At 41.6% G+C, this 135456-nt stretch overlaps 1 protein-coding gene across 7 annotated transcripts; it reads left to right on the top strand.

Annotated features, from left to right (window-relative positions):
* The first annotated feature begins 17690 nt into the window (after window positions 1–17690).
* Window positions 17691–132389, top strand: LOC149448881 (elongin-A-like). 7 transcript variants are annotated; one of them, XM_089694149.1, is made up of 12 exons: window positions 17691–17780; window positions 51796–51852; window positions 53974–54086; window positions 54312–54338; window positions 64020–64719; window positions 78139–78241; window positions 80632–80799; window positions 84165–84262; window positions 86146–86326; window positions 90412–90535; window positions 104061–104167; window positions 132096–132389. In XM_089694149.1, the coding sequence occupies exons 1-12, from the start codon at window positions 17706–17708 to the stop codon at window positions 132188–132190; spliced, it is 1848 nt and encodes a 615-aa protein (XP_089550275.1). In that variant the 5' UTR covers window positions 17691–17705; the 3' UTR covers window positions 132191–132389. The 7 variants fall into 7 exon arrangements, with proteins under 7 accessions (XP_089550275.1, XP_089550278.1, XP_089550276.1 ...); XM_089694152.1 differs by lacking the exon at window positions 132096–132389 and adding an exon at window positions 117412–118007; XM_089694150.1 differs by lacking the exon at window positions 54312–54338.
* The last annotated feature ends 3067 nt before the right edge of the window (window positions 132390–135456 follow it).

Raw genomic sequence — 135456 nt, 5'->3', positions numbered from 1 at the left:
GGTATACAAAGTTGTTGCCCAGGTATCACAGCCCTGTCTTAATCACAGGCAGGATGATGCAGCTCTTACTTGGAAACACTGCACTCTAAAGCCTAGTACACACTATGAGAAAATTGCATGACCAATCATTCCATTTTCCACAAAAGTGCATATCATGATGTAGTTGGAATGGGAATGACTTGTAAGAATATTCTTGGCTGACAAAGGAAAACATACACTATATTGTAAAATAAATCATTAAATTCAGGTGTTCCAATCACCTCCATGGCCACAGGTGTATAAAAATCAAGCACCTAGGCATGCAGACTGCTTCTACAAACATTTGTGAAAGAATAGGTCACTCTCAGGAGGTCAGTGAATTCAAGCATGGTACCGTGTAAGGTTGCCACCTGTGCAATAAGTCCATCCATAAAATTTCCTTGCTACTAAATATTTCATGGTCAGCTGTTAGTGGTAATATAACAAAGTGAAAGCAACTGGGAACAATAGTAACTGAGCCATTAAAGTAGTAGGCCACATAAAATGACAGAGCAGGGTCAGCGCATGCTAAAGCGCATGGTGCGCAGAAGTCGGCAACTGTCTGCAGAGTCAATAGCTAAAGACCTCCAACCTTTGTGTGGCCTTCATATTAGCACAACAACAGTGCGTAGAGAGCTTCATGGAATGGGTTTCCATGGCCGAGCAGTTGCATCCAAGCCTCACTTCACCAAGTGCAAGGCAAAGCGTTGGATGCAGTGGTCTGGGTTTGGCGGTTGCCAGGAGAACGGTACTTGCCTTACTGCATTGTGCCAAGTGTAAAGTTTGAGGGAAGGGGGATTATGGTGTGGGGTTGTTTTTCATGTTTTGTGCTTGGCCCCTTAGTTCCAGTGAAGGGAACTCCTAAGGCATCAGCAACTTTGGGGGAACAGTTTGGGGATGGCCCCTTCCTGTTCCAACATGACTGCACACCAGTGCACAAAGCAAGGTCCATAAAGACATGGATGAGTGAGTTTGGGGTGGAGGAACTTGACTGGCCTGCTCATCTGACATCAGTGCCTGACCTCACAAATGCACATCTGGACGAATGGTCAAACATTCTTATAGACACACTCATAAACATTATGGACAGCCTTCCCAGAAGAGTTGAAGCTGTTATATCTGCAAAGGGTGGGCCAACTCAATATTTAACCCTACAGGCTAAGACTGGGATGCCATTAAAGTTCATGTGCATGTAAAGGCATCACAATACTTTTGGCAATATAGTGTATCTACATACTAGCGTAGTAGAAGAGGCAGTGTAGGGTTCTTTTATGCTTCTGATTATGCACATTTTTTTCTAATCAATTATTTCCATACCATTACTGTACACAATAAACAAAAATTGGGTGTTGTCTTCACATTTTTAGCTTGCACCCTTGGTTTTTTTCATCTGAAAAGTCAGAATCAGCTGTTGAAAGCACTATCCTAACGATCAGAAAATCAGCCTCGTATGGAAATTTTCGTACAAAGTTTCTTATGAAGTGTATGGGCCATAACACTGCACTGGGAGCTCTCAGCGTAGTGCAGCCCATAGACATTAGATAACAGTCACTTGAGCCACTGTTTTTGGCTAGATCAGACAATCACCCTTATGCCAGAGGAACACAGAGATAGGGGTAAGAACCTACTCAGCTGGTCCCTCTCACCAATCCATGGATATAAATCTGCCAAGAAGTCAGAGAAACCTTGCAAGTTCATGGAGCTCTATGCAGCACTCTGAAGCTGACTGTCCTTTTACAGCCTAACTTTTGAGATTGCCCTGCATAATGCTTGCAGCCAAATCAATGGTTGTGTACAGTGTTCTTTGGGCCAGTTCACACCCGATGCAGTTCAGTGCATTTTTTTTCTGCGTCAAAAACACATGGACAGTAGGTTATATGGGTTCCAATGGCACAGTGCACACCAGTGCGTTTCAGTGTGTTCCAATGCAGTCAAAAAATTAGAACATGCTGCATTTTTTCTGCACTGAACTGTTCTGAAATGTGGCAAAACGCAGCAAAAACACACTGAAATGCATGTAAACACAGTAAAAACACACTGAAAAACTAACAGAAAAACATTGAAAAAAAGAAACAAGAACGCATTGAAAACGCATCAAAAACGCACAGGAACACATAAAAAAAGCATCAAAAACATGCATGCAGAAACACATCTGGAACGCATCCAGACTGCATTTCTGTGGTGCGAACCAGTCCTAATGACATTTCTCTGACACTACTTAGTATCAGCAAGCTTGCTGCACCTGTTTTTATCTAGTCATTTACATCAGTTCTTTTCAGGTATACCCTAACTTGTCAGGATAGCAGTCGTGTTACTCCACTCATGTTTACTTGACAACTCCTTGTAGGCCATGGCACAGCGTTGTGACTTCCAGCAGCCCTGTCTCACTCAGACTCACCGCACTTCTCAGCAGTGCCAGAAAGTATACTACCATTTTTTTAGAGTTACCTGTGTAAGCCAGGTCACCAGAGGAGTGCCCATGAAAACCTTCTGGGCTGATAACTCCCTTAAGGTGAATGTCATCTCCACTAAACAGCTGCCTTTGAGGTAATGGACACTAACTCTACTCAGAGAGACAACACTTCAGTATCTATGGGTGACTTCCTAGCATCCTAGTTTCTCTGGTGCATCGGTTTAAAATTAATGTAATGGCAAAACTGTTTTGCATGTGGTTTGGAGGGGTTAGACCCTCTGTGGTACTTGTCTGTGTACCTGCTAGGCAGATTCACACTCTCTATTTGCCTAAATTACACAGTTGTCACCAGAACAGGAATAAAGGGAAACCTTCTAATGGGGGCACTTGTTCTGGTGACAACTGTCTCAGAGGGAATTTCTCTTTGCATTGGGGGATTTAATTTCACTTCCTGTTTTTTTTCACCAGGACAGAAGCAAAGGGAAGTCTCGCTGAAGAGATCCAGAAAGTGACATAAACAAACAAGCCAGGGATTTGACCGTTCCTTTATCTATTCAAAACATTTGACTTTACATAGATGTAGCCAGGTTCAGACTGGGTCATTCTGCAATCAGGGACATCTGCTGCACTTTCCTCCCCTCTAGTGTTCAGCACAGAATAAACACATTCCCTGCTGGGGAATTGAGTCTGAGACGTAGAGGATCTTGGGACCTGTAGTCCCATCGCCTAGAGACACTGTATTTTTCAGCATTGTCAGGACTACATTTACCAGAGGAGAGGAAAACTGGTGAGCAACCTGGGGAGGCAGATATATTCCCCTGCAGCAGCTGCATGGGCTCTCTTGGCACAGGGATTTGGAGGCTGTCAGAGGGAAGCATCTTTTTCCTTTTCAAAACCAGGTTGCGGCTCCACCTTCCAGCACAGCAAACCTGCTCAGCAATCCAGCATCATCCAGCACTACAGAGCGACTGTCAACGTACCAGGGACTGCAGTAATCTACAGGAATTTGGTAGGCCACTGCTGGGCACTTTGCAGGTGTTACTACCCATTGTCAGGAGGCAATCCGGAGCCACTCTACTCTGCCAGGAGTCTGACCCTCCACAGAGGAATTTGGTTGTACCATCTCCCGGGGGTCTGGTGAGCCCATTCTCCCTAACACAGTATAGATACTGCATGCAGACACCGTTATTCCCCCTCTTTACCTACTTCAAGGCTTCTGTTGGGGAATACCTTTTGCAATCCCATTCACTCTGCTAGGTGCCATTGCACAGTGATACCTTTGGGCCCCACCATAAGCTAGCTGAAGATCACGGATACATTTACCTCCATTATTTCTCCAGTCAAGGATTTAGTCTACAGAGTTTGTCTCTGACTGTTTTTTTTTTATTGTTGACATAGCACTTGTTTACTCTAAGGGGGAACTCCTACCCAGGTTTCATAAATTGTGCTTTATTGCTTTCTTTGCCCGTGGCATCAGGAAGTAGAGGGAGCTGACTGACTAAAGGTATTCTCTTCCCCCTCTTGCTCCTGGAATTGTAGGTTTATTTATAATTTGTTGCATTTAGGTCTATTGACACTGTAATTTCTATTGTGTCCCGGAATCTGGGCTGCGGATACAGTGACAGCCTGTCACTGGGCAAAATCTACAATCGAAATGACATCCCCCTCTACATTCCCTGCCTACAGTTTTCTGCACTCTTCCAGCGCTTTGCAGGGGTTAAGGAATAACCTCAGAGGCAGAATATCTTACTACTTCTGCTGCTTGTGTGGGCAGGATATGCACTGGTTTAGTCACATGGGATGAACAGGAGAGGAGGTTTGGCAAGATTGGTGCAGTTCACATATCACCCACAAAAGCAGTGGCAGTAGTATGATGCTCCACCTTAGGGGTTCTTCCTTAACCCCTGCAAAGAGCCGGGAGAGGGCTGGAAACTGCAGGGAAGAAGATAGAGGGGGAGAGATGTCATTCCGATTGTAGTGACAGCCTGCCAGAACAGGTAAGATCTGTGACAGCAGCTTGCCCTGCTTGCAGAGACCATATGTGTGTTATACATTACTGCACCCTATACTGTGCCTTCCTGCCCCCTTTACTGTATCCTCTTACATCTTCATACTGTACCCTCCTGACCCCTCCTTGTACTGTGCCCTCTTACCCCTCACCATACTGTGCCCTCCTGACTCCTGTACTGTGCCCTGCTACCCCCCTGTACTGTTCCTTCCTGACCCCAAAACTGTACTTTCCTGTTTCCCATACTGTGCCCTTCTGACCCCCCTCTACTGTTCCCTCCTGCCCTCTGTTGTACTGTGCTTTCCTGCTCCCTTTACTCACCCTGTACTGTTCCCTCTTGCTCTGCTTTACTGTGCCCTCCTGCCCCCTATACTGTGCCCTCCTGAACCCCCATACTGTATTCTCCTGACCCCTTCTCTACTCTGTCCTTCTGCCTCCCTTGTACTGTGCCCTCCTGATCCCCCTGTACTATGCTCTCCTGACCCCCTGTGCCCTCTTGCCCCCTGTACTGTGCCCTTCTGCTCTCCTGTACTGTGCCCTGCTGCCCCCCTCTATACTATGCTCTCCTGACTCCCCCACCCATACTATGCCTCCTGCCTCACCTGTACTGTGCTCTCCTGCCCACTTGTATTATGCCCGCCACCTGCCTTATTAGTTCCCAACTCACCCTCCATTAACTCTTACCATCAGCTCTTGCTTTTTCCCTATGAATTGACTAATTATAAAAGGCCCTGCTCTCCTCATTAGCTCCCCAAACCCCAATATTACCCCCCCCCTTCTGTCATCATCAACTCTTATTCCCTAAACCCCTCCACCATCAGCTTTTTCCTTTACCCTTTTCTTGATGTCTGTATCATAAACTTATGGTGAGTATTTGTCACAACAAGAACATGTATGATTTTAAGCTGCCAAAAGAGTTATCATGATAGAATAAGAAAGTAACCTGTACCCACTTACATTGTTCATAGTAGATACCTGTATAAAATAAGAAGGATTATGGATGGGACCCCCAACAGATAGAACAAAGTTAACCTGCCTCAGCCTATGACTGGACAGTAAAAAGAGAAGCAGCACAGTGATGAGCTCATCTCTCTGTCAATTTGCTTTCTCTTCCTAGCCATATGTTGCATGTCAGCACATGAACTGATTGGTTCCTTGTACTGTTTTTTTACTTTTACATTCCACTACAGAGAATTCAAGAGGATGATACCAGGTCAAATCTAGGCAACTATGCAGCTTCCTGTAATCCCCTGTGCTGTAGCACTCAGATTGTCAGAGGGAAGATCAGCACTCTGAGCCAATTAGGCTCAGCTGCATGCGCATATGTCAGCAAGAAAAATGGTGAAGAGAGCAGAAGGCTTTCACCATTGATCAATTTTCCAGTTACAAGCTGGGGACTGGGAGGTGACTAAGCTGCACTGCTTAACTGCATCAGAAAAAAGTGAAGTCATTACCATGGCTGTGCTGTCTGGTAGAGCTTTAAGTATTCATTTATCACTAGTAATGAGCTAGGGTGTGTGAGCCCACCAGGAAGCTTTTACCTGTACCGAACAATCATCTGTAGTCGGGGCATTCCTCATCCCGCAGTTGCACGTGGGCGGGGAATGTGTGTGTGTTGTGTTTCCTGGATTCTTCTGGACTACGCTAGGCACTGCGTGCAGAGCCATTTACTCTGCCATAGGGTACCTTTACCGTGTTGCACCCATCAATCCCTCAGGACAAGGCAGGAGCTGCTGTCAGGGGAATTCAACTTACAGTTGTGGCCAAAATTATTCAACCCCCACTGAAATTGAGTGTTTTGGCCAGTTTGACATTGCTTTTGATCATTCAGTCATCTTGCTTACATTTACATTAAAGAGGCACTTGTAGGTCAGACAAATATAACATAACAGTTATAATGAAATAACCACAAATGTCTTTTCTGTGCTCACAGCATTATCAGTTTTATTCAACCCCCAAGTGACATTCAATCTTAGTACTTAGTACAGCATCCTTTTACAGTTATAACAGCTTTTAAACGTGAAGCATAGCTTGACACAAGTGTCTTGCAGCGATCTACGGGTATCTTCGCCCATTCTTCATGGGCAAAGGCCTCCAGTTCAGTCACATTCTTAGGCTTGCGCACTGCAACTGCTTTCTTTAAGTCCCACCAGAGGTTCTCAATCGGATTTAAGTCTGGTGACTGCGATGGCCACTCCAAAATGTTCCAGCCTTTCCTCTGCAACCATGCTCTAGTGGACTTGGAGGTATGCTTGGGATCATTGTCCTGTTGAAAGGTCCAACGTCTCCCAAGCCTCAGGTGTGTGACGGACTGCATCACGTTTCCATCCAATATCTCCTGGTACTGAAGAGAATTCATGGTACCTTGCACACGCTGAAGCTTCCCTGTACCTGCAGAAGCAAAACAGCCCCAAAGCATGATTGACCCTCCACCATGCTTCACAGTAGGCAAGGTGTTCTTTTCATCATAGGCCTTGTTCTTCCTCCTCCAAACATAGCGTTGATCCATGGGCCCAAACAGTTCTAATTTTGTTTCATCAGTCCACAGAACACTATCCCACAACTTTTGTGGTTTGTCCACATGGCTTTTGGCATACTGCAGTCGACTCTTCTTATTCTTTGGAGACAGCAAGGGGGTACGCCTGGGAGTTCTGGCACGGAGGCCTTCATTACGCAGTGTGCGTCTTATTGTCTGGGCTGAAACTTCTGTACCCACATCTGACAAATCTTTTCTCAGTTCCTCAGCAGTCACACGGGGACTTCTCTCCACTCTACGCTTCAGGTAGCGCACAGCAGTCGAAGTCAGCATCTTCTTTCTGCCACGACCAGGTAGCGTTTCAACAGTGCCCTTTGCCTTGAATTTGCGAATGATGCTTCCTAAGGTGTCTCTTGGTATGTTTAACATCTTTGCAATCTTCTTATAGCCATTGCCCTTCCTGTGAAGAGAAATCACCTCTTCTCTTGTCTTCCTGGACCATTCTCTTGCCTTCACCATGTTTGTAACCACACCAGTAAATGTCTAGAAGGAGCTGAGTATCACAGTCATTTTAAAGCTGCCTAATTGGTGCTTATTATGCTTGATTGCTGCTCGGTGACATCCACAGGTGTTTTCAATACCTGATGGAAAGCACCTGTATGAACCTCTGTTCTTCAGAGTGGTAGTCTTTAAGGGGTTGAATAATTGTGGCAATGAAGAAACCACATAAGAACCATTTACTACTGTATTACATAAACAATTGATGTCATTTTAGTTGCATTTGGGTAGTTACAACGTCCTTGTAGGATTTGATTCTGAATACAATTCCAAATGTACACTATAGTCCCTAAACCCCTTTACAGCATTGGGGGTTGAATAATTTTGGCCACAACTGTAGGTGGTCCTCCAACCCAGAGATGGGCTATACATCATGTACATTGAGTGAATAAACGCTCAGGTCCCTTGTTAGTGCACACCTTGACTGTAAGTGTTTGCATTTAGGAGGGACACACTCCACCCATCCAGTATATCACTCCTCACTCCCAGTGACAGAATGGGGTTCTGTCACACACCCAACAGAGACCACACATGTGCATTTTGTCTTCTTACTCTCCTGTACCTAGCAGCCAGGTCGAGGCCCTTCATAATGCTGATCTGCTCCCGTTGGTATGAAAGATGGGCCGCTAGAGGAGGGAGCCCCAGAAGCAAACCCTGTTGGTACCGAAGTATGACTCTCCTAGCACAGGTACCATGATTCATGACAGGGTGCTTGCGCAGGTTCCAGACCTCCGTTACCCTTGGCAACTACTTGTTTTAACCTTGTACCATGTTATCTGTTACAGAGATGTGTTCAGACCCCAACATGCTTCACTGACCCAGCTGTAGCTGATGTGTATAGTGCTGATTACCTTCATAATAATTTCAGACCAGGCAAAACAACATTTCAAGGCTTTACTGCAAACTTGGCATGACAGCTGTAACAGACTAAAATGTCCTTTCTCTAACTAATCCTAACTGTGCCTGCTCCAGCATACATGCATAGGAAAAGTCAATGTGGGTGAAGTCCATATTTGGCAGATCCATAGTGGCAATGTCCATCTTTATGTGTCCTGGCAAATCGGTGTTCTTGCGGTGGACCACAGATCACTACAACTTTTTAAATAGTTCCCATTCTCCCCCAGGGTCCTAGACCCCTCCCCTTTTATATTCCATGGGAAAAAGATGCCAGACCCCAATAAGCCCGCGAACATTCCCAGAGAAGGTGGCAAAAACTTTAAACCCTTCTCTCTACTTGGGCAGCTGAGCTGCTTACTAGGTACAGTAGGCAACCTGCCTACTATACATGCACATATTCAAAGGGTATGTAGCTGCTGAGCAGGTAATACCCTGATTAAAGAGCATTGGCCCTTGCAGCGTTCCCTTTCTTAACGCATGTTGGTTTGGATCCTGGTTCTAACACACCCAAGCTCATCACTATATGACCCATGGATTATTGTTGAATGGAAAGGAATGCCTCTCTTAAGACAAAATAAATAGTCTTGGTTAGTACTGTGTGTTTGGTATTAAGAAGTCAGAGTAGAAAATTTTATGTATCCATCTGAATGCGGTGTGATTCCTTTGCGAATTACATGCAGTGTCCCGCACTGCATTAGTGTGACCCCGGTGTAAATGTCTCTGGATTTGCAGGTATGATAAGGAAGACAAAAGTTCCCTGGCTCTGATCATCACTCTCAATGCCATTAGCAACACCTCCTCACATCAGTTAGAGAGGGAGGTTGTGCATCTCAGTGTTATGTTACTAGAAGCTGCAGTCCTATACGGAAATATATTGCTGGCAAATGCAAAAAACACATGTCACATTGGTGACCGTATAGTTCACTTACCACAAATAATGTGTACAGCTCCTTTGCCCTGGCAAATAAATTAACTGTTTAGTTCATAACTGGGTTTTAATGAGTATTATCACCCCCAATAGAACAGTAGCATCAATTCATTAAATCTCCTTCATTGTGTAAATCCTTTTAAAACAGCAGCACAAAAGAGCTCAAACAACACCACCAGTTTCGTGTCTCTAAAGCATTGAAAGTTGTTGATTTAGCTGTACATAGTACTGTATAAAACCATTGCGAGTAGCCTGCCTAATATGACTGAGAAGAATTTCAGCTTGGGATCAGTACATTGGATACAATATTGCATATTTGGATAACATTGACAGTTTACTAAATAATTTTAAGGGACATTTATAAAGCTTTGTTTCAGTCCGTAAACATTAACTGGTGGTAATTTATTCATTGTATATCAAATCATATTTATCAGGAAGATTCACTTGCAGTGAATGTTTGATAAATGCCCCGTAGTGCTTCCTGGAATCAACCTTTTAAAAGATGTAGAATCCCTTAAAGTGCACCCTTTGCTGCTGCAACCTGCATGATCATAAAGTGACCATAAGCATCCTGGTTGTGTATGAGAAGTGCTGTATTCCACCAGCTGGACTCTAGATGACCCTCTATGTTGCCTCCTGGAATGGCCAAACTTAGAGAGGAGATTTCCAATTGTATTTTTAATTCTCCTCTAATTTCAAGGTTCAGGTGTGTATATAAAAAACAGATTTTTCAAGTTCTTCTGGTATGCTGGTATTCAGAAATACACCAAACATGCCTTGTTTTGTGGGTGGAGGGTCCAAAAGATTATACACATTTGATTTTAAAAAGCAAACAAATATATTTTAATCATTCACAATTAATCAGATTTCAGCTTTTGGCAGAAAAATACCAGCAAACTAGTTCTTTAAAAATAAAATCCAGTGGTTCATAGTTCCATTAAGACATGGCAGTCTTTATGAAGCCCTAACATGCTGTAGGTCTTCTATTACATTATGAATCTAACAAAATCTACTGCTCAAGCCCTGAAGAGGGCCTTTCCCTGAAGTGCATTGAGTTTGATGATCTTACAAATAAATGTTTCAAAAGACCTTTAGATTATATGTACTTTTGTACCAGGCACTCCTTAACACCTACCCTAGAATTTATCATTCAAAACTGCCAACCTAATAATTGTCATTCATACATTAATTGGCTGCTTTTTTAGGTACATCTGCTTGGTAAAGCGGTACTCACAATTAATACATTCCATCTTGCTAATATTCCCCCTCCCTATTATACATTTGAACCTTTTTAGCAGGTACTTGCTCCATTTTCATTGCCTTTCCTACAGATAGTTTCCTAGGATACACATCACACATCCCAGGAGGCATCAGGACAATCTCCCCTAGTCAGCAGATCTCACACTTGCGCAGCAGGGGGCCAGCTCTGAGTGATCAATAAGTGACAGCTGGCTCCCAAATCCAAGATGGTAGCATGGGAAAAAGAGCTGTGAATACTTCAGGTGCTAGGACCACAATGCTGAACTGAATGGGCTAGTAGATATATGTTTTTTAAAACTTAGTAGCTATAGTACTTGTAGCTGCTCCCTTTGTTTTTGCATAGCAGGTGAGGTTCCTCTTTAATACCAGTGACCAAAGAGTGCATCACATACAGCTCTACACAATCAGCATGCATACATTGCTAGGAACTTTACATCTGCTGTTTGGCAAAACATTAGAATGGGAAAGATATGGAATATGGAATTATTGTTTGTTCTAGATAGTAATGAGCTGAACATACTTGGGTTCAGTTCCAGGTAGGTTTGGTGAATATTACTAAGGTTTAGGTGCCAATTCCGAACCCTTATATATATATTAAAAAATAATCATGTACATTTTCTAGGCTAGTAGCTAAGGGATTGTCAAACAAATAGCATAGAAGACTGGGCACTGCTCTGGGGGACTATATGAAAGCAAGAAAAAAAAAAAAAATTCTGTTTGGCAGGGAACAACGATTTTAGCAATGCTTAAAGCCCAACTCTAGAACTCCAGAAAAAAAATATTCCTTGCTGTGGGGCTGTGCCACACAGCAGCCCAGGATTTCAAATATGTAATATATCTGCTATCACGCTATAAATTTATCAATTGGGGAAAAGCAAAAAAGGACGGGGGGAATTTTATTTTTACTTTTCTCATTTCATTCCTTCCAATATGCTTATAGAAATAACTATTGGTGCAATTAAAACCTTTTATATTCGGTTTGTGTAGGTTTAATTCTATTTATATATGTTTGTATTGGAATTTGGGAAGGTTCAACTTGGCACAAATACACCCAGGGGCAATTCAAAATATTTCTCTTGGAATTGGGGCCAGCAGCCATCTTGTGTTGGTCAGATAAATATCAACCAATAGGAAAGCAAGGCAGAGTATATAAAGACAATGTAAAAATGGCGGAGTGGAGCTTCCTGAGGACGCTTACAGGCAAAACATGTAGAGGCAGAGTGACACGTCTGCTATTTCCGGGTCTACAGATTTGACATCACTTCTAGTGATTGGAACGCGCGCCGGCTCTAGGGAACGGAACGGTGTTTGCAAAGCTTAGCTGTGTGTTATATTTGAGGTACTGGGCACTGGCAAATGTGAGTTCAACATTGTTTTTATACTGTCTAATTTTAATAAAAACGACTACACTATGAGATCAATCTCTCTTGGCTTTTGATGATCCGGTGTTGAGGAATAAGGATACATTGGATTGGACAATAGAGAAGGAACCCACAGAGATATAAAGCCCTGGTGAAACAAGCACATCTGACCTTCTTTTAATTAAGGGGTCATGGATGGTTGATGAGTGCAATTATTATTATTTTTATTATTATACAGTATTTATATAGCGCCAAAAGGTTTGCTCAGCGCTGTACATTATAGTGGGGGACAGTACATGAGACAATACCAGGGGTGGACTGACAACTCATGGGGCCCCCGGGTAATAGGGGATCATGGGGCCCCTGTGTCCTTGCCCAAACTCAAAAAAGCGTATGAAAAAGGTACTAGGGGCATCTCATGGGGCCCCCTACTGACCCCGGGCCCTCAGGCAGTGCCCAAGTTTACAAATGGTCAGTCCGCCCCTGGACAATACAGTAACAAAACAATAAACGAGGGGTTTGAGGGCCCTGCTCTTTCAATAATAGTGACACACGGTTGTAGAGCACTAAGTGGATTTGCATGAAGAAATGTATTAAGCACCAAAAGATTTTGTTTGCACACTATGTGGTGTGGGACTTTTTATGGCAATATTAATTATATTGATAGATTATTTTGATTAACGGTATATAACAATTTTTGATTAATGGTATATAACACGTTTTGTTTATATGAAGCGCTGGACCTTTTTTTTGTATGGTTTAAATTATGTGTGTTTGCACACTTTTAAAGGGGCAGCTAACATACATTGAATTGATTTCATTGGCAGTTTATGGATGTGTGATAGGAGCAGGCGCTCATTTTAATCTGTTGTCCAACTATTTCTAAAGCAAACCAATCAGGTTCTCTATATCTTGTAGTCATCTTTTTGATCCTACAAAAAATCAAATGCTTATGCGCTGCTATAAATAATCTTAAACCCTATTGTGCTATACACACAATAAATAAACCATAAAATATGTGATATAAAATGTGTTCCAAAATGATGTAAAATAGTGTCTAGCCACAGTGCACTCAGTGACCTCTGATAGTAGCCGTAAAGAACCTCAACATATCAAAAATAGTATTGCGCTAATCGCATCATAATAAATGTGATACTAAACCCCATAAAAATGTTCCACATAATATAACTACTATAATAATGCCATAATATACTCCTGTGTATATAAATCAATACATATACAGTCAGGTCCATAAATATTGAGACATCGACACAATTCTAACATTTTTGGCTCTATACACCACCACAATGGATTTGAAAAGAAATAATCAAGATGTGCTTTAACTGCAGACTGTCAGCTTTAATTTGAGGGTATTTACATCCAAATCAGGTGAACGGTGATGGAATTACAACAGTTTGCATATGTGCCTCCCACTTGTTAAGGGACCAAAAGTAATGGGACAGAATAATAATCATAAATCAAACTTTCACTTTTTAATACTTGGTTGCAAATCCTTTGCAGTCAATTACAGCCTGAAGTCTGGAACGCATAGACATCACCAGACGCTGGGTTTCATCCCTGGTGATGCTCTGCCAGGCCTCTACTGCAACTGTCTTCAGTTCCTGCATAGAGGTGGTAATTGAAGCCGTGGGAGTGAATAAGTTTGCCAAGGGAGGAGGTATAGATGGAGAAGAGGAGGGGTCCGAGGACAGAGCCTTGGGGGACCCTGACAGAGAGGGGGAGGGAGGGGGAGGTGGCAGTGTTGTAGTTGATGCTAAAGGAGCGTTGGGAAAGGTAGGAGGAGAACCAGGAGAGAGCAGCTTCCCTGATGCCAAGGGAGTGCAGTTTGGCAAGGAGGAGAGGGTGGTCAACACTGTCGAAGGCCGTGGAGAGGTCAAGGAGCAGGAGGATAGAATAGTGGCCATTGGCTTTGGCGGTTAGCAGGTCGTTGGTGATTTTATGTAGGGCGGTTTCGGTGGAGTGCAGGGGACGGAAGCCAGACTGTAGGGGGTCAAGGAGGTTGTTATCAGTGAGGTGGGCGCTTAGGCGATTGTAGGCCAGGCGCTCAAGGAGCTTGGAAGTGAAAGGCAGCTGGGAGATGGGTCTAAGGTTGTTACGGTTAGTGGGGTCAAGGGAGGGTTTTTTGAGTATGGGGGTGATATGTGCGTGCTTTAGGGGGGAGGGGAAGGTGCCGATGGAGAGGGAGAGATTGAAGATGTGGGTGAGGGAGCGAATGATGGAGGGGGGGGTGACTGGAGGAGCTGAGAGGGGATAGGGTCCAGGGGGCAGGTGGTGAGGCGGGCTGAAGGAGCGGAGTGTTGGGGAGGTAATGGTGTGCGGGGCATTAGGTATAGTGGGAGGTAGTGCGGCTATGAGGTCGGGGGAGGGGAGGGTTGAGGGGTTGAAGGAGAGCGGGAGGCTGGGTGGAGAGGTGGATTGTGAGTTGACAATGTCCTTACAGATTGCGTCAATCTTGTTTTGGAAGTGATTGGCAATCTCGTGGGCGGTGAGTGAGGTGCTGGGTGAAGGTGGGGGGGAGAGAGCAGGGATTTGAAAGTGGAGAAGAGCCGGCGAGGACAGGTGGAGAGGGTGTTGATAAGGGTTATGAAATAGGCTTGCTTGGCGGCGTAGAGGGAGGTGGTGTAGGTGAGGTAGGCGGCTATATAGAGGGAGAACACACAAGGGGATCTGGTTTTGCGCCATAAGCGCTCCAGCGCGCGACTGCGTCATTTGAGGCATTTCGTGTGGTCATCTTGCCAGGGTTGACATCATCCAAGCCCCGTCTGACGCGTTTCATCACAGGGCATGTGACTTCATCAAGGGCACTGGAATTTATGGTGAATATCGTTACACAGAGGTGAAGTCTTGTTCTGAAGCACGGCTGTTTTCCAGCTTACTATTGGAGGTTTTTTTGCGCATTGTTGTTTGAGATTGGGACATTCTTTTACTCGCATTATACATTTATGTATATGCATTGATTTATATGCACAGGAGTATATTATGGCATTAATATAGTAGTTATATTATGTGGAAAATTATTTATGGGGTTAAGTACCACACCTTTTTGATCCTTTTTACCTTACAAAGGGACAATCAGGTTTTACAGCTCCATTATTAGTGTGAGGTCATGTAGACCTAAATTGAATACACATGGTCACAAGCATGAATAGATTAGTATATTCTTTGGTTAGTGAGAACCATGTGTCCCAGCATCGGGACAAGGACTTCCCGTCCCACTCCATGTAAAATATCAAGTCAGGCTGAATGCTATTCAGTAATTCACAGGTAGGTTTGTATTTTATAAATAAATACAAAGTTTCTTCTGATTGGCTGAGAGGGAGAGGCGGGCAGATTGTGTATGTACTACTGCCGGAACACAGCACTGTATATTGTTTGTAGCTAAGGCTACCTACAGTTTATACAGCGCACACAACTGCTGCTTTGATTAGTGAAGTAAATAGTTTGTTTGGACCAGCTAAGTCCAAGTAAACTATTTAAACTTCACTAAAACATGGAGATCGGCTTTAAGGCTAGGTTCACACTGATCATCACACGACTGATTGCGGGTGCTGGAATCTCAGCTGTTCCCATACCTGCAGACAAAACGCGCTGCTCTGTAGAGATGCACAGGGCTGCCATTTATTCTTAATGGAACCCCCAGACATCTAAACCAAATCAGTCTGTTTGCGGGTGCAGGAACTGCAGGGAAATCACATGGTGCAAAAGCACCATGCGATTTCCCTGCAGCTGTGTTTTAAAATGCTGCAGGAAATGCAGGCACAGAAACCCATTCAAATGGATGGGATGCTGTTCCTGTGCAAATGTGGGCCACAAACCCACAACAGTGTGAACCTAGCCTAAGGGTTCAATTTATAATGCTGCTGTATGGCCTAATCACAACATTAACATCACTTTTTAAATTAAAACTGCTGTTGTATGTTTAAAGTGGAACTTCACTTGAAAAGGGATATTCGGCTTTCCCCTCCCCTTCACCTCCTTTACTGCTTTTGCATTTTTTTCTTCTGGGAGTGGGTACCTATTTCTGGCAGGAACCTGCTTCCACTTCCACCTGGCTTGCCTAGGTGGTCCAAGGAGAGGTTCGTGCTCCCCCTCCCTGCTTGCAACCTCCTGGGACACTTTACATATGTCAAAAAGCACAGTACCATACGCAATATTCCCAAAAGTGACTGTTCAGTATTGCTGGGTGCTGTAGTGACCACAGGTTGGGAACCAAGGATGATCAAAGCGAAAAAATATCAACAGCACACCGAGGATTCCTCAAACAGGTCCAAAGCTTTATTTTGTGGTCACATGGTAAACATTATGATGTGAGGGTGCGGAGTTTGGCCTCAGTTGCCTTCACTGATTGGTTGATTGTATGTTAAATACACGTTTACTGCACTTTGCACTGCGCTTTATCACTTGCCTGACGAAGGGACCTTGTGTGGCTCCAAAACATTGCCTTTGTGCTTACCATGTGACCACGAAATAAAGCTTTGGATCAATATTATAAATAAATTATTTATATAAAGCTTTGGATCAATTTGAGGAATACTTGGTGTGCCGGTGACATTTATTTGCTTAGAAAGCACAGTGCGACTCATGCATGCAGTCACAACTGGCTTCCCACATGCAAAATGGCATCGTGAGAAACCTGAAAACTGGCAAAGAACTAAGGCTGCCACCTCATCCCTTTAAAACTGAACACATATTCATTACACAGGTTCTGGGGCTGATTAAGGTGGTAATTAAGCTCACTTAGTGCCTTATCTGCATTAAATTAGCCTCAGAACCTCTGTAATGAATATGTGTTCGGTTTTAAAGGGGTGAGGTGGCAAACCTACAAAGAACCGGTCCAGATGATGACAGCACTGGATCCCACAGGTCTTCAGAGGCTCCACACTATGCACTTTATTATATATTGCCACTGCATTGTGGAGTTATTCCAGTGATGTCCCAGGGTTTTTTTTTATTTGTTTCTGAAGTATTATTTTGCTGATAGGTGTCTATAAGGCCACATGCACACTGGATGTTTTTTCAGCAATTCCTAGGGGCGTCTGGCGGTTTTTTTCCCTGCCTCTACATGCCCCTGCATGTTAGCCTATGTGTCTATGCACACTTTTAGAGGAGTTAGATGCAGGAAAGAAAACCCATTGCCAGTGCATCTAGAAGCAGCGGCGTTTTGGCAGAAAAATCTTGACGCTTAAATGCATCTAAACATGGGTTAATGCAAGGTGCGATTAGCTCTTGAATGTTAATTCATTTCAATGCCCAGAAAAAAATATTATTTTGGCCAATTAAATGAACGAACACCCAAATGCGCCTAAATGTGCGTCAAGAGTTTTTTTATGCCAAAATAATACTGTAAGGAGGAAAGACGTCTAGGAGAGATAGAGGAACCTCCTGCGTGCATGAGGCCCATGTAATACAAGTATCTTTTGATACAAAGTATAAATACCCTGTGTTCCTCTGTCTGTAATTGCGGATATAAAACTCTAGGTGGGCCAGGTACATATTGCTTGACTAATAAGGTGCTAATGTCATAAAGTAAACAATCTAACAGCTATAGACAACATCATTACTTTAGCACTGGCTTTCTTTACCTTTTTTATAAAAATCAGCCTAATGACTGGAAACCATGTGCATGATATCACATGACTTTCCATAGCACGTGATTTAGGTAGTCACATGGGGCAGTGAGGTCACTGGTGATGTCAGAACCCACTTAGCAGAATTGGAGGTTGGAAAAAACTGCTCTACTTGCAAAGAGCTTCTGGGCATGCATAATGGATGCTCGGAGTATGGTGCAGAGAGTGCAGAAGCTGCAAGCACGGCTGGGCCATACACAAGACACTCGAAAGGTATTGTTCAACAACCGTGAATGCTAAGATATAAATGTTTAAGCCTGGCAACAGGGTCTGATTGTTGGGTGTTCAGCTTTACCAAGAAGTTCAGGAGCCTACATGCTTGCTTATTAACGGAATTAATTGTTTTGGCAGCACTACATAAATGTTTGTAAATCTGCTGGAAATTGTTCAGGTTTAGCAATCGTGCATGTGTGTGTTTTTATATTCCAAACATTCACTTACCTGTATAAACACCCCATGGCATTCAGAAAAATGTTTATCTTTTTTTTAAATATTGCATATTGTCAGTGTAAGGGCTTTAAGAGTTCTGGCTGGTGGTTAAAACTGATTAACACATGTATTCAATATCGAATCACACTTTAGAGGAATTCATATAAAGCACAGCACAAAGTGTCTGCTGCAGTTAATTAGGAACGAATCTGAAGTTCACATGCACTGCCTATCAGTGAGGTATTCAGGAAGTGTGGAGCATTTCAGGCTAGCTATTCTGGTCAGGACACTATACTGGAACAGGTGTTGGGGGACTGCAAAACAGCCTTCATCTAAAAAGGGGACATTCTTGCCATAAAGTGCTCGCTGTGATGCGTTCGATGTTCCATAAACAATTATTAGTAATATAGATATTCTGGAAAATTTAGAAATGAAACCACAGATGCAGAATACTGGTTTTCCCTTTTACAAAGTTGTGTCATTAGTCACATTGCATATGTATTTCCATTGATCCTTTCCTCTGAGGCTTTGCACTGCTCAATGTAAAAGGGGAGATGTGCAGAGCCCACTGTATACGCAGATGAATGCTCAGCATGGAGCCCACAGATGATGGCACCAAAAATGTATTACTTAACAGTGTTTGAACAATTGTGCAGAAGATGCATAACTCATTCAGATGTGGCTCTGTAGTATTCCAACTTTAAGCTGATTTAAAAAAAAAAAATGCATTGCTTCGAACAAGTTTACTATGACACATAGTAAAGCCATGCCAGGACTTATGGAGGACTTGTGTGGTTGTGCACATATATCGCTGTTGAAAAAAAACTAATTCAAACATTGCTATGTGCTGTTCAATTAGTCCCTGAAATTTTTTTTTAAAGCAGAAAATGGCTTTTTAAGCTGACAATACATCTTTCCAGGTTTGATCTGTAAGACATTGGACCAATTGTCCCAAAACCTTTTATACAAAGGGCCAATTTACTCTTCATTAAACTCTGGTTAGTGGGAGTGGAAAATGCTCCCTGCTTGGTGGCCAGCAGGAGTGGAAAATGCTCCCTGCTTGGTGGCCAGCGGGAGTGGAAAATGCTCCCTGCTTGGTGGCCAGCGGGAGTGGAAAATGCTCCCTGCTTGGTGGCCAGCGGGAGTGGAAAATGCTCCCTGCTTGGTGGCCAGTGGGGGCAGTGTTGCCAACCTCCTTAAGTGACATTTACTGACAGGGAGCCAAAAACTTACTGACTGCACTAATTGTTTTTTTTTTTTTTTTTTTTTTTTTTTACTGTCAACTCATTAAATTTACTGACAGTCAAATGTTTTTACGGACACTTAAAGTACATAAAAAGACATTTTTCAGTGCATATATCAATATTTAAGATGCAAACATATAGCTAGTGCTATTAGCACTGTGTTTAAAGTATACCAAAAAACAATTTCTTCATTTACATGATGGTCAGGTTAATACAACCCAGCACAGAGTCCCCCCTTACATCAGAGTCTGCAGGGTTCCCATTTACAGTGCAAGAGAGAACTCTGTGGACCTGCAGCAAAGTAAAGCGATTTTTGGATCCGCACTTATAATATTATATAGTCACTTATCCAGGTGTATCTTACCAAGTCTCCACAACAGGCCCTTTTAGGAAAATTGGTGGAGGGAATACCTGGATATGTTAGACACCTGATTGCCTTCATATTTACTGCTGCCAGAATATCCATTGCAGATCCCCCATGGTTCTCTTTTGACCTCCTAAAGGCCAAGCTGAACTGGATAATGGTCAGTGAACGTCTGACCGCTATTCTCCAGGATAGGATGGCCTATTTTGAGAAAGTGTGGGACTCCTGGATGAAATATCTCTAAGCTCCTTCCTAGGCCAGACTGTGGGTAATGTGTGGAACCCATAGAGGGTTCAAATCCTACATCCCACGCTTACCTTTTCATCCTTCACTCCTATATTCCCCCCCCCCTTACTCTTTTTCTCCCTCTCCTACACTTTTTTTTTTTTCTTTCCCCCTTATCTATTTTTCTCTTTCCCTTTCTTTGGATATAGTTAGCTCAAGGCCACAAGGCCCCCCCCTCACTCATTGTCTGCAGTGAGTTGGAGGGAGCCCAATACACCACACAAGCTGCGGCTGTCTCGGACACTAGGTCTGACAAAAACTTCATCTTTCATTTTTTTTTTTTTTTCTTCTTTTGTTGTTGACCTCGCATTCTCAAGGCCCAATGGGACCCCGTTTTGTTATTAATAACTGATGATTGTCATAGCTTTTTGCTTATTGTACGTTATTTGTACCAGCCCAGATAGGCTACAGTTTGTTGAGAATCCGATTGGGCTGTTTTGTAGCACCTTTTTCTAAAAAAACAAACAAACAAATAAACACTATTAGAAAAGAGAGAGATTTATACTTACTTGCTTTTGTGCAATGCACAGAGCAGCCCCATACCTCCTCTTCTGGGATTCTCCATCAGCACTCTCTGGTCCCCCTCTTCTTCAAGTGCCCCCTCAGCAAGCCATGTGCTGAGAGGGCACTCGTGCATGTGTGCTCCCAAGCTTGACTGTGCATGTCTGTAGGCACACACTGTGCATCTCAGCCATGCCCCCTGCTACCTCCTAACAGGATTTGACTGATAGCAGCAGGAGCCAATGTCTCTTGCTGCTGCCTTTGTGGCCTCTGAGAAGAGGAAGAGAGGGCACTGCTGCTCCAGATGGGCACAATACTGGATTGCGAGAGGGTGCAGGTAAATGTTTATGGGGCAGTGGTGGTGGGGGGGTTCAAGTAGAAGGACATTTTTGGCCTTAAAGTGTAATTCCAGTAAAATTCTAACAAAGGCTATATCTACTCCCACCCCAAGACTATTCTATCTACCCTGTAAAGAAAAAGATGCCTATACTTACCTATTCTTAAGCCACTCCGGTCCAGTCACATTACTGGCTTCCAGTGCATCAGTGTAGGGACAACTGACAACTTCTGCCCTATAATAAGCCTATGGGTGATGTCCTATCCTAGGCTCTAAAGCCATTGTCGCTGCCTCTCCTCTACACTTAAGCTGGTGATGGGACCCAATCATATGACCAGAGCAGCTGCAGAATAGGTAGGTATAGACATCTTTCCTTTTACAGGGTAAATGAAATGGTGCTATACTGGGGGTGGAAGGAGATTTAACCTTAGTTAGATTTCGATTGCAATTCTACATTAAAGTGGTTCTAAAGTCAAAACCTTTTCATTCCTTGCAATAAAGGGGGGGGGGACAAACAAACCCTGCAAGGTAAAGGCATAATATTCTTGTATGCATTGAATTCTAGCACAATATGGAAGACTTGCCTGAGAACGAAGCCCTCCAACGGTGCACTGTCGCCGCTGCAGATTCTTCCTCCTTCACCCGGTCTTCTTTCTGGGTTCGCGGGCTTTGGCTGCTTGAATGGCCAAGCCGTGATGACGTCACTCATGGCTGCGGCATAGAACTCTAAAGGAACTGCACGAGTATGCCATTCCTTCAGAGTGCATGCACTGCTGACATCACCGGCTGCTGTTCCCTAGAATATCTTCTAAAAAGTGAATGTTTAGGAGATATTCATTTAACCTACAGGTGAACTTTATTATAAGCTTACCTGCAGGTTAACTAAAAATACAGCGTTTACTACCACTTTAAAGTATATCTATGGTCAAAAGTAAATCCATATCCTATATTAATTTCTACACTGTATTATTTACAGCCTACTCTTATTAAACTGAATGATCTTGAAGTTTGTAAATTTGCTTTTGTGAAGATCCCTACATATTTACTTCCTTGAATGCTGTTACACATATTCACTATGCCCCATGAGCACACATTTCACAGAGCCTGCCTTCTGAGCTACAGAGGTTCTGAGAGGAGGAGTTACAGGATGTGGAGTTGGTACAGGAATCATTGCTTGCAAGCAGCAAGGTACCATGAGATATGGGAAGAGATAGCCAGCAAACAGGGAGCAATCACAGCATGAAAGATTTTAAAATTAATCCTAAACTGGATTGTCAAAAATAACTTATTTGTTTTGTTATAATGTTGATATAAATAATGTTATAAAATGTAAGTGTATGCTGTGGCCATAAAATTTCTTTAATCATTAATGCATCTGTAGCGCTACCCTCCAGAAGCCACTGGATAGGATGGGTCCTCTATACTTTACCTTGCCCTACTGAAGAACCTCAGCCCCTTTGACACATCAGGTTAAATGTACCAGCATAAATTATCACAGGAAATGGCTGAAAGTCATACTTAGTACCCAATTGTAGAGCTATATCAAAGAACATAGGCACCAAGCTAGGTACCAATGGCAAACTTCATATATATTGTCACCCATTATAGTTGGTAACTAGGCAAACATGAATGGTTTAATGATGGTAATAACAAAGTTTAGCATATAAAATGATTAACATTAAGGATTAGGCATAAGATGACATTTGAAACCCTGATCAGCATAAGCACCTCAAGTGCAGCAGGTGAGCAGAAGTAACGTTTATTCTACTGAATGCTGGAACTATACCGTCAGAGCACATTTTTGGTGGTGATGCTAGTAGTAGACCAACTGGGCATGCACTGTCCTAGAGAAAAGGAGGATAGTAGCGGAGGAGGCAGGGGAACAAAGGGGGCTTGTACATTTATTATAAGAGGGGCAGTCCCTTGAGATGTTCTTTCTCCGGCTATCATTGGGGCCCTTTGAGAGCTTTGGTGCACTTAACGACAGACCCAGTTAACCTGCATGCAGTATAGGTATGGTATAGCCTTGGCACAGGTGCAAGGTAGATGTGGTTTTAGATGCGTTAAAGGTTCGGTATAATAATTATTTATAAGGTTGTTATAGGTGCAGTCTAGGTTTGGAATACGTGTGGTATAGAGTACAATATGTGAACAGTATGGATTGAGAACAATTGGTGTCTTGCTCTCAGTGGCTCAGTCCCTACTAGAAGTATCGGCAATGGGTGAATAGCCGTCTCACCAGTCCTCGGGATGCTGCACTGACCTCTCGCTGCAGGGGAAGGGGGCATCGGTTTCTCCCCCCGAAAACCTCTAATCAGCGGTAAGAAACAGAGGGTGAGTGGTGCTGTGGGCAGTGCTGCGCTGCCCCAAAATGTCCTCACTTCAAATCTCAAGCTTGTATCTTCACTGATATGGTCTCCAGCTGGCAGGCAAATATTCAGACAGAGGTGCTCTCTCTAACTCCCTTGGTGCCAAGAGGAAAAACTTTTCCAGGCAGTTTAATAAAAATCCTCTCTCCAGTCCTACTGCACAGTGCATATTGGAATCTGTAGTGTAACCATGATAGTGTAGCCATTAGATGGTTGCCATCTCAAATGGCAATTCCCAAGATTTTCAGTGCTCTGCATAGCGCTCTTTGAGCTTGCTTTGCTTAAGCCGGGTGTCGGCAACCTGCGGCTCCAGAGACGCATGCGGCTCTTTTTCACCTTGGCTGCGGCTCCGGAGCACACTGCCCACCAGGTGACAGGCAATAGGGCAGCAATGGGCAAACTACGGCCCGCGGGCCGTATACGGCCCGGTGGACCTTTTAATCCGGCCCGCGGAGCTAGGCTCCCGCTAGGCTCCTCTCACAGTCCGCCCTGAAGACCGGTGCAGCATGAAAATCTGTCTCCTATGACGATCTGTCCCCCTCGACGTATCTGCGCATGTGCCGGAGATCGCCGATCGGCTGTTAATGCCTGAAACTGGCACATGCGCAGATACGTCGAGGGGGACAGATCCTCATAGGAGACAGATTTTCATGCTACACCAGAACGGCGCAGGAACACAGCGAGAGGAACGCGCGAAACAAAGGTAAGTGAATTGACACAGGGGGGACTTGGGGACTTAATATGGGGGATGAATTACTATGTGGGGGATGAATTACTATGTGGGGGATGAATTACTATGTGGGGGATGAATTACTATGTGGGGGATGAATTACTATGGGGGATGTATTTTCAGTTTTAAAAATGTGGCTCTCAAAATAAATTTCAATCGTGGTTTTGGCGAGATTTGGCTCAGTTGAAAAAAAAGGTTGCCCACCACTGACCTAAGGCTATGATTGTGATTATGACGATACACTGTGGCCCTGATTAACCCTTTGCTTACTGGGCCCTTAAACCCCCTTCATGACCAGAGCGCTTTTTGCAATATATGCAGTGTCGGATTTGTTTTAAATGTTGCAATGGTTTTGCGGCTCCCAGTCTTTTTTTCCCTCTCGGAAACGGGTCCAAGTGGCTCTTTATGTCTTAAAGGTTGCAGACCCCTGGCTTAAGCCATCAAGGCTTAAGCACCATCAGAGAAGGATGGTGCAGCACAACATCAGTATCTCAGTAGAGGGAGAGAAGAATAAAGAGCATTGTCTCCATATTGTTGTAGGTCCGCTCCTGGAGCATTTTTTCCTTATCTAGCACCAAAGCTATCAGCCCCTTCCTCTGATTGGCTGAGGTGGAGATTGTGATGTCATCTCTCTCTCAGCAAATCAGAGGAAGCTTGATATTAATTAGCTATACAAAGCATCCTGTGAAGGACTGGGTGCAGCTCAGCCTGACTCGATTTTGCTGCAGCTGAGATGGGCAGTTCCATTCCACTGTCAGAACACAGCTCTACATACTGTATGTACACACATACATGTGTACATAATATAATTAAAATGTACAGTGCTGAGCAAACATTTTAGTGCTATATACTGTATTATATTAATAATAATACACACACGTACACCGCATTATAAAAAGTTACAGTACCTTTGCTTCCATCACACAGCTGGGTGCTGCACTCTAGGGGGAAACAGAGCGCAGAAGACACTCCCCTTCCCTTTGCTTTCACTTTGCTCAGCAGTCTGATGGCTCCCAGTGCCGACATACAGTGCGGCTGGGGATTGGGAGCTCGGGCTCAAGTGACAGCCATTCTCCCCACAGTACCCCTGAAAACATCTGGAGGCACCCCGGTTGACAGAGGCTGCCTTAGTGCTTTGAGCATATAGGTCTCCTAGAGGTGGAGATGGCTTTAGATTGCTGTGCAAACGTGAAGTCTTTTGGATTTTTTATTTGCGTGCACGTATTCCTAATGGTTTGAATTTTGAATGAGATCTTACCCATTTTTATGAGTCACTTCCTTGCCCAGCCATGGCCTCACCCCCCTCCCTCTCTGATGTAAATATGTTTTATCAGCTTTTTGAATACATTCTTTTGTTTGACTTCATGTGAGCTCTTTTCTCAACTGCACTCTAGCCCAATCCTAAAAATTACACCTCAGAAATCAATTCTTAAATACATAGATCAACAAATAAATGAAACCAGAACATAAATTAAGTCCCAAAAATGTCTCTGAAATATCAAAATGTTCAAACAACTTTCTTTTCCACCTCCAAATCACATCGTGTAAAGCTGTGCAAGGTATTCAACGTATGGTATTCCAATGTTGATGAACCTCGAAAAAAATATAAACTAGAAATGGTGCATTACCTTTACCTTGTGCAAAAATAATGTGTCATGCACACTACATATCATGTGTCAACAAACGTGCAAAAAAAAAAAAAAAAATGATATATGTTACACACAATAAGTATGAATAAACTTATCACACGTGGGCAAAAGTGAACACTCCAAAAAAACAATAACCGTGTTCTTTGCTAGATGTGGTAATGAACTCAAACACTACAAACATTGAACTGCCACAAATAAATACAATAGTGAATATTAAAAATGTGCAACTTAGGTGAAAACACTCCAACTTGGTGCAGTAATGAATAATTACCCTAGAGAGGTAATGTCACACTTTACACATAGTAGATGCTGGCACCTCCAAGCTTCTTAGCACTCCTTTTAGTGTGCTCCCATGTCCCTCATAAGGCAAATCAAATGTTTAGAGGCTTTGAAGTATTCAATCATAACACTTTATTAGTACACTTACATTTAAAACTCCAACAAACAGCTTCCAGCTTCTGAGGTATACAATAGGTCCTATCCTGGCAGAAACCGCATGTACCCTAAACAAAGATGGCCACAATCATACTTCCGGTAAATCGTAATAGCGTCATACGTCACGTGTTGAATACATGCGTTTGTTTGACTTCATGTGTTTATTTGGAGCTGATCTTTATTGATTACTTTGTATCTCTGCCCGTTCCATTGACTCATTGGTCTTTTTGGTCTTTTATTATATATGGGATGATGAGTATAGGACAAAGACTTTATTGATCTGAGGCATATCTATTTTTATAATTTTTATCTCATCTGGGGTTGATCCAATGTACACACATTTCATTTATACATGATGTGGTGTTTTCTTCGTGGTATGTTTTTTTGGTTTCTTCTTCCCATGCATTCTTTACAGCTTTATTTTAATTATTGTTATCTACATTGTGCGACGTGGGAATTCTTGCACATAGTCCTTGAGTTGGTGTTGGATTTTGTGTGTTGCCCTTTGGGGATGTTAAAATTGTTGTTAGTTGTAGAACTGTCTTTACCTTTTTAAATTGGTTTGGTGTAGCAGGAAGTGGACTCAGTGTTGATTAGTAGGAACAGCTGTTGCTTAAAAGCAACACTTTGTACACTGGGTAATGAATAAGCACTGTCTTTAGCATGAAACATGTTTACCTGCCAGTCCCCCACTTTATTTCCACCGTCTTTGATTTTATCTTGGTTCAATAAAGTGGATTGTTTGGGGTACAGCAGATTGGACTTCCTTTGTTCTCATGTATTCTTTTGAATGGGTTGGGCCAGGGGTCTGCAACCTTTAAGACATAAAGAGCCACTTGGACCTGTTTCCGAGAGGGAAAAAAAGACTGGGAGCCGCAAAACCATTGCAACATTTAAAACAAATCCGACACTGCATATATTGCAAAAAGCGCTATGGTCATGAAGGGGGTTTAAGGGCCCAGTAAGCAAAGGGTTAATCAGGGCCACAGTGTATCGTCATAATCACAATCATAGCCTTAGGTCAGTGGTGGGCAACCTTTTTTTTCAACTGAGCCAAATCTCGCCAAAACCACGATTGAAATTTATTTTGAGAGCCACATTTTTAAAACTGAAAATACATCCCCCCCTATAGTAATTCATCCCCCATAGTAATTCATCCCCCATAGTAATTCATCCCCCATATTAAGTCCCCAAGTCCCCCCTGTGTAAATTCACTTACCTTTGCTCTGCGCGTTCCTCTCGCCGTGTTCCCACGCCGTTCTGGTGTAGCATGAAAATCTGTCTCCTATGAGGATCTGTCCCCCTCGACGTATCTGCGCATGTGCCAGTTTCAGGCATTATCAGCCGATCGGCGATCTCCGGCACATGCGCAGATACGACGAGGGGGACAGATCCTCATAGGAGACAGATTTTCATGCTGCACCGGTCTTCAGGGCGGACTGTGAGCAGCCTAGCGGGAGCCTAGCTCCGCGGGCCGGATTAAAAGGTCCGCCGGGCCGTATACGGCCCGCGGGCCGTAGTTTGCCCATTGCTGCCCTATTGCCTGTCACCTGGTGGGCAGTGTGCTCCGGAGCCGCAGCCAAGGTGAAAAAGAGCCGCGGGTTGCCGACACCCGGGTTGGGCAGATATGTATAACAAAGGAAACCAAAGGAATGACTTAATTTTACCTAGATGCTCCTTTTTGTAAGCTTATTCAGTTCCTGGTTTTCCCAAGCATTGTGATTCATCATGGGCAAACAAGACTGTCTGTCTGTGGAAATGAATATACTTTTAAAGGATAATTTCACCTTTAAAAAAATAAAAATAAATGCATATCTCTTTGCAGGTAAAACAATGTGCGAATAATAATATAATTTGAAAAGAAAAAAAAAAAAATTAAATATATATATATATATATATATATATATATATATATATATACACATTCTTTATATATTGTGTGTGTGTGTGTGCTTTGTTGTTGTTTTTTTTTTTTCTTTTTCTTTACTTGGCGCCTGTAAAGCATTGTACCATACTATACAGGACTCCTGCAGACTTGTCAGTGTATCTGTCTGCTCGTACATTGTATAAACAGGCAGATACACACTGACAGGAAGAGATAATGGACTACCATAGCGCTCAACCGTGCTGCGGTAGTTCACTGAGTAGTTCAAGCTGTTGGGACATGTACTTTTTCAATTCACAGAACACTGTGGCAAGATTTTTTTTTTTCTTTTTTTCAGATTGTGTAAGCTAGCTAGGGATGGGGGGGGGGGGGAATCTTAAGCTACCTGTCAGTTTGGGTTTGTGGATGCGAGGGCTGGTGCAAAAATGTGCCATGTGACTTTTTAAAGCCTTTTTTTTTTTTCTATAATTGTGCATAATAATTTTAAAAATCTTTTTAGGATCACGTTGATCTCCAAAAGATAGTTTTTAATGCACCATGGGACTTGGATATAATCACCTTGATGGCTTTACAATCACAGATAAGTTACCTAAAAGTCTGAACCAGGGCCTTGGTAGACCTAAGGCAGTTGTCAATTATCCTTTCAGCCCTAGGGCACCTTGATTTTTACAGTTTTATACCATTAGGCTGCTTCCACACTGATCTGTTTTTTCTTCTGTTTCTGTGTCTTAAAAAAAAAAAAAAAAAAAAAGCGGAAGAAAAACATGTGACCATGTATTCCTATGGAACTCTTCACATTGATCAGTTCCGGGTCCTGTGCATTTCTCAAAGTCCTGCTTGCTGCATTTTTGGTGCAGTGAAAAAAAAAATAAAATTAGGTTTTTGCTGCAGATCAGTGTGAAAGCAGCCTTACTCCTTTGTATAATATCCATGTATAGTCTGTCTTTTCTTTCTTTAATACTTTCTTATAAGCTCAATTGAGCTGCTGTTGTTAAGTACATTGGGAGCTGTACCCTTTTGGCTCCCCACCACATGAGAAAGGTGTCTGTGACGGACTTTAGTTATGGTCTTGTGCCTCCACCCAGTCCCTCTGTTTTTGCAATTCACAAAGCACACCAACAGCCTCAGCACAGTCTGTAGAAAAACAAAAATCCAGGTGCCTGGAGTTGGGCTTTAACAGGATAAATAAAACTGCCTTTGGGTGCTAGGGCACTGGTCCCATTAAAAGACTTGTAGATATTTGAACTGGGATTGCAAAGCAAGTGATCCCGAGTTGATCTTTTTATAAAATGGCCTTGAAACATATTTACATACATACTTATCATAGTTGCATGACTGGATGTTTCTGTGTTTCACTAGTAGTCTTTTAATTAAAACTGATGACAAATTTAGTTGCTTTCAATTCTAATTGATGACAAATGTAGTTGCTTTCATAGTATCTGCCACCTCTATTTGTAAGGTTTGCTGCTGGAGTGGAATTTTAATCTTGTATGGTACACTGTGTGTTCCTGGCTACGTATAATTTTACATGCTGTAAGACTAGATCATAAATCAGTTTAATATGCATTTTCAAATATTTCAAAAGCCATTAAAATTATTACAAACCTGCTGTTTAGGTGACCAAAAAATTCTGGAACCCCCTAATACTATCAAACCAGTGCTGGTTTCCCATTGTTTAGTGATATAGGGTTGTTTTGCTTTTTCTTTTGTTGTGCAGATAACATACAGTTGTGTCCAAAATTATTCAACCCCCAATGCTGTAAAGGGGTTTAGGGACTATAGTGTACATTTGGAATTGTATTCAGAATCAAATCCTACAAGGACGTTGTAACTACCCAAATGCAACTAAAATGACATCAATTGTTTATGTAATACAGTAGTAAATGGTTCTTATGTGGTTTCTTCATTGCCACAATTATTCAACCCCTTAAAGACTACCACTCTGAAGAACAGAGGTTCATACAGGTGCTTTCCATCAGGTATTGAAAACACCTGTGGATGTCACCGAGCAGCAATCAAGCATAATAAGCACCAATTAGGCAGCTTTAAAATGACTGTGATACTCAGCTCCTTCTAGACATTTACTGGTGTGGTTACAAACATGGTGAAGGCAAGAGAATGGTCCAGGAAGACAAGAGAAGAGGTGATTTCTCTTCACAGGAAGGGCAATGGCTATAAGAAGATTGCAAAGATGTTAAACATACCAAGAGACACCTTAGGAAGCATCATTCGCAAATTCAAGGCAAAGGGCACTGTTGAAACGCTACCTGGTCGTGGCAGAAAGAAGATGCTGACTTCGACTGCTGTGCGCTACCTGAAGCGTAGAGTGGAGAGAAGTCCCCGTGTGACTGCTGAGGAACTGAGAAAAGATTTGTCAGATGTGGGTACAGAAGTTTCAGCCCAGACAATAAGACGCACACTGCGTAATGAAGGCCTCCGTGCCAGAACTCCCAGGCGTACCCCCTTGCTGTCTCCAAAGAATAAGAAGAGTCGACTGCAGTATGCCAAAAGCCATGTGGACAAACCACAAAAGTTGTGGGATAGTGTTCTGTGGACTGATGAAACAAAATTAGAACTGTTTGGGCCCATGGATCAACGCTATGTTTGGAGGAGGAAGAACAAGGCCTATGATGAAAAGAACACCTTGCCTACTGTGAAGCATGGTGGAGGGTCAATCATGCTTTGGGGCTGTTTTGCTTCTGCAGGTACAGGGAAGCTTCAGCGTGTGCAAGGTACCATGAATTCTCTTCAGTACCAGGAGATATTGGATGGAAACGTGATGCAGTCCGTCACACACCTGAGGCTTGGGAGACGTTGGACCTTTCAACAGGACAATGATCCCAAGCATACCTCCAAGTCCACTAGAGCATGGTTGCAGAGGAAAGGCTGGAACATTTTGGAGTGGCCATCGCAGTCACCAGACTTAAATCCGATTGAGAACCTCTGGTGGGACTTAAAGAAAGCAGTTGCAGTGCGCAAGCCTAAGAATGTGACTGAACTGGAGGCCTTTGCCCATGAAGAATGGGCGAAGATACCCGTAGATCGCTGCAAGACACTTGTGTCAAGCTATGCTTCACGTTTAAAAGCTGTTATAACTGTAAAAGGATGCTGTACTAAGTACTAAGATTGAATGTCACTTGGGGGTTGAATAAAACTGATAATGCTGTGAGCACAGAAAAGACATTTGTGGTTATTTCATTATAACTGTTATGTTATATTTGTCTGACCTACAAGTGCCTCTTTAATGTAAATGTAAGCAAGATGACTGAATGATCAAAAGCAATGTCAAACTGGCCAAAACACTCAATTTCAGTGGGGGTTGAATAATTTTGGACACAACTGTACAGTATTTTGGGTTCTACACATCTATATATTACCATTTATTGTGTTGTCTTTTTATTTATTTATTTTTGTTTTTAAATTTTACATTTTGTGCATGTTTTATAAATGAAAGTGTTCTTGGCAAACACCCATCATCACCAGTGATAGCCTGAAAAACACAATCAAACATATGCAGGCACTTTGGTGATAGAGGTAAAAACCTATAAATACCTGCCTGCACACAAGCCTTAGAAACATGTAGTATTTTCAATATGTTTTACTGTTTAGTGCCAAAATAAAATAATTTTTTTCCCCTGCTCAGTAAAACACACAATATTTAAAAGGAAGGGGGCTAGGGCTTCCATTTTTTTTCCACCCCTGCTATCTTGTATATATGTTCTGATAAGTGTCATGTAGCAATGTGTCCAGTTTTGTTCTCAAGTAGTCTTGCAGTCTGCAGTCCATACACATTCTTTTCTGTCTATGACTTTCGTATAATGCAAAAGAAAAAGTACTCGTGTAACAATTCTTACACTAAAGAATGTACATCTTCAGACACTGCTGGCTGTGAGCTATGTGCCTTTGTATAACTGATAACATTTGTGACACATGGAAAGAAAAAAGAAACCACAGTAAAAGGGAAGATGACATCTGTTACCGGTCAATTCACTCTTTGGATTCAGGTTTGTGAGGTCAGCCTGTTTTTACCCATCTAGCTGATGGCATTTGCATTGCCCATTTATAGCTCAAAGTAAACTGAGCTGTCTATATCCACTGGTATTCCCATACATAGCTACTGAGCTCACTGCACACTCAGCCATTCCATCCTTCCTAGAGAACAAGAGGCCCTTCCCATACATGGCTGTCCAAGTTTTACATATGAGGCATGGAAGTTTTTCTGTGATTTTCTCAAAAATCAGGACTGTGTTAAGTAAATCTGCCCTGGATGTGGGTGATTCAAAGAGAGTTTATGCTGAACAATCGCATAGGCAGAGGGTAACGTGTAGAACTGTAAAAACACAAACAAGGAAGCAAGCGCTAAAACACAAAGCTGCTATAGCACCAAAAAGGCAACCGAATAAACCTTCTAAAGTCACACATATATATATATATATATATATTGGGTGCAGCGCTGTAAAAGACTGAAACAACTTGTGGAATAAGAAACGTGATAAAGTGCAAAATATGGTGCTGATATAATAAAGTGCTAATGCAGTCATCAAAGTCAGAAAAAAAAATATACCAATGTCCCAAAGAAAGTGACAATAGTTCGATTAGCAATGAATGAGAATAAAGTGACTGTTAGTGCTGAGAAAGTGACAAATATGCAGAGCAGCTAACAATTGCACAGATATGACAATTCAATGTCCATAAAGTGACAAAGTGGAGATCTGGGTGGATATGGTGTCACAATAACGTGACTGTTAGTGATGGTAAAGTGACAAATAGATATCAGTTGCACAGAAACAACAATTCAATGTCCATAAAGTGACAATATTGGAGATCTGGGTAGGTTTGATCTCAAATTCGGTGATCCACACGCTATACTTGATACTTACTTGGCACATCACCGAATTTTTGAGTATAGCGTGTGGCTCACTGAATTTGAGAGATCCTGTGTGGAGATGGGACATCCATCAATATACCATGTATCAAGTACAATACTGTATAGAACAAAGTCCAAAAGTGATCATATGCCCTAGAAAAATAAAATGGTGAAAGAACTGGAGGTTTCTACCACCTATCTTAATATGCAATCAAATAAAGAAGGAAAAAAGTCCAATGGTGAATTGATTAAACAACCAATAAAGTCCACCATAGTGAAAAAGTCTCTAAAAGTGATGTTCAAATCAATTTTATATACTCATAATTAGAGATGAGCAAAGTATTCAAAAATTCGATTCGACTGATTCGGCGAATTCGTGGAAAAATTTCGATTCGAGTCGAATATATTCGCTGCGAATTTAACTTATAAAAGGGTGTTTCTAGGCTTCAGAGAGCCTTTATATTAGTGCAGAACACTGTACCTTTAATTTAAATGCCCTTGGAGTCTGCTGGGGAAGAGAAATAATACTGACAGTCAGTATGACATGCAGATGAGTGCCGTCGATCTTAGAATCGCCGCACACTTCACTCATTTGGGCAGTCACGGGGCCAAAACCAGAGTGTGGAGCCACAGTGTGGCGGTGGAGGCAGCAGCAATGGGAGGCCATACAGCACCCTATGACAAAAATGGAAACCACCAGCAGTGTGAGGAGACCTGAAAGTGGCACATGGCAGAGTGTGGCGATGGAGACAGCAGCAATGGGAGGCCGTACAGGGACCCATGACACACTCTGGACCTGGCAGCAGCATGAGGAGGCGGTACAGGGGCCCATGACAGATTACGGGCCTGGCAGCAGCATGAGGAGTCGGTACGGGGGCCCATGACACACTCTGGACCTGGCAGCAGCATGAAAAGGCGGTACAGGGGCGCATGACAGATTACGAGCCTGGCAGCAGCAACTTGGACAGGAGGACGTTCAGCTTCTGCACCGTCGGGTGCGTGCTCGCAAACTGTTGTCTCTTGGAAACGGATTCCAAGAAAGACTGCTGACGGAATCCGTGAAGAGGAGTAGCAGGAGAAGGAGCATCTGAACGAGCGGAATATGCCAACAAGCGACAACAGGGGCCCATGACAGATTACGGGCCTGGCAGCAGCATGAGGAGTCGGTACGGGGGCCCATGGCAGATTAGGGGCCTGGCAGCAGCTATGGGAGGCCCGTAATCTGCCAGCACCCTATGACAAAAAATGGAACACACCAGCAGTGTGAGGAGACCTGAAAGTGGCACATGGCATGAGACACTGTGGACCTGGCAGCAGCATGAGGAGGCGGTACAGGGGCCCATGGCAGATTAGGGGCCTGGCAGCAGCTATGGGAGGCCCGTAATCTGCCAGCACCCTATGACAAAAAATGGAACACACCAGCAGTGTGAGGAGACCTGAAAGTGGCACATGTTTGGGGCATGATTCATGGCGGATTTAGTCAGTTGTGTCAGGAACTGGTGGTTTGTGAAAATGAATCAGGCGTGGATTAGTCTGGATTTCAAACGTGAGTCTCTCCACACTTTGGGTGGACAGTCGTGTCCTCCGCGGAGTTACAATACCTCCTGCCGCACTAAACACGCGCTCCGATGCCACGCTACTGGCCGGGCATGACAGCCTTTCAAGGGCAAATTCAGCTAGTTGGGGCCAAAGGTCAAGTTTCGTTGCCCAGTAGTCAAGGGGATTGTCTACCTCGGTTGGCAGGGTGCTGTCCAAGTAGGCCTAAGCCTGTTGTTTGAGGTCCTGCTCCAGGTCCACCTGATGCTGCTGCTGCTGCGGCTGGTTAGTAGTTTCCTCACTGCGCTGGTGAAGAAAGCTACTCATCATCGACTGCAGACTGAGGCAGCTGCTGCTGGTGGAGCTGCCACTGCTCCTACCACCCCACCCCTCCCCTGCTGCCATGGCAGCGGAACGCGAGCGCACAGGGCCCACAGTGTCTGAGGATGGACGTTGGCGCAGACAGGCAGAGACCAGCTGACTACATAGGTGGTTTTTATAGTACGTTATTTTGGCCTCCCTCTCAGCAGGTGTGAAAAAGGCCACCATTTTTGAACGGTAGCGAGGGTCCAACAAGGTGGACAGCCAAAAGTCATCCCTCTGTCTGATGGTTATTATTCGGCTGTCGCTACGCAAGCAACCGAGCATGCTATGGGCCATTTGTGCCAAGGAATGCGAGGGACTCCCTGCCTCCATCTCCACAGCATACTGCCACGGTGCGTCTGGGTCCTCTGTCTCCTCCTCCTCCTCCTCCTCCTCTACCAGATGCTCCTGCTCCTCCACTCCTGTCCGCTGAGTGGAAAAACCACCCATTTCACTCAATAATTCCTGAGCACCAATGTCCTCCTCTACCTCCTCCTCTTCTTCCTGTCCTGCCCCCACAGGGGTCATGTGGCATTGAGATCTGTGCGCCACGTCTACCGCACCCTGACCAGCCATTGTTAACAGCATTTGTTCCAGGACGTGCAACAGAGGAATGACGTCGTTCATCCCATAGTCCTGCCGACTCACGAATAGCGTGGCCTCCTCAAAGGGCCTGAGCAAGCGCAGGTGTCACGCATGAGCTGCCAATGGCTGACATCTAAGTTACACAGGGAGTACCTTTCTCCGCTTTTAACATCAGGAAATCTGTGATGGCCTTTCGCTGTTCGTAAAGGCGGTCTAACATATGTAGGGTTGAATTCCACCTTGTTGCAACGTCACAGCATGAGGAGTCGGTACGGGGGCCCATGGCAGATTACGGGCCTGGCAGCAGCAATGGGAGGCCCGTAATCTGCCAGCACCCTATGACAAAAAATGGAACACACCAGCAGTGTGAGGAGACCTGAAAGTGGCACATGGCAGAGTGTGGCGATGGAGACAGCAGCAATGGGACGCCGTACAGGGACCCATGAGAGACTCTGGACTTGGCAGCAGCATGAGGAGGCGGTACAGGGGCCCATGGCAGATTACGGGCCTGGCAGCAGCAATGGGAGGCCCGTAATCTGCCAGCACCCTATGTCAAAAAATTGAACACACCAGCAGTGTGTGAGGAGACCTGAAAGTGGCACATGGCATGAGACACTGTGGACCTGGCAGCAGCATGAGGAGGCGGTACAGGGGCCCATGGCAGATTAGGGGCCTGGCAGCAGCTATGGGAGGCCCGTAATCTGCCAGCACCCTATGACAAAAAATTGAACACACCAGCAGTGTGAGGAGACGTGAAAGTGGCACATGGCAGGGGCATGATTCATGGCGGATTTAGTCAGTTGTGTCAGGAACTGGTGGTTTGAAATCCAGACTAATCCACGCCTGATTCATTTTCACAAACGTGAGTCTCTCCACACTTTGGGTGGACAGTCGTGTCCTCCGCGGAGTTGCAATACCTCCTGCCGCACTAAACACGCGCTCCGATGCCACGCTACTGGCCGGGCATGACAGCCTTTCAAGGGCAAATTCAGCTAGTTGGGGCCAAAGGTCAAGTTTCGTTGCCCAGTAGTCAAGGGGATTGTCTACCTCGGTTGGCAGGGTGCTGTCCAAGTAGGCCCAAGCCTGTTGTTTGAGCTCCTGCTCCAGGTCCACCTGATGCTGCTGCTGCTGCGGCTGGTTAGTAGTTTCCTCACTGCGCTGGTGAAGAAAGCTACTCATCATCGACTGCAGACTGTGGCAGCCGCTGCTGGTGGAGCTGCCACTGCTCCTACCACCCCACCCCTCCCCTGCTGCCATGGCAGCGGAACGCGAGCGCACAGGGCCCACAGTGTCTGAGGATGGACGTTGGCGCAGAAAGGCAGAGACCAACTGACTACATAGGTGGTTTTTATAGTACGTTATTTTGGCCTCCCTCTCAGCAGGTGTGAAAAAGGCCACCATTTTTGAACGGTAGCGAGGGTCCAACAAGGTGGACAGCCAAGTCATCCCTCTGTCTGATGGTAATTATTCGGCTGTCGCTACGCAAGCAACCGAGCATGCTATGGGCCATTTGTGCCAAGGAATGCGAGGGACTCCCTGCCTCCATCTCCACAGCATACTGCCATGGTGCGTCTGGGTCCTCGGTCTCCTCTTCCTCCTCCTCTACCAGATGCTCCTGCTCCTCCACTCCTGTCCGCTGAGTGGAAAAACCACCCATTTCACTCAATAATTCCTGAGCACAAATGTCCTCCTCTACCTCCTCCTCTTCTTCCTGTCCTGCCCCCACAGGGGTCATGTGGCGTTGAGATCTGTGCGCCACGTCTACCGCACCCTGACCAGCCATTGTTAACAGCATTTGTTCCAGGACGTGCAACAGAGGAATGACGTCGTTCATCCCATAGTCCTGCCGACTCACGAATAGCGTGGCCTCCTCAAAGGGCCTGAGCAAGCGGCAGGTGTCACGCATGAGCTGCCAATGGCTGACATCGAAGTTACACAGGGGAGTACCTTTATCCGCTTGTAACATCAGGAAATCGGTGATGGCCTTTCGCTGTTCGTAAAGGCGGTCTAACATGTGTAGGGTTGAATTCCACCTTGTTGCAACGTCGCAGATCAGGCGATGCTGTGGAATTCCGTTCTGCCGCTGCAGCTCAAGGAGGGTGTGCTTTGCGGTGTAGGAATGGCTGAAATGCATGCAAAGTTTACGTGACATTTTAAGGATGTCTTGCAGTGGGATGGTGGATTTTAGGAACCGCTTGACAACCAGATTGAACACGTGAGCCATGCATGGCGCATGGCACAACCTTCCTTGACACAGAGCAGACACCATGTTCTTTCCGTTGTCGGTCAACATGGTTCCGATTTTCAGTTTGCGCGGAGACAGCCATCTGTCGATTTCTCTGTTCATTACACTGAGAAGTTCCTCCCCTGTGTGACTACGTTCGCCAAGGCATACCAGGTGCAGCACAGCGTGACACCGTTGCGCCCTGCACATGTGATATGCCGGTCGGGTAATGGGACTTGGCACGGGGGTGGCAGCTGAGGACACGGCGGAAGAAGAGGTGGTAGAGGCGGACATCTTTTGTGGACCAAGGACGTGCAAACGTGGAGGCAAAAGCGGCATGACCTGTCCAAGTTGCTGGTGCGGCTGTGACGGCACCACGTTCACCCAGTGGGCCGTAAATGACATGTACTGTCCCTGACCGTAGTTACAGCTCCACACGTCGGCGCTGCCGTGCACTTTGGCAGAGACCGACATGCTCAAAGACTGGCCCACCATCTCTTCTACATGTGAATGCAGGGCTGGCACTGCCTTTTTGGCAAAGAAATGACGGCTTGGCACTCTCCACCGCGGCGCGGCACAAGCCATCGTTTCTCGGAAAGGTGCTGAGTCCACCACTTGGAAAGGGAGGGACTGCAGCACCAGCAACTTGGACAGGAGGACGTTCAGCTTTTGCACCGTCGGGTGCGTGCTCTCAAACTGTTGTCTCTTGGAAACGGATTTCAAGAAAGACTGCTGACGGAATCCGTGAAGAGGAGTAGCAGGAGAAGGAGCATCTGAACGAGCGGAAGATGCCAACGAGCGACAACTCCCCTCAGCAGAGGTGTTGGAGCCTTGACTGGCTGATAGAGGGCGATTGACGTCGGGTGACGGAGCAAGTAACGGAGCGGGTGATGGAGCGGGGGCTGGGGCGGGCAGAACCGCCGTATCTTTATCACGGTTTTCCCAGGCCACCAAATGGCGACGCTGCATATGCTGCCGCAACGCTGTAGTCCCAACATGGGCCCCTTGGCCACGCTTGACTTTCTGGCCACATAGTCGACATACGGCTACGTTTACTTCCTCGGGCGGCTTGACAAAAAATTGCCACACCGCCGAGTAGGAAACTTTGCCCCCGATACTCCTCACTGGCTGACTGCTGCTTCCTTCGTGCACACCGGCACCACTACTGGCCATGGTGGTAGGCTGCAGTGGAGCTGGTGCTGTACTCCGTGGCCGTTTGCCTCCACTGACACTGCTGCGACCCTGCTGCCTCCTGGGCAACCCACCGACTGTTTTGCTCGCTGCCACCCTCTTCTCCTGATGATGCGGAAGCAATAGCCTGATGACGACGAGGCTGCCAAGTGCGATCAGCCTCATCATCATCAATTAGGGTCTCCGCCTCACTACTAGCCCCCTCGGCTGCGTGTGGGTCAGGAGACAGACCTGTCTCTAGACCGGCTACCGAGCCACTCTCCTCGCCACTACTTCTTCGCCTGGCTGCTGAAGAGGCGGATGTCTCCCCCCGTTCCTGACCGCCCTCTGTTAGCTCTTCCTCACTGTACAGTGGGGCTGAGCCCACAGCATGCGATACTTCGCTTGGTGAGGGAACACCAAAGGACAGGGGCAGGTAGAGGACACGTGATTTCAGTGGGCTTGGTCCCGGGCCATGCCAACTAACGGTTGTGTCTGACGTACCCACCGACCGTTGGCTGTAGGTGTCAGAGGTGACCTGGGAAGAGGAAGACGACCGAGCCAACCAATCGATGACGGCAGGGTTGTCGGTGGAGACACGACCGCTGGATGACACCGGGAGCACTGGCCTCTGGCTGCGAATAGTGCTGCCTCGACCCCTTCCTCTGCTGCCACGTCTGCTCGCTCCTAAAACATTGCCTCCACTGCCACTCCTCTGCATGTTGTCTGACATACTCTTTAATTAAACGATTCTGTGTCCCTGAGTAACAATTCTGTGTCTGTCCCTGAGTAACAATTCTGTGTCTGTCCCTGAGTAACAATTCTGTGTCTGTCCCTGAGTAACAATTCTGTGTCTGTCCCTGAGTAACAATTCTGTGTCTGTCCCTGAGTAACAATTCTGTGTCTGTCCCTGAGTAACAATTCTGTGTCTGTCCCTGAGTAACAATTCTGTGTCTGTCCCTGAGTAACGTTTCTGTGTCCCTGAGTAACAATTCTGTGTCCCTCAGTAACAATTCTGTGTCTGTCCCTCAGTAACGTTTCTGTGGCCCTCAGTAACGTTTCTGTGGCCCTCAGTAACGTTTCTGTGGCCCTCAGTAACATTTCTGTGTCTGTCCCTGAGTAACGTTTCTGTGGCCCTCAGTAACGATTCTCTGTCCCTAACTCTCTCCCTGCATACAGCCAGGTCTGCCTCTGTTGAATGACTGGAGGCAAATGGAGAATTCTAAAATGGCCGCCATTTATAGCTCGACTATTACACTGTGCTGGCTGGCTGGCTGCTGATTGGCTAATGCGATCACATGTCATGAATGAATGCATTATGGGTCAGCGCGCCTTGTCTGCGCGCCTTCCCAGACATCCCCGCTCCGTCGCCGCACATGTCGCCGCCATTTTAGGAAAAATTTCGATTCGCGCATCCGAAGTCTGCTTATTTTCGGATTCGACGCGAATCGAAATTTTCCTAATATTCGAAACGAATTCCACTTCGCCTACTTCGATTCGCTCATCTCTACTCATAATCTTGTGCAAATTCCAAAAGCAGCCAGTGTTGTGAAAAAATTACCCCCACCAGGATGCACACACTTATTAGCAGATGATGATTACTTTTGGTTTGGTTTGTTTAGCATGTGATTGCTGTGAATGGACACAGCAATCACGTGGTAAGAGACCATATTATCACTCAGTCACAGCGGTAATGTGATCCGCTGTGTCCGGGACACACACCGATCACCAGGCTCCCAGGTGTGCACTCTGTGAGCTGTGCATGAACCTCCAATGTGGACTGACCTTCGGGTACGTCAACCCGCATTAGCACTGCTTATGTGCAGTGGGTGGACAAAAAGCAGTTAAATTCTTTTTCTTCCTCCAGTTCCATACACACCCTCAGGTGGACATTTGCATAATAAGGAGAAAATCAGTGTAAAAACTTCCTATTAAATTTATTCAACTCCATCAAATATGCTCTAAAAGGAGTGAAGCAAAAACCAAATCGAGGTAAATAATCCAAGGTACAGAAAAGATTGGCTCAGGGAAAAAAAAAGTGTAGTTCTGGCTGCCACTGACTATAATCTCCACCAGGGGCAGACTGACCATTTGGAAACTCGGGCACTGCCCAAGGGCCCAGGGTCAGTAGGGGGCCCCATGAGATGCCCCTGGTACACTTTTTTTTTTTTTTTTTCTTTCATAGGCTTTTTTGAGTTTGGCCAAGGACACAGGGGCCCCATGATCCCCTATTGCCCAGGGGCCCCATGAGTTGTCAGTCTGCCCCTGATCTCCACAGGTCTTCCAACTAAATCCACAGATCAGCCACAACCAAACAGGCTCCTAGCATTAGTCTCCATCCCCACGTGCATTTCATGCATATGACATTCAAAGAGGGGAATACAAATGAGCATATTTGTGTTCATGCAGATCCTCTCATTTGATTGGGTTTTACACAATTGTAAAACAATACTTCTGTCTACAGTTTATCTGGATCTGTTCAAATATTTCATATATAGGCCACTACATTTTTGGACATCCAATTAGTCCCAAATACAGAGGTATATAAGGTTATTATTTTTTTTGTTTCTGAAATACCATGTTATACTTGCCTGCTCTGTGCAGTGGTTTTGCACAGAGCGGCCCCAAACCTCTTCTTCTTCTGGGGTCCCCCGCTGGCGCTCTGAGCTTCTCCTTTTCTACGTGTGCCACCTTAGGAAGTAAGTTTCCTATGTGGCACACATGCCAGCTTGTACCCAGGCCAGGCTGTGTGTGTCTGACACACACAGTGAGGCTCAGTCCCACCCCCTACTCCCTCGCCACTGGATTTGATTAACAGCAGCAGGAGATGATGGCTCCTGCTGCTCTTTCACTGAGTCTAGTGAGGAGAGAAAGCAGCACTGGCTCAAGATGGGGCTCATATAAATATTTGTGCGGGGCTGAGGGGGGTCAGCACTTGGTGTAAATGGTGGTTTACTAGGTAGAAGCAGGATAGACTTCTTTTAAAGAGAGGTTTTTGAGGATCGTCTAAAGTTGGATAGATTAGGAGACAGCCAGAGAGGTTGGGGTAGAGTCTGATCAATTGGGGTAGAGTTCCATAGGATGGGAGAAGCTTGGGAGAAGTCCTGGAGGCGAGCATGGGAGGAGGTGACACAGGAACTAGAGAGCAGAAGGTCGTGGGAGGATCGATGACAGCTGTTTGATATATTGAGACCAAGTTGGTGGTGTAGCTGTGGTCAGAGTTGTGGATCGCTTTGTAAGTTGTAAGTATATTGAATTTTATTCGTTGGGTGAGTGGAAGCCAGTGGAGGGATTGTCAGAGAGGGGTGGGAGACACTGAACGGTTGGTAAGGTCGATGAGCCTGGCAGCAGTATTCATGATGGACTGGAGGGGGGATAGCCTATGTAAAGGTAAGCCAGTGAGGGAGTTGCAGTAATCGAGTCAAGAGATTACCAGGGAGTGAATTAGCTTTGTAGTATCATTGGTTAAGAGGCGTATTCTGGAGACGTTGTGGAGGTTGAGGCAGCATGATTTGGACAGGGATTGGATGTGGGCCTGAAAGGATAGTTCAGAATCCAGGGTTACACCTAGCACATTGGCATGCAGGGATGGGTTTATAGTGGTGCTATTGATCCTGACTGAGAAATAAGGGGAATAGGCGCGTAGGGGAGAAAATATTATGAGCTCAGTTTTGGATAGATTGAGTTTTAGGAAGTGGAGTGACATCCAGTCTGATATGTCTGTTAGTAAAACGGTAATACGTGTGGAAACTGATTGGGTGAGCTGAGGAGTAGAGAGATAGATTTGTGTGTCGCCAGCATAGAAATGGTATTGGAAACCATGGGAAGCTATCAGCTGACCCATGGAAGAAGTGTAGATCGAGAATAGGAGAGGTCCAAGGACAGAACCTTGGGGGACCCCGACAGTAAGAGTAGGAGAGGAGGAAGTACAGTTGTAAGTGACACTGAAGGTGCGGTGAGATAGGTAAGATTCAAACCAATGGAGAGTATAGTCACGGAGACCAAGTAAATAGTTTTGTTTTGTGTTTTTTTTTTGAGGGGGTGGTCAACTGTGTCAAAAGCAGCGGAGAGGTCCAAGTGCAAGAGTACGGAATAGTGACCATTGGTTTTAGCAGTTGGCAAGTCATTTGTGAGTTTTAGGAAAGCAGTTTCTGTGGAGTGTTGTGGGCAAAATCCAGACTGAAGGGGATCGAGAAGGTTATTTTCAATAAGGTGGCAGCTCAGCCAGTTGTAGACTAGATGTTCAAGGAGTTTGGAGGCAAAAGGGAGTAAGGAGATAGGTCTTAGGTTGCCAAGATTAGCGGGGTCCAGTGAGGATTTTTTAAGTATGGGGGTGACTAGCACATGTTTTAAAGAGTTGGGGGAAGATGCCAGTAGAAAGGGAGAGATTGAAGATATGAGTTAAAGAATGAAGGATCAAGCCAGATTGTGACCATAGTATTTGCGAGGGATCGGGGTCCAGAGGTTAGGTGGGCTTTAGAAAACCGTTTACCAACCTCCTCTATAGTTGCTGGGTTAAACAAGGGAAGTATAGATTGTGCAGGTGGACAAGGAGTGTAGGGTGAATGAGATATCTGTACAGTGGAGATCTCGTCACGAATTGTATCAATCTTATTTGTGAAGTGATTAGCGATCTCCTGGGCAGTGAGTGAGTTAGTGGGTGGAGGTAGAGAAGGACGAAGTAGAGAGCTAAAGGTAGAAAAGAGTTGATGGGGATTGGGTGAGAGGGTGTTAATAAGAGTGATAAAATAGGTCTGTTTGGCATTGTGGAGACAAGAATTGTATTTTTGAAGGGAAGATTTATATTGGTCGAAGTCTTGCTGGGTCTTAGTCTTACGCCATAAACGCTCAAGAGCTCGGCTACATGTTTTGAGGCATCTGGTATTGTCTGTTTGCCAGGGCTGTAGCAGTCGAGGCCTAATTCTGTGTGTAGTGAGGGGGGCCAATGTGTCCAGGGTGGATGACCGTGAACTATTGTAGATAGAAGTGGCCAGGTTGGGGCAGGACAGGGCTGAAATTTTTGTCAGAGACAATCTGTTGCCGAATAAAGTAGAGAAGGGTTGAGATAACGAAGGTTTCCACAGGTAACTGTTTGGTAGTTGGAACATGAGGAGGAAGTCAAGGAGAGAGTAAAACTAATAAGAGAGTGATCAGAGAGAGGAAGAGGAAAGTTGGTGAGGTTGCAAAGAGTGCATAGGTAGGAGAATACAAGGTCGAGGCAGTTACCAATCGAGTGAGTAGAAGCATGTGTCCATTGTTTTAGGTCAAAAGAAGTGGTTAGGCTCAGAAGTTTAGAGTTAGCAGGAGCGTTAAGATTAACAGGGATGTTGAAGTCGGCAAGAATGATAGTGGGAATTTCACATAAGATTTTTTGCAGAAGATGCATTAGGGTAAAAAACATTTAGCCTTACAACCACATTAAAGTGTTACTACACCCAAGACTCTGCATTCACTAATGTATATAGGATCTTACACAGAACATGGAAATGCAATTATTTTAGAAAATTTTAACTGGTAAATAGTTTTTCTCATCAGTAGTATATAGCTGTCTTGTGACGTCTATCAGTGTCCAGCCAAGTACTGGTTAAAGCTTGTAGGGGGAGTTTTAATTCCTCTCTGACTGTCCTATGAGGTTGCATGACCCCTGACCCTCTGTTTGGACAGTGCTGATTAACCCTGTACTGATCACTTGCACCCCCCCCTCAAAAAACCCCCCCAAAAAACTCTAGCAATACAACACCCTAAACTGAGCATGTGCAAAGTGCCTTCCAGGGCTCTGTACTATCAGCAGATGAATTGGGGACTGTGAAAGAAGGGTTGGATCAGAGGTGACCGGGTCAAACAGCCTTTTTATGCAATGCAGAGTATTAACCCCTTAGGTTCCACAGTGAGTATAACAAGCATGCGTTACTGCATATACAGACTGATTTTACTTTTTTGGGTTCAGTAACACTTTAAGTACTAGCTCCACATCCCTATAGTGAAGTATAGAACTAAAAAGAATGGACATAGGGGGTGTTGGGAAGGGCTGTGCACCCCCCCCCCAAAAGCTTTCCACCTACAACTCCCCACAGTGTGTGTGTGTGTGTGTGTGTGTGTGTGTGTGTGTGTGTGTGTGTGTGTGTGTGTGTGTGTGTGTGTGTGTGTGTGTGTGTGGTGACCATCTCCCATCCCTGCACTGTACATACAGACTGAGCAATGGAAGGAGAAAGGAAAGGGGTGACCACTTGCAGGGCACTCTGCATAGCTTCCATCCCTGCACTGTACATGCACAGGCAGCAAGACCTCCTCCTTGGCTGATCTTCACACAACACAAAGCTGAAATCCAAATCTTTCACACAACTGCAATCTGCACAGTGTGTAGCTGGTTACTGTGTTGCACTTCTGCTCTGTGAAACTCCCTGGTCAGAACGGCAGCACAGCTGTAGTAACCAGCTACACACACCGCAGATTGTAGCTGTGTGAAAGAGAATTGGTTTTCAGCTCTGTGTTGTGTGGAGATGAACCCCCCTCCCCCAGAAAAAAAAATAATCTACAGCCCTGTTTACACCAGATAATCTTTTTTTTTTTTTTTTTTTTTTTTTTTTTAAATGCTAATAGCGAAAATCTTCTCTAAAAAAAAATGGTAATTTGAAAGTAATGCTTATTTAGAAAAAAAATATGAATGACTAGTGGGACAGGGTCATATGTGAAGGGAGAACCTACAGCAGAAATATACAATAGTGCATCCATTATCTGTCTGTATAGTTCATAATATAGTCCTATGACTTTAATATGGATCTTCACTTAAGACATGTAGAGCCAGCATTACTCCAAAACAGCGCATTGGAGTCCTCTCAAATGAATCTAAGGATCCAGAAGGATACCGGGTAAGGGGAGCCCAATAACTACCAACCAATTATGCATCTACAAGCATAAGAACAATATTGTGATATATATATATATACACATACACAGTCAGGTCCATAAATATTGGGACATCGATACAATTCAAACATTTTTGGCTCTATACACCACCACAATGGATTTGAAATGAAACGAACAAGATGTGATTTAACTGCAGACTGTCGGCTTTAATTTGAGGGTATTTACATCCAAATCAGGTGAACGGTGTAGGAATTACAACAGTTTGCATATGTGCCTCCCACTTGTTAAGGTCCCAAAAGTAATGGGACAGAATAATAATCATAAATCAAACTTTCACTTTTTAATACTTGGTTGCAAATGCTTTGCAGTCAATTACAGCCTGAAGTCTGGAACGCATAGACATCACCAGATGCTGGGTTTCATCCCTGGTGATGCTCTGGCAGGCCTCTACTGCAACTGTCTTCAGTTCCTGCTTGTTCTTGGGGCATTTTCCCTTCAGTTTTTTCTTCAGCAAGTGAAATGCATGCTCAATCGGATTCAGGTCAGGTGATTGACTTGGCCATTGCATAACATTCCACTTCTTTCCCTTAAAAAACTCTTTGGTTGCTTTTGCAGTATGCTTTGGGTCATTGTCCATCTGCACTGTGAAGCGGCGTCCAATGAGTTCTGAAGCATTTGGCTGAATATGAGCAGATAATATTGCCCGAAACACTTCAGAATTCATCCTGCTGCTTTTGTCAGCAGTCACATCATCAATAAATACAAGAGAACCAGTTCCATTGGCAGCCATACATGCCCACGCCATGACACTACTACCACCATGCTTCACTGATGAGGTGGTATGCTTAGGATCATGAGCAGTTCCTTTCCTTCTCCATACTCTTCTCTTCCCATCACTCTGGTACAAGTTGATCTTGGTCTCATCTGTCCATAGGATGTTGTTCCAGAACTGTGAAGGCTTTTTTAGATGTCGTTTTGGCAAACTCTAATCTGGCCTTCCTGTTTTTGAGGCTCACCAATGGTTTACATCTTGTGGTGAACCCCTGTATTCACTCTGGTGAAGTCTTCTCTTGATTGTTGACTTTGACACACACACACCTACCTCCTGGAGAGTGTTCTTGATCTGGCCAACTGTTGTGAAGGGTGTTTTCTTCACCAGGGAAAGAATTCTTCGGTCATCCACCACAGTTGTTTTCTGTGGTCTTCCGGGTCTTTTGGTGTTGCTGAGCTCACTGGTGCGTTCCTTCTTTTTTAGAATGTTCCAAACAGTTGTTTTGGCCACGCCTAATGTTTTTGCTATCTCTCTGATGGGTTTGTTTTGTTTTTTCAGCCTAATGATGGCTTGCTTCACTGATAGTGACAGCTCTTTGGTTCTCATCTTGAGAGTTGACAGCAACATATTCCAAATGCAAATAGCACACTTGAAATTTACTCTGGACCTTTTATCTGCTCATTGTAATTGGGATAATGTGGGAATAACACACACCTGGCCATGGAACAGCTGAGAAGCCAATTGTCCCATTACTTTTGGTCCCTTAACAAGTGGGAGGCACATATGCAAACTGTTGTAATTCCTACACCGTTCACCTGATTTGGATGTAAATACCCTCAAATTAAAGCTGACAGTCTGCAGTTAAATTACATCTTGTTCGTTTCATTTCAAATCCATTGTGGTGGTGTATAGAGCCAAAAATTGTAGAATTGTCTCGGTGTCCCAATATTTATGGACCTGACTGTATATATGTATATGTGTATATATATGTATATGTATGTGTATATATATATATATATATATATATATATATATATATATTCCTCTTAATAGTGACAGTACTGATGGTTCCAGTGATGTGTGAATTTGTAAATGCCTTGCTATTTCTCCTCCCAGCATCACATTGATACTGCTGCTGGCTTTGTGAAACCTATTACAGGATGCACACTAATTGGGAATTAATCTTCATGTGTCAAAACCTTTTTGACAAAAGGGTCAACATTGCTTCAGAAACAAAATGATAGTAATATCGTCTAAAATCCTTGTGTTCTTTTCATAACCTAATAGCTCAAACAATGCCTGACTAATGTTTGACCATATGCCATACTAGATACTTTTTGCAGCATGCATTTCATTTAATGTCCTTAGTGTGCAATTGCATCAAATTTCATCCTTCATTCCAAGATTATAATTGCTGGAAAAGGATAAGCAAATGTAGAAGTATGACCATCAAGAAATGTGTTATTTTAGTGAGCAATATTACAAGCTTGTAAGCGACCTTTTATTACCTCCTAAGTGAAATGGCTACACTTTGACAGTAGAATATATTTTATGACATGAATGCTTAGAAATGTATAATAATGTATAGGTCTGGTTCTTCAATGGGAAGCCACATGACTGTTACAGTCACTGAAATTGCAAGTGATGTTTTTATTCAAGGTAATTTTTGCATCGGGTTTCTAGATCATAGTATTATATAAGAGTGATCGTTCTATGACACTTAGCAGTGTGAAGCTGTGCAAAAAGCAAACCGAATGATCTAAGTGCAATAACATGTAACACCCTGTCTGATTACAATTGATTATATGAATCAGTTTAAAGGATAAGTTTTTTTAAAATAAAAGCCCATTTTTTCAGGTAAAAAAATGTGCATTTACTATTTATATAAGTGGAAAGCATTGCTCCAGCGATTAGAAGATCACTGGGTCCAATGCAGGACTCCTGAAAACTGTCAGTGTATCTGTGCGCCTATACATCCCATACGGGCATGCAGATAGTCTGACAGACTCAGTGAACTACCATGGCACTCAACAGTATCGTGGTAGCTCATTGACAACTACAAGCCGACAGCCTTAAAGGCTGGCGGGACTTGTAGTTCATTCACGGAACTCTGTGACTGAATGACATAGCTGTGTGGGTGAAACACCGCTTCACATGATTTCAAAGTTGGATCCAGTGTGAACCAGGGCTTAGTGAGAACAGTGCTGACTGATGATTGCTTTTGAGTACAGAGGTGAGTGGGGGCCATTTTCTGGAGTGGGAAGGGCAGGTATGAACACATAGGCTAACATAGGGGGACATTTAGAGGCAGAAAAATAAAAATTGTAAAATGCCTGTAAAAGGTTTTTTGTTCCCCCCCCCCCCCCCCCCAATGCCCAGTGCTCATTAGCCCTTAGATTTGCAATTGCATAAAAACACAGGACTGTATTTAGGAAGCATGGTTGTTTCTCTTATGGCTGCTTAATGCTTATATATATATATATATATATATATATATATATATATATATATATATATATATATATATATAAATAAATCTGTTTCTGTATTGCCTAGATGCAATTTGCACCCCGATATGCCAGATCATAAAGCCAGCCTTAACTTTGATTAACTATGCGAAGATGTAAAACATGACAAAACACACTTTAACATGCTTTTTAAAGATTAATCTAAACTTAATAAATTCTTCAGAGACTAATATAGTCCAGGGTAGAATGTGTTTTTTTTTTTTTTGTTTTTTTTTTTTTGGGGGGGGGGGTAAACATTCCATCCCTTTTTATACCTGTGAGCATTTTGCTTCTTGCTGTTGAATTGATAGTCACTTTTTAAAGTTTGTCTGAGGGAAAAAACAAACATTCAGTGCATCTCTGCAATACATGCACATTTCCACATGCTTTGTCTTTTTAAAATGCTGCAAATACAGAAATACTGTATATCTGCTGGTTTACCAGAAATCAAGTGTTCTGACTTTTTGTTTTTAAGTGTTTTTGCTCTACTAAAATCCCGATAGACTCTGAAGTTCAGCAGTGGATTTGACACCATTGGAGGAAAGAGGGTGTGGAAATGTCTAATTTTTAAATCATTCCAGTGTCTAAAGACCTGAGGTGTTTCACATCCAGAAGTGAAAAAAGGGGTGTGTATTCTAGATAGTAAGGTTAGATGTGGACAGAGTAGACCTCCCCAATATTTGCTATCATCCTAGAGCAGGGGTGGGCAAACTTTTTGACTTGAGGGCCGCAATGGGTTCATATATTGGACTCAGGGGCCAGACCAAGAGTAGATGAATGATGTGTATGTGTCATCCATAGTAAGTATAGTAATATTCCCCCATAGTAAGCATAGTAATTAATCCCCCATATAGTAATTAATCCCCCATATAGTAATTAATTCCCCATATTCATCCCCCATATTAATTCATCCCTCATATAGTATTTCATCCCCCATAGTACTATTCCCCCCCAAGTAGTAAGCCAAGTCCCCCCCTGTGTCAATTTACTTACCTTTGCTCCGCACGTTCCTCTCGCCATGTTCCCGCGCCGTTCCGGTCTTCAGGGCAGACTGTGAGAGGAGCCTAGCTCCCCTCACGTTCGTCACGCTGCCCCGCCTACACACATCCTGACAGCCACCCTAACAGTATCGCGCTCCGCGGGCCGGATTAAAAGGTCCGCAGGGCCGTATACGGCCCGCGGGCCGTAGTTTGCCCATTGCTGTCCTAGAGTTACAAAGAGTGTCATGTTATAGGATTGGATTGCTTCTATCAGTGGGATGTAGCCACAGAAGGTTGTGAATACAGTGGTACACTGCTACCAATTTGACCCAAAGTGGTGTCTTGTTGTTAGCACAATATTTTTAGCTGAGCAACTTGTGCGTCTTGGTAATATCTCAAGAAGTTCAGCACTTCCAATCCTCTTGGTATTCTAAATTGAAACATTATGTGCCTGGAGAGCCTAGGTCTGTGTTTAGAACACTTCTTTATTAATGTTTTATAAAATCTTTACACAAAATCTAAACCATTCAAAATATTAGATCCTTTTCAGAAAAGAAAAAAAAACATAGTTCTGGTTAGGTTTTCTATTAGACAGGATAGCAATATGTGGGGTTGTATGGGTAAGAGTAAGATTGCAAGGTTATGTAGATTAGTGTCAAAAGCACATTAAATGTACCACTCAAAACTGTGTCTGAAACAGAACTCACTGAAATAGGATCTGTACCCTAGGGTTATACAGTATAGCACAGGAAGGCCTAAGGTCAGGGAGAAAAAAAAAAACAAAAAAAGGGATGTAGTCTCCTCCCCTCCCCTTGGTCGGTATCACTCCCCAGAGTCTCTCTCCAACTTGTTTGTTATGGATATGACTATGCAGTGTTTCTCAAAGCATAGCATTACAGTATGAAGGGCTGTTAATGTGGTATTAAAGGTTTGTTTTTAAAAAAAATAAAAACATCATTACCTGCAGTGTGCAGTGGCTTTGCACAGAGCAGCCCCAATCCTCCTCTTAGTGGGTCCCTATGGCACTCCTGGCTCCTCCCTCTTCAACTGTGTCCCCAGTAGCAAGCTGCTTGCTATGGGGGGCACTGATGTGTGATCCAATTACTCACACTGCTGTCTTTACCAATGATGAGAGGGAGTCCTGGGACAGCTGAGGCTCTTGTGCACAGCGCTGGATCGAGCAGGTGCTCAGGTGAGCAGGTGAGTATTGGGGGGGCTGTGGGGGGAGCAGCACACAAGTGTTTTTTTTTTTTTTTTACCTTCATGCAAAGATTTTATAAAGGTAAAAAAAACCTTCTGCCTTTAGAACCACTTTAAGACCTCAAGACCACCAAGTACCACATGGGGCTAAAACCAAAACCTCGTACTCAGTTGGCATAAATTTGTTGGAATTATGTGGTGCGAGAGTATACTGTCCAGTGAAACCACAATTTATAGGTTTCCTCCTCTATACCTTTCACAACACTCATCAATTTCTCCATCATCCTCATATCGTCGATCTTTTAGAACAAGAGTGATAAAGAGGGCAATGTGGGGGATTTTCATAATGTGGTGATACAAGAGTGAGCTGCATTAACCAGGTGTTTAACAAATGATCACTTGTATTCTTTTTGTGGGATGATAGAATTGTCAAAAAAAAAATCCTGGAGTATGGGGGAATAGAGCAGTCTGTAAACTTTCTGGAGTTTCCAAAATGGTTGAAGCTTTGGGCAAGATGTGTATCATGTCGCCTCTGAATCGCAGCTCCAATAGGTGTCTAACAGTAGGGTACATGCATTGGAGCAAGTATCTCCTGATACGTGCTACAAATAGAAGATTTATAGGAAAGGGCTACATTTTTTTTTTTATTTGGTCTTCTGAAATTCTAAATTTAAGCTGAAGATCTCTCCCAATGACTCCAAAATTCCAGAGAAGTGGAGCGGGACTTATTTATACCACTTAATATAGAACTTCATAATAGAACAAATACACTTTGAAAGTGAATGAAATGTTGGAGCTGCTTGTTTGTAGCATGCTCACATATTTACAAAAAGAACAAAAGTTGGTTTACATGAGTAAAAAATGTCTGTTCAAGCCAAATCTTTTTTGTTATTACTATAACAACTTGTCTTTCTCCTATTCGAAAATAGATTTCCAAAACTCTCAAAAGCTTGCAAGAGCTTGACATTACATTGGAAATTCTTGTGGTAAGTATTGACAAAAATGTTCCATATTCGTGTAATGCAGTCTTTCTTGGGTGTACAAAACTTTTGAAATGTACAGTGCATCCAGAACATATTCACAGCGCTTAACTTTTGCCACATTTTGTTATGTTAGTCTTATTCCAAAATGGAATAAAATTAATTTTTTTCCTCAACAAACAATACCCTATAATGACCATGTGAAAGAAGTTCATTGTGGAATCTTTTCGCAATTTACTAAAACAAAAAAAACACATGTACATAAGTATTCACAGCCTTCGCCATGACACAACAAATTGAGCTTTGGTGCATCCTGTTCCCACTGATCATCCTTGAGATGTTTCTACAACTGGATTGGAGTCCACCTGTGGGAAATTCAGCTGATTGGACAGGATTAGGAAAGGTATAAACCTGTCTATATAAGGTCTCACAGTTAACCGTGCATGACAGAGCACAAATCAAGCCATTAAGTTCAAACTATTGCTTGTAGACCTACGAGACAGGATTGTATCAAGGCACACATCTGGGGAAGGGTCCAGAAAAATTTCTGCAGCATTGAAGGTCCCAATGAGCACAGTGGCCTCCAACATCCGTAAATGGAAGAAATTTGGAACCACTGGGATCTTCTTATAGCGGGCCGCCTGGCCAAAATGAATGATTGAGGGAAAAGCTAGGGAGGTAACCAAGCACCCAATGGTCACTCTAAAAGAGCTCCAGCATTTCTCTGTGGAGAGAGGAGAACCTTCCAGAAGAACAACCATCTCTGCAGACAAATGTCTCAGGATTTCTGGTGTCGTCAGTCTGCCAAGGTTGTAATGGTCGGGGCCTGATGCTTCGTGCGGTTAGAGGAGCAAGTGAGTCTAATGTGGATGAAAGTGAACTGTTGTAGACAGCAGTGGCCAGGTCAGGGCAGGATAGGGGAGAGATTCTGTCATAGAGGTGGTCAGTTGCAGAGTAGAAAAGAGAAGGGTTAAAGTTGTGAAGGTTTCTGTGGGTAATTGATTGCTGCTTGGAGTGCACATGAAAAAGGGAGGGTGGTTTTTGGGAGCATGGGGATTGATCTTAAATTAAGCGGATTGCGACTATTCCCGGAAGATAGAGGGTGCCAGGTGTGGGGGTGAGATAGTGGAGGACCAGATTTGGGGAGATATCCCCAGAGGTTAGGAGAAGGAGGGTGAAGAAAGTAAGGTGGGAATGGGATGTATATGAGTGCACATGCCTTCCTGTCCTGGTGTTTGGGTCAGCAAGTGAGTAAAGTATCAGCAGGAGGTGATGAGAGCAGTAGTAAGGAGATGGTAGCAGTGAGGATGAGATGTTTAAGCTATGGAGTGGAGCAGAGGGGTAAAGAAATTAGATTTTGGGAACACAGGATAGTAATATGAAGAGTAGAGGTGGCATATTAAAAAGTACATGGAGTGGGACTCAGACTTGTAGGAGATGTTTCCCAGGGTGTTTGCTTGCAGTCCATCCAGTGTGCAGTAGAGTTCTTTGTTGTATCTTCCTGCTGCTTGAGTTATCCTGCTTTAATTAAACTGCTGTGTTCAACTGCATCTTCACACTCCAGCATCAAACACACTCACTGTCTGACTGGTGGTCAAATGAGCAACTCTTCTCTGCCCCAATTGGGAACTGATCAGGATCACATGAATTGGGGGGGGGGGGGTGTTTCTGAAAGACAGACCAACCAAAGTCATAAAAGAGATGCAAGCGGAGGTGAGAATCAATCGGCACATACAGACAAAAAGATATGCACTAATTGTTCTGAGTTTTGCAAAAAGTCTGTGCATTGCAGAAATTACAGATTAAGGTGGAGATGAGAGCAGCATTTACCCAGACCTAGCAGAAGTCTATGTGCTGCATAAATTACAGGTTAAGGTGATAAGCCAGATATGGAACATGCACACTGGACCAATGTAACACTTAAAAAAAAAAATAACCATAGCTAAATTTCAGCTTTAAACATGTTGTGGTTAGAAGCACAGAGGGAATTTTGTTTGTGGAGCTTGGTGTATTGGTACATAAGCAGGGATAGCAGTTAAAGCAGAATACCTTTTTATTGACTGCTTTTAACATCTGAATTGCACGGGTTAACATTTTTTTTTTTTTTTTTTTTTTTTTTTATCTAAGGAAACTGGAGTAGGCAAAACCGTAAATGGCTTCCGAAAACATACTGAAGTGGGAGATTTTGCTAAATCAATTGTTTTTCAGTGGAAGAAGTTGGTTCCTGAGGCTATTGAAAAGTAGGTATTTTGTTCTAAAACAGCATGATCTATAAGGTAATTTTAGAGGAGTTTGATCAGGTTAGGTTTTTATTGCTGTCTATGTAAATCTCCCCAAAAGGGATAGACAGTGATCCTAACGGCATATTTATACTGTAGTGCATGATGTCTGCTGTTACGTTTTGCACAATATTGCAGCACTCACTAATTGTTTTTTTTTTTTTTTTTTTTTTTTTGTGCATTAAGTTGGATTACAGCCCAAAAACTTTGCAAGTACTGCTAATACAGTATGTTGCTATGTTTGTGCGCATGCCGTGCAGTGTGTCATGTGAACCATTTAGAACACATTCTAAACCCTCCCTGCTCTATGCAAACCTAACAAGGCAAAGTGTAGAGACTACAGTAGCAGAGGAAACCGTTAGGTAAATTACTTGTACTTTTTATATACAGCTGGCATTGTATAGCATTTGAGCTTCATTAGGCTACTTGTGTTTTAATTTATGTTTAGGGGAATATTTTTCTATGTACTGATTTATGCTTTATCTGGTACTTGGGTCTCCATGCTATGTTTTTAAGTTAGTCTCAACTTGCTTGTCTTTGAAGGAACATAATCGTGTTTTGTGTTATGAATATTGCTGGCAAAATATCTAAAGATAGCAAATACAACTTGTTTTGCATGCAAAATCGATTTACAACTGCTAATACGTGGGGTGCCATTAATTTATGTCGCTTCTGCGCATCTGATAAAGTGCAGCATGTTTCTCTGTGGGTCAAGACTGAGCACGCTTTTGCTCACGCTGCCCAGTTGCAGAAATGTGATTGTCTCATTAAACTGGTCTTAAACCCATAAGCACACATTTATTACATTGTAGATTACGATTTCTTAGATGTAATGGCTGCGTTCATTTCTTGTTGTTAGGCTTTCTTTTATTTTCATTTGGTGATCCAGCCAGTAAGTCTCCTTTCTTTCTTTCTTTCTTTCTTTCTCTTTCTTTCTTTCTTTCTTTCTTTCTTTCTTTCTTTCTTTCTTTCTTTCTTTCTTTCTTTCTTCTTTCTTTCTTTCTTTCTTTCTTTCTTTCTTTCTTTCTTTCTTTCTTTCTTTCTTTCTTTCTTTCTTTCTTTCTTTCTTTCTTTCTTTCTTTCTTTCAAAAGAACAAGCTCTCCAGCTGAATGTATTAGTTAGAGTTGAGACAAGCCATTTAACAATGACGGGTGATTTTTTTTTTTTTTTTTTTTTAATGTAAAACCTTTACCCCAAAAGCAAAATTTGCTTATAAAGTATTAGCTGGAGTTTGGCTTCAATTTGTTAGTGTATCTAAATCTGTTATTAAATCTAATACTCCCCTTCCCATCAAACTGAAAATGCTGCTGTCCAAAGGTGCCCCCTATGCTCCTTCATCTGGAGTGGAGGCACTCTAATACAGGAGATGTATTACTGAGCAGATCACCGGGTAAAAATAGGGAAAAACACTAAGAAAAGAAACAGATGCAGCCACCAAATGTAATGATTGGCATGCTGCAATTATATTACATTTTTGGTTTTGGGTTTACTATCTCATTAATAAATTCATAGTTTAAATTCTATTCCAGGAATCCAGCTCCTTTTTGTAAAAAGCGCAGTCACACTGAGTCAAGTCCAAGGAGGTGCATGATACCCCCTGGATCTCTATTTACTATACATCTCAAAAAGTGTATGGCACAAGAAAGTGAAGTGTTGGGCTCCCAGAACTACAGCGATGGCCATCTTCGGGGAGTTCTATAAGACCTGCATGACACCTCCTGGGCTTAACGTGCCTTCACTTTTTTCAAAACATCTGAATTCCTGGCATTCGGCTTTATTTTCCAGTCAGCCATCAAGAAAAAAAAGGGTTTTCAGCAAATGATAAACATTTCAATTCCTGTATAATAAAAGATAACTAAACCAAAGAGCAAAAATGTAAATATTTTGCATCTCACTAGACCCTAGATATGGTGTCTGCATATTAATTTTATTTATTTTTTGGGGGGTTTTTTTCCAGCTAAGAACATTTTCAGGAAGTACGTTTTAAAATACCTGCCAATCTTGCCAGAAATGCAAGTTCTTCCTATTTCTTGTGAGTTGAACTGGAAGTTCAAAACAATCTTTCTTATGAAAACCTACTAATATCTCTCACTAATTTTATAGGAGATGAGCAAAGGCAGACATGTTTAAACTCCAGCCTGGGTGGTAATCATTGCTTCCTCCATAGATGCAGTGGGGAAGTGAGTTAGCCACTCAAGGACAAGAAGTGTATTTTCCCAGGATTACCAGGTGAAAACAAACATTAAAAAGCTTGTGTGAAAAACGAATGCAGCCACCACATTAAAGTAGAAATATAGGCAACATTTTTATTTTCATTTTGGATAGAGTAAAGATTTTTTTTCTGCCATCTATGTCCTAGTGCAGAGATTTCCCTTCACTTACTGTCCCATAATCAAATGGGAAGTGAGCAGAAATCCCTTCAAATTTAAGGAGTTCCTTGGGGACCCCCAGGTCACCAGAACTAGTGTCACCATTGGAGGATTTCCGCTCTAATACTTTTTCTGCAAACAAAATGTATGATTTTTTTTCACGGACAATGGTAAACAGGACAAATGGAGAGGGTGAGTATCCTTAACTGCTTTCCGTCCACCCTATAGCAGTAATGCTGCTACAGGGTGACAAAGGTGCGCAAAATCACGTGTGTGTTTTTGCTTTTCTGGGGCGTGCGCAAGTACTACCCGGGCTGTTATTCGCGACCTCGGCTGTCAATCACCGGGTCCCGGCCAGTAATTACTCACCAGCACCCGGTGATCGAGGAGCATTACCGACAGAGGGAGAGAACTAAGTAAACAATACAGTTCTTTCCCCTGTCGGCTCCTGCACACTGCTATGCAAAGCAGTGTGTGCTTACAGTGCAACGCACACAGTTAACCCTTTGATCACCCCTTCCTGCCCAGTGCTGTTAGTATAGTGTCAGTGCTTTTTTATTAGCACTGATCACTGTATTGGTGTCACTGGGGATGTCAGTGACATCAAGTCAGTTTCCCCCAGTGTCAGAATGGCTCCGCAGTTCCGCTATAAGTTGCTGATTGCCGTTTTTACTAGTAAAAATAAAGAAAAAAATCCCAGTGTATATATACCGCCATTTGTGAATGCTATAACTTTCACGTAATCTAATTAATTTACATGTACTGGGATTTTTTTTTTTAGCAAAGACATGTAGCCGAATACATTTTGGCCTATATTTATGCTGAAATTTGATTCTCAAAATTCTTTTTACTGGACATGTTTAGCAAAAAGTAAAAAATATTGGGTTTTTTATAGCGCAAAAAATAAAAACCGCACAGGCAATCAAATACCACTGAAATAAAGCTCTATTTGTGGGCAAAAAAGAAAGTAATTTGGGGTGCAGCATTGCACGACCGCAAAATTGTCAGTTAAAGTAACACAGCGCCGTAATGCAAAAAAATGGCCTGGTCACGAAAGTGGGTAAATCCTGTGGAGGGCAAATGGTTAAGGGGAGCAAAGAGCTGGCAAGCTGTAATATCACATTTTTGTTATAGGGTTTTTAGATATGCTTTAAACTGTGCATCTGGACAACAAAAAAAACTAGAAAATCTACAATTCATGGGGAAATTGTGTGAAGTGTTCTTGCCTCCACCAGTAGTCCACAACTTGACTGGGCAGAGTAGCTTTTGTCACTCTGCTGCCTGCTCCCACACCTGGGTTCCTATGGCAACTCACTCTACAGCAAGAGCAGAGGGGCGGTTAAAAACAAACTGCTCCAACTTGCTCACTTCACTGGCGGTTGCCATCTTCAAACGGTTGTAGTTTTAAAACTATACTACAGTGAAGAGCTTTATATTGTGAGAATCACAAGACCCAGACCTACATTTTGATGCATAGTATGTCTCTGAAATATTTAAACTATAGGCACAATCGCAGTTTAAAAATTTCCCTTCAAATTTCAGGTGTCTAGAGTAAATTTTCAATGAATGTCAATGGGCGGCGTAAGTTGCAAACAAATGGTCATATTGTGAAAACTATCAGGACTATGGCTTAGCCATGGACATTTTTAGTGGCAGCAGGGATAGCTGAACGTTTTGATATAAGATACAGTCAGGTCCATAAATATTGGGACATTGACACAATTCTAACATTTTTGGCTGTATACACCACCACAATGGATTTGAAATGAAACAAATAAAATGTGCTTTAACTGCAGACTGTCAGGTTTAATTTGAGGGTATTTACATCCAAATCAGGTGAACGGTGTAGGAATTACAACAGTTTGCATATGTGCCTCCCACTTGTTAAGGGACCAAAAGTAATGGGATAATTGGCTTCTCAGCTGTTCCATGGCCAAGTGTGTTATTCCCTCATTATCCCAATTACAATGAGCAGATAAAAGGTCCAGAGTTAATTTCAAGTGTGCTATTTGCATTTGGAATTTGTTGCTGTCAGCTCTCAAGATGAGATCCAAAGAGCTGTCACTATCAGTGAAGCAAGCCATCATTAGGCTGAAAAAACAAAACAAACCCATCAGAGAGATAGCAAAAACATTAGGCGTGGCCAAAACAACTGTTTGGAACATTCTTAAAAAGAAGAAACGCACCGGTGAGCTCAGCAACACCAAAAGACCCGGAAGACCACGGAAAACAACTGTGGTGGATGACCGAAGAATTCTTTCCCTGGTGAAGAAAACACCCTTCACAACATTTGTCAGATGAAGAACACTCTCCAGGAGGTAGGTGTATGTGTGTCAAAGTCAACAATCAAGAGAAGAGTTCACCAGAGTGAATACAGAGGGTTCACCACAAGATGTAAACCAGTGGTGAGCCTCAAAAACAGGAAGGCCAGATTAGAGTTTGCCAAACAACATCTAAAAAAGCCTTCACAGTTCTGGAACAACATCCTATGGACAGATGAGACCAAGATCAACTTGTACCAGAGTGATGGGAAGAGAAGAGTATGGAGAAGGAAAGGAACTGCTCATGATCCTAAGCATACCACCTCATCAGTGAAGCATGGTGGTGGTAGTGTCATGGCGTGGGCATGTATGGCTGCCAATGGAACTGGTTCTCTTGTGTTTATTGATGATGTGACTGCTGACAAAAGCAGCAGGATGAATTCTGAAGTGTTTCGGGCAATATTATCTGCTCATATTCAGCCAAATTCTTCAGAACTCATTGGACGCCGCTTCACAGTACAAATGGACAATGACCCAAAGCATACTGCAAAAGCAACCAAAGAGTTTTTTAAGGGAAAGAAGTGGAATGTTATGCAATGACCAAGTCAATCACCTGACCTGAATTCGATTGAGCATGCATTTTACTTGCTGAAGACAAAACTGAAGGGAAAATGTCCCAAGAACAAGCAGGAACAGAAGATAGTTGCAGTAAAGGCCTGGCAGAGCATCACCAGGGATGAAACCCAGCGTCTGGTGATGTCTAGGATTTTCAACCAAGTATTAAAAAGTGAAAGTTTGATTTATGATTATTATTCTGTCCCATTACTTTTGGTCCCTTAACAAGTGGGAGGCACATATGCAAACTGTTGTAACTCCTACGCCGTTCACCTGATTTGGATGTAAATACCCTCAAATTAAAGCTGACAGTCTGCAGTTAAAGCACATCTTGTTTGTTTCATTTCAAATCCATTGTGGTGGTGTATAGAGCCAGAAAATGTTAGAATTGTGTCGATGTCCCAATATTTATGGACCTGACTGTATGTGTAGGTGGGCTTGAAAATGAGGGAGTGATGGCAGTTTAGAAATAATGTCCTGATTTTGCAGCTCACACTCTAGCTTTTGTCAGCTCCCACTTTAGTTTTGAACATTCTGCCATTCATTCCTATGGGACCAATTTCACCACAAAAATGCTGATATTTCGTGAACCATTCGGCGAAACGTTCCACAAACTAATAGCACACCAATCGGGAACAATCCGCACGTTACATATTACTTGTCTATGTAGTGTAAAAACTGTGGGAGGAGTTAGGGTGGTAAATTTGGCTATAATAATAATATATATGTGAGATAACAGTAAGTGGTCTTGCCATGCAAGAACACTTAATAACATTCAGTTAATATCTGCAGTACATGGTAATTTCCTATATAAATTCTGCAAATACAAAAAAATGTGTTGATTCTGTCCAGAAATCTGGTGAGCTCCTAAATATATGTAGTGAGCTACATAGTTAGTCTGGCTGAAAAATGACATCCAGTTTAACCATAAAAAAAAAAAAGTTATAATCCCATACCCACAGTTGATCCAAAGGAAGGCAAAAAACCCAGCAAAGCATGATCCAATTTGTTCCTGCAGGGGAAAAATTCCTTCCTGATCCCCAGAGAGGCAATCGGATATTCCCTGGATCAACTTTACCTATAAATAGTAACCAGTTACATTCTGTGTATCCAAGAAAGAATCCAGGCCTTTTTTAAAGCAATCCACTGAGCTGGCCAGAACCAACTCTTGAGGGAGTCTATTCCACATTTTGACAGCTCTTACTGTGAAGAAACCTTTCCGTATTTGGATATTACATTTCTTTTCCTCCAGATGTAAAGAGTGCCCCCTTGTCCTCTGTGTGAATAACTCTACACCGAGTTCACTATATGAACCACTGATATATTTATACATGTTGATCATATCCTCCTTAATCTCCTCTTCTCAAGAGAGAATAAATTCAGTTCCTCTAATCTTTCCTCATAACTGAGCTTCTCCATGACTCTTATCAGTTTGGTTGCCCTTCTCTGCCCTTCACTTTCTCCAGTTCCTCAATGTTCGTTTTGTGAATTGGTGCCCAAAATTGAACTGCATATTCCAGATTAGGTGTTAATAATGATTTGTACAGGGGTAATATGATATCTCTCTGTAACAGAACCGGACCCCGACTGCAGTAGGGTATTTCCCTTAAACTCCTGCTTCCCTGTCTGAACACAGATCCATGGACACCACTCGAAGTAAAATCAGGAAATAGACTGCTTTATTTTAACACAGACACAAGATATAAACATTCAAGGGAACAATCCACCTCCCTGCATAAGGACACAGGGCGAGGCAAAACAAAACTAGCAACCAGAGACACATCAGCAGACACCCCCCACCAAGCCAATACACAAACACATACATCCCATAATAGTTTGCTCCCAAGCAAGACACACAATAGAACAATGGGATGCACCACATGGCAGTAAACTATGAACAACCCCCACGCCCCACCTATACATGTCTACACAATATCAGGACAATCCACCCTGTACCCCTAACAGGCACAGGGTGACTTACACATAGGAGGGATATGGGGAGCTGAGACAGGGGTCTCCCCACCCCTCCAAATTGAGCTGTGTTCCATGGGCCCCCCACCCAAAGTCACTCTCGTCACACTCTCTCTAGAGTCTATACCTCTTCTTTTTTTTTTTTTTTTTTTTTTTAATACAAGAGAGGATTTTGCTCACTTTATTCTTAGCCCCCAAGTGCATAACCTTACATTTATCAACATTGAATCTCATTTGCCACATAGTTGCCCAATTAAACAGTGCATTGAGGTCAACTTGTAAGTTGGAGACATCCTGTAAGGACATTATTCCACTGCACAGCTTGGTGTCTTCTGCAAAGACTGAAATGGGATTTATAATCTTATATCATTTATAAATATATTAAAAACTAAGGGTCCCAACACTGAACCTTGGAGTACATCACTGACAACCCTAGACCAGTATGAATCATTAACCACTATTCTGAATATGATCTTTTAGCCAATTTTCTACCCATTTATATACAGATTTTTCCAAGCCTGTAGACTTTACCTTACACATTAGCTGTGTGTGGGGAGCTGTGTCAAACGCTTTTGCAAAATCCAAGTATACCACGTCCACCGCCATCCCTCTGTCCAAGGTTTTGCTCACCTCCTCATAAAAAGAAATCAGATTTGTTTGACAACTTCTGTCTTTCATGAATCCATGCTGTCTGTTGCTTAACATATTTTTTTCCAGCAAGAACTCATCTATGTGGTCTTGTATTAAACTCTCCAGTATCTTCCCAGCTATAGAAGTTAAACTAACAGATCTATGTTTACGTGGTAAAGATTTTGACCCTTTTTAAATATTGGCCTTTCGCCAATCCAGTGGCACTATGCCAGTCATTAAAGAGTCCCTAAAAATAGAAACCATGGCTTTGAAATGACAGAGCTCAATTCTTTAAGGACCCGTGGGTGTATGCCATCCAATCCAGGTTCTTTATTCATCTTTTTATTCTGTCTAAATATTTTTGAATCCTATCAATTGTGAGCCAACGTGGATCAACTGGAGCTGTGTCAATATCATTATTATGGACAAGAGCTCCCCCATGCTCATTTGTATACACAGGGCTGAAGAAGGTATTTAATAAAATTTCCTTCTCTTTATCCCCAGTCACCCACTCTATATTATTTTCTAAAGGGCCAACATGCTCGTACTGGACCTTTTTCACTATTTATATATTTGAAGATTTTTTTTTTTTGGGGTTGGTCCTGCTATCTTTTGCAATCTGTAGTTAGTTTTCAATTTCTGTGGCCTTTATTTCCTTTTTGCGTATTTTGTTATATTCTTTGTAATGTTTAAATGATAGTGTTCCTTCATTTTTATATTTAATAAAAGTTCTTTTCTTAACTATAGCTTTTTTAACTTTGACTGTAAGCCACAGGTTTGATTTTTTTTTTTTAGCCTTTTAAACTTGTTGCCCATGAGAATATACTTTGCAGTGTGTTCACATACAGTCTTTTTGAACAACATCGATGCCAATATTCCTTCCCAGTCTACGTCTTGGAGAGCAGCCTTGGAAAATTAGCTCTTAAAATTGAGCGTTATTATTTTTCTCGTATGTGCTCGCTGTTTACATCTAACAATAAAATGAAATCATGTTATGGTCACTGCTACCCAGATATTCTTTTATATGGACATTCATAATAAGCTCTGCATGGTTTGAGATTACCAGGTCCAGAAGAGCATAATTTCTAGTTGGGACCTCTATGGACTGTACCATAAAATTGTCCTGTAGTAGGTTTAAAAATTTGACCATAGTGATCTGCACAATGAAAACATTAGTTTAGTTTAATTTCAGATTAATTTGTTAAGTAAATAATTTTCTTTCCCGATATTTGTTAGACTTTTTTATTAGATGTATTATGTTTATTTTTGGAATTTGTTTCATATATTTGGATTATTTTGGTTCATCCGTTGTTTCCGCAACTATTTATATTTTTGGAAGTTATTTTGGAATATTGGCTATATTCATTTTAACGTGTTAGGATTAGGAAATTTTGATGGATCCACCTTCATCCAACCCAAACACAATAAATAGGAAAAATTTTATTTCACTTTTATACCTTACTGTAGTTATTGTAATACATTGTTTTCTTATGTAGTGCATTTTTTTACATTAATGAAAAATGTCCATGTAAAATAAAAACGAAATGAATCTGAATAAATTCAGATCATTTGTTATGCTGTTTACATTATTTCTGATGCTTAAAACATTAACAAAAAGCCAAAATTTTTGAATCCTGTCATCCGAATGACACGAATGAATAAATTTGAATTTTATTGTTTTGTTACAATTTATTTTGGATTTGTGCAAATTCATTAGTACTGTGATTTGCAGAGTCAGATACACCCAAATCTCTGAATAACGAACATTTTTGTCCAGATTTTGATTCGTAATGAAACTAATCGCACATCCCACCCAAGCAGTGCTGTAACCCTTGCCTGAGCTCTCCTTTCCTGGACTATAGAACATCTCACCCTCTACTGCTCTAGATATAATAAAGGATTTTGCTCACAAATACTTCCTAAATATATATGTGTCTATGTAGATGGCTATGGGTTTCTATCAGTACACATGTTCACAATAGATCTCAAATTTACATTTTAAATAATTCAAATTCTAAACCAAATTTTTATTTGTTTTTTTTAATAGTGATGAGAAGTCCATGCTTAAGCATGAGCAAAATATGACTTTAGAAAGCAAGCCAGTGATTTCAAAACTAAATAAAAAAGAAGCTGTAATGGAAAAGTTGTTGAATTCAAATGAAAATTATCACTGGAATGAAGAGTTACCTAAACCTCAAACTGATGCCCACAAAAATACATCCAATAAAACTAAGCACATCAAAGTGTATGAAAAGAAACCCGAATTAAAAGAGTTGAAACCCAAGAAAGTTCTTCAAGGCAAAGAATGCAGGGCAGAGAAATCTTACTCCGATTTTCACTCAAAAGGTGAAAAGTCAAAAAGTTTCCAGTTCTCGGAAAAAAAGATTGAAAAATATTCTCATTCATCTAGCAATGAAAAGAAAAAGGTCTATACAAAAAATGAAGAGAGCCCTTCTGAGCAAAGCAGGCATAATAAAAATGATGTAGGTCACAGCAGCTTCCCGCAAAGTATGGCGAAAACAGCAGAGATGTTGTCCAGTGAGGAATTTGAAGCTCCCACTATGTCATTTGAGTCATATCTCAGTTATGACCAAGTCTCCACTAAGAGGAAAAAAAAGTCCTACCTGACAAATGAACTTCCTAAAAAGGTACAGGTATGCAAGCAGTATTGCAATATGAAGCAGTCCAGTTCTGAAGCACAAAAAAGTATAAAAATTAAAGAAGAGGAACAGGATAATGAAACAGATGTAAGTTCCAAATACTTTCTGATGAATGAAATATGCCTTTTTGTAAAAAACTGGTGTATAAAATAACTGTCATATCAACTACCCCAGTAGAGTGTTTTTTTTTTTTTTTTTTTTTTTATTTAATTTTTTCGGGGTGTAATAAAAGCAAAATAGTATGTAAACAAAGATTGCTTGTTTTAGGATGAGTAACATGTTCTATTATCCTTGTACCCCAGGGTACAATGTGGCTAAAGAGATGCAACTGCTTGTTTTTTTAATTCTAAAGCTTGGAAAGGCCAAGAGTCTGGAGATTTGTTTGTTTTATGTTTTTTTTATTCTCCATTTGTACATTGAAGATGTTGACCTCGTGTAGAGGCAATGCCACCACTCTGTTAGATCATCATTGCTTTCCCTTTGAAAATAATTTGTCTAGCCATACTTAAAAAGGATAATCCATAAGGCAGAACTTCACCCTAAAGGGGACGTTAACACTTTATGCCCCCTCTTCTGTTTTTGCCACTTTTATATTTTGGAGGGGGGGGAGTGGGTTCCTTGTTTTGACAGGTTCCCACTCCTGATTGGATCACTGCATTGATCCACCAGAATATTTCCACCTATTCCCCACCTCGTAACCTTTTGGGACACTGTGTAGGTCTCAGAAGGCTGTAGGACCATTCACAAATCACATGCAGTGAGCAGCCAGCTGTGAAGCCTCAAGGGAGCACAGCTGGCTGCCCCCAGTAAACCTTGTCGGTGCTGGGGACCCGAAGACTGGTGAAGTCCCTGTTCAGGAGAGGTCTGCTCTGTATCCCCAGACAGGTGAATGGCCTTTTTTATTTAAAGTCCGCAACTACAGTATTTGTAGCTGCTGACTTTTTTTTTTTTTCAAATAAGTCAAAGAACCACTTTAAGTGATAGGTTGCATTTTTGAGCAATGCTTTACTGTTACGAGGGGCGTTCAAGTTAAATCGGGACGTTTAATTTTACCGGTATAAAAAGGGATGACCGCATCTCGGGTGGCTCAGAATGGAAAGCTGATGCAGCAGAAGTTATTGGTTCAGATCCTAGTTCTGACAGCCCCAATTATAAAGCAGGGGTATAGCCCTGCAATGGTCATACTACTAGCTAAAAAATACCATAGTTATAGTTCTGACGGTAACACTGTGATTAAATGCGCCATTGTAACAATCGTGAGGTCATGAGTTTGAATTCCTGGTAGACCACGCTAAAGTTGATTGTACTTGAGCTAGGCGCAGCAAGAAACATGAAAAATAAGTATGTGACTGTGTTTTAGGGGGAGGGATGTAATCATGGCACTTAGAGGTCAAATGTTTTAGGAGCTCTAGACGAGCGCCGGATAATAATGAAGAGAAAAAAATCTAAATTAGGTCCTACCTAGTTCGGTTTGAGCTGTCTCGCATGCCCCGTGCAGCTGCCGGCTCTGGTTGTTGGAGTCCACAGTCCCAGATTAGTAGCCAATAGGGAGGAGGAGGCCAGTGCAGAAAAGAGGCACTGGGAATGCTCAGGTGACAGCAGCAGGGAACCCTGGAGCCCTGAGAGACCGGAGAGATGCCGCCGAGGAAAGACCATGTTGGAGCTTGACGAGAGTCAGTGAAGTGGTGGTTTTCATATAGGGTGGCCCCCTTACATCACCTGAGACCCCTGAAGGCATACAGTCAGCATTTGAAGCCCTGGTTGGAGGACCCTGAGGATGGGCGGAGATAGTGTGTTGTCATGGGAGGTGGTAAATCCCTAGGTCTGCTGTAAACGGTGGTTGAAAAGAGTGTGGATGTAAAAGAGGCTTGCTAGGGGTCTCGGAGGTTGTTGGGACTGTGAAAACATAGAGATATCAAAGACAGGAGAGGGCACCCAGGAAGTTTAGCAGAAGGAGAGGGTGCACATTTCAGAACTGTAATCTTAAAAAAGAAAATCTGAATGGGGTACATGAGGAAGAGTTTGAATGTCTGACTAGTATACCTGATAATATACCACTGAAAAAGAAAAGAGAAATACCTTAACTGGAAATTAATTATAGTACTGGGAAAACTGGAAATAATAATCCACTTGAAGTTCTAACATTAACTGTATAATTTTAACGATATGAAGAGCAGATCTGTCAAGGAGGGAGGAACAAAAACTCCCCAATCAAGTTTAAATACAAGCACAATATGGAAATATATGCCTTCACAGGAGAAAAGCCCAGAGGACCAAATCCTGGAGTGACAACATGAAGCAAATCGAACTGGAGATCAAACTAGACTGTCTTTTGGGGTATTGAATAGGAATCCGATCAGAGAACCCACAAATACGGAAAGCGAAACAGAAAAAAATGAAATATGGAAGAGCAAGAAGCAAGGCCGCAAATGGAAATCACAGAAATGTTTGCAAAATTAGAGAACTCCATAAAGAATGAAATGGCAATATCACATAGTGAATATCTGGAAGAAGTTGCGTGGGATCCCAGAAATAAAACATAGAGAAACAAAGTTGCAAATCTTTCCAGGCATTGCACTTGAGACACTTGCCAAAAGAAGATCCCTGAAACAATTGCTGGACCAGATGAGGGAAAAGAACATCTGTTACAATTGGGAATTTCCAGCATGTCTGATTGGGTGGAAAGATGGAAAATCGGCAAGATTGAGATTCCCAGAAGATTTAGGGGACTTTTGTGATTAGATTTAAAGACCCTGGACATTACAGGATGGTCTGAAGGGGTTAAAGAGAACATAGTGGTAGAAAAAGAGAAATGGCAACGACTTTCCAAAGAGAGACTGTAATAGAAGCATTATAGGAGGTGGTGGTTTTTATTTTATTTTTTTTCCCTCCCCCCATCTCTCCCTTCTCAATTTTCTTGTGTTGAAGGTTTCCTTTCTTGAGGACAGATTAATATGAGCTCCCGTGGTAAGGAAGTAGGCGACATCGGACAGGTAGATTGGTTGATACAGTAAGAGGACTAGGTAGGAAAGGGAAGAGATTTGAGAGAGAGAATTTAGTTAAAATTATGGCAGGTTGTCAGGAGGCAAAAGATTAGAGATGGGGGTCTGTATGGATGTGTGTGTGTTTAGAGCCTTACCCTGGAAGAAGCATCGACAGTGGTGATAAATCACAAATGATTCTAGAGCAAGAATTTTGGCCAATGGATTTTTAAAGAAGAGGAATTGAGAGGGGGTGGGGGATTGGTGAGGAGGAGGATGGGGGGAAAGGGAGTATATGGAGGAGGTCTTCTTGTTCCAAATTGCTTATACCCACACCCCTATAGAGGAGAACAGATACAGAAGAAGGAATAGATATGATCCATTTTATGACATATAATGTGATCTTAGGCATAAGATCCTAAGGGAAATGCACCAACGCTCTATTGAAGTGATGTTTCTTCAAGAGACACATATATCCCAAGATACAAATGTCAAGTTATACTCTAAATATTATCCAGCTTGGTATTGTGCGGATTCACCAATGAAATGAGCAAAAGGAATAGCAAATATTTCTGAGAGGAAATCTACAGGGCTTTGAATGTACTTTTAGCAAACCTTTATTGTCCTAATAAAAATTTAGTGATAACCTGGAAGGGATACTAAGAAAACTTAGACTTTAAGAGGTGTAGTCTGATTGTGGCAGGAGATTTTAATTTTTGCATGGATCTGGGGATGGATGCGTCATGTGTGACGAGAGGGAGGTAGGAGTCTAAAGTATGTTAAAAAGATGTTGCATCACTGTCAACTGATGGATGCATGGAGAGTTAAACATCCAAGAGAAAGAGACTATACCTTCTCCTTGGCACATGGGATGTATTCATGACTGGACTATATAATGATTGAACATAGACTCTTTGTGAGTCTTTGGTGAAATCTAATATAGAAGTAATATTTATATCTGACCATGCACCCATCACAATGAGATTATGGTTTGGCGGAGAGCGGAACAAAATAACTGTGGTGATTTTTAAATAAGATACGTTTACAAGACACTGAAACGGAAATAAGATTAAAGAGAGAAATTGAACAATATTTTATGTTTAATGAGACCGAATCTGTTGCTACAGTATGGAAAGCCCATAAGGCATATATTAGGGGAATCCTGATTTCAATAGGGGCAAAAAAAAATAAAAATGGGGGAAGAAAATAAGGCAATAAACAGAGGAATTATATAAGTTGGAACAATCGCATAAAAAGAAAATGGATTCAGATATACAGCAGGAGATAATTTTAAAAAGAGGAGTTAAAGGATCTTGTGGAACAAGAAACAGAACAGGAGCTTTAATAGGGTCCCAAAGGAAAGATATATCAGTGGGGGATTAGACCAAGAAAATATCTAACAAAAAAGTTAAGGGAAAAGAAATTGAAGAATTTCATAGAAAAAATATAAGATGAAAGAGGACAAATAGTACATTCAACCACTGATATCGCCAATACATTTCAAAAATATTATAGTAGTCTATATGGAGCAAAATTTAAGAACCAGAAAGAAAGGGAAAAGGCTGAGCTACCAAGATTAGATGAAGCCAGATTAACAGCCTTTAGATAAATTAATTTCACAAGAGGAAATTCTAGCATTGAAGAGTACAGTTACAGGAAGGAGCCCTGGATCAGATGGATTTACAGTGGGATATAGGAAATTTAAAAAAACCTGTCCCTAAAAGTGTGTACATATATAAAATGTGTGTGTATAAATATATGTATATAAGAGTGCATTAAGAGGGGAGTCACTACAGGCCTATATCACAATCATACCTAAGGAGGGGAAAGACTGGTCCTAGTGTGCCAGTTACAGACCTATATCTTTATTAAACATAGACACAAAATTATATGTCGGGGTATTAGCAACAAGGATGAAAACATTGATGCCGGATTGGATACACTTAGACCAAATGGGATTCATTCCTGCAGAGAAGGAAGGGACAATGAATTAAGATCATTGCTTCTCCTGCAAAAAAGTAGGCGAGCGTAGGTATTGGTGGTAATCCTGTCGATATTTTGGAGGCGTTAGGAATTGGGCCCAAAATGTTAGTGGCTAAAAAGTTTTTATATAGGGGCCCATCAGCAGCGGTGAAGGTTAATGGGTCACTGTTAAAAAAAAAAAAAAAAAAAAATTTTTCAGAATGTATAATGGAACAATGCAGGGATGCCCACTTTCTCCCCTGCTATTTGTAATCTCTCTAGAACCACTACTAGCGACTGTAAGATTACGGTAACGGTGTAGATCTTAAAGGAATCTGGACAGGAGATGTTGTACACAAAGTTGCAGCATATGCAGGTGAAATGTTGTTCTATGTCACAAACCCTAAATTAACATTACCTAACTTAAAGAGAATATTAAAATACTATGGAGCGTTATCAAACCTGAAAATTAATCCTTCAAAATCCGATATTAAATATTAATGTTCCAAGGACAGAGAAACAGATCCTCCAAAAAGAATTCCCTTTTTACATGGAGGGAAAAAAAATTTAAGTACCTGGGAATAAAATTAACCCCATCTATAAAGAACCTATATCGGGTAAATTATATTCCACTAATAAATGAGATTAAGGATGGAGGAAAATTTCAATGGGACTGCTTTCCTGGATAGGTCGTATAAATATGGTAAAGATAATAATAGTACCAAAAGTCTTGTATAAGTTCAACATGCTCCCAATACATTTACCAGGGTCTTTTTTTGCGACCCTTAAAAAAAAATGATACTTGGGTATATATGGGCTAATAAAAAACCAACAGTTAATAAGTCTTGTGCAATAACAAAATGAAAGGGGGATTAAACATGCCGGATTTTAGGAGATATTTTATCTCTGTGCTAATGCTATGAAAAGCAGATTGGATATACAGTATGAGTACACTCCTCACATTTTTGTAAATATTTTATTATATCTTTGCATGTGGCAACCCTAAAGAAATGACACTTTGCTACAATGTAAAGTAGTGAGTGTACAGCTTGTAAAACTGTGTACATTTGCTGTCCCCTCAAAATAACTCAACACACAGCCATTTAATGTCTAAACCACTGGCAACAAAAGTGAGTACACCTCTAACTGAAAATGTCCAAATTGGGCCCAAAGTGTCAATATTTTGTGTGGCCACCATTATTTTCCAGCACTGCCTTAACCCTCTTGGGCATGGACTTCACCAGAGCTTCACAGGTTGCCACTGGAATCACGGAGCTGGTGGATGTTGGAGACCTTGCGCTCCTCCACCTTCTGTTTGAGGATACCTCACAGATGCTCAATAGGATTTAGGTCTGGAGACATGCTTGGCCAGATCCATCACCTTTACCCTCCGCTTCTTTAGCAAGGCAGTGGTCGTCTTGGAAGTGTTTAGGGTCGTTATGTTGGAATACTGCCCTGCGGTCCAGTTTCCGAAGGGAGGGGATCATGCTCTGCTTCAGTACGTTACAGTACATGTTGGCATTTATGGTTCCCTGAATGAACTGTAGCTCCCCAGTGCTGGCAGCACTCATGCAGCCCTAGACCGTGACACTCCCACCACCAGTACATGACTGTAGGCAAGACACTTGTCTTTGTACTTCTCATCTGGTTGCCGCCACACACGCTTGACAACAACTGAACCAAATCAGTTTATCTTAGTCTCATCAGACCACAGGACATGGTTCCAGTAATCCATGTCCTTAGTCTGCTTGTCTTCAGCAAACTGTTTGCAGGCTTTCTTGTGCATCCTCTTTAGAAGAGGCTTCCTTCTGGGACAACAGCCATGCAGACCAATTTGATGCAGTGTGCGGCGTATGGTCTGAGCACTGACAGGCTGACCCCCCACCCCTTCAAGCTGGCAGCACTCATATGTCTGTTTCCCAAAGACAACCTCCAGATATGATGCTGAGCACGTGCACTCAGCTTCTTTGGTCAACTATGGCGAGGCCTGTTCTCAGTGGAACCTGTCCTGTTAAACCGCTGTATGGTCTTGGACACCGTGCTGCAGCTCAGTTTCAGGGTCTTGGCAATCTTCTTTGTAGCCTAGGCCATCTTTATGTAGAGCAACAATTCTTTTTTTCAGATTCTCAGAGAGTTCTTTGCCATGAGGTGCCATGTTGAACTTCCAGTGACCAGTATGAGAGAGAGTGATAACACCAAATTTAACACACCTGCTCCCCGTTCACATCTGAGACCTTGTAACACTAACGAGTCACATGATACCAGGGAGGGAAAATGAGTAATTGGGCCCAATTTGGACATTTTCACTTAGGGGTGTACTCACTTTTGTTGCCAGCGGTTTAGACATTAATGGCTGTTTTGAGTTATTTTGAGGGGACAGCAAATTTTCACTGTACACTCTCTACATTGCAGCAAAGTGTCATTTCTTCAGTTCAGTGTTGTCACATGAAAAGATAAAATATTTACACAAATGTGAGGGGTGTACTCACTTCTATGAGATTCTGTATAATTCACGGGGGAGAAGTTGGGTTAAAATGGAGAGTATACTTAGTAAGTCACAATTAGATAGGACTATTTGGTTACCACATAGGTTTCATACACTGGATGAAAATACAAGCACTTTGATACGGAATGTATTGAGGATTTGGGATATAATGTATAAAGAAATGGGTTGGAAGTACAACTCACTGTTAATAACTTTGGTGGGAACAAAATTTTTCCCTCCCGGGAATGATAACATTTTAGGAAAATGGATAAAGGATAGTAATGCACGTTTTAAAAGATATATTGTAGATAAGGGGAAATTGTTGTTTTCAAGATTTAAAAAGGAATTATTTTTTATATTGGATGAATGGCGGTACTACCAATTAAGAAATTTTGTTGCAATGTTCCCGCAGCCATTAAGGACAGAGGAAGACATGTATCCTTTAGAACAAATGTTTAGTTCAAATACAATTCAAAAACGTTACCTCTAGGATTTACAAGCTCCTTACTGAATTGGCTGAATCTGAGTCCCAATCATTCGTGGAAAAGTGGGAAAAGGAGCTTGGAACAAAATTGAGCAACAAAAAAAAAATGTTTAAATTAACACATGGGGCAGTGAATCCGAAAATAGTTGAAATTAATTATAAATGTTTCGTAAGATGGTATATTACATCTAATGTGCCACACAAAGACCAGAGGTCTCACCTTTGTGTTGGAGGGGGTATGGGATTAAGGGAACAATGGCACATATCTGGTGGGATTGCCCTAAAATACTGGAATTCTGGCGGGCGATAATTCAATACATACAGGAAATACTGGGGATTAGTATACAGATAGACCCATGGGTTTGTTTATTCCACAAATCGGAGAATTCAGTTAAACGCTGAAAAGAAAACGATACAATTTAATTTAATAAATGCAGCCAGAGGTCTTATTCCCAAATTTTGGCAAGCAAAAAGAGCCTCCAAAAATAAAAGACTGGATAAACAGAGGTGTGTGTGTGTGATATATCGAATATATATAATGGAAGGATTATACCATACTGACGAGGATAAAATTGAACATTTTTTAAATATCTTGGGGAAGATGGTATGATATTAAACAAAATCAAAAAGATATCTAGATGTGGTCGGAGTGTAAAGAACAAGGAAATGAAATAGGATTCCATAGAAGGGCAAGAAAGAAGAAAAAGGAGAAGAGGGGGGAGAAGTTAGATGGAAAGAGTATTAGAAGAACAAGAAGTAAAAGAAAAGAATGAGGAAAAGGAGTAAATTGTAAGGGAGGGGTGGATAGAGGGGGAAGGGAATAGATAAACGTGTGGAAATTTGTGTTTTTGTGATGTTTGTTAAAAATTGCAGTTTGTATTATAAAACTAATAAACGATCTAAAAAAAAAAAGGGGGGGGGATGCTAGCATGGCAGTACTACACGCGGTAGTAAGTGGCAAGTATGCGCTGTTACTGATAGGCAGCGCGCGTGATGGGCTGGTCCAGAGACTTTTCATCAAGATGGATGGCAGACAACAATGTTACTGTGTGCATGGAAAAGCGTGTGGTGCTGAAGTTTCTTGTGAATGAAGGCATAAAACCAAAGGATATCTACAGAAGACTTCAAGCACAGTACGGTGATGGGAAGCTAAACCACAGTAAGACATATGTTTCAAAGATGGCGTACGTGTGTCAGTGATGATCCCAGCCATGGTGGTTCCCAACCCACAGCAGTCATTCCTGTGACACATTCAGTGCATGGAATGCCTGATCCTGGAATCGGCATATACGTAACCTGCCGTGAAATTGCACAAGAGACAAATATTTCTGTGGGACCGTTGAACACAATCATTGACAAAGGGAAGCAGGCCATCCTAGGATGATCCAGGCGTACTGACAAATCTTTCTATGCCGAAGCTTTTTAGGAATTAAACGATGAGAGAAGTATATAAATGTAGCAGGGTAGTATGTTGAAAATTAAATGCAGTTTCCAAACCTTGAAATTTTATTCTATAAACTCAAAAGACCCGGTTTGACTTGGACGCCCCATATGTCTATCATGGTATATTTAACCCACAAGCCACACCATGTATCATTCCTTTATAAATATTATAAATACAGTATGTATGTTTTTATCCACATTACAAGTTCATTAATTGCCATTTCAAATGCAATTCAAATGCTCTATTACCTATGCATACACAGCTCAGCAGCTATTAAAAGCGGATGTTTTTTGTACAATGTCTATCTGATTGAATATCAATTCATGTGATTTTCAATTCAGGCCTAATTTTAAATACAAGGTGACTTCAGGCAATATGGTCTGGAAAAATGCTTTTAATGATGCACTGGGTTTGTAAGGAAAGTGTTTTCAAATAACCAGTCTCCTGGGGAGGAAAGAAAAGAAAAGAAACCTAGGGAATATCATTTTAATTGAGTGGCTTTTAATGCTGCACCCATCGGGTTTTTAAAGAATTACTCGGTGTTTTCTAAATTGGAAGGTACAATTACTGTACAGTCAGACAGCAGCAAGGAATAATTGCTTCTGGTCAGAGAGAAGTGATTTCACTGGAGTACACATTTCCCTCTAAAACATGCAGTATAAAAAAAATGGCACCAATCCAATGCTTTATTTTTCTTTAAAGTGGCCTCATTCCACATTCTCTGTGACCTGGTAGGACATACGCTTTAGATATTTTGTATTTTTTAAAATGATTTTCTCTTTTGGAGAGTTTGCATGGTTTAAAATAGTTTTGTTTATCCATCATTTAACCTTAAAACAGTATTATAACTTTTTTAAATAATTTTTTAGACTTTTTTTTTTTTTTTTCCTTTTTTTTCACCTGCTGTTTTGACCAGTAATACACCTCCTGTATTAGAGTGCCCCCAGTCTGGATGAAGGAGCACAGGAGGTACAGCGGGCAGCAACACTGTCAGTCTGGGGGGAGGGAAGTGTTATAAATTGATGGCAAACTCCAGTGCACACTGCATAATCATGCACAGCCACTTTTTTTTTTTTTTTTTTTTTTTTTTGAGGGGGGGGGGGGGTAAAGGTTTTACATTAATACATAAATGCTGATCATTGTAAGCACCCCTCCTCAGTGGTAAGTGGTTTCTCATCCCTCTAACTGCTACATCTGCAAAAGAGCCTGTTCTTTTGAAGAACAGACTTTCTCACCAGATCGCCAGGGGAAAATAAAGGAAAGAAAGCATACGGGCCAGTTCAATATGGTACCAGATGCGGTCCAGTACGTGTTGTTTTTTGTTTGTTTTGCATCAAAAACACATGGACAGTAGGTTATATGGGTTCCAATGGCCTAGTTCACACCAATGCTGTCAGTTCCAGTGCAGGAAAAAAAAAAAAGTAGAGCATGCTTTTTTCTTTTTGTCACTGAACTGTACTGGAATGTGATAAAATGCATCAAAACATACCGGAACTCGCATGTCCCTATTTAAGATGAAGAAAAAAGAGATTTAAAAACACACTGGAATGCATCAAATCCTATCAAAAAAGTGTATGCAGAAACGGATCCGTAACACATCTGGACTGTTTCTGTGGTGTGAACTGGTCCTAAAAAAAAGAAAACTAATACCTCCATCACATTTAAGAGTAAATGCTTGCTTTTGGTTTTAATACCACCTTTATAAATTTGGTATTGTGATCCGAAAGTAGTTAGTGGTTCCAGAGATTATACTGGGCTAATGCCTGGTATTATTTTTTAAATCGGCCAGCGATTGTTTTTAGCCACAGGATCACTTTTACAAGCGGCTAGAGGGGTTCTCCCCACCTGCTGCTCTCTGTCACCAGGCCGTCCCGTCCCACCAGAATGTCAGTGATCATTTCTACGGTATTAGAAGCTGGAATCAATGAGTATTTCTTCACTTTCGGTTTCCCCAGCATGTAAACAAGTCAATTTGACTTCTAAAAAGCATCTTATCACACCTATTATGGTGTTATCAGATGCTTTTAAGGGCAAAGGAGAGATCTGTGGTCTATCCCTAAAGAGAACCTGTCACTGCTTATTGTTATCAAAAGGGATGTTTTTAAATTCTCTGTAACAACCATAAAAGTGATTAAATTTTTTTTTATTTTTACATAGTCTCCAATTTTTTTGAAGTGCCACTGTACTAGCGTGCAAAGGTAAACACCCGCGTCGGTTATTAAACGCCGATTGCACCACACATGTGAAGTATCATGAACATCAAAGCGAGAGCAATAATTCTATCACCAGACCAAAATGTAAATCTAAAAAGGTAACTTGTAAAGGCTTTTAAAGCCTCCCCTATGGAAATTTTTAGGTAACCTTGTTTTATGCAGTTTTAAAGCCCGACATGTTTGGTATCTATTTGGTGTAACATTATCTTTTATATTTTACTAAACTAACTGGTATTATATTGTGTGTTTTTGTTGCATTAAAATCTATTAACGTGTATTTAAAGAAAAAAAAAGGGTTTTGGAAGACCGCTGCACAAATACTGTGTGACATAAAAAATTGAAACAACCGCCATTTTTTTTTTCTCTAGGTCTAAATATTTGTGTATTTATGTCTGGGAGTTTTTACATGAAACCAAAAAGTGTCAGAATAGGCCTGGTCTTTAAAGTGGTTGTAAAGGTTCAAGGTTTTTTACCACCATGCATTCTAACCCCAATCCTTACCTGAGCCCCCTCTGATCCAGCAATTTTCACAATAGCCTCAGCTGTATGGGGATTTTCCCTCATTGGCTGAGACAGCAGCGGGAGCCCATTGGCTGTCAATCACAGCCAGTGAGCCAATGAGAGGAGATTAGGGGTAGGACCTAGCCACGGCTCTGTCTTATGGATACATAGAGCAGCAGCTCAGGAGTGAGCACGTAGCCGTGCCCCCAGGGCAAGCAGCTTTCTCTGGCCACCCACCATCCATTCCACTATCCAATGAGTGTTTCCGCATTAGCTGTCTTGGGTGCTCTCATTGACAGGTGAATAGTGTCATTAGCAGTTGGGCAAGGCTTGGCCCAGAGATGAATGAAATTGGACCATTTGGAACAATCCTTAGATGAAATCAGACAGGTGCTCATTGGAGGCTTTTTAAATGTAGAGGTTTGCATAAATAGCTCAATCTCTGTGTTTGCTGATGATACAAAGCTAAGCAGTGCAATAACTTCACAGCAGGATATAAAAACCTTACAGGAAGACCTCAATAAAGGAATGGGCAACTACATGACAAATTAGGTTTAATGTTGAAAAATGTAAAGTAATGCACCTGGGGGCCAAAAATATATGAATTGCAAATTACTAACTAGGGGGAGAACCTTTGGGGGAATCCAGGATGGAAAAAAGATCTGGGGGTCCTAGTAGCTGACGGGCTCAGCAATGGCATGCAATGCCAAGCTGCAGCAAGCAAAGCTAGCAGAATGTTAGCATGCATAAAAAGAGGATTTACTCCAGAGATAAAATTATAATTCTGTCATTTTAAAGACTCTAGTACGGCCGCATCTTGAGAGTGCCATCCAGTTCTAGTCATCAGGAAGGATGTGCTGGAGTTGGAGAGAGTCCAGAGAAGGCCAACAACGCTAATAAGCAGACTGAGGACCTCCTGTTACGAGTAACGAGTACAAACCTTAAACTTATTCTCCCTGGAAAAAATACACTTGAGAGGAGATATGCTAGCGATATACAAATACCTCAATGGGATACCTCAGGGATATTAAGAAGATACGCGGCCACTCATTGAAATTGGAGAAGATGGTTTAAGCTTAAACTGCGTAGAGGGTTTTTTTTACTGTCAAAGTGGTAAGGATGTGTACATCCCTTTCACAAGCGGTGGTGTCATCAATGAGTTCTATAGTTAAAAAAAAAAAAAAAAAAAAAAACAACAACTTTTAAATGGGCATCTTGGCGAACATGAAATACAAGGATATGGATCTATTGATAAAAACACACGTACACATCCACACGGGCTGAACTGGGTGGACCGGTGTCTTTATTCAATGTTACCAACTATGTAAGTATGTAGAACAAATCTGCTTTAATTTTCTAATGTAAAAATAGTTGCTTTAAAAAAAAAAAAAAAAAAAATTTAAGCTGTATTTGTGAAAATGTGGTTACTGTTGTAGACTAAGAAGAGATGTTTAGAAGATTTGCTTAGTATACCACTACCAAAGCTGTTACCAGACTACACTATGCTTCCTTCTCCACCTCATTCAGATGAAAGTAAAGGTATGTTTAAATGACAGTGAAATGTTTTTAACCCAATTGTTAGTATAAAATGTTTTACAACGTTCTGGAACTGTAGGGGAAAATTTTCGGTTTCAGTGGGCAAGAAATTACAGTTAAGCAATATGCTCTATGCTGATAGGTTAGGACAGTCTGCATCCCTGGTGTGAGGAAATCTTTGTGTGGACATGTGTTTTGGTGATGCATGTCAAAGTTAAGATTTCCTTTTAACTTTGGAGAATTGTCTTTCCACTTCCTGTTCTGGCTTTGGAGCTTGAAGTGGGTGGAAAACATCCCAGTGGGTGCACAGGCAGCAATACAAAAAAAAAAAAAATCTTCTTACTCTTTCTCACTCCACTCCAAAGTTTATCTGACCTACCAATTTTTAGGGCTGTGATTCAATGGGAGGAAACATTGATCGTACTGTTACTGTACAGTTTGAGGATACACAGATGGCTTGTTTTAAAAATCATTGTACAGAAGAGTGTTTGCAATATCTGGACAAGACAGTGACAATAGGAACTTCAGCTATATTAGTACATTATGGAAACCTGCCATTTCTAGTTCTTTATTTAACAAAGGCAGTATATATTTCTTGCAAAATCCCAGAGTGAACTGTCTTCATTTTGTTCCTTAACTGCTTTCCCGCCGCCCTATAGTAGACGTACTGCTACAGGGTGGCAGGGCTGTGCATAATCACGTGTATAATGATGTGATTTGGATTTCCAGCACGTGCTGCCCTACCTGTGCCGCCATTGGCAGTTACAGATGTCAATCACCAGGTCCCGGCCGGAGATCACCGAGTAAAACTGACAGGGGAGAAACCTGTGTATAAACACAGGTCTCTCTCCTGTCAGCAAGGACATGCTGTTGTGTATTTCTCTGCTGCGCACACACAGCACATTATGTAAAACAGCCTTTTATTAGCACCGATCACAGTATTCGTGTCATTGGGATGTCAGTGGCAGAATGCCCACCACAGTCCCGCTAGAAATCGCTGGTTACCGCCATTACTAGTATATAAAAAAAAACCAAAAACAAAATTCCAGCGTGTATATATACTGCCATTTGTAGACGCTGTAACTTTCACGTAAACCAATTAATTTACACATATTGGGATTTTTTTTTTAGCAAAGATATGTAACCGAATACATTTTGGCCTCAATTTTATGACCATTTTGATTTAAAAAAAGAAATATTATTGGACATGTTTTATATAAAAAGTCAAAAATATTATTTATTTTTAAAAATTTGTCGGTCCTTTTTTTGTTTATAACTCAAAAAATAAAAATGCGAAGATGATTAAATACCACCAAAAGAAAGTTCTGTTTGTGGGGAAAAAAGAATGTAAATTTAATTTATGTACAGCGTTGCATGACCGCGCAATTGTCAGTTAAAGTAACGCAGTGCCGTATTACTAAAAATGGCCTGGTCTGGAAGGGGGGTAAATCCTCTGGAAGTGGTTGACGAACTTATCAAAACAAGATACTAAAATATTTTCTTAGGCTAGGTTTACACTGCCAAGATATAATTTTGATCTGACATTCAGTGCAATTATGTAGTACTTGGATGCAACTTTTGATAAGCTTTGTATATTCTATGGGGCCAAAATCACACCGGAATCACTCCAAAGTACTACAGGAAACTTTTCCAAAAACGCAGTGCTGAGTTTTCAATGGTGTCTGTTCACATCAATGTGACTTGTCATGTGATTTTGTGCAACTTGAGTCACATCTGAAGTTGCACTAGTCTGAATCCAGCCAAGAGATATTCCTAGTCCATTGTGCTGTCGTGTGTGTGTGGGTTTTTTTTTTGGTCCACACAAGAATCTGATCACATGGGTATTCACGCCCATGCGATCCAGTTCTGCACATCGCACCGTGATTTTGGGGTGCTGTTAACATACACAATTCTGCACTGCATCAGTGTGAATCCAGGCTGTGTCTTTAAAACTATTTTCTATTTTTGGCAGATACCGTAGAGTTAAATTAACTAACTTATGGTTTCTTAACCTTTTGGGATCAACACCCATCAGTCTCTGAACCTGAGTTTTCAGGCCTGCCATGGATATTGCTACCCTCACTATTTTAATGTGTTTGGTATGATACAAAATGTAGAAGGAAAAAATAACAACTTAAAAAGGGTGGGGAAAAAACAAACTGTGGTAGGTAAATCCTACCATGGAGTCCCCAAGAAAACTGAAAACCTAGATGAAAATAATTTTGGGTAGACAAATTCTTTACATACAATGTATGTAGATTTCAATATATAAGGGTTAGTATGTATTCTGAGTATGAGAATAATATGAATGGTACTGCAGAAAGTAAAAACTGCATTTCTTTTTGTCTTTGCCATTTTTGAGATCCATTTTTTGTGTTCTATTATCAATACAGGGAATATACCAGAACCTGTGGCTGAAATAAGCCCCGAAACAAGTGGTTTTACTGGAAAACGTTTCAACTCTAAAATGTTGGTGTATTCTGGTTCCAAGACAATTTATCTGCCTAAGATGCTTACACTATATCAGCAATGTTTACGAGTGCTTCAGAACAATATTGACTGTAAGTGTGATTATGAATATTGGTGCTAAAAGCAATGGCCTTGTCACTTTGCATGAGATGTACAAAAATGTTTGCCCTTCTGTAAACAAGTAATTCCCCCACTTCCACGTAACAGAAATGAAGAAAGTTAGACATATTTGTAGTCTCCCTTGGGAGTCAACCATGGCTTCCATCATAGATACAATGGAGAGACTGCAGACACCCAGGGGCATGATGAATGAAAATCTATATAATGTGTGTGTATTTATGCATGTATTATTTATATATATATATATTATTTGGACACAGGCACAATTTTCATACTTTTTAGCTCTGTATGCCACCAGAATAGTTTTAAAATGAAACAATCCAAATGAATTTGAAGTGCAGACTTTCAGCTTCAATTCAAGGGGTTGAACATAAATATCAAGTACAAATTTTAGGAACGGCAACCATTTATTTTTTTTTTTTTTTTTTTTTTTTATACACAGTCCCTCCATTTTCGGGGGCTCTAATGTAATTGGACAAATGAATATAATCAAAAATAAAATGTTCATTTTTAATATTTTGTTGAGAATCCTTTACTGGCAATGATTGCCTGAAGTCTGGAACCCATGGACATTACCAGAGACTGGGTTTCCTCCTTTCTGATGCTTTGCCAGGCTCTAACTGCAGCTGTCTTCAGTTGTTCTTTGTGCATCTTCCTGACTTTTTAGTTTTGCCTTCAGCAAGTGAAATGCATGCTCAATTGGGTTGAGATCAGATGACTGACTTGGTCATTGCAGAATATTCCACTTTTTCTTCAAAAGCTCCTGGGTTGCTTTTGCAGTATGTTTTTGGATCTTTGTCTATCTGTACTGTGAAGAGCTGTCCAATCAACTTTGCTGCATTTGGCTGAATCTAGGCTGACAGTATATCTCTAAACACTGCAGAATTCATCCAGCTGCTTCTGTCACATCATCAATAAACACCAATGACCCAGTGCCACTGGAAGCCATGCATGCCCATGCCATCACACTGCCTCTGCCATGTTTTACAGATATCTTTGTGTGCTTTGGATCAAGAGCTGTTCCAAGCCTTCTCCACACTTTTTCTTCCTGTCATTCTGGTACAGATTAATCTTAGTTTCATCCGTCCAGATTAATCTTAGTTTATCCGTCCAAAGAATGCTTTTCCAGAACTGGTCTGGCTTCTTTAGATGTTTTTGGCACCGTCTAATTTGGCTTTTCTATTCTTCAGGCTTATGAATGGTTTGCACCTTATGATGAACCCTCTGTATTTGCTCTCGTGAAGTCTTCTCTTGATTGTAGACTTTGACAATGATACGCCCACCTCCTGGAGATTGTCCTTCACTTGTCTGGATGTTGCGATTGGGATTTTCTTTACCATAGAGAGGATCCTACGATCATCCACCACTGTTGTCTTCCGTGGATGTCCATGCCTTTTTATGTTGCTGAGCTCACCAGTGCATTCTTCTTTCCTCAGAGTGTACCAAACTGATTTGGCCACTCCTAATGTTGCTGCTATCTCTCTGATGGATTTGTTTTGTTTTACCATGGCCTGTTTCACTTTCATGGACAGCTCCTTTGAACACATGATGTAGATTCACAGCAATATATTCCAAATGCAAATACCACACTTAGAATAAACTCCAGACCTTTTACCTGCTTAATTGCTGAAGAAATAATTGACTCAATTGTCCAATTATATTACTCTTAAGAGCTGTAATTCATATATGTGTGTGTGTGTGTGTGTGTGTGTGTATATGTATGTATGTATATGCAAATGCCTGAAAAACTAAGATTGTGCCTACCTATGTTGTAATGTTAGAATGATTGATTAGTTTTTGGAATTCATTACATATATTCAGAATCATTTTTGTATATTCATTTTTTTTTTTTCAAATTGATATGAAATTCAAAAATTTGAATTTTGGAAGACTGCTATATTTGTTCTATTTTTTTTCCATTCAATATATTTTTTTTCTATTTTCTTCTACTTCTATTCCTTTATTTTCTGTTCTTATTTTATATTCTTTTATTTGCTATGCTATTCATTTATTTTTCATTTATTTTATGTATTCATTTATTTTCCATTCTGTTCTATTCTATAAAGAAGCTGAAATAGGAATCGTCAACTTATCTCACTTTTATACCTTATTGTATTTATTGAAATATGTTTCCATTTCAAATTCATTTTAAAATTTGGCTAATTCGTATCATCACAATTTATTTCCGATTCTATGAAATTTGTTACTACTGTGGTTAGGATACATCTGAATAATGAAAATTTTGTTTGAATTTTGATTCATAACGAAATTAATCAAATGTATATAATTTTATTTTAGAAATGCTTTAAAGGTTAGTTTTACACTAAGCAGCACTCCTAAATTGTGCAACAGTAAAAATGGGGTGGTGGGAGTTGTGCCAACTTTAGACAGGGTTACTTCTATGCAATCTCCTGCAGTTAATGTCTCTACTGGTTATTGATGGCTTCTTTGGCTATTAAAGTGAGCCAAAATCTTATTTGAAACTACAGACAGGCTCTTTATTGCAGAAGTGACTTGCAATGTCTCTTCTACAATAAAACAAACTTGCCTACCTGTTCGCAGTTGTCTGTAGAATGTACACTGAGCGGTGTATGCGCAGCCCAGTTTACATTCTGGCACAGTGCCCGTATGCTGTGATTGCAGTACTCCTGCAGGCCCTAGAAGCCAGGAGTAAGTATTTAAACTTCCTCTAACTGCCACTTTTGTTGGACCACTTGGCATGTTACAGGAAGAGAAAAACATATCTGTGGGCAGGGTCAACTATGAAACTGTTACATAGGTAACTGTAAAATAAAAACTACAGTGTTAAAGTTTAATTCCAGGTCTCTTTTTAACTAATTCTTTTTAGCCAGGCTGGCCCAAATTAACTATTTTCCACACAGGTGTGCCCACTGGGCATGCTGCATAAACTGTATGTAGCCTCAGCTACATACAGTATACAGCCTTGTGTTCTGGCAGTGAGATGAATTTCCCGCCTCACACCTGGAACAAAATAGTCGGATGAGTAGTGGGCAGATGACGTCATGATATCTCCACCCTAACCAATAAGGGAAAGCTTTATACTCATTCAGAGAATACAAAGTTGTCTATGAATAGCTGATGGAGGGTAAGGCTATGCCACACAAGTATACACAAGGCTGTATACTGAACGTACACTTTTATACAGCACATGCAGCGGGCGCACCTATGTAATAAATGGTTTGTTTGGGCTAGCTTGGCCCAAACTAACTAGATGAAAGGACAATAGATCTGAAATTCAACTTTAATGCCTTGAAACAGACTATATCACACGTCACAGCCCACTTTTTTACCTTTTTTTTTTTTCCCTGTTTTGTAGCAATCCAAGAAGTTGGAGGTGTACCTTATGAAATCCTAAAGCCAGTTCTTGAGCGTTGTACTCCAGAGCAGCTTAATCGCATTGAAGAATGTAATCCAGTATGTAGGTTTTTTTAAGTTGTGTTCCTAATCTTCTTTATAAAGAACAAGTGCAATGCTTTGTCACTGTATATAAGACCCCATTGGAGGATTTGCTGTCTATTCCTGATCCGGCTAAGATTTTTTTTTTCTCATATTCAGTCCTGGTGACAATGGTCCTCATGACATAGAGCGGGTGAATCTCAGAGATGGTAATTAAAACCTGACAAGAGGTTCTAACCCATTCACCACTCTATCCAAATATTGAAAGAATGGTTTTACTATACACTTTTTTTGTCTAAAGCCCCAATCCAGGCAGCATAAAGAAAATTTCCTTGCAGTGGTGCCACCCTGCACAACAAGGCTTAAATGCTTTTTATCTAGGGGTAGAGGAATAGGTTGTAATACTTATTTTTTGCTTCAGTAGGCTTCCACTACGCTGTGTGACCAGTCCCTTGAAGCCTCTTCTTTTCAGTGTTCTGGCTAGCCTTAGCACTTTTATCTTATCATGGTCAATGCAGGACTAGCAGTCCTGCATTGTACAAGAGGATGGTGAGGGCCTGTCCACAACCTAGAGCTTTGGACAGAAAAAGAGTTCTGGTGACCAGGGGAGTGAGGAATAAAGTAAGTGTTACGTTTAGGAGTAAAGGAATAAACTGTAGCAAACCTTTTAACTCCTGCAGCTCTGGGGGCCCACTGCAATCTTTGACTTTCACTTTAAGGGCGCTTTCATACTGCCATGCTGTGGTTTAGCCACAATGTGCGTGCAGCACAGTGCATCCAAGGTTTTTACACTGGTTACCCATGATTTCTTAGACTTCTATTACATCAGACATTTTTGTTGTGTTTTCTGAAAGCGCACCAAAAGATGCAGCATGTTGGACTTGGTGTGATTTCAGAAAATGACCCAAAAACTCTAGATATAATAGAAGTCTATGGGAAAGCATGGGTAACCCTCATGTACACCTGTTTACTGTGCTGCATCCACGCTGTGGCAAAATTTCAGACAGGCAGTGTGAAAAACACTCTCAAGCATTGTGTTAAAATCATGTAGAGGGTCAGGTATCCCATGTAGTATGGAGTAGTTATTACATGTCATGGACACAGGTCTGGCTCAGATGCAATGGGTGTGTTGGCACTTGCCTTATACTGCAGCAATCTTCGTCTACTGTGACATTGTATCAGGCTAGGTTCACACTAACCTGCACCAGGGGCGGACTGACAACTCATGGGGCCCCCAGGCAATAGGGGATCATGGGGCCCCTGTGTCCTTGCCCAAACTCAAAAAAGCCTATGAAAAAGGTACCAGGGGCATCTCATGGGGCCCCTTACTGACCCCGGGCCCTCGGGCAGTGCCTGAGTTTCCAAATGGTCAGTCCGCTCCTGGCCTGCGCTGTGTGTTCTGGGTGCGGGTGTGGTAATTGTATCGGTTTCCGCACGCACATTGCGCTGCCCTTGCGAGATGCGCGAGGCTGTCATTCATTCTGAATAGCATCCTCCCACATTTCAGCTTGCAGTGCGATCGTGGGTGCAGTAACTGCATGGTCAAAAAGACCATGTACTTTTCCTGTGGCAACTTTTTGTGCGAGACGCACAGCAGCCCATTCAAACAAATGGGCTGCCGTGCCTGAGCAAACGTGGGCCACACGGCCCACACTAGTGTAAACCAGGCATTAATCTCTACCAGTGTAGTAATGTGGGAACAATCTTCTGTAATTTTAGCAATAGAATGTAATAGTTTTAAGTAATATACCAGTTTTAACATAGCAGTGTCTTTTAAGAAGCACAAGACAGATCAAAAAAACCGCAGAGGTCTCTGCTGTAGACGTTTTTTGTGTTTTTTTTTTTTCCTATAACACGCTCCATAGAACATGTAAAGTAAGGCTATTCTTTTTGTACTAAAGGACTTTACAGAAGACTCTGACCACCTGTGGAAGAAACACTGTGAAAGGGACTTTAAAGGGCACAAGCTTTTAGAATACGAGTCTTCGCGAGAGATGTATTTAAGGCTCTTCAGCGCAAGAGAGGAAAAGTTAAAAATGATAACTCAAAATATCAGTTCAATATACTCTGGAAAGCCTAAAGGTTTGTATCTGTATGGTTAAACCAGGAAATTCACCTACATGTCCCTAAGCCCCAGGAAAGATGGTGTATTTGTATTATAAATTACAAGGTGTTTCCACATGCAAAGCTGAATCTTTTCCAGTTTTTAAATATCTACACCTGGTATCCAATACAAAAATAATTTTTCTAATCAGAATTCAGATTTCTATTTAAAATGTCTCCCTATTGATTGAACATTGTACAGTAATCACTATTCCCATTTTATCCTAATTTACATGCATAATTAGTTGTCTGTAACAAGGGAAAAGCTGAATTCTAATTACTTTTGGATTTTAGTTGAGAAACAGGTGTGTGTATGTTTTTCATACACAGGCAAATATAGAAGTAAGTCTTCTTATTGCTATTCTATTTTGAAAGTTTTCAAGGTATGGGAGTTGACATTTTTAGGTTAGTGTTGAAGGTTCAGCAAAGGACCAAAAAATGTGCATAGGTCATTGCTAACAAGACAGGAAGAGAATGGAAATCTCCCAGATAGGAACATGGATGGCAGTAGGAGCCTAGCACAGTTTCTAACCTTTCTCTATTCTGTCCATAAAGAAAATATATATTGGTTGCATTCCCTCTTTTAACTACACATTGGAATTCCTATCATAGACTCTTAGAGTTCGTCTGTGCCTCCCATAACAAATGTTGGTGTCTGTAAAAAATGTACTTGTCGGAAACAGATACAGTAATTTGTTGCATGGAGGAATGAGGGTGGGGGTGGTACTAATGCATAAGTGTCTGTACTGGACACTATATCCTCATTGCAGGCTCAGTAACAACACCCCTCTTCAATCTGCACATCAGGATTGGTTGCTAACATGCTGGTGGCTGTGCAGCAGACAACATCATAACAACCAATGACTCCTCTCTGACCCAATGCGACTGCCAGGCATGAGATTCCTGCAATTTAACAAGTATGGCCATTGTCATATTTGGATGATATCGGCCAGCATCTCCCCCACTTTTACATTCAGCTGTCAGCTAGGGAATCTCCTGGTCAGCAGCTGAAGGGACTAAAGATGAGTCGCTGGTTGATAGTACACCATCATCCACTGGCTTTGTAGCAACCATGCAGCCCTGTGTGTGGGTGGGGACACTTATTTGGTACCCAATATGGAAGAATGGCATTCAGAGACCAAGTAAAGTTTCACAATTATTTGGTCAGATGAAGGGAACATGTGGAGATCAGCGTCAGGGTTCTTGGCTTAATAGTCCCAAGCACGGTGTCTCAGTAGTACAGTCAACACAGGTGCAGTAGTTCTCAGCAATGTTAGCAGCACTTTGAAATAAGTCCAGCATTAAGGTTGTCACTCTGTTAAGGCTTGCATTACCAGAGCAGCATCTGAGTAGAGGGATGGCTGTTAGGCAGAGTAGTGGTGTAGCGGCACCTGGAAGAACTAGTACAAAGTCTTTATCGCAGTAATGAAGTCCAAGGAAAAGTTGAGCCAGTAGCAGTGCCCTTAGTCAGGAACCTCTCCCTAGGGCTAAATAAGCTGTTCCTATCCTGTGTATTTCCTGTCCCTACTCTATCCACTTCCCAACTGCAGCAGGGCATTGCTATTTATTAGCATTGCCCCTACTAAAGATGGCCACTGAGGTCATCCAGTGTTGCAGCGTACAATCAGACTGCTGCTCCTCTAAGTGACCTCTACAGAGGCTGCAGAGGAACAGTGTTCCTCTCCTCCTTCATTCCCTTTGTACAACAGTAAGCAACACAGCACCACCTACCAAGGAGAGGGTAACCTGTGCCTGCCTACACCCCCCCCCCTCCTTTTTCTCCTCCATCTCCATGAAAGATGCTGCCCTTGGCATTGGAAGCCCACAAAATACAACTTTACATAAGGCACAAACCACAATGGCAACAGGTTAGCTCATACAACATGATCAGAATACTTATCAGGTAACTCCCATGAGCTACACCAAATGGGGCAACAGGCCTCACCACCATCTTTGGGTTCAGTGTCAGAATTTTCAATTGCAGTAAGTTAATCAGAGGCGTCAGGTGCTTGGGGATGAACATGGATAGGCATAACACCCTTACTGAGGCTGGCACCAGAGAGGGATGCATAGGCTCAACAGGACACTCAGCATCCTCACATGGGTCCACAGCAATATCTACAAAGGTCTTAGTAGGAGTTTCTCTATCAGCACAGACCGGGTATAGGGGCCTGGACTCAAAAGGAGGCAGATACCATTTCATAGGAACTTCCTGTTTTGATGCAATGTCCATGGTGCTAGGTACTGGAGGCATTTGTCGGCCCAAAAAGGATACAGTTGAATTTGTATAGGCCTAGTGGTATCAAAGGAGTATTTTTCTGTCTTGTTCTCTCACTGATATTTGCCAGTAGCAACTAGCCAGGTCCAAGGTAGAGCAATAACTGGCTTGTCCCAAGGCCATAAGGGATTCCTGCACCCGAGGCAACAGGTAGGCAACTCAATGGGTATAGGGATTGAGCTTGCAATAATACACACTGAAATGCAGACTGCAAGCCTTCTTCCACACCAGAACAAGAAGGGCATCCCAGTGACTACGGCTCTCCCACACTATCCTGCTTTGCAGCAAGTTTCAAATTAAGTCCTTGAAATTCTGGCACAAAGCAGATGGTATATAGTAATATTGTTCCTTAATGGGTGTAGCTACTACTTGATGATACTACTCCTTTTAGCTACCAAACTACTTGATGTTCACACCCCCTGGTTATGACCACAAGATCTTTCCATTTTGGTTAGCAGTTGGGACATGTCCAAGTCCTTGAGGATATTGGAGGTAGAGTCCAAACACACGGGGCCTACACTCACCCTGCCTATAAACTGGTCCCATAATAACATGTCCGGAGTGCCAATATCAGCACATCCCTGAATATCCTTTATTTCCAGCCACTTCCGTAGTTTCTGAAGGGCTTCTGTAAAAGTGGGTAAGATTCTAGCCCTCTTGCTCTCTTCATAATGAAGAATCGGCATCTCAGCTCTTTGCATGTTACTCCTTTTGACAGTACCAGGATAGCTTGGCGAGCATCATTCTCTAAGAAATTGATAACTAATTCTGAAATCTGCTTGGTGGGCACCTGATAGAAGTGTACTGCACTTTCCAGTCTCTATTCCCATTCCATCAGCGAAATGTTGGAACAATTGAATTTTGGAACTGGCGCTAGGGTCACTTCTAAAGGTGCCATAATGTTAACTTAGGCCCTATTCATGCCGTATCTTGCTGACTATGCCAATTTGTGGGTGGGGCCAGTTAGTTGGTACTTAGTATGGAAGAGTGGCACACAGAGACCAAGTAGCACAATTTATTATTTGATTAAATGAAGGTAACACAACAGGTGGAGAAAAGCAGCAAGGTCATTAGCTTAAAATTTCCAAATACTATTGAAACAGCATCTTGGTGACACTGAACAAACATACAGTAGTTCTCAACACTTCTACTGCTCCCCTAGTGACACCTACAGAGGCTGAAAGGGAACATTGTTCATCTCAAACTTCATTCCCTCTGTACAGCAGATATCAACATAGCACCACCTACAGAGAGGAGAGTACACTGCACCTGCCTACATGTGAAGGAAGCTGTCACATTCATGGCTGCTTCCCATCAGACATGGCCCACTATGAGCACTAGCATCTCTCTGTAAACCAACTCAGATGGTCTTAATTACCTCCAGTTTCCGAATATAAGAATGGTTGTAATTGTTTTGAATTTGTCGTCGCCACAGTGACAGTTTCTAAATAAGGTGAAAATAAGCACTACATGTACTGCCAGAAAAGTGTTGCAAATGCTTTATTAATCCCCCATCTAGGAAACCAAAAAGTTATTTATATTTTAAGTCAAAGCTGAAACATTTTATAAGAAAGATATAAACTTTTAGATTACATTAGATAACTGCCATCAGTACATTGATAAATGAGGCAGCATTAACAATAAACACTCTATTATCCTAATAACCACCTATCTTGTGTATTATATAACAGTAACATTAAAAGCAAGAGGAAAGATAAAAAAAAGTCGCAACAAAATGTAATGATTGTAAGCATAAATTAGATTACATTTTTTTTTTTCTTTTAAGGTCGACAAGTAAAACTCGCTTACATTCACGGAGAAGCTAAACCTCCCAGACATATTCGTCGCAAGCAGGAGATTAATGGAACGGCTGGACCTATTGTACAGCCTCATCCCATAGAAAAACACAAGTATGTTGTGGGTTTTTTTTTTTTTTTTTCATGAACGCATTTTTGTTTTTAATTTGTTTTAAACATAAAGTACAAAAGAGCATATGCATGTGTCTCATGAGAAGAGTGTATGTGTATATAAAACCTCTGCATACACAAAGTTGCTTCAAATGGCCTCTTAGTCTTTTTCCTAGTGACCTCATACCAACAAACATTTGGTCTTTTTCCACATTTGGTATTCTTCCTCCGGCACACACACAGATTAGTCTTTTCCTGAATCCCTGCTCTAGCACACATAAGTTTCTTCTCCTGAGACTCCTCAGTTTGATAGAGGGAGCTGGAAAGTCAGAGATCCAAAAATTTCTATGCTGGCCGCAGTGAATTGAAATTCAGGAAGGAAGTCATACTTTGGACTTCTACTGACAATTGGACTATAGGTGGAGGCAGCAACAAGGGAGGAGAAAATAGCTATATTGCATAGTTAGGTGTTTTGCCATGGAAAGCCAGAGCAAGTGTGTGTGTGTGTGTGTATCTATTATTTTTATATCTAGCTATCTCACACAGAGTAAGGCCCAATTATATTTGGGCTGAGAGTGCACACTCAGGTTTAATTTCAGGGTATGTACATCCAAATTGAAGGAAGGGTTTAGGAATTACAACTCTTAAGAGTAGCCATCCCCCCTTTTTCAAGGGATCAAAAGTAATTGGACAACTGAATCAAAAGCTGTTTCATGGCCAGTTGTGGGCTACTCCTTCATTATTTCTTCATCAATTAAGCAGGTAAAAGGTCTGGAGTTAAGTGTGATATTTGCACTCTATTGCTGTGAACCTACATCATGCGTACAATGGAGCTGTCCATGGAAGTGAAACAGGCCATTGTAGGACATCAAAAACTAAACAAATCTATCAGAGAGATAGCAGCAACATTAGGAGTGACCAAATCAATAGTTTGGTACATTCTGAGGAAAGAAGAACACCCTGGTGAGCTCAGCAACATAAAAAGGCATGGACGTTCACTGGAGACAACAGCGGTGAATGATAGCAGGATCAGCTCAATGGTAAAGAAAAACCCATTCACAACATCCAGACAAGTGAAAGACACTCTCCAGGAGGTGGGCGTATCATTGTCAAATTCTACAATCAAGAGAAGACTTCATGAGTGCAAATACTGAGGGTTCACCACAAAGTGCAAACCATTCATAAGCCTGAAGAATAAAAAAGCCAGATTAGACTTTACTAAAAAAACATCTAAAAAAAAGCCAGACCAGTTCTGGAAAAGCATTCTTTGGACAGATGAAACTAAGATTAATCTGTACTAGAATGATGGGAAGAAAAAAGTGTGGAGAAGACTTGGAACAGCTCATGATCCAAAGCACACAACGCCATCTGTAAAACATGGTGGAGGCAGTGTGATGGCAGGGGCAGCAATGGCTTCCAGTGGCACTGGGTCATTGGTGTTTTATTGATGATGTGACAGAAGCAACTGGATGAATTCTGCAGTGTTTAGAGAGATACTGTCAACCCAGATTCAGCCAAATGCAGCAAAGTTGATTGGACGGTGCTTCACAGTACAGATGGACAATGATCCAAAACACACTGCAAAAGCAACCCAGGAGCTTTTGAAGGAAAAGAAGTGGAATATTCTGCAATGGCCGAGTCAATCACCTGATCTCAACCCAATTGAGCATGCATTTCACTTGCTGAAGGCCAACCTAAAGGCAGAAAGGCCCACAAACAAAGAGCAACTGAAGACTGCTGCAGTTAGAGCCTAGCAAAGCATCAGAAAGGAGGAAACCCAGTCTTTGGTAATGTCCATGGGTTCCAGACTTCAGGCAATCATTGCCAGTAAAGGATTCTCGACAAAATATTAAAAATGAACATTTTATTTATGATTTTATTCATTTGTACAATCACATTTGAGCCCCTGAAAATGGAGGGACTGTGTATAAAAATGGTTGCAGTTCTAAAATTTGTACTTGATATTTATGTTCAACCTCTTGAATTAAAACTGAAAGTCTGCACTTCATATTAATTTACACTGTTTTGTTTTAATTTATTCTAGTGGCATACAGAGCCAAAAGTATGGAAATTTTGCCTGCATCCAAATCTATATGGACCGAAGTGTGTGTGTGTGTGTGTGTGTGTGTGTGTGTGTGTGTGTGTGTGTGTGTGTGTGTGTGTAATAAATAAATAAATATATATAAATATATATATATATATATATATATATATATATTTGTGTATATAATTTTAATGTATTTCATATAAACTGTGTGTGTATATATGTATGTAGTATTGATTTTATTATTTTATCAGATAAACCGCTGGGTTGAAACATAAAGCAATGATAGGTGCATGTACCATATGTATTGTGTCAGTGTATTTTTTTTTTTTTCCCTTATTTTTTCTTAGGTTAGGCACTGTTAGCGCAGTCTGTGTTGCTCTTGTAGTGTGGGTCACAAGCTGTTTTGTATACCTGTTAGTAATAAACTATTCTGGTTTTGTAACCATAGTCTGAAACATGATCTTAGAGAATACAGGAGGGTGCCTGTTGCTGTCACTCAGGCTGTTATGTTGGGTGACGCACTTTGGATTTTGCCAATCAGATATTCCTTTATCTTGAGTGATATTCTGAGGAAAATGACTTAATTTATTGACTTATAAATATTTTTTAATCTTGATATTTGTACTATACCTTTTTGGATTTTTGGGCATAGTGAATGGAAAGTAAACCATATTGAGGCTGAACATATTGCCTTGCTCTGATCATGTGATTTGAAGTCATTGCTGATTAGATACCTGGTGACAGGGTGAGAGCAGAGACTCAGTCAGTAACATAGCATGTCCACACAGTACTGAATGCTTCTGGAAGGAGGGGAAGTTTTGATTTAGCCGGAGTATGTAAACTGAGACAGTCTAAATATAATTCCGTGGAATTATGGCTAGTTATACATACACAGAACATGAAGAATAGTGTAATTATAAATATTATCCCTACAATATTATATTACCATATGCTAATACTGCTAGAAATTGTTACCCTTTAGTTTATAAAATACAATTACTAGGAGGTTTTACAAATCACTTAACTACTGTAGTTTCACTCAAAGGAAATCTAGAAATTAAAGTAGTACTGAAATCCTATTCAAAGCACGTATATAAACCCAGTAGTCAATGTTCTGATGTTTCACTTTCCTGGATACACTAGATTGCCCTCTCTTGTACCATGGCACTAGAAGAGTGTTTAAAAGCACATGCACAAATCTTGCTTCATAGGGGTGGTGGAGACACCTACGGTATGTAAAACTACATTGTTTCCTGCTAGGTTGACCCAGTTAGAGTGCCAGCAAAGTACTCGAAGCATATCAAAAAATTCTGTGCCTCAGAAGGGATTTGGCCAGCTGGTGTTTGTTTGCCCAACATAGGGACCTTTGAACACCTGATGGAGATGAGCTGCCTCACATATTCTAGTTGGATCTTGGAGGACAATTCTATAATTGCCTCAGTTGGGATGGCTTGGATCCCTGTACATTGGGTACTGGGACCATGGAACCCTAATGTGGAAAGTTTATCCCAGCAGAGCCTTGTCATCTGATCTAAAAGAATGTGCCAAAGTTCTATCTTATGACCCCTGTACATCACTACAGATGTAGGGGCCCGAAGACTGAGCCATGATGTGTTGGGGAACACCAGCTTGTAATACATCCAGAAGTGACAAATGCCAAATGTGCTAGCCGCGACTGCAGAACTGGAAAGGAGAGGAGAGATGTTAATGAAATACTCCACTGGTACTGGCTCTCATTTAAGAAGAGTGCCATCCTGGATCATTCCCCCTCCCAGTTGGCAAAGTTAATGTCTGAGACTGCCTATAGACACACGATAGTTGAATTTAGTGATTATTTCAAGTCTTAAAGCATTTTTAGGTTTGTAATGAGACTGCAGAAAAAGATTTATTGCTATGCTCTATTCTGTTGGAATGTGATGGTATTTAGTGACTAAAAACTAAACTTGCCTTAAAGCGGAGTTCCAGTGAAAATAAAAAAAAAAAAAAAAGCTAGCTGCTACAAGAACTGTAGCTGCTGACTTTTTTAAAAAAAAAACCGCTTACCTGTCTCTCGATCCCCGGTGTCCATACCCCCCTACATCCAGTTTCACTGACCACCCTGTGTTCCTGGCACCAGCATCTTCAGTGTGGGCACCCAGCAGTGACAGTTTGCGGCTTCACAGCAGGGTGCTCACTGTGCATGCACGAGTAGCGCTGTACTTTTTGATTGGTCCTGTAGTCTACTGGGACCTGTCAAGCATCCCAGAAGACTACGGGGGGGGGGGTTAGGGGGAGGTCAACTTCCGCTTCTGAACGCCTAGGCAATCACAGCGGAAGTGGGAGCGGGTACCTGTCAATTTCGGGAACCCGCTCCTCAAAGGTGCCAATCCTAACGGGAAGTGGGGGACCAGTTCTTAAAGTGGAGCTTCCCCTTTTGGGTGGAACTCCGCTTTAACTCCCCTTTTATTTTTGGAACAATCCAGTGCCCCTTTGGATCAAACAGACTGTACTAGAGAACACTTCCACCACTTATAAGTGTAACCCCCTTGTCTTAAACAGAGGCTACCAGCAAATTTAGCTGTGCTGTGTTGTAGTATTTTGGTAATTTGGGTTTACCCATAAATGTGGCATGGCTGTGGTTCCTCCCTCTTGCCAGTAGGTGTCACCGGTAGATTTGGTATTTTTATGATAAACTATAGTAAAGCTGGATTATGAATATGCATACTTCTCTGAACCAATCAGTAGGAGTTTCTCTTACCACTGATGCATGCTGGGAGAGGGTATATACGAGGGGCTTTCAAGTCAAACCAGGAAGTTTAATTTTACAGGTATAAAAAGGGATGCTAGCATGGCGGTACTACATGCAGTAGTAAGTGCCAAGTGTGTCCTATTTCTGATGGGTGGCACAGATGTCGTGTGCCAGTCCAGAGACCGTTAACCACCTGCTAACCGTTCTATAGCCGAATGACGACTACAACGCGGTTGTCCAGTTCTGGGAGGGCATCATGACATCCTCCCAGAACGCGCCCTTCCGTGTGCCACCAGTGGTGCGCAGCCGGTGTTCACTGTGTCCATAAGACACAGCTGATTACGTGCTGAGGTAAAAAGCCAATCTCAGTGGCCTTTTATCACATAATCAGCTGTGTCCACTGACACAGCAGATCATGGAGTAAATACAGTTGCTGGTTATCAGCAGCACTTTCCTCATGCTGTCTTAGCTTGAGGAAAGTATTGCCGATAACCGGCAGATGTCAGAGTAAATCGGCACTCATCATGATAATCCGTGCCCTGCTGTGCCACCCAATCAGTGCCACCTAACAGTTGCACCCAGCACTGCAGCATCAGTTCCCAGAACTGCCGCCAGGCAGTGCTGTCAGTCAGTGCCACCTATCCGTGCAGCATAATCAGTGCCTCCTCGTCAATGCCCACCAGTGCCACCTCATCAGTGCAGCCTATTAGTGCTGCCTCTCTTCCATGCCACCTCATCAGTGCAGACTCATCAACGCACATCCGCGAAGGAGAAAAATTACTTCTTTGCAAAATTTTATAACAGAGAGATACTGTCAGCCCAGATTCAGCCAGGTTTTTTTTTTTTCAAATTTGTTGCTATTTGTTTCTTTATAGTGCAAAAAATAAAATGCCCAGTGGCGAATAAATGTCACCAAAAGAAAGCTCTATTTGTGTGAAAAAAATTATAAAAATTTCATATGGGTACATTGTTGCATGACTGCGCCATTGTCATTCAAAGTGCGACAGTGCTGAAAGCTGCAAATTGGCCTGGGCACAAAGGGGGTAAAAGTGCCCGATAGGCAAGTGCAAAATTAAGATGGCAGACAACCGTATTAGCGCATGCATGGAACAACGTGTGGTGATGAAGTTTCTTGTGAATGAAAGCATAAAACCCGCTGATATATACAGAAGACTTCAAGCACAGTACAGTGATAAGACGCTCAGCCGCAGTAAGACATTTGAATGGTGTAAACGTTTTCAAAGATGGCTGTACATTCTTCAGTGACAATCCTGGCCGTGGTGGTTCCCAGCCCACAGCAGTCGTTCCTGTGAACATTTAGTGATGAGATCAATATTTCTTTGGGAACGGTAAACACAATCATGACGAAGTGGGCAGGCTGTGCTAGAATGGTTCAGGTGTACTGACAAATATTTATATGCTGAAGCTTTCCAGGCATTGGTTAAGTGCTAGGATAAGTGTATAAATGTAGCATGGGAGTATGTTGAAAAATAAATGCAATTTCCACTCCTTGAAATTTGTTCCTTTTTATTATATAATCTCAAAAGTCCCAATTTGAATGAAACACTCCTCGTATATTTTTGGGAGGTCAAGTGACCTGGGTACTCCAACCCAGACCTTGGTCTGGCATGGATGTGTGCTTTGGGATGTGTGCTTTTTCAGTTGCATTGGGTAGGCCAGAAGCCTAAGGCTTAGCCATGTGCTCTAGGCTCTGCAAGGGAGAGTCTGTCTGTTGCCTGGAGGCATGAGTAAAGTACCAGAGGTTACTCTTCCATGAGCTGGGGACTGTGGAGAGCCTGGAAAAGCATCAAGATAAACTCATCCAAAGAAATAGACTGTTATGCTACCCTCTCTGTTTTAAAATGATAGTAACTTGGCTGTCATGCTGACTCTTGCTTCATTACTATGAGTCTTGGACTTGAAACAAGTATACAAGTCAGAAGTTCTGACTTTACATGATGCTTCTTTTGGGTCAGTAACTCAAATGAGGCAGCCAAGCAAATGGCATTTTCAGCAATATCCATCTCCATGGTTATCTTAATTCAGTTTTTCTTTTAGATGATTCTACAGTTGCATGATTCTATGGTTTGTGGAGCTCTCTATAGTGCCTCAGAACAGCCCAAAGATAACTGCAAATTAGATGACAAACCTGCCATCCTTGTGTACGTACAATAAATATTTTTTGTACATCTCTGCAGACCTTTTATTCATCATGGATGGAAACCTTTTTCAGAAATGCTATGTGCTGAACATCTTATCTCCGTTTCTTCACGTTGCTCTAGGAAAAAGTTCATCTTATTTTTCTATTATATACAGTGGCTTATGCGTCTGTTGGTACAAAAATTCTTAAGCAGTATCTAGCTTTTTGTGCTTATGACAGAATTCTGATCATATTGAGTTCTGTAAAATCTAGTTGTATAGCTGCAGTACCCTGCAGCCTCTCTTCTGTTAACAATTTTTTTGACCTTTCCATAGATGAGCAAGATGAATTATGGCTGTTGTCAGCTTTAACACTTTAACAGGTTCCCATTTATAGCTCTATTCCACATGCTAAATTTGTAAGATCAATATGGTAATATGAAATTTGAAGTTCAAGTAGTTCTTTCTGGGAATTGTCTGTTTAGTTGTAACGGTACCTATGCTCTTTGGAAACTACTGAGGTATGTTATGGCCAGACTGATTTTTTTAAACTCTGTAGTGCTACACTTAGGCAATGACGAACTCTCAAGGCGAAGATTCTCTAGAATTGAAATCCTTTGTAAGTGTAATTCTAATTTGCAGAATCCCTGAAGAAAGCCTACTGGGTACATATACAAAACAGAGCTGACATGTTAACAGTTGGTCACTAGGGATGAGCTTCTGGTTCAGGTCAACCATGAATTTGGCCTGAATCCAAGCTGTTTGCTGAGCAGGGAAACTAAATTGCTAGATTAGGCCTGTTCTACTACCCATCCAAACCACTGCCTGTCAGATGGAAGGCATTCATACACTAGGTGGTATTCATACTGCCACAAAATAAAGCTTTTTGGTGCTTGTTCAAATTGTAAATCAGCCAGTGGGCATTTTGAATGATGGTATTGGCAATATATTTGGTGACATTAGCTGGCTGGTTTGTTTACCTTCAGCAGCCAGCTATGGAGCTGCCTACTGAGATTGACAGTGTTTTGGTCTTCATGTTTTGGCTTGGCAGGTTGTTGTTCATTATAATGATGCTTAATGACATGACTGACATTGGATTTACATAATGGGAAATTTTCTTTCATAAAATAGTTTTCCTGTGGTATGTGTATTTGCCATGTGTGTGTTTGTTTTTTTTTTTTTTTTTTTTTTGAGTAAGCAGGGGAGCTTGTTTTTTTAAAACATACAAAGATACACTGTCCCACAATGTAGGTCCAATGTCAATCACATTGTCCAGCACTGTAGATCCTTCGTCATACACCATAAAATATGACCTGCTGACACAAACATGACAACATGTTCCAACATTTCTCCCTCCATGGACTCTTGCCACAAATGACAGCTCCCCAGCCAGATGCTGAATGCCAACAAACCAGCTGCTAACATCATTAACCAAATATGGCCATGGCCACTTAGTTCCGATCCCAAACTTTGCAGGAATGCATCCTATATGTACACCGCTTCGTGTGCAGATTTAAGGCATCCATCCAGGCATGTTATTTAACTGGTATTTGTCAGCCCCCTATGTGGTAGTAATAAAGTTAAGGGGAAAAAAGTGTAAAATTAAATATTTTGTGCATAAGCACCCCCCCCCCCCCAGCACATATAAACATAAATGCATGCATCGGAGGTGCCCAAGTATAAAAATGTTGAATGTGATAACCTGTTATATTGTTGTACACACTGGAATGACCGCAATAATTATAGAGACATCATATATGGTTAACTCTAAACTATGTAAAGGTTTTTAAAGCATCACCTATAGAACTTTAGTATATTGTTCACTGAAAATATGCATTTTATTTTCTCTGAAAATGAGTTTTTATTTTCCCAAGACCTGCTCCATGCTTAACAGTATTTAAAAATATTTTTTTCATTGGTACATGTCCCCAGTGACAGTGCCCAGCTACCTACGCTGTTAAGTCAGGTGGGAAGTGGTAGGTTTCAGTGCATGGCACTGTGTACTCCCTTTTTTTTTTTTTTTTTTTTTTTTTTTTTTTTTTCTTCTTTAAACATTTTAACACGCATTACCAGCATTGTGATGTGAATGAAGCACATAGAACAAAACTGTTTTCTATGTGTTATTGCAGCCAATGGTGTTTTTATGCAGTGCAGGAAAAATACCAATCGCTGCACATAGTGTGAACGCATCCCTAATGTGTTGTGTGAAAATCCTGCACCTATTTGTTTATTTCTTTAATTGGTCACACATCTACTGGAAGATTTCTGCTTTGGATACCTTTTTAGCATATGCAGTATAGGGAACTGACAGAAGTTGTTTGTATCCACATTTTTATTTTAATACCTGTTGCTTTAGCCATGCAAGACAAATCAGCAAAGTCACCTCAAGCCCACATACATTTTTATTTTCTCTGATCAAAGCCCTTGTTTTACTACTGGGACCAAAGTGAAGAGGCCTTATATAAGCTCAATTATGACTTGAGTACACAGGATTCAGGCACTTGGCTCTGTTAAAGGGTCCTGAGTGGTCCATCACTAGTGCTGTCACATGGGAGGAAGGGGAGTGTGTCCAGACTTCCCCTTACCAGGAATCTGGGTATTTGCTTTCAGTATTGGAAGCAGAATGGAGTGGTGGGGGATAGTAACAGAAGCATGTGTTACCAGTGGGGCTGGTAATAAGACAAAAGCAAAGATACAGCGCCTCTAAGGGCAGACTGTTTGCCAGTTTATTGTATAAAAAGTAAGCTTAACAACTCACATGTGGCAAATGTAAAAAGGCTCATAGGGATCTGTATGTAAAACTTCTATCACCAGATGTAGAATGCCACTCAGGAGTGAATACCGGCTGGTCAGTAGGAGGCGCTGCAAGAGGGAGAGCCGTGGATGGTGACGCCTCTGGTATGTCCGGAGCTGTGGCATTGGTGTCTGATGTCATCGGGATGCGACGCATTTCTGAGCATGTGCGGGGACCGATGTGTACCTGCGTTCTTTCATCAGGCATAGGCGGTAGACTGTGTCTTTGCTTCTGTTTCCTCTACTTTAGAGTACTGCTTCATTCTGTCACAGCCTGCCCTAATATTCTAGACCGAATACCCTCCACCCAACCTGGAATACATTCCATTGAATTAAAGACTACATGGACTGCACTACTCATGCACCTGTTCACTCTCCTCATACCTGGTAATAATACAACCTAAGTTGTCAATGAAAGGCCAAAAAGCTCTGCCTAAGAGTAAATAATTTTCTCTCTTGCTGGTTGTACCTCCAAACACTACTGTTATCATTGCTAAAACAATCGGGTTGGAGTGTTGGACCTAGTAACACAATACTAAAGGATGCATCAACTCTAAAATGGAATGTTTATGGTTATAACCGTGCATCAGGCTTTCAATTTGCCTCCAATTGTCACTTGAGCAAACGCATTTAAAGTAAACGCTTACGGTACAAGTTTTACTACAAAATCTGAATAAAAAGCTGCCACCTAGGGCATTAACACAAATATCTGTCCATTGTCATATTCATCATGATGTTTTTTAAAGTCGAAAGACAAATTATCTTGAATACAGATATGCTGAATGTTCAAGGTGAAGACCAAAGTGTACATGTTTTGGGAGATCCCCTGCTTCAGCACTCTTCTGGTCTCATAGGCATATCACAGGATCTTATAAGTTATAAAAGATATGTATATAATAACTATTAGATTAAAAATGTCTTGCGTCCATACACTGTTAGACTGTTTTTGGCTCCTCTGTTATCACCCACTGAAGTCTCTTCTGAAACTGACATTTCAGGTGTCCTATTGACTGGTCCCCTTATGTGCTTAGTGGTGGATCAAGAGACAAGTGTCTGTCTCTGAAACCAATTTGGCAGACCACTTCTCTTAACACAGAGCAACAGTGTAGTGTTTAGCTGCACAGGCAGCAAAGGGTTAAGTAGTTTACCTCTCCTTTGATGACCAGCTTTTTGGACAATTTAATTTTCCAGACAGGATCGCTGTCTGCCTGCCTTTAACATTCCTGTTGAATCATGCAGGTCAGCCATGCAGTCATGTAACATCTAAACTCACATTAGCTGCTTTGTCCTACTGTACCTGCAACAATTTCTAATAAAAATCTAGTTTGATGGTGTATTTCAGGTAGGTCCTATATGATATATTTCTAGTACATTTTCTTACATGGGGCCAAATATAGTCTAAAACGACATGTTGCTGTGTATAGAGTTGTTTTGGAGTTTGAAATTTAGGTCGATTTTACATGGTTGTGAAGGCAGAAGCTCTTTTTACCTTTCTTCATTCTTTGCATGAACGTAAATAACTTTCTGCATGCAGCTCCCCCCCCCCCCCCCCATGCTAACCAGAGCGCAATCTTGATCCTGCAATGTGCAGGAGGGCAGAAGCTCTCAACTCTCTCCATCCTCATTGACTCAGAGATTGACAGCAGCTGGAGCCAATGGCTTCTTCTGCGATCACAGCCAGTGAGGAGGGAGCAGGGGACTGGGCAGAGCTGTGGTCTGTGTGTCTATTACATAGAGGCGGATTGACATTGAGCACCCAGGTGTGCCATAATAGGGAGCGGCTTTCTATGGTGGCACACCAAGAAGAAGAGTAGGAGCCAGCAGCACCGGTGGGGCAACCAAGAAGAGGAAGATTGGGGCTGCTCTGTGCAAAGCTATTGCACAGAGCAGGTAAGTATAATAGATTTGTTATTTTTAAGAAATAAGGAATGATCCTTTCCAATAACTTTAATTGTTTAATTATTCTACCTCAAAGAGCAACATAATGCAGTCTGTGTGCACTGTCAGGCTGTGAGATTTTTTTGCACACTGAAATGGGTAAATCAGCATTGAAAATTAGTTACAAATGTTCAATTAGTACAACATTAATAACAATACCATCATTAATATGCTTTGTTTCACAACAGGATAGGTAGTTTTATTAATATTTCAAAATGTAAGTTTATTAAATAATTCAAAGGTTTTTAGTGTTCATATAATTAGTCTTTATGCTGCTGCACAAAACTAGCTAATCACTGCCACCATCAATTTCTAAAATGTATTCATGTTTCCAGGCATCAATTTGTTTTCACTCCTAGTGCTAGAAAGTTTTAGCATTTTACTTAAGTTTATTGAGACTTTTTTTAATTTAATGCATTTTTTTTCTCACTCTGTCATATTAACTCTTCAGTTAGGGGAAGAGGTGTTTTCTAACCTGCAGAATAAACCTGCAGCTATCTCTTCTGGACTTTGGGTGGGTGATTTCTTATTTTTTTGTTTTGCTCATGTGGATTCTCAGATCCATTTGTTTTATTAGTCTTATTAAAATTACAGAGCAACAATGGTGTAAAAATTACATCTGCTTACAGCCAAATAGAAATTGATAGGACATACTGAAAAATTATGTTTTTTTTTTGTTTGTTTTTTTTTAGACATAAGTTTCTGCACTTTTTGCACACTGTTCCAATCAGTAGTCAAGGAAACATTTGCTTGAAAAGTGAAGGGTGCTATTTCTGATTCATTTTTGAAAATACTATTTGCCTCACTGTCAATATCAGTAGCTGACCTGAGCATAGTCACTACCTCTGATCTGCTTACTTGTTCTGATCAGTGTTCCAAGCATTAAACTGGTTTTAAACCTCTGACATGAAATATGAACAAAATGTACCCCTCTAGTGTGTACTTAATTAAGTGCACCAAGTGTCATTTCTGTCATGCTGATAGAGAACCAGATCAGCAGAGTCACTTTTGGCAAGTTTTCCTGACACCAAGAGAAATGATGAAAGGGAAGGGACCTCCAGCACACAGCCTTTGATTGACAGCCTCCAGTCTTTGCCTGTGTGCTGTGTGAAGGAGGGTGTATCCTGTTTCTCTACACAGCTTGCAGAACTCTTTCACTGAGCTCTGCAGAGTGTAACTTCAGATCCTGACCCCTGCTTTCTTGAGCTCAGAAAAGTCTAAGTTCTATACTTGGTATGGCTATAGAGAAGAGAGCTGCAGATAAACAGGTACAACTTATGTAGGAGGAATTGATTCATCTCTGTTTCACTCGAGGCCAGTCACTCCACTAGGTATGTGTAAGGGTTTAAAGCCAAAGTCTTAGTATGACCGACAGAAACTAGACTAGCATTTTTAGAGAGAGGACAGCAATGTCATCCTAATTTATATTCTTCATAGCACAAGTTTCCTTTATAAAAGTGCATATGTTTTCCCAATGTCTGCATAATGGTTTTTGCAAATTAGTCATTACTAAGCAAAGCTACCCAATTTACCGAATAGTGGAAACCTGTCAGCAAGTTGATGATAAATGTTTGCAAGCATTTTTAAATATATCTGTTTGGGTCAGTGGCTCAGATGGCACTGAAGAAAAACACATCAGCATGGCAGCCAGGAAACTAGCATTTAAAAAAAAAAAAAATAATTTCCTGTGACAGTATCTATTTTTAATAGGTTAGAAAATGTCCAAATCATCATATCAAATGAGATATCTTTGCTCTGCTGGACAAAAAAAATTATAAAGATAAAAGTCAAGCATTGTCCTTAAAATTTAATATGAGGGTGTTCATTATCTGTAACGGCATTTTGACCTGATTTATGAGACAAATGTTATCTCTATGTTGTAGATTACAAAAACCTGAGTCAAAGGAATCAAGCATTTCAAATTCAAATGCTCCTGCGAGTAATAGCCAGCATGGAGGACCAAGTCAAGACACAAAAAAGACTGTAAAGAGTGAGTATCAGTTTCTTCATTTTATTTAATGACTTTTCTAGCCTGCAGTGATGGATAAGAAAAAAACTTGTGTAAATGTTTTCATACAGCTGGTTAACCACAAATATCTCAGTCACACATTGTTAGATGTAGAAAAGAATTTTGACTTACCAAGTGACATCTATGCTGTTAAGCTGAAGGTGGGGGCTCACATACTTGAGGATGGTCTGCACATACAGTGGGGATCGAAAGTTTGGGCACCCCAGCTAAAAATTTGTATTAATGTGCATAAAGAAGCCAAGGAAAGATGGAAAAATCTCCAAAAGGAATGAAATTACAGATTAGACATTCTTATAATATGTCAACAAAAGTTAGATTTTATTTCCATCATTTACACTTTCAAAATAACAGAAAACAAAAAATGGCGTCTGCAAAAGTTTGGGCACCCTGCAGAATTTATAGCATTCACTGCCCACTTTGCAAAGCTGAGACCTGCCAGTGTCATGGATTGTTCTCAATCATCGTCTGGGAAGACCAGGTGATGTCAATCTCAAAGGTTTTAAATGCCCAGACTCATCTGACCTTGCCCTAATAATCAGCACCATGGGTTCTTCTAAGTAGTTGTCTAGAAAACTGAAACTGAAAATAGTTGACGCTCACAAAGCTGGAGAAGGCTATAAGAAGATAGCGAAGCGTTTTCAGATGTCAATATCCTCTGTTCGGAATGTAATTAAGAAATGGCAGTCATCAGGAACAGTGGAGGTTAAAGCAAGATCTGGAAGACCAAGAAAAATATCAGACAGAACAGCTTGCAGGATTGTGAGAAAAACAATTCAAAACCCAAGTTTGACTGCATGATCCCTCCAGAAAGATCTGGCAGACACTGGAGTTGTGGTACACTATTCCACTATAAAGAGATACTTGTACAAATATGGTCTTCATGGAAGAGTCATCAGAAGAAAACCTCTTCTACGTCCTCACCACAAAAATCATCGTTTGAACTTTGCAAATGAACATATAGACAAGCCTGATGCATTTTGGAAACAAGTTCTGTGGACCGATGAGGTTAAAATTGAACTTTTTGGCAGGAATGAGCAAAGGTACGTTTGGAGAAGAAGGGGCACAGAATTTAATGAAAAGAACCTCTGTCCAACTATTAAGCATGGGGTTGGATCAATCATGCTTTGGGGTTGTGTTGCAGCCAGTGGCACAGGGAACATCTCACGAGTAGAAGGAAAAATGGATTCAATAAAATTTCAGCAAATTTTGGATGGTAACTTGATGCCATCTGTGAAAAAGCTGAAGTTAAAGAGAGGATGACTTCTACAAATGGATAATGATCCTAAACACACCTCGAAATCCACGGGGGATTACATCAAGAGGCGTAAACTGAAGGTTTTGCCATGGCCTTCACAAACTCCTGACCTCAACATAATTGAAAATCTATGGATAGACCTTTAAAAGAACAGTGCGTGACAGACAGCCAATAAATCTCAAAGAATTGGAAGACTTTTGTAAGGAAGAATGGGCAAAGATAATTTCTGATGTTGCTAAATATCAAGAAACATTGTAATAGCAAACTATTCACAGTAGCATTGTAAGAACTGATATAGCCCTATGCTGGAATTAAATCCTCTTCTATTTAATGTTTTTTTTAATGGGGGGTAGGCAGTCTTTGAGAGGTGGAGATCTACCTGAACAACATCAAAGAACACTGGGGTTTGGCACCCTTTTTTTTTTTTCCCTCCTAGTCCTTTTCCAGGACAGCACACACCTGAGTGATGACTAGCTCCACCTGACCAGAAACGCCAATTAAAGCAACAGTTTAAATTCCCCGTCCTTCCCTCCACTCCAGGTTTTTTTTTTTTTTTTTTTACTGTTTCCCAGCAGTGAAACGTTTGTTGTTTTCTGGTGACCTGAAAGCCTGGGGCTGTAAGGTCCCTCCTGGGGGTTAATCAGAAGCCGGGGAGAGTGTGCTGGATAGCCTAGGTGACTTACCCACTCCAGGGGTTCCCAAGGTTCGGAGTTTCCCATGCACAGGGAAATTGTGCCTGGCACTTCACAGACCAGAGCTCTTTTCACCCTTTGTCCAGACAGCAGGGAGGCTGGGGCGAGCGAGGATCAGGTGACGGGTTGCATCTCACGTGTGTAGGCATTAGAGGAGGGACAGCCAGTGCGGAGACTGCGTGGCACACGCCCACCACTAATAATAAAAATTTAAAAGTGAGCGCTATCCAATCAGCAGCTAAGCACTCAAGGTAAACTAGGAGCTCCGTTTTAGCAAGGTTTAGTTTGAGGAAATGGAGTGACATCCAGTCTGATATGTCATTCAGAAGGCTAGTGATTTGGGCGTAGACTGAAGGGATGAGGTGAGGGGTGGAGAGCTGGTAGTTGAAGCCGTGGGAGTGTATCAGTTGACCAAGGGAGGAGGTGTAGATGGAGTAGAGAAGGGGCCGGAGGACAGAACCTTGGGGGACCCCAACAGAGAGGGGGAGTGAGGGGGAGGTGGCAGTGTTATAGGTAACACTGAAGGAGCGTTGTGATAGGAAGAGAGCCAGGAGAGAGCAGAGTCTCTGGGGCCAAAAGAGTATAGTTTTTTGAGGAGGAGGGGGTGGTTGACCGTGTCGAAAGCTGCAGAGAGGTCAAGGAGTAATAGCACTGAGTAGTGGCCTTTGGCTTTGGCAGTTAGCAGGTCGTTGGTGAGTTTGAGTAGGGCTGTTTCGGTGGAGTGTAGGGAACGAAAGCCAGATTGAAGGGGATCAAGGAGGTTGTTGGTGAGGTGGGAGCTTAGGCGATTATAGGCTAAGCGCTCAAGGAGTTTGGATGTAAATGGCAGCAGGGAGATGGGTCTAAGGTTGTTTACGTCGGTGGGATCCAGGGAGGGTTATTTAATTATGGAAGTGATGTGCGCATGCTTCAGAGAGGAGGGGAATGTGCCAGTAGAGAGGGAGAGATTGAAGAGGTGAATGAGGGAGCGTAGGATGGAGGAGGAGGGTGATTGTAGGAATTGTGTGGGGACAGGGTCAAGGAGGCAGGTGGTAGGGTGAGCTTTAGAGAAGACCTTAGTGAACTCGTCAGTGGTAGCAGGGTCGAAAGAGTGGAGTTTTGAGGGGGTTTGAGTGTGGGGAGTGTTGGGTGGGGTAGAGATCTGGACGGTGGAGAGGTCAAGGGAGAGGAATGTTGAGGGGGTTTTAACTAGGATCGAGGGAGAATTAGATTATAATGGGGTAGACAGATTAGACAGGGGTCAGTACTTATTGGTGGGTGGAATGGGGGGAGGGCTATGGCAGATAGGTTCCCATGTTACAAACAACCAATGGAATTGGTAACATTTGTATGAAAATAAAAAATATACAAAATACGTGTGCACAAGGTGTCAATTATTATTATTATTTTGTTATTATTATTATTATACAGGACTTGTATAGCGCCGACAGTTTGCTCAGCGCTTTACATTATGGAGGGAGACAGTACAGTAACAATACAGTTCCATAAAAGAGAGATTAGAGGGCCCTGCTCCTTGGAGCTTACAATCTAGGAGGGAGTGGATAGTGGTACAAGAGGTAATTAATTAGCTGTGGGGGATGGAGTGGTAGGAAGAGTAAAGGATTCCAGTATTAGCTGGGGTCGGGTAGGCATCCCTGAAGAGATGGGTTTTCAGAGTGCGCCAAAAAGTGAGCAGAGTAGGCAATAGCTTGATAGATTCGGGTAGAGAGTTCCAGAGGATGGGTGAAGCCCTTGAGAAATCCTGGAGACGGGCATAGGAGGAGGAGACAAGGGAGCTAGAGAGTAGGAGGTCTTGCGAGGAGTGGAGAGTACGGTTTGGGTGGTATTTAGAGACCAGGTCGATGATGTAATTAGGGGCAGTGTTATGAAAGGCTTTGTACGTTATTGTTAGTGTTTTGAATTTTATCCCTTGGGCAATTGGGAGCCAGTGGAAGGATTGGCAGAGAGGGGTGGCAGATACAGAGCGGTTAGTAAGGTGAATGAGTCTGGCAGCAGCGTTCATGATGGACTGGAGTGGGGATAGCCTGCGATGAGGTAGTCCAGTGAGGAGGGAGTTACAGTAGTCAAGGCGAGATATAATAAGAGAGTGAATGAGTTGCTTAGTGGTTTCCGGGGTTAGGAACGGTCGTATCTTGGAGATGTTGCGGAGGTGAAGTCTATATGAGTTTGTCAGCGATTGGACCTGGGGCTAAAAGGACAGATTGAGTCTAGGATTACACGTAGTACCCTGGCGTGAGGGGATGGACTGAGGATAGTGTTGTTGATCTTGATGGAGAAGTCAGTGGGGGGGCACGGGCTGGGGGGAATACTAGGAGCTCAGTTTTGGAAAGGTTGAGTTTGAGGAAGTGGAGTGACATCCAGTCCGATATGTCACTTAGTAGGCTGGTGATGCGATCGGAGACTGAGGGGGTGAGGTGAGGGGTAGAGAGATTTGTGTGTCGTCGGCATAGAGATGGTAGTTGAAGCCGTGGGAGTTTATCAATTCGCCAAGGGAGGAGGTGTAGATGGAGAAGAGGAGGGGTCCGAGGACAGAACCTTGAGGGACCTCAACAGAGAGAGGGAGTGAAGGGGAGCACTGCGATAGATAGGAGAACCAGGAGAGAGTGGAGTCAATGAATTTAAGTGTTTGCTCACCAATGCCAGAAGTCTGCTAAGCAAAATAAGTGAGTTGGAAGCTTTGGTGCATGAACAGAACTATGATTTAATTGGTATTGCTGAATCTTGGCTTCATTCTTTACATGACTGGGCCATTAATATTCCTGACTATGTTCCCTTTCAGAGATACAGGGAAAGGTGGTGGTGTCTGTCTCTATGCAAGAGAGAGTGTGAAAGAGGACCTAATTGATGTGATGAGGCTGAAGCATTGGGGGTGCAACTGCACATGGGGGTGCATACTACAAAGGTAGTCAATGGAGTTTGTTATAGGCCTCCCAATGTTAATGAGGAGGTGGAGACTCTGCTCCTTGCACAGATCGAAAGGGCTGGGACAGTGATAATATTGGGGGATTTTAACTACCCAGAACTTGACTGGAGTAATGGTACTGCAGGAATAGTTAAAGGGTAAACATTTTTAAACCTACTAAAGGACAATTTTTTATGGTACAGTTCATAAAGGCCCCAACTAGGAATGATGCTCTGCTGGACTTGGTAATCTCAAACCATGTATAGCAAAAAACTAAAATGGGAGCCCCTGCAAATTAAATTACAACTAATTATATACAATGAGTATGCTGACTCACCCAAGTCCAAGGGTGGTGTCCTCAGGACCAAAACAATATGGCAGAAAAATTAAACCAGTGAGCAGGGCTCCACTGGGAAAAAAAAAGTCTTCAGGAGAACATGCTGCGGCTTTAAAACATATTATTTATTGGCCTAGTAATAACACAGTACAAAAAGCTACATCACCCTCCACCTTTCACATTTAAAACCTTGACAACGCTGTCATGAAATACACCCGTGTCGGGACCCCGGTCCAAACCACACGCACTCACACACACACACACAGCACACACTCAGTCACCAAGTAATGATGTGGGGTCATGTGGTGTTAAAAGAAAACGAAGGACAGCCAGAATATAGTGGAGATGGATGTAACTGTATACAGATTATTGGCAGTATCAAGACAGATAGCTGTGATAGCAATCTCAGTCAATCCTCAAAGGGGAGTATATGGAAGTTGATCCAGGTATAAATGATAAGCGATCCTCAATTCTCCCACATAAATGCTCTGGCCAACATAAGACGTGATGTACAACTCTCATATAAAGCCTATAATAACCACCCAAGCAGGGTATGTGTATAGCATAGCCAAATCTGTGCACTAATATTGCTGAGAGAGGTAGTAAATTTTTACCGAATTGCATGGTTAATGCATGATTATTGACTGACTCTGAACTGCACACTGGATGACAGCGGTACAACACTGCTCCTCTTCTAGCTCACCCACCTCTGTCGGTACACACTGTACATTCTACTCTACCTGCTCAGCATTTAACTTTGGCACCACTGCCTTTATTTACCATTGGAATATATCCTTATGAAGTATTTCTTGTGGGTCTTTTTCAAGTCTGCCATACAATCCCAACATGTCTGCCATTGGGACTAAGGACTAAATTCCAGGGAATATCTGATTGCCTCTCTGGGTATCGGGAAGAAATTTTTTTTTCCCCTGGAGGAGCAAACTGGAGCATGCTTTGCTTGTTTGTTTTTTTTTTTGCCTTCCTCTGGATCAACTGTTGCTGTAGGATTATATTTTTTTTCTTTTTTAATGGTTGAACTGGATGGACTTTTCTTTTTTCAGCCGGACGAACTACGTATCTATAATAAAGTGCTGGTGTCAAGTAAGCCGCACAGCTGTGAGGGCACCCAGAATACACCTAGTAGAGATTAGACCACCGTTACCAGTAACCGTACAGCAGGAAAGCACCAAATCATGAGCAGCATCATTGAGGTCATGGATGAGCAAAGGTTGGCAAAGTGCAGGCAGCGAGGTAGAGAATCAATAGGCAAATCTTGGCCACGAGTCCAGGAAAAGGTCAGTAACAAAGGTAGGCAACTAACAGACAAGGATTATCCAGAAGCAGGTCAGATGAAAATGGGGTCAATTACTGAGTTAAGCAGGTTCAGGATTAGGAATAACAGGAACTCGAGCTGAAACACCATTCAGCAATGATCTCATGCAGGTTTTAATAATCCACTACTAGGCACCAAAATATGTGGTGGACGTGCTTGCACATTTGTGTGTGTGTGTGTGTGTGTGTGTGTGTGTGTGTGTATGTTCCTATGCATGCACATTATTGTATGTATAGCTAGGCTTCCATGCCTGAAAATATCTGCATGTTTGTGCACATGTTGGCTCAACTGTTCACAAGATGTTTCTGGATTGAGTGTGAACAAGTAAGAATCTGTCAGACTTTGTCTGTGTCCCAACTGGGGACAGTCATCCCATTTCTCCCTTTTGACCATTAACACCAGGACAGAATGTTATGGGAAGTTCTGGAACAGGAAGTGTAGGGAAAATCTACCAATGGAAACACCCGTCCTGGTGATGATCTGAGATTTCCTCTAATCGGAGCACTGAAAAAAACATGTTTTTCTTCCATTTTTAACCTCTTGCCAACTGTGCTATCAATAATGGCTACACAGCGGTCATCCACTTCTGGGAGGGCATCTATTAATGCCCTTCCATAACTCCACATCCCCTCTACGCGCCCCCGTGGTGTGCATCGGGCACCCTCTGTGATCACCTTGTCCTTCAGACACAGCTGATCACAGATTGGGGTAAAGGGCCAATCACAGCGGCCCTTTACCATATAATCAGCTGTGTCCAATCACAGCTGATCACATTGTAAACAGGATTTGCCAGTTATTGGCAGTTCTTTCCTCATGCTGACAGCGCATGAGGAGAATGGGATAAGCGGCAATCCCCAAAGGGGACATTTACGCTTATGATCAGGGCACTGATTATCAGTGCCCTGATTATTAGTGCCGCCCTATCAGTGATGCCTGTCAGTGGTGCCTCGCATCAGTGCTCCCTCTCAGTGCCCATCAATGCTGCCCATCCATACCCATCAGAACTGCCTTTCAGTGCCCACCAGTGATGCCTGCCAGTGGTGCCTCATCAGTGCCACCTATCGGTGCCCATTAATGCAGCCTATCAGTGTCCATCAGTGAAGAAGACAAATTACACATTTAAAACATTTTAGAACAGAAACGAAAACTTTTTTTTTTTTTAATTTGTTTAGCAAAAAAGAAAAATTGGCCTGGACTGGAAGGGGATGAGTGCCCAGTAGGCAAGTGGTTAGCTTGCTACTCACCCTCTCTGCACCACAGTACTCTCCTCTGTGCCATCCTCCAATCCTGTTGGTTGCTCCTTTTCCGGGTTGAATGATGTCCAGCATCATTCAACCTCTTTCTGTGAGACTAGACTGTCACTAGCACATCCCTTAAAATAATAAAATGGGGCACACACATTTTAACATGAGTGCCATTTGCCAGTGCTGAAGAAGAACCTCGCTCGTCATGTGACTGACTAGAATGCACCTGGATTTAATGGACAAATGTTTGTTTTTCATAAATAGATGCAGTAAAGGGTGATGATGGGGGGTAGAAGAAGGATAAGTGAGAGAGTTTAATGGCAGTTGGGCTTTAATAATTCCCAAATATATGAAGGGTTACAAAAGAAAAAATGCCATTTAATGCAGTAAATTGTACATCAAATGTCTTCGCTAAAGTTCTTGGTTATAAATTCCTGTTCTCGGCGATGTTCAGTAATGATCTATAATTGCATACATAATCATTAGACACTTTAAAAGTCGTGTAACAAAACATGAGCTCTAAAAATAGGATTAGGCCATTCCCTGTCTCGTGTGCAACATACACGTTCTGCAGTGGTGAAGCTAAACCTATTTATGTGATTACTGGTCATAGGAACTAATAGGTGGTATATTTGATCAAAGCATAGCTTGTGTCAGAGTCCATATGCACAGATTTAGAAAGCGAGAGCCCTTTTCGGGTTTTTAATTTCTAAGAGGGGCCTATATATGGTGAATCCTTTTTTATTTCCAGATTTAATATACTGCAGCTCATCAGTCCTTGGAGATGATTCACACGGGCACTACGTTCAGACAGTCTATATTTCGCAATTGGAATGAAGTGGATGTATGGGCGCAGCTGCAGTTCCTTGCCGTACATTTCACACTGGCTTCATTTGGGGCCACTCACCTGCCCTTGTATGCCTGCCACATTAGGACAAATGACTGTGTCTGTACAGCTGCAGCATCTCAATAGGGCAGCATGGGCCATGAATGAAGCCTTAAAGGTGGTAACTGCTTCCTTTTTTTTTTTTTTTGTCAACTTTTTCAGCAAGTACAGAAAAATACCTGGTGTTCTTGCAGAAGTACAGCGCAAACAATTTTTATCTTCGTTCTGTAAACTGCTATTCCCCTCTGTTCCAATGTAATAGAGATGAGGAATGGAAGATATGTTGGTAGTCCAGTCTGTATGGCAATTGTGGATATGGTATCTCCAAAGATACCATAGAGTGAGTGAGCATAGCCACATTTTGGACAGGAAGTGTGACCATAAACCTGAAAAAAGAACACTATGCAGCCATCACTTCTAAATACCATACAGTATATATTATTTTTTGGGGGGTTAGATGTGCTTTAAGTTGTTTAAAGTGATTGAGAACCCTTAGCTTGTAAAACAACCCATTCAGTTTAAAATAGAAATGAAAGGCAAAACATTTGCTGTACTCTCTTGCCTAGTGAGGTCAGTGTTTAATAGAAAAGCAGAGGGATTACTCTGCTCAAGAACCCCAGGAATTTCACACAAAGGAAGCAATGCAAAGAAAACGGGATACTTTTTCATACAAGTACATGGCATATCAGGCACGTATCGGGCATATGAAATATTGACTTTACGTATTCTTTAACTAATTAATTACAAATGCAAGCTTTCAAAACATTTTCTAGACCCCTTCCCAAAAGAAGGAATACCTGAAAATGATTCTGAAACTCACATATGTATTCTTAGTTACAAAGGGAAGTAATACAATTCAACCAATAATAAAATGTGGGTACTTTTTTTTTTTTTTTTTTTCTCCCCATAGACTTTAGTAATGGATAGACCCTATAGATAGAAATCAAGGCTTAGAGTGCCATTAGGGTAACTGATTAGGAGATGGTTCAAATCCCGTCTGGTTTAACAGATCTGGCTTTCTAAAGAAGCACAAAAACACAACCACCTATGGGCAGTTTGATTGTACCCAATTTGTTGTATGACTTGGGTACAATCAGCCTGTTTGGAATTTTCATGCGATTATTGCCAGTGACTCTGGACAGCAGTGGGGAAAGCTGCCCCAGCTCCCCCAAGCCAGGAGAACACTATAGCTCTGCGGGAGGGATTCCCCCATCAACACAGACCGTGTTAATGGGGGAATCGCATTGCCTATAGCTGTCTGCTTCCAGGTTTAATTAACCTCCCTAGCGGTATGATTATGTCCATATTTCTGTGCTCAAAGCGGTACATTTTTGTTTGCATGGAAATATGTATTTTTTTTGTTTTTTGTTTTTTTTTTATTGTAGGCCTGTAATTTTTAGGAATAACTCACTGAAATCTGTCCGAACAAGAGTCTAAACATCCTGGGTAGGACAAGAAATCATAAATTATAATTTAATAAATAATCATAAAAAATATAATAATACATTAAATTCAATAATATAATCAAATCAAAAACACTGAAATTTGAAATATAGCTCCAAGTTCGCACATCACTGAGCAATGTTGCAAAATCGTTTTCAGTGTCTGATGACGAATTTCCCCACGAATCATCACTCAATTCTGCAAGTGGTTCTGATTTACCATCGCTGTTCTCTAGCTGGTCTAAAACCACTTTTGACCTAAAGGGACACTTTTTGGACACCATGGACGTTTCTCAGTTTGCAGGCAGAGAGAACAGTAAAAATGCAGGCAGTGCACAGGAAAAAGCACTAGAGAGGAAATGTATGTGAAATGGTTTGATACAGTAATGTTTTACTATGTGATTTTAGTGAATGTCACTTTTTGTCATTTTCAAATTTTCCGCCAGTTCCGTCCCCCATACATCCCGACGCTCGCAGGGGACGGAACCCAGATGACATATGCTGGCATCCGCCGGATTACATTGCCGGGGGCACTGCAGGACTGACATCGCGGGAGCGCAGGACAAGGTAAGTGATCGAGGGATCCCGGAGCAGCGTGGCATGGTAAGCACGAGTGTAGCTCGGGGTTACCGCTTGTGCTACTGAAACTTTACCCCGAGCTACACTCGGGAATACCACCAGGGAGGTTAAACAAGCTTCAGATAGAAGCCAATTGGCTACCAAACAGAGCTACACCAGATTTTACACTCTCCAGTTTTATTAAATCAACCCCTATGTATAAACGTAGGTTCCAGAACCTTTTTTATAATTTTAGATTGTCTGGGGAAGGCACCCAAGGAACGTTTCAAAAGCTTGCATCTTTAATAGCTTGGGTTAGTGAATAAATGGTATGACTTAAACAATATGTAAATCCAACATTTGATATTCTTGATGTGTCTGCTGTACCATGTGCTTGTAAGAAAAGGTATCCTGTTTTCTTTGTATTGCTTCCTTTGTGTGAAATCCCTGGTGTCCCTGCCAGTCCCTCTGCTTTCCTATTAAAAACTGACCACACTAACCCAGAGGGTAAGCAATTGAGCTGCAAGTTTGAAATCACTTGCTAAGCTATTGTTAGACTTACCAGACTTCACAAGTTTGTTGCACAATTGCAGCAAGTCTGCTTTGCATGACTCCTGATCAACTTTCTTTGCAAAAATTCTGCAAGTTGTTCTGATTTTGGTTATGAGACTTGCGGGGGTCATGCTGTAGACTCACCACTGCAACATTGCTCTTGCTAGAGACTTGCTACACACATTTGCAACAAATTGAAAGTGTCAACTAAAACTTGTGCTTCAAGTGCTCTGCAAGTGTACACCTTGCCAGTGAAAATGTGCAGCAAGTTAACAAGACTTGCTATTCAACTCTGCCACAAATTTTTAGCAAGTTATCCTTGCTATCTGGGAAGCAGGAGAATACCGCGTGGTCAGTTCTCCAGCTATGTTGGGAACTCTGTGTGCTCTCTGCCAGTGATCAGACTTGTCCTGACACCTTCCCCCTGCACAGCCTTTCACTGGGAAGATCAGTGTACTGCAGTTTCTACTCCACTTGCTCTTATGCAGCTGAGAGCAGAGGGAATGTGTTCATTTTTAAAAAAAAAAGGCAAACAAAAAGTGTGTGTGTATATGTTTTTTTCATATCTATACAGAAATGCTTTGCCTTTCATTTCTATTTTAAACTTAATGGGTTGTTTTAAAAGGTGAGGGTTTACAATCACTTTAAAATGTTCTCCCTGTGCCTCCATGGGTCTCCTCTGGGTATTCCAGTTTCCTCCCACGTTCTAAAGTATATGAATGTGAGTTAGGGACCTTAGATTTTACGCTCCTTGAGGGCTAGGGACTGATGTGAATGTACAATATATACTAAATATGTAAAAGTGCTGCATAAATTGACAATGCTATAGAAGTACCTGTAATAAATAAATAACTCTTGGCAGAGTGCATTACGTGGTGGCAAACATAACAAATCACTCTACTGCGTAGTTTAGTAAAATAGCTACACAGAATGTAGAGCATGCCACCTGGTGGACATAAAGAACAAGCTGGAGCTCTTACTGCCTCTAAGGAAAGCGATGACCTGAATAGTTAAGGCCACATTACAATACATATTAAACCTAGTCCTTTTTTATGTATAGAACACTTTCATCCATTTTGTGCAGAGCCAATAGACCTTGGTGGCTTACGTGGTCCTTGAATGCCTTAAACCCCACACAGTGCAGTTCTTGCCAAGGTAGCAAAAAGAAAATATAGCAGAAGTGTCAAGTATAGGTGCTTCAATCTTTAAAAAGCACTTTAATATTTTATTAGAAGCCCTAATTCAATGTTGTAATGGTAATTCCCAGTGCAGAAAGAGTTCTATTCACTGTAGCAGCTGCTAAGAGACTATGTTCCATCTATTTCATCATTTTATTTTATTAGACTGTCAAATGTTTACCTCGATAGCTTGAGGTTTTGAATATAAATGGGGGCTCTGCAACATTATTTCATAGAGGACTGAAGAGTGTATCTTCAGCAATGTTTAGTCTTGGTGACCAAGACTATTGTAATAGCCTAGTATTTCAAATACCTTTTGTAAACTTCCCACTCTTAACACCTCAAAGATAAGCTACTCATTTCGTGAAATGTTAAATGCCCATCCTCATGCTGTTGAATATACCCCTTGTGGTGCAAACATTCCCTCAAGCAGCTGTTACCGACAGATGGAGTCACTAATTCAACTTTAAAGAACAAAAAGGTAAAAGTGCTGAGTTCCTAAAAATATATCAGGCTCTGTTAACTAAAATACTATATTTTAAAATACAAAACCTGTTTGCTGTACTGATTATCTGTCTGTTTTGCTGGATAGCATTTGAGTCTTGTAATATTTTTTTATCTTTATTTTTTTTTTTTTTTTTCTTAATATAAGCATTGCTATTGACCATGTTTATGCTAAGCAGAAATTCAGTTAACTAGGACCTATACCTTCCAGCAGTAAATGTAAATGCCCCAATATATATTTTATGTCTGTGGCTTTTTCCCATGTTTTGCCTTTACATGCTTAATTGTTTCTTAACATAATATACACTATTCTCTTTTCTAGAGATTGCACCAATGATGGCCAAATCCATGAGAGCTTTCAAGAACAGGGTAGGGCCAAGATGAGATTTAGCACCTTGGTAAAAAGTTGCTATGATGAGGTTAAAAAATAAAAATAAAAATTAAATTAAAAAAACAAAAAACTGTGTTTTGTCATGCTTGGCGTTTTTTGAAATACGTTGTCACTATACGCATGAATTGGTATATATTGTATTATAATAAAACACAATGGTGGAACTTTCAAAATATTTATATGGCAATGTGCTTTATATATATAATTATTCTTTTTTTTTTTTACCTGTCAAGAAATTAACGGAATTTTCATCTCTGACAGATGACATAGAAAAATATTCTGCACAGCAAAATTATACATAATGTCATACAACTCAATTTTCAGATATTTGTAAGACTAAGCAATTTAGTGTATCAATGTGATTCAAGATGACTGTGAATTTCAGCCAATCTGCTGTGTTCTGTTGGTAATAATTTATTTTCAATTTAAAGAATTACCCTGAAAAAAAAACTCCTCTGTCAAATAGCGTGACTTGTTAATTTCAAGTTTATTTTTGTTTAATAAAAGCATTCCTCTGTCAAAGTGAATAGTTTCTAATTTTATCTATTTTGTTGAATTTCTTTGCTCCAATTCCATACCATAATCAGATAAGCTTAGTGAAGTAGTAGAAGCTGTTTGCTTGGCAAAGGCAAAGTTTTAGCAACATTGTTTCTAGCAAAGGCAATGTGTTCAGTTTCTGAAGTGACATGGCAAATAAAGCTGAACCTGAGATGGGAATACCAATCCTGTGCAAGGGAAACTTTAAATAAATACATAAATAAAAAATGCCATGATTAGTAGATTGTGCTGCTTTCTAGCATAACCACTTGCCCTCCAGAGGATTTATCCCCTTTCCTGACTAGGCCATTTTTTTGCGATCCGGCACTTTCACTGACAATTGCACGGTCATGCAACTCTGTAGATAAATGAAATCTAAGTCCTTTTTTTTTTTTTTTCTCCACAGGTAGAGCTTTCTTTTGGTGGTATTTGATCACCTCTGCATTTTTTTATTTTTTGCGCTATAAACAAAAAAATTCCCAACAATTTTGAAAAAATATATCTATTTTTGATTTTTTCCTATAAAAACTTTCCAATAATTTCTTCACAAAATTAAGACCAAAATGTATTCTGCTACATGTCTTTGCTAAAAGAATCACAATAAGTGTTTATTGGTTTATGTGAAAGTTGTAGCGTCTACAAATAGTGGTGTGTGTGTGTGTGTGTATGTATATATATATATATATATATATATATATATATATATATATATATATATATATATATATATACTGGAATTTTTATTTATTTTTATACTAGTAATGGCAGTGATCAGCGACTTATAGCAGGGCTGCATCAGGCATTCTGACACTGTGGGGGACTGACTAATGGCCACTGACATCCCCGGTGACACTAATACAGTGATCAGTGCTAATAAAAAGCACTTTACTAATGACACTGATCGCCCCAGAAGTTAACCCCTTCCTGCCCAAAGGGTTAACAGTGTGCTGTGTGTGTTTCACATTGTGTGCTGTGTTGTTTTACTAGGAAGACATGCTGCTTTGTATCTCTCTGCTGTGCAGAGAGATACAAAGCAGCATGTCCATGCTGACAGGAGAGAGATCTGTGTTTACACACCGAGATCTCTCCTCTCTCAGCCCTACCGATGAACACCGAGTCCCGGCCAGGAATCGCTGGTCGGGACCCGATGATTGGCATCCCCAGCAGCCAATAGTAGCGCGGGTACAGCTATCCAGACATGCAAATCACTTCTATTTACGTGATTTGTGTGCAGCCGTGCCGCCCTGTAGCAGTACTTCTGCTAATAGGGCTGAGGGCAACTGGTTAACTGAAGTTTAAGCTGGGTATACCTGCGGTGTATTTACCGTGAGGCAAACCAGGCATTTGACTAGGGCTGCAAATTTTAGAGGGGCGGCGGTGGACGGAGTCATACAGGGCCACCATCTGAGGGGTACCACCAGTACTCCTGTAGGTGGCACAGGCAGCAAGAGGATCTGTGTGGTGGGGGAGAGCAGTTGTAGAATGATGCCCTGTGTATCTCTCCCTGCAGCAGCTGAAAGCTGGTTTCTCCCCCTCTCCCTCCCACCAACTTTCTGCTGCTGGAGGGAGAGACAGACCTGGCCAGATCAAGGCGGTGCCCTAGTTTTCCTGAGTGGCTGCTGAGCTCCTTCCCCTGCCGGCACTCAGAGCTGGGACCAGAGGAATGCCTGGAACAGGGAGAGGAGACGTGGTAGAGAGGAAAGAGCCAGGAGGAGGTGAGCTGTGTTTATTATTATTATTATTATTATTATTATATTATTATACAGGATTTATATAGCACCAACAGTTTGCTCAGCGCTTTACAGTAGTTGTGTTGTGTTCTCTATCTAGGCTCTCCCTCCTGTCGTCCATGCAGCACATGAGACAGGATCACTGATAGATCATATGGGACTGCATACACTATGATTACCACCCCCTACCCACATTTCCTGCTGCCTGGAGAGGAGCAGCCCTTGGAGGAGGTAGGGGGTGGTAATCGTGTGTGCATGCGTGCAGTCCCGTACCATCTACCTGTGATCCTGTCTCTGGTGGTGGTATTTGCTAGGAGGAATGGGGGGAAGAGAGAGAGGGAAAATTAAATAAAAATATTTTATAAGCACACTCATTGAACTCTCTAGCTCTCTAATTGGGGCATGGGGGGGGGGGAGCGCACAATTTTTGTGTTGCCAGGGGATCTCCCCTGCAGCACTATTGCGGTTTTGACAGTAGAGGCCCTCCCCATCCTCGTCAGAATTCACAGCCATTGCTGCAAGCACTGATTGCTGGTTTTCCAGACTATAGTTAGTCCTGCTTCTGCTGAACTGAAAACATACACAAAGACCAAAATTCTGCCTGCTGAACCTTCTGATTTGCGGTCCGTTTGTACCAGCCTTTAGCTCAGTAAGAATGACTTTGCGTGGTGAACATTCTCAGTTTTAGTAAATCAACCCCCATGTCTCTACACACAATATGTATAAATATTGAGTAGACTGCGCTATTATATACACCTAATTATAAAGTGTCCCATGTGTAGAAATATATATCAAATCCTCATCCATCACAGAGCAGCACTTCTCCAAGCTTGTAAAAAGCTAGAATTATATAGACCAGACTCTTCTAAATAATGTGCAGAGATATGTGTAATAAATAAAAGTACTCTATGCAATATAAATAATGAATAAATAAAACTATGTGAAACAAAATAATGTGCAATAAATTCATACAAAATCAATAGACAATTCATATTAAACAAAAAGTCCATAATCTGTATTCAGACTCAAAGTGCTCATTGCCAAATGTTCATATCCAGACTGTGCAGAAAAATGACACCCACCAACTCCGACCGCCTCGAAAGACAGCGAAGATCACCGAGGGATAGCCGACCTGTATTAGATGACAGGGGAGAGGTACAGGAAGCCTCCCCCCCTCCCCACTGACCTGATGATCAACTAGGCGGTACATTTGCTACATTTATAAAGCTTCAGGGGAGAAAGTATGTCTGAAGTATCATTCAGCAGTACAGTGTCCAGGGTGGAGGAGAGTTTTACCCCAGAACCCCCATAGATCTGGCCCTTGTACATATTACAAGTGTATTTCGGATGTAACATAGTGCAAATGGTACCACCTGCCCCTTCATTGCTCCCGAGACTGCAAGGGGGGGGTGGTTCTCCCCCCCACGTTGTGAATGTGTGGGCTTTCATCCACATCTAAGAGGTGGGTGATGGTGGACCTTCCTCCATGGTCCCCATTAACTAGTTGGATGCCAAGTGTGGGTCACATGAGAGGGCTACCCTCAGGGCGTGATCTTCTTGGTTACGCTAGGCACCTGTAACAGCGTTACTGCCTCACAGATGGGGTACTTTTGCTTTGTGCTGTTTCCATCAATGCCCTGGGACAAGGCTGAGGCAGCGTTGGGGGAATCCTCAATACGTTTGAGATGAACATATACTGTATACATTTGCACAATGACTGTATTCCAGTGAACTCTCAGGCCCCCTTGTCAATGTACACCTCTCACTGTATCTTGCATTTAGGAGGGGGCTTGCTGAGCTTTGTCCACATCCACCTGTTCAGAGTTTGTCACTGCCTCTCCCCATAGCAGAATGAGCCCCATCGTGCACCTAGCACAGGCTGCACTTGACCTAACTCTTCTGTATCTCTGTACAGAATGGGGACCTCGGCAGTGTTGATCCACTCCCTTTGCTATGGGAGACAGACTGCTGCAGAAGGAGTGCTGGCAACATCTCTTTCGCTGCTAGAGGACACACCACCTGTAAAAGATACATGCTACCGCCAGGCTGCTTTGACTCACTGTAGATCTCCGTTACCCAAGGCAACCACATGCGTCGCTCCAGCCACACCTTCTGAGGAGTTTCGCCCTGACCATAGGGGGTTTGGTCACAGAAGCTCTGTGACCAAGCCCCCTATGGGTGGGATGAAATGCACCAGAGGGCATGGCAGGAGCAATGGCTGAGGCCATCCATCACACAGTGTTGTTCTCTGACTCCTGGGGATCGGTTCGAGTGGCGTTCACCCCTACATACCTTACCAAGTCTCTGGAGTAACTTGAGACGCTGCTCCCTCTCTCTCTCTGCTGACAGGGTAATTACTATTTACAATCAGCCTTGAGCGGCGTCAGAAGCTCTCCAGTGGTTCTCAAGGTCTGCAGCTCTGGCTAAAGTTGAATAATGTCCTTGCTATAGATGTAGGCCTTTTACGTACCTTCCAAAACCTGACTGGAATTCTCCCAGGACATTTCTAAGTGAAGCCTAATTGTTACTGCTCACAGCCACCATCACAGAAGTGAGCTTTTTCTCTGATTCTGACTCCCTCGCATGCTCCTTCTCTCCACTGATGCAGTAGCTTTGAATTCAGCATTTTAGAATTTACTCCTGAGATGGACAAGGTAAGCAGTAATAAATAGGGCTCAAGTAGCAACATCCTGGGAGAATTCCAGTCAGGCTTCAGGAGACACATAAATGCCTTACACCTACAAGGGCATTATTCAACTAGTCAGAGCTGTACAGTATGTTTTCATCTACAGCCACCCATTACCTGCATAGACAGTTTTTGGTAAAGATGAACTAACCCTTTAATAACTTCAGACCAGGCAGAAGGCAACGTTTGTACTTTGTAAGCTTTGTAAGCTTGCACTTCTGTATGGACATAAAGCTGGAGAGAGATTGTGCAGGAGCCTAGCATTGCACCAGCGATCCTGGTTGCAATGCTTTGCAGTCTGCTATGAAAATAAATTATAAATGCACATTTTCCCCCTTAAAATACAGTATATGTATGTGCATTGATTTATTTTTACAGGTGCACTAAGCCTTTTAATGTCCCTTTTCATTTCTACCCTCTCTCCACTTTAATATCAAAGTCAGCTCAGATTCTAAATTGTATTGCTCAAAGTTAGTACACGATCATTGCATAACTGGTTTAGTAAAATGTACTTGCATAAGTAGAGTGCATCAACAACTATTGTTAACTTGCTTGTATTAATAAGTGCAAATGATTGCTCCCTTGCTGATCTGATCTGGCTGTCACTCCTGGAAGACTGAATACATGTCACCAACCCAACACATTTTTTTATAGGAAGACTTTCTTAAGAGACTTTTAACCATTTTAAACATTTTCTACACAACCAAATATATGTCCAGCAGTTTTTAATGCATCAAAAATGCTAAATCACATATACTAATAAAACAATGCCCATTCCTCACCAAGCAGGTACGGAGTCAATTACTGGTATATGCAGAGAAAGTGTTTAGTTGTAACACTCCTCACATTGATAAATTGGGGACTATAGGACTGGGATTGGGGACTTAAGAAATATGGAGTCCTTTTGCATCATCTGATATGCCTAACACTCCTACCAATTAGGACCTGGACTGAACAGTGCCATGTTCATATCTGTTTCCTTACCTCTAGAATAAAAACCAAAGCTGATTGATATAATTATTAAACAGCAGGACAAGATTACCACTAATATTAAGATTTATGTGCGAGGGCAAAGGACTGATAAAAATTAATGCGTATAAAATTATTCTGGCAAGCATATTTGATACTTGATCACTTTTATATATTTTCTCCTGATTTTACTGCATGCTGAAGTGTTTTATTGTACTTGTGAGGCTGTTATGGATAAAGAGCTATACCCTGGTCGATAATGAAGTATTTTAGCCTGAACAGTTTCCATTAAAATGTCCTCTTGCTCCACCAAAGTATGCTAACAGAATTTTAAATTTGTCCAATAAGTCCTATCCTAATAAATCAATGAAGACATTTTACAGGTATGTTTTAATTAAATTCTAAACAAAAAAATGTTCCAACTTGAAGAGGAGATCCTCAGAATGTTTTCAAGTGTGCTTAACCCATTTTCAAACTAGTCCTATATACACTTGATTAAAAAGTAATAACACTCCTTTATGCACAGTTATTAGTGATAATAAATACTTTGGAAGGAACATATCGATTATTCTCTACTAAAGCTAGTTAAGATCTATTAACGGGATTACAGCATTTGGCTAATGAACATATTAATAAATTGTTATTGCATTCTCTTTGAGTGAACATTATTAATAGCATTATTCAGTGCACATGCTATTGATCTAATTAGCTTAAAAAACAAGGAAAGACAACTATTAAAGAGAATTAAAATGAGTGCCCAATGAGTAAATATTCATCTCTCTCTCCAGCTCTTTAGGGAGCCACTATCTGCATGTATGACCATTGTTTTTATTGCCCATTTTCTTAATGAGATACATAAGTAATTTATCAGTGTAATCTTACATGCAGGGGTCCTGGTTAAAATAATCTCCGCTACTGTCTTTCTATATTGCTGCTACGTAATACAATGTAGGTGCTAGACTAGATCTTGGTGATCCTAAACACTGCAACTTAAAGCAGTGCTCCAGCCAAAATGTTTATTTTGGAACAAATGGGGAAAGAAAGTTAAAACCACTTACTACTGTCACAGAGTCAACAAATGAAAAGACTTTTTCCAAAAAGGACACAGGCCACAGTTAAGGTACTTATATTCTCTCCAGGTTTGTGATGCTATCAGAGCCGCTACTGAAGGTATATGATTACTCCTGTTGTTTCACTGGGCCAGGACAAAGTACATGAGAAATATCCCAATGGGGATAAGGCAGTAAAAATTGAATGTGATTTAACTTTTAATCACCCTATATAAAAGGACATAAAACTTAAACAGAATAACAGAATGTTTTACCAGTTTAGGGAATAATCTTATATTTTAGAAGAATACTGCATACATCATTGGGAATATTGTCTCAAAATACCTACAGATAACAAAACTAAAAATTCTCCTTTTGGTGTTGTACCCAGTAGCTCCAAAAATAAGCCACCTGCCTAATCAGACCTCTAATCAGTTATTTGATTTTATATACTGTAAGTGGTTCTCTGAAAAAAAGTATGCTGGTGCCTCATTCAAATTAACGTTGATTACCAGGTTTCCCCAGTTTTCCATGTTCTCTAGTAAAATATTTAAAGCTTAATTGGCTGGGAAAATATCATAGCGTTTTAGTTAATATAGAGGACCTTTAAGGGATGATATTTGTCCCTCCCAGAAGTGAAAAGAATGGTAAAAGGCTGCTCTGTCTGGTCATTGGAGAGTTACTGTGCAGTCAGGAAAGAGCATATGAGGAAATTAAATTTCACAGCTGGAGTTGGACAGCTTTTTGTGGAAGGAGCAAACATTTTTTCCTCTTTGGAGAGGATGAGAAGCTATTATAATGAAAATAATGATTGGTGTTCCCCATCCTTTGTGAGCAATGTGATGTTGGCCATGTTACCTCAGGGTATAGAAAATTACTCCCTTCACTGGGAGCAAACTGTTGCCTAGGCAGTGATGGAGAGAAGAAGAAAAAATAGGATAAGCCAGGTAAATAATCTAGCCTTCAGTCCTGCAGATGCAGGGTTTGTTGATTTCCCTCTTATAGTGAATGCAGCTCTTCAAAGGTTGGTTTGACATTTAAGTCTGTCCATTGAAAATTTGGTTGTCTTTAAAGAGCCTATAGGTCAGAGACCAGAGATGTTCTTGTGAAGAGAAGGTTAATGTGGAAGCAGGTCTTGAATGCTGTTCAGCGGTGGCCTTGGCTTTGGTATCTAAAGCTTTGAAAAACCTGAACTGATAACATGAAAAAGGCCATCAAATTACAAATTGACCCAGCTTCAATAGTTACAGCTCTAAAGAAACTACTGCTTTTGTCAGGGATCCCCTCGATCCCCGCCGCGATGGTCCTGGCGCAGGCTCAGTGCACCGCCCTGTGCGGGGACACGGGCACTAGGTCCGGGCTGGCCGCGGCGTTCGAGTTCGCGCATGCACAGTAGAAGCCGCGGCCGCCCGCTGGGCACCAATGGTAGCGCAGGGTGGGATATTTAAATGTCCCTGAGCTGTCATTCAGTACCTTCTGGTCTTACCTGTATCCTGCGAATCTGAACCTGTGCCTAGTAAGTTATTTGACCCGGATTGCTCTTGACCTGCTGATTTCTCCTGCCCAGACCCTTGCTTTGCCTGACCTCTCTTCTGAATGCCCCTCATTAGATCTGACCTGCTGTTGCTGACCTGGCGTGTGACCCGACGATTCTCTGTCCGCTCCCTTGTACCATACTGTCCTCTACGTTACCAACTCGGCCCGTCTGACTTCGCACTTGCTCAGCCATCCATCCATCCCATCGGGGTCACCCGACCTCCTCACATCTGGCTCTCCCTGGTTGGAGCCCCTGGCGAACACCCCTACCACTGACAGGTGTGCTCAGTAGTGGCGACCTGGTCCCGGGGTACTCCAAGTCCATCCCCACCATCAGGGGCTCTGGTGAACAGATACCGTGGGGCTTAGACTCCGCGCTCTGGGCACGCCTGACCGGTGGAGTGCTAGTGGTGCCACTCGGCGGTCCCTCACAGCTTTCTTCAGACTTTTTGGTGGAATCATGCGTAGACTTGGTTAGACTCTCAGCATAAATAATAGGCCGCCCCATAACGGACCTTGGGGCTTAGCCATTAGTTGATTTCTCGTTGAAGCTGGTGAAATGCTCAGTCCCTTATAATACAAAGAAGTATTTGGAAAAAACCATTGAAGGAGCTATACAGAAGGTAACAGCAGTCCTTTTGCAACAACAGAAATTTTTGCAAACAGATTTTGAGATTAAAAGGCTCTCACTGTGCATAAGTTCATCTAAAGCCTTTAGGCAGCAGCTCATGGCGATGTCCAAGTTTATGAAATACATTTGAAGCTTATGTGCATCCCTTTCATTTACATAGCTACTGTATATCACATGCTCTGGATAACACAAATACACTATAGAGGTATCAAAAGGCTACAGTTTAATTTAGAACATGACTTAAAAGTCTATAGCTATACCTATTTAAATGGACGTTTCACTCTTTTGTTATGATGTGTTATTCTCCGTCATGAGATCTATGTTTGTTTCACATGCAGAACTTTAGTTCTTAGAAAAAAATCATGCTACCTAAAAGCCCCTTGCTGTGAAACAGATGTTTTCTGACAGAAAACACCACCTTAGTTGATGTACTTGGTTTTTATTTGCCTGTCAGCATTTCTTCAGTGCTGTGAAATGACATGCAAAGATTTTTGGCTTTAGCAAACTGCTAATTCTGAAAAAAACATAAAGCTAACCAGAACCTTTTAAAGTTGATGTGACTGTTCTTGTCCTAGATTTTGACACTACGTTTAGAACTATGCATATAAATTACTGCGCAAAGGAGAAAAACATTGATTGTAAGCAGATTTTATGAAAGAAATGCATATATTATGTTCAAATAGTGCCAACCCTTTATAAGTACAGAGACACACTTTTATCAGTCTGTGTCTTTCTCACAATTGAATGTCCAATACAAACACACACTAAGACAAGTTTGACAGATACCAATTAACCTACTAGTATGTTTTGGATGGAGGACCCAAAAGAAACCCACAAACCCCATGTATATAGATATACACAAATACAAAACCCATGTTAACATACTGTAAGGGAAGAATGACAACCACTTTGCCACCATCCTGGTAATGACGTGTTCTCTGTACAATGCCTCAGGCAGTCTCCTGTTTATATTAAATTAAACCTAAAAAGGAATTACATCTACAATGCAGCTGGTTGGCTAGACATAACACAGTTTCTGAACCCTGCTTTAACATAGGTAGATAAGTTTAAATACAGTAGAATTCAAAGTGTTAGTTGATGTGTATTACCTGTGGTCACAGCCTTCCTACATTATATATAATAGATTTTATATCCAGCATGCAGCTTAGATTTGATTATGGTCTCATGCACATGGGTGCCTGGAGCTATATGCCAGAGAATTCAGTTATATTGTGTTTCCCTGCTGGGGAGCCACATGTGTTGCATACTGCTGCTCATAGAAATAAATGGCTGTACACCGCTCTATGCCATTAGCTGCATAAACACATTGATGACATATGTCCCTGGATTCAGAGAGCACCTGTGTATCCTGGGTGGGAAAATATGCACACATTTTAAACCATGCAGCCCAAGCACCCATGTGCTGATTTTTTTATATCTATTATTAGCTGATCAGCAACCATGACTGGTGTAGTGGTTATCTTTACTTCCCCAATAACCACAAATCCTTCTCATTGACCTTTCACACTGATAACAAATGACACAGAGTTTTCATGTTGGAATTATATGCATTTTCATAAAATGTATATATCGGCCACAGCTTCAAAAGATAACATATCATAGACATTGATGTCCAAACTATACAAATAGGAAAATGAGATCTACATGCCAAAATTGCTTGATTCTACCAAAAACCGCAATAAAAATATTTATGCCTTAGCCAATACTGCCCCCAACCACTTATTCTGGTTCAGGAGCTTACCAAGGATTAAGCCTTTCCAAAAACCTGCAATAAATGTAAAAACATAACTAACCTATCTAGGAAGACAACCTGTTTCATTCTGTTATTGTTAGTAAGACTGTTAAGCTGACAGTTTTTGCATCCTTATTAATAAAATCCAAGCTGTGCCACTCTGCCAGCTTTTTTACTGCCATCTCAGTCAGGCAAAGGACACTGTCAACTCAGGCTGTCGATGATATCTAATCACTGCCTGCCAATGCACATGTCCGACATCCTGCCAATAGTACATTCCCTTATACTTTAATTAAATGTGGCACACTACAAAAACCCTGCTTTGTAAAACAAATTTGGATATGTCTTTATTGACTTTTACACGAGGCTTGTTCACTGCTTTGTGATCTCTCGCCCCACACCAGTGAAACCTAGGAAGACTTTAAAATCACCACCCTGGGAAATCAGGATGATAAATACAAAGAAATGGTCAGACTTAATTGCCCCTGAAAGATGCCAACATGTCCCGAGTTCCTTCATATTCAACATGCACATAACATGGGAACCCCCTCCACACCAATCGTTGGCAAATACACCTGTCCAAGGCAAATCCAATTGCCATATTCCCAATGCACATGTTCCTGAAGATGGCTGTTCAGTATTGCTGCGTTGTGCAATGACCACAGGCTGGGAACCATAGACAATCAAAGCAAAGAAATGTCCCCAGCACACCAAGGATTCCTCAAAATGAGTCCAAAGCTTTATTTCATGGTCAATTGGTAGACACAAAGGCAACTTTTTGGAGCAGGAATCCTTGGTGTGCTGGTGACATTTCTTCGCTTTGTCTTTGGTTCCCATCCAAGGCTGTTGCATTACAGCCAACCTGCAAACTGTTCCTTCGAAGTTCAGCTCTGCATGCCACTCAGTAAACAAATGAATGACTCATCAACCAAACCATACAATGGTCCGAACCTAAAAGGATTTAAAGGATAAGAAAGGAGTTACCAGAAAAGCAAAACGACTCCTAGAACTACAAGTTGAAAAAAGTAAATGCCCCAAGTAACTAGTACCACCAGAGTGCAGAAACTTCACCTGTTGCAGCCTAGCATATAAAAAGGTATCATCAGGATTCCCACCTCCCAATACACTTAACAAACTCTGCAGAAATACCCAACCCAGAAGCTTCTGTAGTGGACCCAATTTTAAACAAATGGGTGCCATAGTCTGCAATCAATAGACCTAATCTATCCAGGCATTATTTTGAAGAGAATTGAAAACGAGACAAGTAGGAGTCATCTCAGCATGTAGTAAAAGAGGGCCCTCCCCCACAGGCCGCATTGATAGGAACAATCTACAAGCTGCTACTGGGCAAGTCACCCAGCCTGCCAATAGAAACAAGGAGATATGGGCCCCTAGCTGATCAGTTTTAGATTTTGTATACTAAGCTTCAGCGACGCATAGGAAAGAGACCAAAATTCCAAGATTACCAGGTGTCTTGGTGCTAGGAATAACTAGTTCCCCTACCCTTAAGGCATCATAAAAGGCAAGGGAAAAGGCCAATGTAAATACATGTGTTTCAAAATCAGAACTGCAGACACTGGGCAATTGTAACACCACACTTTTTAGAAAGTCCCAAGATACCAAACGGCAGCAATATGCCACAATCCTTCCCTTTCTCCAACCCTTAAGAGTTTGATGCACCAGGAACACTTTTGTAAAATCTGGCCATCCCAACAATTTCAAAAGAAAAGCTAAGATGACCAGTTTTTTCATCAATAACCAATGTTGAATCGCCCTGTGCAAAAAAAAAAAAATAAATCACAGAAATACCAAAGAAAAAGTTCCTGCCTCTCATCTAGTGAGGCACAATATTGAATTCCATTTCAGGCATGAACCAACGATACCATATCCTACTGTATGCTGACAGGTACTAGGAGCCAAAGAACATCTGACAATGTCCCACATACCTCAAAAATGATTGTCCATAGCCAGGCCACACACTAGTCCTCTTCCTCTCTCACCTCCAGAGCCAAGGCTCTAAATCGCTCCTGCTGAATGCAGGACAAAGAATCGGCAACGTCATTGAACTGACCAAAAACATAGCGAGCTCTAAACAACATGATATTTTGCAAACATAATAAAACAAACTGGTACTATAAAGTCACCACAAGGAGTGAGGAAGCTGAGAGGGAATTAATGGCAGAGACCACAACAGAATTATAAAAACACGCCTCTCTATTTCTGAGATGATCTCCCCAAAAGGCCATGGCTACTAACAAAGGGAACAGTTTCAAGAAGGCTATATTCCTAATGAGATCAGATGATATCCAGTGGGTAGACCACGCCCCTGTGCACAAACGACTGGAAAAGTAGACTCCAAAACCAACCCTGCCTGCTGCATCTGTAAAGCTCTATTTCAGAATCGGTCCGAATAGGAGTAAGATTTCCCATCGAAATGCTCAAGGAATTGCACAAAAATGCATAAATCGGCCTGTTTATTTAAACACAAGCAAAATGGGCTCACGGCTTCTAGCCGAGACCAGGGATAGTCTACATGAAAAAGTCCATCCCACTGTCAAAATTAAATTTTCTTAAAAGAGATTGTACCCGATGAAGGGTCTTTTTTTTTTTTTTTGCTCCCAAGGCAAAATAAATTTCCTGCAAAAGGTCCGTCAACTTGTTTTTTGGCAAAGTAGGAACACCTCACTCTGAATCAATCTCACTCCTGAGCAAGGTAATTGCTGTGCACGGACCCTCAGTTTTGACCCACGCCAGCAGAACTTCAAAACTTTGAAGAATGGAAGTAAGATGGCTCAGCAGCATCCTACAAAGATTAGAATCCGTAATGCCAAAAAAGTCAAGATATACCTGATCTCTCCTTCACCTGTATATACAGAAAAGTAACTGTTGAGGTGCTACAAATATAGTGTGCTCCTACCTTCCACTTTGACATGACATAGTGTCAGCCCTGCCTTCTTCATTGATGCATTGGAAAGAACACAGCCCTCTCCTCATCTCCACCCCTTGTTATCTTTGTTACCCCTTTTTGTACACATGACAGAGAACACAGGAAGTTATCTTTTGGCAAAAGCTACAGATATTTTTGTATTTATTAAACAAAAACATTATATGGTATGTGTAGCAGAGAAAAGGGAGCAAATATGAGAAATTGATTGTTAGGGTTTATGTGTGCTTCAACTCTGGCCATACACCCATGGTTTTCTTTTGTGTAGCCTGCGAGCTGAAGAAAGGAACTTTAACAGATTCTTCCACCCAGACTAAATGGCAGAGAAGGATGAATCTTCTACTGTTGCTATTGATGACTGTCAGAAAACCAGAACAGTACCTGATAAATTTCCACCCGATTTCTTCAATTTTTCATTCCAAAGATGTCAGGCAGATGAAATTTGCTCACTTTATGGTCAGTTTTAGATCCTGATTCTGGATTAGATACATTTGCTAAACTAAATGTATAAGGCAAAATCCAGCAGATGGCAGTATTAAACAGGAAAAATGAATTAATAAGTAGAATTTCTGAATTTTTGTGTATTACTCATACTTGAAAGGTTGGAGTTAAAGTGATACTATAGAATTCAGAGAGTTTTGTTATAAATTACTGCTGTTTACTGCTTTCAGTTTTGGAATCTGGAATATTTCACTGCATTAAATTAACATAATAAATCTAATGCATTGTTACTTTAAACTAAGTTCCACAATATGTGATTTGTTTACCCTTGAAAAATAGGAACACACTGGAAGAATGCCAGTCACCAGAAAACAAATGTTTCCTCTGTGTGCTACTCACACTGCAACAGGAGCTGGAGACAAACTGGATTATAGCCGGCCATAGATGGTTCGAATCTCGGCCAGTTCAGCAGTAATCGCTCGAGATTCATGTATGGGTGTTGCATTCAGTGTGAGTGACCCCATAGAATTATCATGTCATTGGGTAATTTGTCTTATTGCTATACCAATCAACAGTATTTGCCAATGTACAGCTATGCTTCACAAATAAATTATGAAAACTAAAATCACCAAATGGTCATGTCTACAGTCCATACTTAAAACAATTCTAAAGGTTAATTTTTTTTTTTTTAAATAACAAACATGTCTATACTTACCTACTGTGTGCAGTGGGTTTGCACAGAGCAGCCCAGATACTCTTCTTCTCAGGTCCCCCGCAGGCTCTCCTAGTTCCTCCTGTCTGTCGGGTGCCCCCACAGCAAGCAGCTTGCTATGGGGGCACTTGCTGCTCCATGTCTCAATTCACACACGGAGCAGCAGCTTGGCTCCACCCCTTCTCTGTCCTCTTTGGCTGACTGGCTATAATTGCCAGCAGCGGGAGGCAATGGCCAATGAGAAGGCAGAGACTCAGGACAGCCGAGGCTGTCATTCACATCGCTGGATCACGATGAGGCTCAGGTAAGTATTGAGGGGGCTGGGGGAGCTGCTGCACACATAGAATAGAATAGAACATAGAATACATGAAGGTGAAAAACCTTCAGCCTTTACAACCACTTTAATATTATTAAATTATGTGCACAAAGTGGATCATCTAATTTCAGGTACTTCTTTACAGGGGCAAATTTACGTCCAGTGATTTCTAATTGCGAATAAATGTTTTTCCAACAATCCAAAACACTTTTAAATAACAAAATAGCACTTAACTGAAATCTGTTTTACACGTTTATTCCTAAGGGCTTGTTCAAACAATGGTGCAGAGACGTCAGGTTTTCTGCATACATTCTGCAAGGGCACAATAAAGTCAGTTGTTCTCTATGTGCCCTGTTCACACCACAATAGTATCACGTGCAGATTTGTTCTGTGCAGGATTCTGCAAGATGTATAGAACTCATTAAAGTGCTCATGAAAACTGATGTAAACTGATGTCTCTGCAAGTGAAATCTTGGCGTCCGTTTCCATCGGTTTTTCTGCACGTACAGTGTGAACAAGGTCTAAAACTCTAAACAGTTGTTGTTGAAATGTGTTTAAACTCAAAACCAGAATGTTAATATTCTGCAGCTTACAGATTGCTGCATTTGTTTTATAATTCAGGATAGTATCTTTTTTCACGTGGCAATCCTGCAAACGCGCTTCCTGTCCCTGAATACAATCAATCAATAAACTCCTTTGTTACACCCCTACCACAAAACACTACTTTCTCCCTAGAAAGTATACAATCTAATAAATTCTTTTTGTGATACACATCTAAATCACCCAAAATACCTCCAAATATAATATGTTTAAATAAAACCACACATAATTCCAAGTAAATAAAATAAATATATATATCTAAAAATATATTAATTATATATATCTAAAAATATATTAATAAACCCCAAAGTGTCCAAGTCCCAAAAATTATTTCCAAAAATATTTTCTTATAAATCCAGTGAGGCAAAAACGATTCAAAGTACTCCGTGACAACCTCAAAGAAAAAAGAAAAGAAAAAAATTCATAGTGTATTACCCTTAAAATATAAACTTATATACTTCACTCTGTGCACAACACAAAACACATCAAAATTGTGCAAATTGAATTAAATTAATTATCAATCCAAATAAATAATAAATGAAAATTAAAAATAAAAATAAAATATAAAAATATAAAAGTAAAAACCAAAAATGTGAAAAATCGTGATCACTCCAACCACAAGTGAATAGTGATACTAGGTACTAGTACCCTCTAAACTCCAGCCAAAAGTGATACCAAGTACTATTACCCTCTTCCAATATTTTCAGGCATAAGCTGACATAAAGAAACGGTATCTCTCCATCCTTCTTTTTCAGGGGTATTCCTCATATAAGTAAAGAAAGGCTCTTTAGGCAGGATCCATAAAAAGGAACAGATTTTAATCAAAACTTACATATAAAACAGGGATATCCAACTTCCAGCATTAATCTTTCCAATCCTAGGTTGAAAACCACATGTTTCCAACCAACAAAATGGCCGCGGCGACACTTCCGGTTAGCGTGTGTGCGTGATGACGTCACTCCCCTAACGCGTTTCGTCACTTCCGGACTTCATCTGAAGGGATCCCTTCAGATGAAGTCCGGAAGTGACGAAACGCGTTAGGGGAGTGACGTCATCACGCACACACGCTAACCGGAAGTGTCGCCGCGGCCATTTTGTTGGTTGGAAACATGTGGTTTTCAACCTAGGATTGGAAAGATTAATGCTGGAAGTTGGATATCCCTGTTTTATATGTAAGTTTTGATTAAAATCTGTTCCTTTTTATGGATCCTGCCTAAAGAGCCTTTCTTTACTTATATGAGGAATACCCCTGAAAAAGAAGGATGGAGAGATACCGTTTCTTTATGTCAGCTTATGCCTGAAAATATTGGAAGAGGGTAATAGTACTTGGTATCACTTTTGGCTGGAGTTTAAAGGGTACTAGTACCTAGTATCACTATTCACTTGTGGTTGGAGTGATCACGATTTTTCACGTTTTTGGTTTTTACTTTTATATTTTTATATTTTATTTTTATTTTTAATTTTCATTTATTATTTATTTGGATTGATAATTAATTTAATTCAATTTGCACAATTTTGATGTGTTTTGTGTTGTGCACAGAGTGAAGTATATAAGTTTATATTTTAAGGGTAATACACTATGAATTTTTTTCTTTTCTTTTTTCTTTGAGGTTGTCACGGAGTACTTTGAATCGTTTTTGCCTCACTGGATTTATAAGAAAATATTTTTGGAAATAATTTTTGGGACTTGGACACTTTGGGGTTTATTAATATATTTTTAGATATATATAATTAATATATTTTTAGATATATATATTTATTTTATTTACTTGGAATTATGTGTGGTTTTATTTAAACATATTATATTTGGAGGTATTTTGGGTGATTTAGATGTGTATCACAAAAAGAATTTATTAGATTGTCCCTGAATACACACACTCCTCCACTGTACCTATGGAGGGAGCTTTGGTTGTCACCCAGGCTGGACTTCAAATATGTCTGGCATGGTTCTTCTCTTTTCTCTTGGTTTTTATTCTACAAATGAAATCCTACTGTATAATTGGCTTTAAAGTATTTCAGTCTCTAACTAAAACTTATCTCATAGTGTGATAGCAGGCATAATGTGACACAAG

Source organism: Staurois parvus, unplaced genomic scaffold, assembly GCF_062004578.1.
Source record: "Staurois parvus isolate SC_StPar_1 unplaced genomic scaffold, SC_StPar_1.0 ptg000652l, whole genome shotgun sequence".
Classification (NCBI taxonomy): Eukaryota; Metazoa; Chordata; class Amphibia; order Anura; family Ranidae; genus Staurois; species Staurois parvus.
Note: the sequence above shows the minus strand (reverse complement) of the source record. Positions and strands in the feature narration are given on the sequence as shown.

Coding starts and splice junctions, on each gene's coding strand:
- LOC149448881 (XM_089694149.1), top strand. CDS start 17,706: ATGGATGCTCGGAGTATGGTGCAGAGAGTGCAGAAGCTGCAAGCACGG. Junction 51,853..53,973: donor TTACATTGGAAATTCTTGTG/GTAAGTATTGAC, acceptor TTTTTATCTAAG/GAAACTGGAGTAGGCAAAAC. Junction 86,327..90,411: donor ATACTCTGGAAAGCCTAAAG/GTTTGTATCTGT, acceptor TTTTCTTTTAAG/GTCGACAAGTAAAACTCGCT.